The sequence below is a fragment of the Diabrotica undecimpunctata genome, chromosome 9 (genome assembly GCF_040954645.1).
Source record: "Diabrotica undecimpunctata isolate CICGRU chromosome 9, icDiaUnde3, whole genome shotgun sequence".
In the NCBI taxonomy this organism is placed as follows: domain Eukaryota; kingdom Metazoa; phylum Arthropoda; class Insecta; order Coleoptera; family Chrysomelidae; genus Diabrotica; species Diabrotica undecimpunctata.
This window is the reverse complement of record NC_092811.1, coordinates 16,359,392-16,461,145: the sequence shown is the minus strand read 5'-3', so window position 1 is coordinate 16,461,145 and position 101,754 is coordinate 16,359,392. Positions and strand designations below refer to the sequence as shown.

Below are 101,754 nucleotides of genomic sequence, written 5' to 3'. Positions count from 1 at the left end.
TATATATAAGTAGCTCCAATATTAGCTAAGTTTAGTTGATAAGACATTTTTGTGCTGTAAACTTGTGAATAAATATATTTATATAAATTAAGAACCGCTTGTTTTATTTAAAAACGTTACAGAGGTGTCCGGTGTGAGATTTCAAAATAAATTCAGCAGTGATTGCTAAAAAAAAAACTTTGGAACTTTTTTTGAAAAGTATTGTTCCTCGGAAACATCCGCTTGTTAGGTAGTGATCTTTGTACGAAAGAACATTTAAAAAAGTGCGTGTGTGCCTGACCAAAGATGCTGCTAGTAGAACTTACAGTAAAACAGTTGCGTGAGCAACTAGAAGAACGCGATGAAGACTGCAGCGGGTCCAAGAAGATCCTTCAAGAACGACTGAAGGATGTTCTCAACAAAAATGGAGATGACCCAGAGATATTCCAGTTCCAGTCAGCTGAAGAAACAGTTTTAACGAAAATAAAAAATGTGTCGCAAATGATCGAAGATAGTTCTAGAAAAAATTATGATAAATTCGAGAACGTCTCCAAAAGATTTGATGAAACGTCTCAAATTACTAAAGAATCAGCTAGACAAAATGACGAGAAATTCGAAAATGTATCTAGAAGATTCGATGAGACTTTACATATAATTAAAGAAGTATGTATTCAGAACAATGAGAAATTTGAAGAAGGTTCAAGATACAGAAAAATGTAAACAACAAGATAAAAGACGAAGAAGAGAAGATCAAACATTTAGAGAACATGCTAACTAATACGAAAGTGCTACCATCAGTTAATGCAGTAGTTTTAGATCCGGTAGTGAAAGAAGAATCACCTAGAGATGAAACGACACATCATATGAGATCCAAATTGCCACCATTTGATGGAAACTCTTCTTGGTCCATATACCTTAGACAATTTGAAGCTATTGCGACAGCCAATCATTGGACAGAACAAGAAAAAGCTGTTTCCTTGACTGCTGCTTTGCGAGGTGATGCTGCTGATATCCTAAGATCGATTCCTAAGGGTCAGGGAAAATGTTACCAGACCTTGTTCGTTCGATTAGATAAACGTTACGGAGATACCCATCTACAACAAGTCTACAAAGTACAAATAAGGAGTAGAATTTAACGAGCAATTGAGAGTTTGCAAGAATTTGAAGCAGATGTTGCTCATATAGCGCTATTGGCTTATCCAGAGGCACCAGACAACATATTGGAAGAAATGGCTGTAGATACCTTCATCAATGGGTTGATAGACAGTGAACTACAGAAAGCTTAACGACTAGCAAGATCGAAAGTGTTAGATGAAGCCTTGGAACTGTTAGATGAAGATGTTGCCTTGGAACACAAGACAGCTAGTCGAGCTTCACAAAGCTTTTGATTACGAATCTCTGAAGAGATCAACGAACAAAACAATAAACGTTTAGAGGAAATCGTACGAAAATTAGTTCGTAACACGATGCCAAAGAGACGTGAACCCAGAAGTTGGAATGGTGGCGACGTAGGTCACATTCGCCGTAAATTGCAAGAAAATAATACAACAGTCAGAAAGCTAGAACAGATCTAACACTGGACTGGCAAAAGTCATTAGAATGCTGATGCTCAGTCAAGACGGCCATACAGTGCAAATCGTAATCATTGCCTTAAATTAGAAGAACGACTTTGCCCCGTGAGACGAACCACCGTCATTAATGATCAATGGCAGCCTCAACAGCTACAAGACGCTCAAGCAGATGATCCATGTATAAAAAGAGTATTGGATGGGATGCGTCGAAGTGAAAGACCTTCTTGGCAAGACATTAATGCATGTAGTCCAGAAATCAAGTGTTACTGGAGCCAATGGAATTGCCTAGTGCTAAAAGATGATCTTCTGTATAGAACCTTTGAGAACGATGATGGTACAAAATCTAAGCTTTAGTTGATTGTACCTAAAAGTAAAGTGTCAGAAGTATTGCGTCAGTTGCATGACGGTGCATCAGGTGGACACTTTGGTACTACGAAGACTCTGCAAAAGGTTCGAGAACTGTTCTAGTGGGTGAACTGTAAAGATAATGTAAGAATATGGTGCTAGAAACCTGAACTGTGTGCAACCAGTAATGGTCCAGTTGGTAAAAAGAGGACACCCATGAAACAGTATATTGTTGGTAGTCCTATGGAAAGAGTAGCAATCGACATTGCAGGTCCACTTCCAGAGACGAATGATGGAAATAAATATATCCTGGTAGCCATGGATTATTTTACGATTTGGACTGAGGTCTATGCGATACCAAATCAAGAAGCTGCTACCGTTGCAGAGGTACTTGTTAAAGAATTCTTTAGCCGATTTGGTGTTTCCTTGGAGATCCACTCCGACCAAGGGCGAAACTTCGAGTCAATCCTTTTCCAAAACGTTTGTAAATTGATTGGTGTCAACAAGACCAGAACGACACCCCTGCATCATCAATCAGATGGAATGGTCGAGAGAATGAACCTAACAATGGGTAAACACCTATCCAAGGTTGTATCAGAACATCAAAGAGATTGGGACCAGCATATTCATTTATTCCTAATGGCCTACCGCTCGGCCGTGAATAAAACTACAGGCCAGACTCCAACCTGCCTGATGTTAGGTCGTGAAGTTCGTTTGCTCAATATGTCGATCGCCTGAAGTTAAGAATGAACAACATTCATGAACCGACAACATATCCAGTTATCCAGTGACATAATGAAAGATCAATATAAATCTCGATGCAGGAATAAAAGCTTTGAATTAGGTGATCTTGTTTGGCTTTATAATCCACAACGTCGTCGAGGCTTGTCGCCTAAACTGCAAAGACAATGGAAAGGTCTTTTATGAAATTAAAAAGAGAATAAATGACGTAATATACCGAATTAAACAGTTGCCGGAAGGTAAACCAAAAGTAGTTCACATAAATCGTCTTGCACCATATGCTGGCTCAAATGAAACAAAAGAAGCACGAACCTTTAAACATGAGATCAAAGATGACCGGCGAACACGCTTTATTGAATTTATGTCAAATTACGTAGAGAGAAAGAGTGCTAGATTCGGCGTGACCACAGAAGTTCAGCAGGATGTTTTTAGTGTTCCGAATAAAGTCTCTCTAGCACACTGGGTTGCCCAAGATCTTGAGATGACTAAAGAAATCATATCTCATGCCAAGATAGGCCATGCACTAGATAATCTGGATTGGAAGATTGTCAGAAGCATGCTTGAAGTGATTAATTACTGTGTGTTGCACTTTGCATTGATTCGAAGAGATCGTATCCTTCAAAGACAGTAGACTGTTATTTCTTTCTGGGGGGTTAATAAGTTTATCGTTTTTTGTAAGTTAATAGCCAATAAACTTAACCAATACGTACTAATGACTAATTTATTTGACTATACCCATATGGTAGATGGTATAGTATAGTATTTATACTATACTGATATTATAGTATAGTATTTATACTATAAACAGCGAGCAAAAGTACGTGTTAACGAACAGCTGTCAGAAGAAATTGAAATTAGATGTGGAGTAAGACAGGGATGCGTATTGTCGCCAATTCTTTTCAACGCCTACTCCGAAGAGGTCCTGAAAAAAGCTCTTGAGGGTGAAACAGCTGGAATAAAGGTAAATGGAGTTCCCATTAACAACATTAGATATGCGGACGACACTGTGATTTTAGCCGAAAACATTGAAGATCTTCAGAGACTGGTGACCAGAATAGCAGAGTATGGAAAAGAGTATGGTCTAACAATGAATGTCAAGAAGACGAAATTTATGAGAATATCGAAAACTCGAAGAAATAACGAGAATCTTCTAATAAACGAAACCAACGTCGAACAAGTGGACAAATATGCATACCTGGGAACAATGATTAACTCCACAAATGATTACAATCAGGAGATAAAAATAAGAATAGAAAAGGCTAGAGCAAATTTCAACAAAATGAGAAGAGTTCTATGTACCAGGGATTTAAAACTGGAACTAAGAGTTAGGTTGGCGAGGTGCTATGTTTTTTCGACCTTATTTTATGGAATGGAATCTTGGACCTTGAATGCTACATCAATGAAAAAACTGGAATCATTTGAGCTGTGGGTGTACAGAAGAATTCTGAAAATATCATGGACAGAACACGTCACAAACAAAGAGGTTCTGAGAAGGATGAACAAAGAAATGGAAATTTTAAATTCAATAAAAACAAAAAAATTGGAATATCTCGGACATATTACACGTGGAGAGAAATACACCTTGCTCCAACTGATCATGCAGGGAAAGATCCAAGGAAAGAGAAGCATAGGGAGGCGTAGAATGTCATGGCTGCGCAACCTGAGAGAGTGGTACGGATGTACATCAAATGAACTTTTCAGAGCAGCCGTCTCAAAAGTTCGAATAGCTATGATGATTGCCGACCTCCGCCGCGGAGATGGCACTTGAAGAAGAAGATATGTTAGATAAAATCTAACACGCGAGTGATGTAATTTGTAGAGGTGCGAGTGATGGAGGGTTAAAAACAATTGTTAAATAAATTAGAATATTTTTCGTATAGATAGTCAACCTCTTGAACCTTATTCTGGGGTATTCCATGAAAGTATTGTTAAAAAATCTCATGGAAATATTTTTTCAAACGAATTTTAGCTTTGAAACATATTCTTTTTCTATCATATATTGATTTATTATTTACATATTTATTTTCTCTCTAAGAATTATTTTGTTCTTCAAAAGTTTATTTATAAACAAATTTTGTGCAATGTAAGTAGTTGAACATATTGTTAATACATTATAAATTTTTTTCGACATCGAAGACAGGAAGTCATAAATGTTATAAGTGACTATGGTGAGACATTAAGAGAAATGCGTCACGCTGACTTAAGGAATGTTAAGCTGAGATCAACAGAAGTGTTTATTGAAAATACTCCATGTAGGCTGAATTTTGTAATACGTGCAAATCGAACTCTGGTCACGCAATTCAGTATGAAATTAACCCATTAAAGACCAAGCAATGAAAAACAATAATTTTTCCGGATTTTTTTTGAACTTAGTTAATGCGTCAACTAAGATATGTTTATGATTTTTTAACAAAAAAATTAATAATAACATCTAAAAAATTACTGCTGACCAATACTGTTAAAACATTATTATATTGTATGAAACGATTCGAAACATTCGGGATGGAGATGAATTTTCCATTTTTTGCATAATAGTCCAGTCGTCAGAGAGTTGACTCCTAAAAATCATATGAACAAGCTGAATTTTGCAAAGAATGTTAATTTTGAGACCCAAAAAAAGATGCAAAAAAGTTTACCCCTTTTACCTCCGGGCTTTCCCCAAAATCTCACTCGCAGGTCCATTAATCCCAAGTACCTCCTGCCCCATCGCCGAGAAAGTTGGGGATTACGTCTTAATGACCGGAAATTTCAAATTTGATTATAGTTGAAAGAAAGAATATAAATATTTTCAGTTATTCACTTCAAATGCAATAATTATGGTATAGTTTTGTCCGTTAGTGTTTAACTTTTAAATGGAGAAACGACTATGTTTAGTCAAAGGGGAGAACTTTTATTAATAATTAATGAGTAGTGGTGGGTTGCTATATTAAGAACTGCTACTTTGTTACTGTTACAACGCTGTCACAGTCGCAGTCTGCTTCAGCTGGAATAATGTAGCAGTGACATTTAGTCACGCAGAGTAATAAGAGTGGATAGAAGTAATGAAGAAATAAAGCAAAGAACATCAATAAAAACAGACATACTAACATATATAGAACAAAAAAGACTAAAGTGGTATGGACATGTAAGAAGAACTAGCGACAGCAGATGGATAAAGAGAATAACCGAATGGAGACCCATAGGAAGGAGGAAAAGAGGACGACCCCGAAAATCCTGGAGGAACGAAGTAACGACGCCATGAGTAAGAGAGGCCTAAACGATGGAGAATGGGACAACAGAGAGAGATGGAAACGGTTGAGCGACGGAAGGCAGTGAATACTGTAGAATCCCTGAATATATATAAATTGAACGTAAAATAGTTTTATAATAATTATAGTCGGAACTCAATTTTAATTGCATTTACATATTTAGAAAAAAATATATTTAAGAGGGATACAACTACCTGTTTTAACCAAAACAATAGTGATCAATAAAATAGAATTATATCGTCTGAATCAGACCACTAAATGTAAAACAATAAACAATATGTGAAAAGTTCACAAATTTAAAAATAATTTATAGAAAAATTATCTTTAATCAGCCGTCCTGAAAATGTATACTTTTTGAATTGTAACAGTCTTCTTCCGCACGCACGATATATAAACATACAATTATTGTCCATATACACAAGCCTTATAAGCGTTTTGTTAGGAAAGAAAAATAGTATATAAAAAACGAAATATTTTCTTTTTAAAACATAAAATCTTACCTGTTCATGATCCCACACCCGAGAATATTTTAACAATTCTCGGCAACCATCAAACTTGTTAACACATTTAAATAACATGGTTTCAGCAACTATCCCATATAGTGATTCTACCGCTTCTAAATTATGGATTGATTGTTCCTCGTTATTATCACATCTTCCACACTGTATAAGCCTGTTTGGATAAACTTTTACGGTTTCCACCGATAAATATTTATGACAAAAACTGCAAAGTAAAGTCTCCAATATATTATCTGGAATTATAAACGCCATAATATCGTTTATAATAGAATAACGTATAAGAATAACAAAAATAAATTTATGAAATAAAATGTTCTTTCTTGACACTGATCAGTGAATCACAAAAAACAATTCAAAAATTCATAAAACATTTACTAGCCGAAACGCCCGAAATTCTAGCCCAAATTAGTTTGAGAAAACGAGAGTACTACTCGTAGTAGTATAGTAGTAAGAGTAAGCACTCGTAGTCGGGACTCGGGGTCGGGGATTCGCAGTGTCAAAATTCGGAAAAAAGTGGGGAAAGCTGCTTTCTGATTGTGCAGTGTTGTAACGTCGTCATATAAATATGGAAAATATGCGAAAACGACAAGTTCTAAATCTAAATATCAAACGCAAAAAATAATTTAAAACATTTTAAAATTTACAAAAAAAGAAGGAGAAAATGGACAATTGTTAATAGATTTTGAAGAAATTTCAGGAACATGTTGCAATGACAGGTGTTTACGTAGGTCATCATCATCATCACCATTTAGCTCTACAACTATATGTGAGCCTTGGCCGCGTTTACTATTTGCCTCCATTGTTGTCGGTCCTGAGCAGCTATTTCCCATGGCTGTATTCCCATTTTGCGTAGATCACTGGCTACTGCGTCCTTCCATCTCTTTCTTGGGCGACCAACTGACCTTCTGCCATCGGGCCTTTTGCAGAATGTGGCGTTCAGGAGTCTTTCGTCACTCGATCTTAGTACGTTGCCCGCTCATCTTATTCGGTTTGCTTTAATGTAGCGTACTATGTTTTAATCTCCATATTCTGTCTGGAGTTCATCATTGTGTCTTTTTCTCTATTCTCCTGTTGTCGAGTCCATGTCTCGCTTCCATACGTTATTCTGGGACGAATTATTGTCTTATACACTATTATTTTTGCTGGTATTGAGAGTATTCTTGATTTTAGTACGGTCATTAATGAGTAATGTGCTCTATTTCCTGCAATGATCCTGGCTACCAAGTCCAATTCATATTTATTTTTGAGATAATGATCTCTCCAACTCTGCCTGGATTGATGTGGGGTGAATTGAGTAGCTCTATAACCGATGCAGCCGGTCCCAAGCCCGGATAAAAGAGGAGGGATAGAGAACTAACACCTCTAAAAAAAAACAGGGTTCAGCTGACCCGGCTGATGGCACCCTGTGAGGGTCCCTACCTGGGGTACAGGTGAAAACCGGTCAACGGTCTCGAGAGCAGAGGATAGCTGGAAAAGCCACAATGGTCAAGAGGGCGGAAGAACCAACAGCGTCTGATCCAGAATGGGTGGCTGAAGAAAAGGCCCTCCAAACGGGGGTTGTGGCGTTAGGAATTAGCAGCCTAACACACAGAAAAACATAATGGTAAGAAGAACCAAAATCGCAAGATGAAAAAGCCAAATACGGAAACACATCCCCGGGTGGAAATCCACACCTCGGAGCCCCATCGGATAGGGGGGGGGGCAATGTTGCGAAGAGTTCGGAAGACAGTCTTATCAAAGCTCAACCAAAAATCAAAACAAAGAAAAGATAGAACATTCATATGTGCAACATGGAATATACAAGGATGGAACAAAAAGGCGACGGAAGTGATCAAAGAGTTTAAAGAAAGCAACATCGACATACTAGTAACAACAGAAACCAAAAAGAAAGGAAATGGAACGGAAAAAATAGAAGACTATATCTATTGCTGGAGCGGAGTTAATAAAGAATGTAGAATCAAAAATAAGTGGAAGAACAGGGTTAGAACATGGGAACCAATCAACGAGAGAATAATTAAAATGCATATAGACATATACGGTAAAAAGACAGTGATACTCGGAATATATGCACCAACAGACGATTCTCCGAGAGTAGAAAAAGAACATTTCACGGAACAACTCCAAAATCGAATAGAGCTAATTAAAAAAAACGTGGAGATAATTATAACAGGAGACCTTAACGGCAGAACCGGAAGGAAAGAAAACGATAAAGTAGTGGAGAGATTTGGAGAGGATGAACAAAACGATAACGGAGAACGTCTGATTGAATTATGCGAACTAAACAACCTAAAAATCACCAACGGATTCTTCAGACATAAAAATATTCATAAATATACATGGACGCAAGAAACACGAAAGCTGAAATCAATAATAGACTACATAATAATCAAAGATGATACCACAATAAAGATCAAAGATTTGCGAGTCAAAAGAGGAGCAGACTGTGGAACGGACCATAGACTACTGACAGCAAAAATGGGCATTAATTGGAAACATAACAAGACCCCCTCCACAGAAGAACCGTTGAACACTATAAGAGAAAAACAATAAAATATAGAACTACTCCAAGAACAATCAATAAAAGAACTATACCAACAACGTCTAGACCAAAAATTAATAGAATTTAGATACGGCAACATCCAAGAAATATAGGAGCATATAAAGGCGAGTATAAAGCAAGCAGCATTCGAAGCCATTGGGGAAAAAGAACATATAACAAATAAACAGCACTATTATTAAATAAATGAACCAACAAAAAGAATAATTGAAGAAAAAAAGCAACTATACAGAAAATGGCTGACTACAAACAACGATGAAGTTTATAAAGAATATAGACAAAAAGATAAAGAAGTGAAAAAACAAATAACAAAGCAAAAGAATGAAGAATGGGAAAGAATCTGCTTAAATATTGGAACATATATAGGAGGTACAAGAACTTCGGAGTCATGGAAAGTACTGAGAGGATTGAAACAAAACTCAATAGAAAAAATTAAATTCTGAAATATAGAGGACAAAGAATGGAAGAACTACTACAAGGAACTATTAACAGAACAAAGACCACAATTCATTGGAAAAGAAAACAGGCGAAGACGAAGCAGATTCCCACAACAAGAAATAGAAATAACAGATAGGGAAATGAGAACGGCCATAAAAGCAATAAAAAATAAGAAAGCACCGGGACCTGGAGGCATCTCACCTGAGCTTATAAAATACGGATCAAAAAAATTACACCGGATGATACAATGGATATTTCAGAAAGCCATAAATGGAGAACAGCTCTCAAAGGAATGGACGGAGGCATACATGACATTTATATTTAAGTTTTGATTTGTTCAGTTTTAATAAACTCTTTAAATGTAAGTTTGTAAACTCTTTAATGTAATGGCATTAAACACAGTTTGTTAGCTGCAAACTGTGTATAATTTGTTCATAAACCTTATCTGCTATACGAGACAATACCATTACATTGAGTCTGGTTTCAAATCCGCTCAATTTAAATTACTGTTTGAGGTTTCTTTGAACAGTGTAAAGAAATGCAATCAGGCCCAGATAGCCCACAATGATTTCTACCAACTCTTATGAGATTTTAGGCTGGCTGCTTCAATTACCCCTGTTAATTGAGGTAACTGGACCCACCGTACGTACAATTTTATTATTTATCTTATTATTACTGTAATACTTTCAATCAAATTAAGAATCCGCAGATTTTAATAGTATTAAATAAATATCATGTTTTTATACAAATAGTTTAAAATTTACTTATACTTTGATCATTAGGTAACTAAAAATCTAAACCGAACGCATATTTGTTGTAAAATCATAATCCAATTACCCCACCTTACCCTAGTCATTCAAAAGCTGCAAGATCGGTAACACTATAGTGACAATGTTTGGACTGGATTGATCACTAAACCGGTCACTAGAGCAGCTTCACATTATTTTAGTGGCATTCCACTGCTCGACTAGAATGCTACTTCAATACTAATATAAACCGGGCATTAAGCCTCTCAACTATAAAAAGAATTGCTGGTGAAGGTCGTCATGCTAGGGAAAAAGTGTTTTCTCCTCAAAGGGAAAAAAAAACAAACGAGGACATCAACAATTTTAAATAACATTCATCTCAGGGAAAATTCCTTCATAACTTTGTGAAACATTGTATGAACAAGCTAGTTGACCATGTGGTTCAGTTCCAGTTGTCGGTCCTAATTAATTACCGCACTGGCGTCTATTTTTGATTTGTGTGTGTTGAATTTTGTTATTTTCTGTTGACTTATGCCTTTTTGACATTCTGCATGTTATTGAAACCTCACGGTTTACTCCAAGTTGGCGCTTTTGTACATCCTCGAAAGTTGTCTGGATGCTCTCCTTGGCAGTTCGCCAACTTCTTTGTTGATGTTCTTTCTCTTGGGAGCTTGCACTCCTTGCTGGTTTCTCCACATTTACCACATTTAGAATGCTTGTCGCATGCTTTCGGGCGTGATGAAATCCTTGACAGTTGTAGCATTGCGTGGGGCCGTTGTATTTTCTACGTTCTTCCCAGTTACACCAGTTGATGTCGAAAGAAGTTGTGAAAATGCCGGTCAAAGTTGAGCCTTCACTGTAATTGACATGATTTTTTAATGCTTGTTTTTCTTCCCCAATTTAGTAACTGTAGACATTATTATTATTATTGGTAACAAAAAATCATAATTTTATTGACTTTACTCATTTTGGAGCAATTTTTATGTTGCTAAGTAGCACTTATAACCTTTTACTTCTAAGAAGTGCAACATAAAGGTCAAAATTGTAAAAATATTAAAGTTTTTGTACAAATTTATTCTTCACCATAACACTAATACATAATTAACTTATGATTCATCGACATCAGTGTCGTTGTTGACCATTATGTCGCAGATTTATTAAAAACTCATGGTAAATTGGAGGTACGTAGTTGAGTAACTGTTGAAGATTTGAATATTTAGCTTGCTTAATGAGAGACCTTTTGTCATTCGGTACTGGCAATAGATCTGGTTATTGCCAGCTCGAATGGATTTCATAGATAGCTCTTAAACTCTTCTATGATACCTACAGCTGTTTTATTGTAACAGTGATAAAAGTTTTTCCTGTTGAAAATGTAACCATTGCATGCTCTGTATAACACTTTCGCTTTTCTTGAAGTATTGCGTTAGTGTTTGAAAATCTAAAGAATCGTTATTTTCGATCTGTACTGTACAGAACTTTCTATTTGTATAAGTTATCAGCTCCATCCAATGTCGAGGTACACAAAGGTTCTTTTTGGTTCTTTTTTTTTTTAACTCTATTAACCCAGATATGCCCAACGTCCTACATATACAACACCTGAAGCAAGTCTGATACTGTCTCATTCTTACCCAGTAACTAAATGCTGACTACAGGTAATCGATCTCTAAGAACCACCCAATGTAATAAAATATAAAACGACAGTCAGTTACACCATAATATTTATGGTATAATTTCACTATTTGAGAGAGTGACTCATCGTTTAAAGGCCTAGAAATGCGGAAAGCCGTTTGGAAATCCAGTGACGTACACTTACTTTTATTTTAACGTTAATTATATTTTATTTTTCAAATATTAATGTTCGAAATAGGCCACAATATATTTATTTACAAGTTTTTACTGACGTTTCGATCTCTATATCCAAAGACCGCTTTCAAAGATATAAATGATAGTTATATTTATTTTATTTGTTTATTATTATATATTTTTATAATCTTATATTGTTTATTTTCTTTTTTTTTTCAATCTTTAAAAACGGAATAGAGATCGAAACGTCAGTGTATTAAACATGTAAATAGATATATTGTGGCTTATTTCCAACCTTCTCCCTAAAAATACAGAATGCCACAAACAAAAAGCTATAGAAAAATAAATATATATGTCATTTGTATGTTTGAAAACGGTCTCTTTATAGAGATCGAAACGTCCGTAAATTAAACATTTGAATAAATATATTGTGGCTTATTCCCAACATTATTTCTAAAAATACAGAACGACAAGCGAAAAGCCATAGAAAATAAATAGTACTATCATTTGTATAATTGAAAACGGTCTCTGGATATAAAGATCGAAACGTCAATAAATAAACATATGAATAAATAGTTTGTGGCTCATTCCCTACAATCCCCTAAAAATACAGAATGCCACAAACAAAAAGCTATAAAAAAGAAGTAATTTTGCAGAAAGTTTACTGATACCAACCGGCTGTCGCGGAAGTTACGCTAAAACGTCTTTTGACGTGACCCGTCCTTAAATGAAATTTTTTTAAAACAAATTTTAAGACAGTTTCCACACCACCCCAGAGGTATGTCTTGTGGCGCGATACTTTTTTTAAATGGGTGTTCGCCAAGAGCCATATTGTCTAATTAAATAAAATGAACAAAACACTTAAACAGTATAAAACAAAACAAAATAAAATCCTGTAAAACAAAATAAAATTCTATAAAAACAAAATAAAAATAATGTTTGATGTGTTTAAACACACACTATACACACTTACTATCTTCTTCTCGTTTTTTTTTGTTTTTGGTTTTTTTTTATGCTGATGTTCTTATTAAACTATTAGAAAATATTATTCGCTGTCTAAATCTGAAGATGCAGTGCTGCTATCGCTGTCATTATCTTCACCACCTGGTGTAATTATAATTGGCTCTAGTAAAACTTTGATATGAGTGTCAAGTTCCCACATACGATGTTCTTCTTTAATTATGTGGCCTATACATTTAGCCCATTTCTCTGGAGTTACATGGAGGATTGCTTGAATCAAAAATTTCTTAATTTCGTTTAATTTGAACGTTTTGTTATTGCGTGCTACTTCTCCTTTCACTTGCTCCCAGATAAGTTCAATGGGATTAAGTTCGCAATGATAAGGTGGTAGACGCAGAACTTTGACACCATAATCTTTTGCAGTTTCATCTACAGCATATTTAAGATATTCACTTTTCCTTGACCGTGCAATGTCAAGTAGCTAAATTTTGAGCATTGATTCTTCGTATGCAATCCCCTTTTCTTTAAGCCATACTTGAATCCTCCCTTTCAATTTCTTTCATAATTACCTGTTTTTTTCGACTCACATTGAAGAAAACCATCATCAAGACACCCTGTATCACTTCCTATATGGGTGACGATTAAACGCCGTCCCTTTTCTGATGGAGCTTTTAATCCTGTATATCAGCTTTCTATAAATGCTTTACTTTTGACATTTAAATCTTGCCAAACTTTTCCAACTGTATGACCTTTTCTAACCTTCGTTAATCCAGGTTTCATCTAAATAACATATTTTGCGTCCAGTGCTGCGAATTTTGCGAATTTCTTCTAAATATTTTCTTCTCCACACAATAATTTTATTTTTTTCTAATAGCATACTTTTTCTGTTAAGTTTTACATATCGAAAGTTTATTTCACGCGTGGTCCTGGTTAAGACTCTACGAGATATCTTGGGTAAGGAGTCATCGTTTTCGAGCTCTTGAGAAATATTTTTCAGTGTTGGAATTTCACTCTGAAAATAAAATGAATGAATTTTTCGACGTATAATATTCCTTGTCTCGTCATCCAAAACAATGCTTTTCCTACCTCTAGTTTTACCTTTTTCTTGCTTTTTATTTTCCGATGTATTTTTAAGTACACGATAAATACAGCTAACGGATACTTTTGTTAAACTGCTACAAATGTCGACCGCTTGGCTAACATTTAATTCCATTTTTCTGCCGACAATTCCTTCATAAACGTTTCGTATTATTCGGACCTTCTCTTCGGACGTTAACATTTTCCATCTCTTTTGCGGCATTTCATTTTTGGAATCAACATCAGAATTTTGCTGTCTTCTCTTGTAACAACTCGGTTTTTCGTCCAACTCCAATAAAACTCAAACCAAATAATCACAGAATATAACTAAAAATTTACTATAAAACGACAAACTATAACACTCGTATTATCTATCAATAACACGTTTTATCAATAACACAAACTTATCGCATAAAATATATTCACAAAATGCAACACATACCCTACCCTCAGAAACGCCAATGTAAATGAACTATTGTTGATGGGCACTCGCTCGACAAAAACTAGTTTTACGGCTTTCTGTGGATCTGAATTGAAACGGAGTTCCGTCGTTAATTCCAAAGTTGCCAAACGGTTGAAAAATATTGTTTTAAAATATCGATTTTTATTTTATAAATTTAAATATGTAACGAAACAGAACATATAAATAAAATTTATTTAATTACAATTTTGTGATTAATTTTTACTATTGAAAAAATCATGTTTTTTGGTATTTTTATGACGGTAATAATAGCTGCGTGGAAGAATACAGGTTTTGTATGACCATAATTACTACTTGTGAACAAGAATTGGCTACACTGTACGACAACTCCTGGTCAGTTTTTCTATAGAGAAGCACAACTAAATATACTACTTATATATTGTGTAATTTCTTATGAGAAAACGCAAATTGCAATTGAGAAAACGGGTAGATTTCGAGGGCCACTGTGTACATTTAAATTTGAGGATATTCAGCGTTTAAACGATGAATCACTCTCCTAAATAGTGAAATTCTACTTGGTTAGCAAAATTTTTATTTTTAAAACTATATAAATAATATTTTAGGATGTGCATTTTAACGTAAAAAGAAGTATATTAAGCAATATAGGATTAACAGTAATGTACAAATATGTTATGATATATTTTTGAACCTCTATTTCGCAGCGTCCTACATGTAGGACGTTGGACACATCACAGTACTACATACAGAACTTTATTTTTGCGTAAATTACATGCTTTTATTCAAAATTTACACTTCCAGGGGTTTTTCTCTAACTGATGCACTGGCTATGCTGGAGGACGAGAAAGATATGATAAAGAACGTTGAGTCATTGACTATTTCTCAATATTTACAAAAATGTCACTTTACTTAGTGTCCTCAAATATAATGTATTCCGATAGAACCCGTAAGTTTTTGTTAGAAAGTTTTGAACAGCATTTAATAATATATTGTTATTACAATTCGAAGTAATATCATTTATTTGTTAAGATATTTAAATATTTAATTACATAAACTTAGTTTGTAAAATAAATAAATGTTAATTTACTACAATATAAATGAAAATATTGTAAATATTTTTGTAAATAAAACTACTTTCAGAGTTATTTATATTTAATTTTTGTTACATGCATATTTATGCACATATTCCATACATTTTTTATTTGCATACTTGCCTAAGTCTAGTTATAAAAAACTGTGGGACAAGACTTGACAACAATGTTCTGAATTTACTACTCTACACATTTTCTTTGCATAAGACGTTCATCTCTGTCGTATGTCGTATACTTAATACTTCCTTTTCTATTATCATTAAACAAACCTGCAACTCTTCGCTTCTTCGCGATCTTCAGCTAAATTTGTATATACGCTATACCCAATGTTGACCAAAAATTGATGATGTTGACAGATATATATCTGTATGTAACAGAATCTACTAAATGGTATGATGTATGAGATGCAAATCAAATCAGTCGTGTCATTTGTAAACGTTTCAACAAAGAATATAGATAAGCGTCTATATTCTTTGGTTTTAAGTTTCAAGCACTTTAACAATTCCCCTCACCCCTTTCCGAAACCAGTTGTAACAACCGAGGTATTCATGTTACATTTTTAGGAATTTAAAAAATGTGTTCAGCAGTATTCAGCACAAATTATTGCAATTTTTGTGAGTGGCATTTCAGGATAAGAAATAATAAAAATTAGATGATATCAATGTTTTTTTTTTAATAATATGATCAAATAATTAATTGAAAATGATAAATATAGCTATTGTTAGTAAAAATAGTTTTATTCAGTCAGAAGTCAGAAGTGGATTTCTTATGTATTTTAGAAAGATTAATAAGTGGTTAAATAAAATCCAACAATGAAAATTACTTTTCTCTGCGATTTAAAATTATCGGTTTCTTACCTAGCATATCTTCAATACAAATTAATATAATACTTCACTCTTAACTGCTTTTCATCAAAAATATATTATAACGGTAAAAATGTCTCTTTATTTAACACATGAAACTTTATTTACAAGTTAATTGATAAATCATCGGAATCCTGGGAATCCATTTAGTCGTCTCGTTAGAATTTTGTAAACTATAAACTGTATTCACTTTCGGAACAAGAACAAATAATGAACAAAATCAATTTAGTCTTATAACTGTATAGTCAACTGTTTCAGTTTTATTTACAAGTTTTAGCAGGTTATGGTCCCAGACCATTTTTTCCGTCGGTAAATAGATAAACGTTGCATAATAGCGAGCGTTAAGGTACAAAATTGCAGTGAATTACGTGTCTACGGTGCCAAAGTTGTTAGGCCGCGAAAATTACGATGATTGATCTTGTGCATTGCAAAATTATCTTGTTCTAGAAGGTTTGTCAACGTGTTTAGACGGGACTGAAACCAGAGTAGACAAACAAGAAAAAGCTAAATCCAAGTTAGTTCTTTTACTTGATCCATATAAAAGAATATTCGTTATAAAAGAATCGTTATATATACATAATATAAAAAGAAACAAAAATCGTGAAAAAAATTTGGGAAGCTTTAAAAAATGTGTTAGGCTTTCACGGCCATCGTCTATAGTGTATTTTTATGTATGAGAGAGTAATAAAACAATAAATTATGTATGCAAATCCCTAAACTGTTGATACGGGTGACTCAATGAAAAACAGATATTTGTCAACAAGTTTACAGAAGTATATAGGAAAACAATTTTAAATTGAGTATGACCACCAGGTATAAAGGTTGGAGCAGAATAGAATACAATAGTTGTGAGGGTTACTAATCCCTAAATAAGGTTGCCAGTGTCGGAGTGATGGAGGTTAACAGGTACTAATGAATTTGCAAGAAATGTAAGATGTTTATTTTATTGGTTATATATAACCAATAAAAGTTTAATAAGTACCTACCTATGTGCAAAATAAAGTTTAATTCTTTAGATAAAATAAAACGTTTTATTTTATCTATTTGCAAAATAAAGTTTAATTCTTTGCCTATTTGCAAAATAAAGTTTAATTCTTTAGATAAAATAAAACGTTTTATTTTATCTGAAATGAGTGCATTCCACGAAGTAAGGGTTTCAACAATCAAACATTTAATTCTTTAATTCCAGGAATCTACGACAGTAATTGACTAGATAATTACCTTCTAAACTTATTCCACAGAAAATGTGATAGTGGGTTTTTCCATTTTGTATATAGGAAGGTCCAAGTGGCGTATTCAAAATTCTTAACAGTTCACTAAAAGTAGGTACTTCAGTTGCAAGGTGCAGTTTATTGTGTATACTAGTGTTATGGAAAATTTGGAAGTGCCGTGTAAACGCCGAAAAATTGGTCCTCTAACAGTTAATGAAAAAACATTAATATTTAATTGTTTTAAATCATTTACAGACAAACGTTTATGTGAAAGTGTTGATGAGACCGTTGAGTTAGTTAGCAGTACACGTGGTGTTGGGAAATCTACGATTTACAGAGTTATTAAAGAAGAGAAATGTGGTAGTTTTCAAATGCCACGTAATGCTCCAGGGAAACCAAAATTTCAAATAGAATATCATTTTAAAGAAGGACTTCGACGGAAAGTGCATGAATTCTTCTTTAGACAAGAATTTCCAACATTGAATAAAGTTCTTGTCTCAGTTCGAGATGATAAGGATTACCCAGAAATGAGTCGAAGTACGTTATGGAAACTTTTAAAAGAAATAGGCTTCCGCTGGAAAAAGAATCCCAGAAAGTCTATTTTATTAGAAAGAAGCGATATTGTCATATGGAGAAGACATTTTCTAAGAACCATAAAGGAAATGAGAAACCAAAAAAGAAAAATATTTTATCTTGATGAAACATGGATCAACGAGGGTCATACACCAAATAAATTTTGGCAGGATGAAACTGTTACAAGTCAAAGGCACGCTTTTGTAAATAACTTATCTACTGGTTTAAACCCACCATCAGGAAAGGGACGCAGGCTGATAATAGTACACATTGGCAGTTCAGACGGTTTTGTTGAAGGTGGTTTATTAACTTTTGAATCAACTCGTACCGGTGACTACCATGAAGACATGAACGCTGATGTCTTTCAAGAATGGTTCGAACAAATGATAGATCTTCTTCCTAAGAACTGTGTAATAGTAATGGATAATGCAAGTTATCACTCCAGACTTATAGAAGGACTGCCCACAACCAAGTGGTTAAAAAAAGACTTGCAGAATTGGCTGAGTTCAAAAAATATTACGTACCATCCCGGATCTATAAGAAAGGAACTTTATTCGTTGTGTGCCCTTCATAAAGAAAAATTTAAAAAATACGAAATTGATGAAATTGCCAAAAATCGTGGAATGACAGTACTTAGATCCCCACCATATCATTGTGAATTAAACCCGATTGAACTGGTATGGGCACAGATAAAGAGTGAAGTTTCAAGAAAAAATACCACTTTTAAAATTCATGATGTTAAACAGTTGTTTTTGGAGGCCGTAAATAATGTAAAACCTGAAAACTGGGAAAAGGCAGTAAATCACACTATTAAAGAAGAGGAAAAAATGTGGAAGCTGGACAATATTACTGATAAAATGATCGAGCCAGTTATTATAAATCTTGGTTCTGAAAGTTCATCTTCTGAATCTGATTTGGATTTGTAACAAGTAGCTGTAAGTTTTATATTAATATTTTTATTCATCTATTTAACATACCTTAGACGGTTTTAAAAACTCTTTTTCTCTTTTGTAATTTTTAAAAATTAAAAAAAATGTAATTTTTTAAAACCCTTTTTAATGTAGGCCAGTCAGTTCTAATATAGTGTGTGATAAAAGAGGTCACTTTTGTTTACATACACATAACACTTTATAACACTGAAATAATTCATTTATTTTTTACAATTATTCAAAGTAATTTTTCAATTAATCTTGAGCACGCCCATGGAGTGGTCGGAGCTACCAGTTAAAATTATGCTAATTACTCTCTCGTTCATAAAAATAAACTATAACTTGTTAAACTGTTTGTTCGGGCTGTTAGGCCGTTGTCTTTTGAGATTAGTTCTCGACGTTTCGCCAACACTAGGGATGGGCACCTTCTGGAGATGTTACTGCTTCGCTTGTACGCTGAAACTGACAGGTCAGATTGAGATTTAAAAATTACAGTTCAATGGCAGGTTATGTGAACCAAATAGTTGAAAAAGGACAAAAATTGAGTGGAACTGGTTTTAAAATTCATTATCAGTGTGTATGAGCTACTTTTGGCGGGATTACCTGATCTTTTTTCACCAATGATAATGGCTATCGAACATTCGAGAATTGTCATTCCTACCGATTCGATCAAAATAAAACTGTTGGACATGGAAGGTAAGGTAACAGAACCAGAATATACAATACCAGAACCAGATAACCAGAATAATACACGTCACATTACAGTTGCTAACAAGAATACGGCCAAAATAAAGTGTTCAAGTGATTTGGATTTAACAACGGTTGTTGGTAAGATGGTAAGAATAGTTTTAATATTGTGGTTCAAAATGCTCTTTGAGTTCCAGAACTTACAACTAACCTTTTATCTATCAGCAAACTAATAGGGAATGGGAATCCAGTTAAATTTGAAACTTATTGTTGCAAAATATTTAACAAAAAATCTGAACTAATCGCAAAGACTGACTTGAAAAAATAATGTGTATAAATTGAATATTAAAGTTAATAAAGATTTCGAAAATTATTTATTTGTCAATGACATAGAAACATGGCATAGGTTTGGTCCTATAAACAGTGTTTATTTAAATTAAATAAAAGATGGAGCAGTAGATGGACTGAATGTGACTGCGTGAATTGACATTAACAAACAAAACTGTATATTAGTTTGTTGTGACGACAAACAAACACGATTGCCGTTTTCACAGAAAGGTCACAGAGCCAGTAGTTTATTTGAGATTATATGCACTAATGTATGTGGATCTATGGAGAACAGATCATTAGGTGACTCCAAATATTTTGTTACTTTCCAAGACGTTTTTAGAAAAATGGTCTTCATTTATTTTATTAAAACAAAAAGTGAAGTTTTTAATTGTTTTAAGAATTTTAAAGTATGGCTGAAAACCAGAAGGGTGTCAATATAAAAACTCTGCGAAGTGACAATGGTGGAGAATTTTGTTCAAAAGAATTTAAAAGATATTTAAGTGTAAATGGTATATACATCAAAAAACCAATCCCTACTCCTGAACAAAATCGATTATCCGAACGTTTGAATCGGACAATTATTGTAGAAAAGGCAAAGTATCTTTTGTTTGATGCCAATCGTAAAAGAAAAGCATGGGGTGTGGTATATGTGCCAGAAAATCTTAATGTAATTTATAATAAGTGGGTATTTAAGTTAAAGTATAATATCGAAAATAAAGTTACATATCGTGCAAGATTAGTGGCTTGGGGTTTTAATCAAAGACGTCAAAAAGAATGTATAGACTATACAGAAACTTTTTGTACTCATTTAGATGTTCAAACAGAATTTCTAAATGGTCATTTGAGAGAGAAAATATATATGCAATCACCAGAGGGTTTTTATTTAGCAGATAACAAATGTTTAAAATTCAATAAGGCTATTTATGGGCTTAAATCGTCTTTTATGGCCTGGAATTATGACGTAAATAATGTTTTGGAAAATATGAATTCTACGAAATCAAAACATGCTCCTTGTATTTATATAAAAAGAGAAAATAATAAAATTACCGTCGTAGCAGTAGATGTAGATGATTTTTTTTTGTGTTTTCAAATGATGAAAGTGAAATAATTGGACTAAAAAATGAGCTGAAAAGTAAGTTACTAAAGATTTGGGTAGAATTATGAAATGTTTAGGTATGCAAACAGACTTTGATCCAAATAAAGGTTATATTGTTTTGAATCAGAAAAACTCTGTTTTCTGTATTCAGTTGTTAAAGAGGTTTACCATGAGTGATGCCAAAGGAGTTAAAACTCCAATTAAACCAAAGTTATCTTTAACAATTGATAATAATAGCAACAATTGTATTAGAGATAAATTTCCTTATCAGACGCTAATTGGTAGTTTGATGTATTTATCTGTTTTAACCAGACCAGATATATCATTTACAGTCAGTTTCTTGAGTCAATTTAACAATGTATATAATGAGTCTCATTGGAAATGTGCAAAAAGAGTATTGAGGTATTTAAAAGACACCATTAATTATTCTTTGATTTACTCAAAAGATGATTCGGAATTGCAAGGTTTTGTAGATGCCGATTGGGCAAGCAATATATTAAATCGTAGATTCTTTACTGGATATGTATTTAAGCTTTGTGGCTCTGCAATATCTTGGCAAAGTGCCAAGTAGCTGCGACGCAGAATATATGGCCTTGACAAAGGCTGCTAAGTGATTTAATTGAAGAAACTGAATGTACAAAAAACCGGAAGTATATGAGGCTATTCCAGGTGCCCCGTCTAAAAACTCCTAATTACAGGATTTTTACTTTTGCAAAGTTAATATAATTTCTTATGTTTTATTTAATTGATATAATTGTTTATGTTTAGCTACAGAGTTGATTTATCGTTAATGCCAAAAACTTACGTTTGTCCAATAAGAAGATATACATATTTTGCATTATTAGTTTGAATACACTTATTATGTTCAGTTGGACAAGTCGGACGGCAATTGCCGTTTTAGTCTACGTAATTCAAAGACGTTCCGCACATTTAGTTGTCGAGCAAACGCATTAGGATGCACTAGCACTCGTTCACAGTATTTAGCACTAAAACGTTGTATGGCTTCTTTCACGGATTCTAGGGGGATGTCGTGTTGAATCACCTCGTTGAATACATAGTATGGCGCATTGATTATGGCACGCAGCACCTTGTTTTGGAATCTCTGTAAGATTTTTGTATTGGAGACGCTAGCAGTGCCCCATAGCTGAATCTCATAAGTCCATATGGGCTTGAGGATGGACTTGGATGGTAGAGTAAAATTTTGTTATCCAAAGATAGTTTTGAATTGCGTCCAATGATCCAATATATCTTGGGCAAATATCTTAAGGCCATATTTATTAGGCTTTTTTGGTAAGTATTGGCTTAAACTACATCGTCCCCTAAATGCCTCCAATTTTTCATCAATCGTAGCGCAACTCCCAACTGTATAATGGTCTTTGCAATTCGTAACAAATTCATTTTCGTGTTTTCATTCATTCAGAATTGACTTTGTAATTCATAATATTTCATTCGTGTTTCTCTATCGTCAAAACGTAAGATACGAAGCAAAAAACGAAACCTTCCCAGGGACATTGTCAACCAGAATATTTCTACTCCACACCCTTTTCTATCCCACAGTTCTTCAAGATTTAGTCTAGCAGCTTTTAAACATCCTGACAAATATAAAAGGCCCTATAAAGCCTTTATTTCAATTTTATCTGTGGTTCGTGCCGATCTTTCTTGGGTGTATGTAACATTTTCAATAAATTTGTTTGTAAATTTAATTATTGTATCTAGCATACCGTCATACCGTATGGCATATCATCAATAGGAAGATTATATGGGAAGATACTACGAGAAAAGATAGAGCAAGCGATAAAAGGCAAAATCGGAGAGGATCAGGCAGGCTTCACGGCAGGAAGATCATGCATAGACCACATATACACACTGGAACAACTGTTGGAAAAGAAAAAAGCAAAAAATAGAGATATACACTTGGCATTTGTGGACCTGAGAAAGGCGTATGACTCTGTACCAAGGTCAGAACTATGGGAGGCAATGTACAAATTAGAAATACAGACGGAACTCATAGAAGCTACAAAAGCTCTGTATAAAGAAAATAAAGTGTCCATTAAAATGGGAACAAGAATCATAGGAGACTTCACCACAACAAAAGGGCTCCTGCAGGGTTGTTCCACATCTCCAACCCTATTCAAAATATACTTAGAGAAAGCCTTGACTACATGGAAAAGAAAATGCGAAGGCATGGGAGTACCGGTACGGAACGAATACCTATATACATTAAGTTTTGCAGACGATCAAGTAGTGATTGCACAAGACCAAGACGACCTCAGCTACATGATGAAAAAACTACAAGAAGAATATACCAAGGCTGGCCTAGATATTAACCTCGCGAAAACAGAGTACCTATCTACAAGTGAAGAAGACATAGAAGATCTACAGATTGATGACAACGTAACAATCAAAGGAAAGGATAAATTCAAATACCTGGGGTTTATAATCACGAAAAAGGCAACAACAGAGGAAGAAATTACACAAAGATTAGGACAAACAAGAACAGCAATCCGACAACTTAACTCAGTATGGTGGGATAGACACCTAAATATGAAGACAAAAACGCAGATTTATAAAACATTAGTGCGAAGTATTATGACATATGGGGCTGAAAATTGGATCATAAACAAGGAAACCAGCAGTAAGATAGTAGCAACAGAGATGGAATGCCTGCGAAGATGCTGCAGAGTAACAAGAATGGATAGGAGAAGTAATGACGAAATAAAGCAAAGAACATCAATAGAAACAGACATACTAACATATATAGAACAAAAAAGACTAAAGTGGTATGGACATGTAAGAAGAACTAGCGACAGCAGATGGATAAAGAAAATAACCGAATGGAGCCCCATAGGAAGGAGGAAAAGAGGACGACCCCGAAAATCCTGGAGGAACGAAGTAGACGACGCCATGAGTAAGAGAGGACTGAACGATGGAGAATGGAACAACAGAGAGAGATGGAAACGGTTGAGCGAGGGAAGGCAGTGAATACTGTAGAATCCCTAAATATATATATATATATATATATATATATATATATATATATATATATATATATATATATATATATATATATATATATATATATATCTAGCATACCGTCAGAAATAAATAAACTACTGCATTGCTGTTGCCAACGGAGTTCTGTACAGTTAAAGGTCTTCTTCTTCTTATAGTGCTGTGCACCTATAATAGTGCGTTGGCGAATTATCTTAAGGCCAGACGTCTGTCTTTTGCGGCATGCAAAAGATCGCCAGTGTTATTTATACCTGTCCAGTTCTTTATGTTCCGTAGCCACGACATTTGTTTACGACCTACTCCTCTCTTGCCTTCAATATTTCCCTGGATGATTAGTTGGGGGATCGCGTTTTTTCCTCTCAGAATATGGCCGAGGTATCCAATTTTTCGTATTGATTAAATTGAGTAGTTCTCTCTCAGTATTTGCCTTTCTTAAAACTTCCTCGTTTCTCACCTTATCTGTCCATGGTATGCGGAACATTCTTTGCAACGTCCACATTTCGAAGGCCTCCAACTTATTAATGGAAGGCAGTCTTAACGTCCATGTTTCCATGCCGTATAACAATATGGACCATACATAGCATTTAACCATCCTGTAGCGGAGATTGAAGGAAAGATTGCGGTTACATAGTAGCGGTTTAAATTTGATAAAAGCTTGTCTTGCTTGTTCGGTACGGCATTTTATTTCTTGTTGAGGATCCCATTGGTCATTAATCATCATTGCCAAGTATTTAAAAGTTAAAGATAGGTAAATTCCAGTTAAAGGTAGGTTCGGGTTTACAGACCCTACGCTACCAACACAGGGTTAATACATTTTTGGACCTTTTTTTTAAATATATGGTCATCGTAATCATAATACCTACTTGAATTGTCAATCCTATTATTTATTGTCTATTATCTACCTAAATATTTAGGTTGAGATTGTGATTGTATAGATTTTGTAATAAAGGTTAGTAAAAAAATCAACTTGAATCAATGAAAATTGATTTTCTTTTGAAAAAGAAAAATTGAGTTTCTTCACGTTTCTATGAATTACTGTCTTCCATATTTTCATAATGTGACATTGTTGACTGGGCTATTGTAAGTTGATAAATAAGCAACGCAGAATCCATATAGGTATAACCTATACAATTATACATACCTATACAATTTTCAGATTCGTACTTACGGAATTCCCGTGTTATTTTTTTACTTAACTTTTAACATAAACAAATTGAATAATTCAGATATTTACCATAGTCCATCTCATCTATATTGTAAATATATTAATTATTCGACTGTTATTTTGCTGGTCAACTGTATAAAATCGGTTCTTAGAAAACTGAGAATAAGCAATGTTCGTGTGACGTTTGACCATCTGTGGTGATAACATTTTAGGTTGGAAGCAAAGAAAACTGTGTGAGAGAGTGAGAAATGACGTTAAACACGTTTTACTGATTATTTTTGACGAAAAGGGGTATACCCATGCCTCATAATAATTACTAAACATTGAGTGACATATCAACAATACTTGTTTAGAAGTCTTGTAGTAAGTTACTGTTGCGTTTGCGTTAAATTTTATTTAGGTAAGTGTTTTCTTGTACTTTTAAAATTAAAAATTCAGGTTATTTTTTATTATATATGTAACTATTAATAATTTAGAGAAGTGATAGAAAAGCAAACAATTTTGGTAAAACGTAGTCATAACGGTATTATTATTATTATTTAAATATAATATACATATACATAATATGTATGTTCACTGCCTATATCAGGCAGTGGTACACTTCTTTGTGGAGGACTTTCCAATTGAAAATAATACCGGAAACTCAACGCAGTATTTTTCCTTTTCGCATTTGTTTTTTTTTAATTCCTCAATAAGATGCTTAAAACATTACGGTCTGATCAAACAATATGATCAATGAGCTTCTTCTTTCTAGCCTAAATTATTACTAAAAATTTGATACTATTAGAGTAAACTCACTAGTGTCCCTTAGGTTCTGTTAATTTATTGCACAAATATTAAGCTGTACCATCACTTCTTGCACTTAACCAACTCGTAGACTTATTTCCTCTTCAGTCTTCTAACCAGATCGGCGTTGTCAAGGAGTCAGATGGCCTCAACATGTTGAAGGCCTTGGTGCTATAGTCTATAGTACCAAGGAGCGTTAAAAATGCTCCTTAGCACTTTGTTTTGGAATAGCTGGATGATGTCTAAATTACTCTTATTAGCACAAGCCCACCGCTAGATGCCATATGTCCATATAGGTTTTAGAATCTGTTTATACAAAGCAGCACCTGTCAGTAGAACAAGGTGATCTTTTTGGACCATTTTTAGTCTTTTGTAACCAATTTTTTCTTTCTTTATAAATTATATATGGTGATAACAGCAATCTTGAAGCCGAAGTACAGATCATAAATATTATTATAGTCATTGCTGCTTTATCAAAATTAAAACCCCGTTCGGGATATTTGATGCCGCGTTGAAATATCATTTTCTTATTTCCTGGGTTATTTTGTTACATTGATCTCGTCGTAATTGCATATGTTATTAGGTGGAATATTTTCTAATTCTCTACGCAAATTCTCGAAGTAGGAAACTAAAGTTTCTCTTGGAATTTTTGGATAATTTCTCGTTTATGCGGTCTCAGTAATGAATATACTCAGTAAGTTCCAGGTAAATTGTTTTTGAAAAGAAGGACCTGTCGACCCTGGACATCCAAAACACTTTTGACTAAATATTAAGCTAAAGAAACTTATCAAAAATATTTTTTTAAGCCCTTCTCTCTATTCGGATTGCCGAATATAGGCCTCTCCTAATTCTCGCCATTCATATCTGATGTTTGTAAGAAGTTTCCACATTGGTCCTGCAGTTCTTTTAATATCGTCGCTCCAGCACATTTGCGGTCTTCTTCGTGGTCTGTTGGCTTCGTATGGCCGCCAATTACCGATTTCTTTATTCCATCGGCCATCTTTAAGCCGTTCGTTATGTCCAGCCCATTTCCATTTCAGTTTAGCTGACTGTTCGACAGCATCTTTTACTTTTGTTTTATTATGAATGTCTTCATTGGTTTTATGGTCTTGGAGTGAGAAAACCAGCATCTGTCGTTCCATAGCTCTCTGAGTTTTTTTGATCTTCTCCATGTTTATTTTAGTGAATGTCCAGGTTTGAGCTGCATATGTAAGTACAAGTAGGATACAGGAATTAAACACTTTGGTTCGCAGTCTTTGAGGTATGTTTTTATTTTTAAGTACGTATGAGAGCTTTCCGAATGCTGCCCATCCCATTTTTACCCGTTTACTTATTTCAGTAGTCTGAGTTTTTTTGCTTACCTTAACATGTTGACCCAGATATGGATATTTATCTGCGTGTTCTATCTCTGTTCCTTGGATGTTTATCATAGGTTTGTCAGCTTTATTTGACATTAGTTTAGTTTTGCTGAAATTCATTTTCACTCCTTTTTTAAGGGATTCTGTGTGTAGCTCCTCAATCTTCGTATTCAGTGCTTTCCACGTGTCGGCTATTAGTATTACATCATCTGCGTATCTAAGATGGGTCAAGTATCTTCCGTTAATAGAGATTCCCTTATTTTCCCGGTCTATTGACTTAAAGATATCTTCTACGGCAGCTGTAAATAATTTTTGGAGATATTGTGTCTCCTTGTCTTACGCCTCGGTTGATTTTTACTGGTCTTGTTTCGATTCCATTACCCAACTTCACTATCATTGCAGCTTGTTCGTAAATATGATGTATTAATATTCTATACCTGGAGTCGATCCGGTTGTTGACTAATGCTTCTTCTATTGCCCACAGTGCTACGATATCAAAAGCTTTTTCATAATCTATAAAAGCCAGATATAATGGGAGATTGTATTCGTTAGTCTTTTCTATTAAGATTTTCAAAGTATAAGATGGTCACAGGTGCTGTACCCTTTTCTAAATTCGGCTTGTTCTACTGGTTGATATCCGTCAAATCTAAGTGTTAACCTGTTTGTAATAATCTTTGTAAAGGTTTTGTGAAGTTGTGAAAGAAGTGAAATTCTTCTTCTTCAGGTACCATCTCCGCTACGGAGGTTGGCAATTATCATAGCTATTTTAATTTTTGAGGCAGTAGCTCTAAAAGTTGTTTTGAGATGCATCCAAACCATTCTCTCAGGTTCTTAAGCCATGAAATTCGTCTTCTTCCGATGCTTCTTCTGCCATCTATCTTTCCTTGCATTATGAGTCGCAGGATGCCATACTTCTCGCCCCGTATCACATGTCCGAGATACTGTAGCTTTCTTTCTTTAATTGTTAGTTCAACTTCCTTCTCTTTACCTATTCTTCTCAGTACTTCATTGTTCGTAACTCTATCTGCCCAGGAAACCAAGTTGTTTTGAGATGCATCCAAACCATTCTCTCAGGTTCTTAAGCCATGAAATTCGTCTTCTTCCGATGCTTCTTCTGCCATCTATCTTTCCTTGCATTATGAGTCGCAGGATGCCATACTTCTCGCCCCGTATCACATGTCCGAGATACTGTAGCTTTCTTTCTTTAATTGTTAGTTCAACTTCCTTCTCTTTACCTATTCTTCTCAGTACTTCATTGTTCGTAACTCTATCTGCCCAGGAAACCCTCATAATTCTTCTATAGGTCCACATTTCAAAGGCGTTAAGTCGTCTTATTGTGTCTAGATTTAACGTTCGTGATTCCACTCCATAGTATAGTACACTGTATACGTAACATTTTGTTAGGCGTACTTTAAGAGCTAATGTTAAATCTTTGCCACATAGGACCTTTTTCATTTTCATAAAATTAGAACGTGCTTTTTCGATTCTGACTTTGATTTCTGCAGTGTAGTCATTATTTTCTGTTATAAGTGTTCCTAGGTAAGTGTACTTTTTTATTATTTCGATCTGCTGGCCTTCTACTGTCAAGATTTCGTTAGTATTATGGTTGTTTTTTTACAAATTTTCATGAACTTCGTCTTTTTGATATTGAGCAAGATTCCGTACTCCCTACTACACATTACTATTTTACTTATGAGTCTTTCCAGGTCTTGTAAACTATCGGCTATTATTACTGTATCATCTGCATATCTGATGTTGTTAACTAAGACTTCATTTACTCTTATGCCGACTGTTTCATCTTAAGCGTTAAGAATAAGAATAAGCGTTAAATAATAGAGGTGATAGTATGCAGCCTTGCCTGACTCCTCTCTTTATTTCCATTTCTTCAGATGTCTCTTTTTCAGTACGTACTATTGCTCGCTGATTGTAATAAAGGTTTGTTATTAGCCTTAAATCTCTTTCATCTAGGTTTTTATTTTTTAGAATTTCCATGAGTCGGTCATGTTTTACCTTATCAAACGCTTTATTGTAGTCTATAAAACAGTCACAGAAGTGAAATTGGTCGATCATTTTTCAGGTCTGTGCTATCTGACATTTGCTATCTGCCTTTTCAAGTTCTGCTTTGAGGAGTTAGGGGGATCGTTTTAGGAACGATACAGATCGGCGTAGAACTTTTCAATTGAGTTTGCTATATCAGATTTACTTTTTTCTAGTTATCCTTGTTCATTTTTAATGATTATTATGTTTTTCTTTCCTAGTTTCGGTTTGATACATTTGAGCGTTTTTCTCTATAATTTGTTCTATACGGTTTTTTTGATGTTTTTTAATGTCCTCTTTTATCTGTTTCCTTATTACTCGATTAAGTTCCTTAAATTCTGCAGTGTCTCTTTTGTTTTGTCTCAAAAGATCTTTTCTTTGTTTCAGCATGTTTTGTGATTCTACACTTATTTTGGATTTTCGTTTTCTGTTAGCGGTTGCCACTTTCGGTTAGTGGCAATCAAAAATATAGCCATAGTTAAAAGAGCTTTTTTCAATAAAATATACTTTTCAACTAAACAATCAGAGGTTTTCCGCTAGTGTTTAAAAGCTAAAGCGACGTTGTCAACCGTTTCTTAAGCTTCTTAGATTTCAGGGAAAATTAAAATATTCAGAATCATTCACAATTATCAATTTCGCCCCTTTGGATAAATTTCACCCAATTTTACGGTATTTCCTTAGCGGAGGATTTTAGCGTAGGCCAAAGGCGTAGATATAACTTTGAATTACAGAATATCTACAAGCTTAAGGAATCGAGTATGATGAAAAATATTTTAACAGTGCAGCCGGTGATAATAGGAACACGGACGGGGCAGATTAAAGCTGAGGTGTATAGATGGGGTAACACAGGATGCTAAGAAGATCGCTGTTGCCAACTGGACAGAGCAGAATGACCCAGAAAGGTTGAGAAGGTCAAGGCCCTTTAAGGCCTGTAGCTCCGTAATTGTGATGATGGTCAATGAGATACGCCGCATGCCTATCCCTAGTTTAATTTCATGAATGTTAATAACTTTTCGGAGAGAGGGGATTTGAACACCCGATATCCCCTTGGCTACTTTCACTTTCGTGATTAGGCTAAATCATAATATCGAAAGCTCAATGGTTTATTTTAGTGCGTTGGAATTTGGAAATTAATATAATTTAATCTTATTTACTTCAGTTATGTATGAGGTTAATGTAGACCTATCATTAGAAATTAATGATATGATACTTTAAAATAAACAAACAATTATTTGAAGTACAAGCAAACGGTAAAGTTACAAATCCCATTATGATATACAGTGCTATATATTATCAGAGTGATTCACTAAGCTCATTACGATTTAATAGCATTTTGGAATTGATAATGTTTATTATGTAAACAATATTGTCATGATAGCGGAGATATACTCAACGAAAAAAAAAAACAAAATTTAACCGTGTTGAAGACTTCAGTGGCGATACGTGACTTTTTCTAGAGTGTTACCAAAACCAGATGTCTTCTTCTTATCTATCTTCGTCTTATCTTAATTTCCGTCGATTGGTCCCACTGTTCATTTAAGTTTGTACCCAGATAACAAAAGTTGGTGATTTGTGTTATAAGTTGTTGGTTAACTAGTTATTGACCAGGTGGTATCCTATTTTGGCTTATAACCATGTATAAGCGGAAAATGGTAGTGCAATCAGACATAATCGACTATATAGAGGAGAAGAGACTATCCTGGTACGGCCACGTCAGAAGAGCGGACAGGGGACGCTGGATAAACAAAATCACAGAATGGAGCCCGATTGGAAGAAGAAAGAGAGGAAGACCCCGAAGGTCATTCAGAGATGAAATCGACGATGTAGAAAAGAACCCTGCGAGATGGAGACTGGAATGACAGGGAAAATTGGAGAAAACGGTTGAGTGAAGGAAGACAGTGAAAACTGGAAATCCTTAGTAGTAGTAACCATGTATTTGGGTTTTTTGATGTTAAAATCAAGCCCAAACCTGCTACTTACTTCTGCCACCTTGAAGACAAGTGTCTGCAGACCTTCAAGACTGTCTGCAAAAATGACAGTATCATCAGCGTATCTTATGTTGTTCAGTCGTTCTCCGTGTATAAGTATTCCCTCATGTCCGTTAGCGCTAGGTTTATAATGTGCTCTGAATATGTATTAAACAATAATGGGGACAATATACATCCCTGTCGCACACCTCTTTTATGTTTATGTCGTCTGTTAACTGATTCCCAACTCTAACAGCTGCAGTTTGTTCGTAATAGATATTGTTTATTATACGGCGATCTCTGTTGTCCAGAGCAATTGAATTTAATATTTTCATCAGTTCGTCTTGTTTTATTCTATCGAACCCTTTCTGATGATCAACAAAACATACATATATATCACAATTCACGTCTCTACATTTTTGAAAGAGAACTTGTATTGCAAAAATTATCTCTCTATATCTAGCATCTCATAATAAGTAGATATCGGTCTCGACTCATATAATTTCCAAAACAAAGAGAAAACAACCGATGCTGTTTCCAGTAGTCCTGTAGATTATTAAGTTTTATTGTTCCTGTATGTAGGGTAAGTCCCAAAAAAATTAGTAGTTCTGAAACAGTTATTTCTTTCCAAGCTGAAATTCTCGACTTTTCTTTACCACTACTAGTACAGAGGATCTCCACGGCATACATATTGGTTTCTCGTAGTATCATTTCTAAAAGTTCGTCATCAACCAACATTCTAAACCAATCGTAAGGATGCTCATCTGGTGATTCAACCAATATTTTGTTTTCTTTAACAAAGGGAATTTGAGTCATATTGTCAATTTCACATTCCCACTTTAAAATGTCTTGATTATTTATTTTAGAAACAACTGTATTATTTTCACCCACCTGCAAATATTCGTCTTCGCTTATAGAATTGTCACTTTTATTTTCGCTTATATTTATTATTTTGCTAACTTACGTTCATAATCGCTATCATTGTCATCTAACAAACTTTCTTGATCGGACTCATATAAAAACTCCATCATTTCTTCCACTGTTAACTTATTAGGATTTCTCACTTGTACAATCTTACGTTTTTTTGTACTAGAAGGTCCAGGTTTACTTAAATCTGCGATTTTAATATAATGTTTACGCACCAGAGTATATAACACGTTTTTCTATCGACAAAAATAAGGTTATAATGTACAAAAACCGTTAAATTCTCAATTCTTACATACCTACAACGGGACGCCATCTAGAGTGTAAAATAAACATCATAACTAAAAACGAAAGTTTCCTAATAATAGGCTGATTAAACCAATCTCTCAGGTTTCTAAGCCATGACGTTCTTCTTCGACCTGGTCCTCTCCTTTCGTCTATCTTGCCTTGTATTATTAAATGGAGTGTATTATATCTCCCTGGGTGGCGCATAACATGGCCAAAATATTCAAGTTTGCGATTTTTAACTGTTTTTAACTGTTTGAATCATTATTATTGAGATTATTTGTTTAGTTGATATCAATATTTTAACATTAAAATGGCAACTAACGTGACTAAGCTAAATGCAACTTGCAACAGTTCATAAGAATTCTAGAATTGATAGTTGATTTTATTATATCATATCATAAACGTATATATTTTTTATTTTTAGGTCTGCATAATGGTTGTGACGATTTAAACCCATTCAAGGACATTCGCATATTACCAACTTATCATTTTTTGACTAAAGATGAAAATTTTTACGCCAATATGGGTTGCGCTACTAATTGCTGCCTTATTATTTGCAATTGGCGGTTGTATTCTCATGTTGTACATCAGATTCACTAATAAACAAAAGAAAGGTCAACAATTTTATCAGAATAAGAATCAAAGTTTTGCATACGCTGGTTTCAAAAATGAAGTTAACGACACCAAAAGTGAAGCAACCACAGACAAGAGTGAAGCAACCACAGAACCGTCTAAGGACCAATTAGAAACTAAAGTTCCAATTGAGTATATTGCTACGCAAGACGAGAAAGCTGACCAAAGCAATCCCAATGCAGCTAAAGGCTTACTAGTAGCCAGTGCTTTACTACAAGTATTAACTCCTTCCAGTGGCAACAATCAAAGTTCCAGACACTTTTTCGGTGGTCCGGGAAGTAACGGAGCCAGTCAGCATAGTTCAGGAAATGATGCATTCGGTCCATCGGGCAGCAACAGTGGAATGTCTCATTCGAAGTATGCTTTAGGACATAAGGCACGCTATAATACTGTTTTATTGGGAGGTGGAATTGATACTGTAGATGGTCACAGCGCGAATGATACGGGTGGAGATTGTGGTGGCGGCGATGCAGGGGGTGGAAGTGGTTCCAGTGGATGTGATGCCTGAACTGTTATACTTTTAGTTAGTCATGAAAGTATTTTTTTATAACTTTTTTTAGAATAAATTTATATTTTATACACATTTTTCATTTTATTTTTGTATACATTATTTTACTGGCATTATGACAAAGGCATTTTCGCTAATAATGAAAGCATTAACTAAATTTGTTTTAAAGTGTATATTTTATAATATTTATAGTCGGTTCACAATTTGTTGATAGCTCACTACAAGTTTAAACCTAATTAGAAAACTGAAATACAGAGAGGATAGGTAATACGATATAATAGTAAAAACCAACCTAAAACTGACGGTTTAAGACGTTTTCGACTAACCCACCTTATATCTGAAGGAATACAATACCTTATAATCCTATTACGGGGGTATTTTGAATGGTTAGAGATGAACGACCAGTGTCGTAGAGTATATGATTGAAACATTTATTTGAACTAAATAAATATATTTTTTAAATTGTACTTATGTAAATTGTATTTTTTAATAAAACTTATTTATTTTATTCAAAAATAAAAAGTTTCTTGCCATTTGTAAAAGATACATTTATTTAATTAAGGAAAAAGGCGCCAAATGTCGCCTGGCAAAATTTCCAATGTGTTTTAAATGTATCCATTATTTTCGAATCCGGAGAAAACTAATAAATATTTTTGAAAAATTTAAACGCAGAATGAAAGATTACATTATTACTTAGGGCAGAAAGTCCCTGAAAACTTCTACAATGTTTATTTTAATATGTTATGTAACAGGGGTGAAAATAAAAGAGAAAATATAGTATAATTTTTAATTGAAAATATTGCATGCAAAAGAAACTTTTTATTTATTCTAAAAAATATTTCATTCTGCCTTTAAATTTTTCGAAAATGCTTTTTAGTTTTCTCAGGATTTGAAAAAAAAATGGATACATTTAAAACACATTGAACATTTTGACAGGCGACATTTTGCGCCTTTCCCCTTTAATACCTTGCGATTACAACTACTATTACTTACCTTATATAATTACGATTAGAAAACTATTCAAATTCAAAATAAATAGGATCAACTTCGGAATCCGAGTCGTCTTGAGAGTTAATAATTAGGTTAATAATCTCTACGGTCGCATCAATTATGTTATCAAGATTCCACATTTTTTGTTCTTCTATTACATGTCTTACTGCATCTTTCCAGATTTGTTTTGTAATAAATATGTTACAAAGACTCGTATAACAATTCACGTACAGCTTGTATTTTATATGACGTATTTTTTCTAGCCACATAACTTTTCATTTGTCCCCAAATGAGTTCAATTGGATTTATTTCGCAGTGGTAGGGTGGTCTAAAGACTGTGATGTTTGGCCTTTCCGCCATTTCGTCAACTACGTATTTCTTGAACTTAGATTTGTGTTGCCGGGCAATTTTTAAAAGTTCTGCTTTTACCATTCCATCTTCGTAAGGCAGATACTTATTCCGCAGCCAGTCAAGAATATCCTGTTTCTTCCACGCATTCGTTAGAAGTCTTTCTACTAGTCGTGAATGATAAGGTGCATTATCTAATACTATAATTGAATTTGGTGGTATGTGTTCAATCATTTGCTCAAAATACTCTTCGAAAACATCAGCTGTCATCTCCTCGTGATAGTCTTTTGTGCTTTTGGAATGAAATTCCAACAAACCATGCTTAACAAATCCTTTTTCACTGCCAATGTGAGAAATTATTAATCTACTGCCTTTGCCAGAAGGTGGGGAGATACCAGTAGACCAACCTTCCATAAAGGCTTGCCTGGAGCTTAATATACTTTTATCTGACCAAATTTTTTTTAGAGTATGACCTTAGTTTACCCACGTTTCATCCTGGTAGAAGATGGGCCTTTCTTCAGCCCGGAATTTTCGTATGAATCTTAGATAATTTCTTCTCCAACATCATCTTCTCCTCCCGGTCAATCAAAAGTGATTTTCGGTCTGATTTCTCCCACCGGAAATTTAATTCTTTTAAAACTTGCCACAATTTAGTTCGTCCGATATGAGGCAAATCCGGGTCGTCTCTAATTTCTTGTAAAATTTTGTTTAGGTTTGGTATTTCTTTTTTGAAAAAAATCCATGAATTTTCCTTCGAATACCATTTTTGGCAAATTCATCAATTTCAATAGGCTTTTTCCCTCTCTTTAAGTGTTCGTTTGTATTTGGGTTAGCTATACCCAAAGTTTTGTATAGTTTTATAAGTTTTCTTTCTGATAGGAACCTATATAAAGTTGACTCTCCTACGCCAGTCATGTTGGCACAACTTTCGACTATGTTGCGAACAGTGTTTGTGGGATTCTGAGAAACCAGAGCATCGTGAACATTCAGGGCAATAGTCTTCTCTCTTGGTGAATAGACAGACTTACTGACTGTACGCAACAGTACCGGTGTAAAACTTGATGATGAAGCCATCACAAACAATCCAACAAAACGAGCACGAGCGAAAGGTACGTATATGTTCGTAGGTATATGGAATAAAAAATCACTCACGCACTACATATAATTCGCAAAAGAAATACATATTCGAGACGCTAATTACTGCCGCAGACGCGGAAACACCGACGAGCCGTAAATTACATGCGATCAAAAACGTACTAAACAAAAAAATTGTTTTCGTTCGTAATAACTTCACCCTTTCAAGTTAAGTTTCGAATATAATTATATTATTAAAAATCTGGGGAATTCCATCTTAATTATCTTGCAACGAATAGTACCTTCGGGTATGAATTCCAGGTTTTCTAGTAAAGTGCTTAAACGCGAAGATTAGTATTGAAACATCCAAAGAGATAAGGTATTGTTACGATAATTATCCTGGCCTAAAATAACCGTAAATATTATGACTAATGTGTTCTGTTTTTAGATTTTACGAGAGTATTCTATTAGCCGGCAGAAATTTACCTGAATGGACCTTCCAGAAACGGTCGAGCCGATGTAAAAATACCCGTTTGCCTTACCGTTATAATTTCGCCGCTAAATCGAGAAGGCTGTTCGATGATTCTAGCGTAAAGGCAATGGCATATATAAAGGACATTTTATTTGGAAGGAACAGTTAATTCTAAACCCGCGCTCGCGAATTTGTTACGTACGGATATAATATATAAATTATTGTCAGATAAGTTAATATAAATAAAGAAATAAATTAAATCCGTAAGTGTTATAAATATTGAACCTTTTAATAAATTCACAACAAATGGTGTCAGAGTGAGATCGAACATAAATTAGACTTATAATAATAATACAAGTGAATACGTAAAATAAATTGTGAAAATGGCTACGATTTATGAGCTCACAGTGACGAATTTAAGAAGACATCTCGAAGACAGAGAATTAGCTTCTACCGGAAAAAAGGCTGAGTTAGTCCAACGACTAAAGAACGCTTTGCTAGAAGAAGGACTAGATCCAGAAACTTATATATTTGAAGACAAGCATGATGCTGTCCTCTCGTCGATTTCGAAAGTTTCTTCTGATGTAGCCAAAGTTTCTGGTGATGTAGCCAAAGCTTCTGGTGATGTAGCCAAAGTTTCCGGCGACATCGCATCATTGGAGAACAAAGTATCCGGCGACATCGCTTCTTTAGAAAGCAAAGTTTCTAACGAGATTTCTTCTCTGGAAAGCAAAGTTTCTGCTAACATCTCTAAAGTCACTTCAGAGATATCTGCTCTTGACGATAGAGTGTCTTCGTTAAAAAACCAAGTTGCTGCCGCACGAACATTTGGAGCATGTATATCAGTCACAGCTTAAAAATCGTAGACAGAAGAAAGATGAGGCTCTTCAAGAATATGAGGTAGATATTGCCAGATTAGTACGATATGCTTATCCAACAGCTCCCGAAGACATGATGGAAAAATTGGCCGTTCAAACGTTTATTGATGGTCTTCGTGATCATGAAATGCAGAGAACACTGCGATTAGCTCGTCACAAGACGCTGGTTGATGTCCTATCCGCCGCCCTCGAATACGAGTCAGCTACGCAGGCCTCTGGCGGGTACAGTAAAGTTAGGACTGTAAAAGAGGAAGGAGATGAAGATAAACTTGACCAGCTCGTTAATATGATGAAAAGCATGACATACAAGAAAACGAAGACCATCAGATGCTGGAATTGTGGCGAAATAGGACACGTACGAAGCTCCTGTAAGCACCCTAGGTACGACGCAAATCAAGAAACTCACCATCAGGAAAACTAGAACGGGTCAGCCTTAGGGGGGCAGCTTCGACCCAGAACTTTTCCAAAGACCCTCTCATACTAATAGCTTCTTTGAAATGTCGTGAAGATAGTGTATATGTAGATGGAGACATAAATGGTAAAAAGCATACGTTGTTGGTGGATACCGGAGCGACCAGAACCATTATACGCCCGACAGTTATAAACAGCCGAAAGAAACTGTTACCAACGAGGTTACGACTTCGGACCGCTACAGGCGAAAATGCCAACATTCATGGAGAAATCCAGGTACAATTGGGAATTGGGGCAGAAAAGTTTGTCCATACTGTTATAGTTGCTGACATCGAAGAGGATGTTATATTAGGAATGGACGTAATGAATATGCATGGATTCCAATTGGATTTTAAGAATAAGGTAATCAAAGTTGGCAACGAGGAGGTATTTCTCCATCCACATAATGACAACAACTGTGCAAGCAGCCATTACAGAAGATACAGTCGTGCCTGCGAGAAGCGAAACGATCATAGTAGCGCGACTACAGGGAATTGTAGACGAAGGGAGACCTGTTATGATGGAGCCTTGGAACCACGACGATGAGGTTGGCCGTGGAATCATAATTGGAAAGGAATTGGTGACTTCGGCTAAAGAAATTCCTGTGAGACTTATCAATGTCAACGACTACCCAGTGACCATAAAGAAAGAGACAAAAGTAGGAACTTGTGTACCTGTGACATCCATAATTCGTCAGGCGACAACATCTGATAATTCCAACGACAAATTCGACCAAATGGTTGCAGTTGCAGGACAGTCTCTAAATCAGATGGAGAAAAGGAAATTAAGGGAATTTCTTCGGCAGTATCGTGATATTTTCGTACCGAAAGGAGGAAAGACGGGAAGAACTACCGTTGTTAAGCATAAAATTGATACTGGTAATGCTAAGCCAATTCGTCAAACAGCTCGACGATTACCACAGGCGAAGAGAGAGGAAGCTGAAACGATTGTTCAGGAAATGAAGAAAGACGGGGTGATAGAACCTTCTACGAGTCCATGGGTCTCTCCGGTGGTCCTGGTTAAGAAGAAAGACGGAACGACGAGGTTCTGTGTGGATTACCGTTTGCTGAACAACGTTACCAAGAAAGATAGTTATCCTCTGCCTCGGATCGATGACACGTTGGACACATTGGCTGGAAGTAAATTGTTTTCTACTTTAGATTTGAAGTCTGGATACTGGCAGGTAGAAATGGACCCAGTCGATAAAGAAAAGACAGCCTTCACCACAGGATCTGGATTGTGGCAATTCAACGTTATGCCATTTGGACTTTGTAATGCTCCTGCGACATTTGAGAGGCTTATGGAAAATGTGTTGAGAGGGTTATCTTGGAAAACATGCCTGGTTTATTTAGATGACATAATCGTCTTGGGGGAGACATTCGAAGATCATTTGAGGAATTTAGAAAACGTTTTTAATCGACTTAAAGCTGCCCAATTGATGCTAAACCCCAAGAAGTGCCAGCTATTTCAAGGTAAAGTCAATTATCTGGGTCATATAGTCAGTAAAGAAGGAGTGGCCGTGGATAAGGGAAAAATCGATTCCATTAAGGAATGGCCAAAACCAACTGACAAACATCAAGTGAGAAGTTTTCTTGGACTATGTACTTACTACCGGAGGTTTATTAAGAAGTTTGCAGATATCGCTAAGCCATTAACGCGACTTACAGAGGAAGCAAGAGAATACCGCTGGGATATAGACTGCCAAAATGCCTTTGAAACGTTGAAAAAGCATTTAATAACAGCACCAATTTTGGGGTATCCACTGCCAGAAGGAGAGTTCATCTTAGATACGGATGCAAGTAATGTGGGAATTGGAGGAGTGCTGTCTCAGATTCAAGGAGGACAGGAACGAGTCCTCGGATATTTTAGTAAAGTTCTTTCAAAACCTGAGCGGAATTATTGCGTCACGAGAAGAGAACTTCTAGCAGTAGTTAAATCAGTAGAGCACTTCTATCAATACCTCTATGGAAGGAAGTTTTTAATCCGAACCGACCATGCCGCCCTTAAGTGGTTGATGCAGTTTAAGAATCCAGAGGGTCAGATAGCCAGGTGGATCGAACGACTCCAAGAATACGATTTTAAGATTGAGCACCGAGCCGGAGTTAGCCACAGAAATGCTGATTCTCTTTCCAGAAGGCCATGCCCCGCAGAGTGTTCCCACTGCAACAAAACGGAATCCAAGGAAGCAGCAGTGCTAAGAACGACGATTGTCAACGACGACTGGACGCCTACTAAGATAAGGGAAGAACAAGAGAGAGATCCAGTTATACAGAAAATCCGAAAATGGAAAGAGGAAAACCGTCGACCACCTTGGCAGGAAATATCAAACCTATGCTCAGTAGTTAAGACGTATTGGGCCCAGTGGGACTCATTTATCATCGAAGATGGCTTGCTCAAACGAGTCCTGGAAAATGATGACGGTTCAGAGAAAAGAAGACAGTTGGTGATCCCAAAGAGCAGAATAGCCGAAGTACTTCGTCAGTTACACGACAGTCCATCGGGAGGGCATTTTGGTGTAAGGAAAACCCTTCAGCGAATTCGGGAACGGTTTTATTGGATGAACAGTTCCGACGACGTAAAAGACTGGTGTAAGAAATGTACTATTTGTGCTACGAGTAACGGGCCTCACCAGAAAAGGAGAGCTCCTATGAGACAATATAATGTTGGAAGCCCGTTTGAAAGAATAGCTTTGGACATTGCAGGGCCATTTCCAGAAAGTGAAAATGGGGGCAAGTACATGTTGGTAGTAATGGATTACTTCACTAAGTGGGTCGAGATTTATGCACTTCCAGACCAGAAGGCCGCCACCGTTGCAGATAAGTTGATCCAAGAATATATCAGCCGATTTGGAGTGCCTTTGGAGATCCATAGTGACCAAGGCAGGAACTTTGAAAGTGATCTATTCCAAGGAATATGTGATAGACTAGGCATGAAGAAAACAAGAACTACCGCGTATCATCCGCAATCGGATGGTATGGTAGAACGAATGAATAGGACAGTTGGCAAGTATTTGACAAAGATGGTGTCGGATCATCAGCGAGACTGGGACCAATACCTTCCGTTCTTCACAATGGCCTACAGATCTGCTGTTAACGAATCAACGGGCCAGACACCAGCCAGAGTCCTATTCGGACGCGAAATGCGACTACCTTGTGATCTAGAATTTGGGTGTCGACCTGGAGAAGATGTAGCAGGTGAAGATTATGTGATCGAATTACGAAGAAGAATGGACGATGTACATGAGTTGGTCCGTTCCCACCTTCAGATCGCTAGCGACCGAATGAAGAAACGGTACGATACACAAGCCGAAAAGGGTTGCTTTAAGAAGAACGACAAAGTATGGCTGTATAATCCCAAGAAGCGAAAAGGTTGTTCTCCCAAATTGCAGCAGTTTTGGGAAGGTCCATACCTCATCATGGAGAAGATCAACGATGTCATCTACCGAATAAGCAAGATTCCGAGGGGAAAGCCGATGATAGTACACCATAACCGGCTGGCGTCTTTCGAAGGTGACCACGACGTAGATGAAGAAGTGGAAGTAAACCAAGTCCAAGACGTGTCTGACCTCACGTTTGAGGAATTCATGGGTGCCTATGGAGGTACCGGTAAAGCAAGACATGGTGTTACCACTGAAGAAAAGCAAGATCTACTCGCGCTCCCCGATGACTACTCGCTGGCCCTTACCATCCCGGCCAGTATCAAAGACGCACCAGGGTTGGCATCCGTCTTTCGAAGGAAGTTTGGTCGAGTTGCAGAACTTCAATGCCAGGTGCCAGCTCCCGGTAAAACCTTGAAACTCCAAGATACATCACGTTACCTTTTCTACCTAGTAACAAAAGACACTGCCCGTGACCAACCTACCTACCGAGATGTGTGGGAAGCCTTACTTCAATTGAGAGAGCACGTACTAGAGTCCGACGTGCAAAAGTTAGCCATGCCAAAGTTGGAGTGCCGCCAATTAGATTGGAGGGTTATCCGAAATATGGTGGAGGAGATCTTTAAAGACACCGAAGTCCAGGTGTTAGTCTGTTGCAATCCGCATAGTTACTGGTGCGGAGAGAAAACCGTCCCTTGTCATTTTTATACAACTGGAAGTTGTAAAAGAGGGTCCAGTTGCCGATACCAGCATACAGTTCCGGTTTCAGTCCCGACAAGGTTCCAGGAGGAACCATCTTTTAAGAGGGGGGCAATGTTACGATAATTATCCTGGCCTAAAATAACCGTAAATATTATGACTAATGTGTTCTGTTTTTAGATTTTACGAGAGTATTCTATTAGCCGGCAGAAATTTACCTGAATGGACCTTCCAGAAACGGTCGAGCCGATGTAAAAATACCCGTTTGCCTTACCGTTATAATTTCGCCGCTAAATCGAGAAGGCTGTTCGATGATTCTAGCGTAAAGGCAATGGCATATATAAAGGACATTTTATTTGGAAGGAACAGTTAATTCTAAACCCGCGCTCGCGAATTTGTTACGTACGGATATAATATATAAATTATTGTCAGATAAGTTAATATAAATAAAGAAATAAATTAAATCCGTAAGTGTTATAAATATTGAACCTTTTAATAAATTCACAACAGTATTCTTATTTACAAAATTGTTAATGGTTAAATTCTTATTTTTATTAATATAATATAATAACCAACATTAGTCGTGAGAGTTTTAATTGTTTTTTTGCTAAATATATTAGTACTAAAATATTATCAATATTATATATAACTGTATTAAAACATTATATTATTATTTAATGAATAAACACCTTACGAACGCCTATGATTTACAACCGTTTTATGAGTTTTAAGCATATTTCGTGCTCTCAACAATTTGTGAACGAAGAATAAATGTTTTGCACTTGCTTATATGACAAATTTATTGTTATTGTCCAAATTAATTAAATAAATGGTTAAGTGAAATCTTTGTTTTTTGCTTGATAACCAATTGTAACTTTTAAAATTTTATTGAAATAGTAACTATTTAAAATAACTTGTTTCACAAGCATAGAGCTTATTTTCAATCTGAAGAAAAAAATTAAACTAACTTAATTTCGAACCGTAATTAAAAATAAAAGGGAACTTCCACTTGAATTCTTTCAACTAGCAAATCGACCCAATGTTTACATTCTGTCCTGACCAAATTAGGCGAAACTCAATACCCAATAGGATTGTCAGGGTATGGCTTGATGACTCTGGTGTGGCCCGAGACGAGACACGAGTGTAGTTCAATGGTGGCGTGTACACTTTTAAAATAAGGGAAATCATTGTGAGGACTAATTTGTAAGGAACCCTTTACATTAGACTTTTTAAACATATTGATATTGGAATAGTGATCTTATGTACCTATTTATATTTTTAACATAAAATTCATATTCAAATATAAATACCAACTGTTTTACAGAAGATAATAATAATAATAGACTCTTATAATTACGCAAGACGAAGGATCTCACAGATACTTTCCGAATGTCTTCTTCCTTCTCGTATGTAGGCTTTAAAGCCTGTTTCTTCTTCAATATTACCCTCTTACATTGTTTTAATTATTGTACCACCTTTTTCTTGGTCTGCCAATACTTCTTCGACCATTTGCTGACTTATCTCGTGCTATTCGTACTATTCTATCCTCTGCCATTCGACTAATGTGTTCATTCCACTACTGTTTCCGTTTTGTCACTTATCCATTTTTGTTTTCTATATTGCATGCTCTTCTTATATTTTCGCTTCTCTCCCTATCCAAGGGACTTTTTCCTGATATTCGTCGAAGTATTTTCATCTCTGTTGTTTCTAGTAGTCCTCTCGTTTTAGATGTATCAGGTCTTGTCTCCGTCGTGTATAATAATATACGTCTAATTGCTGCTTTATAGATTCTTGTTTTTGTGTCTTGTCTTAGGTGTTTGTTCTTCCAGATTGTGTCATCAAGAGATCCCGCGGCTTTACTTGCTTTTAAGCTTTGTTGTCATACTTCTTCAACATCTCCGTAACTAGTTATATCTATCCCCAGATATCTAAACCTTGCTTCCTGCTTTATTATTTTCCCATCAATTTCGATTTTACATCGCAGTGGGTACTTAGATGTCATAAATTTGGTTTTTCTGCTGATCTTATCATATTGTATTTCTGGGCTGTTGTATTGAAGATGTGTGTTAATCTTTGGAGCTCATCTTCTGACTCGGCGATTAATTCGGCGTTGTCTGCATAACATGATATTTGGATTTCTTTGTTCCCCATTCTGTAACCATGACCTTTACGTACTGCTTGTATTATTTCGTCCATTATTACATTAACGAGAAGTGGGTTCAACGAGTCACCCTGTCTGATCCGCTTTGTATTGGTATACACTGTGTTAGTTTTCCATTTATCTTTGCTTGTATTCGATTATGGAAGTAGATGTTTTCGATGGTTTGTATAATATTGATTGATATGTTTCTTTTATACAGTAGGTGTAAGACGTCTTCGATATGGATGCGATCGAAAGCCTTTGTCAAGTCTATAAACATAGATATGTTTGTTTATTGTACTCGATGGCCTTTTCTGTGATATGTCTTAGTACAAATACGGCGTCTACGCAGGATCTTCCGGATCTGAATCCTTGTTGTTCATCTGATAAAGTTGTTAGTTTATGGATTTTTTTTGTTAGGACTTTTGTGGTAAGCTTAAGTGCGGTGTTCAGTAGATTTATACCTCTATAATTATTGGGGTATTCTTTATCTCCTTTCTTGAACATATGCATCATTAAGCTGTTTCTCTATGCGTCTGGTATCTTGCAGGGCAGCATAAATTTTGTCATCTCTAGGGTTATACTTTCTCCTCCGTGTTTTAGAAGCTTCTTGATTATTCCGTCTGGTCCTGGTGACTTTTTATTTTTGAGTGAATTTATGGCTTTCTCTACTTCCTGAAAACTGATTTCTATTTTCGTGTCGTAAACTCTTAGCCCGAAAGTTAAAGATTCTGTACGTGATTTCATAAAGAAGATACCAATAATCGAGAGTCACTATACCAGGGCAAAGTTTACCCGATAATTTATGGATGGTGGCAAAAGCTTAGCTGACATTTACCGTGACTATTCTATGAATCAAAAAAAAAAGAAGGGAAAGAAGCTGCCTCCTTGGATACTTTTTGTCGTATATTTCGGAATGAATTTAACATTTCCTTCTTCATCCCAAAAAAAGACCAATGTGGTCTGTGTGAAGCTTTTCAAAAATGACCCAAATGACCAAGAGATTCAAGAAGATTATGAAAACCATCAATACGAAAAAGTGCTGAGCAGGATTGCCAAAGAGTTAGACAAGAACAAAGCGAAGGAAAATCCGCTTTACTATGTCTGCTGCTTTGATTTACAAAAGATGCAGATGCCATGTCCCATTCGCAATGTTTCTCTTTTTTACTATAAGTCAAAACTTAATTGTTACAGTTTCAGTGTAACTGATATCATTAATTCATACACTACTTGTTACTTTTGGCACCAAGGCGAGGACATGCGAGGTGCTAACGAAATAGCAACTTGTACTTTTAATTATCTCACAAAGTTGTCAAAAGAGGTAGATAACGATAATTTAGAAGTTACTTTTTACTTTGATAATAGTTGTGGTCAAAACAAGAACAGGTTCATAATATCAATGCATGCTTATGCAGTAAGAACTCTCAAGATTAAGGCAATCAACCATAATTTTTCGATTTTTGGTCACACACAAAATGAGGGGGACGCCGCTCATGCTGTCATTGAAAAACAAATTAAGAAGACCTTGAGAAGTGGACCCACCTTCATACTACAACGATGTGTCACAATTTTAAGGACATGAACAAAACGAGGGAAAGAGACTTTCTTGATTTCAAAAGTCTTCAGAAGCAGCTGGGATCAAATTTTGAGATTGATCAATCAGGCCAAAAGCACAAAATAACTGAAATTAAAATGATGAGGTTTGAGAAGTCCCGACAGAATTCTTTTTACTTCAACACAAGCTACGAAGACGAAATTCAAGAAGTTACTTTCCGCCAAAGAGCCAATAAGGTCCCCTCGAAAATTCCCAATTTACTGCCAGCCTACAAAAAAAGAATGTCTATTGATGTTAATAAGATAAAAGATATAAGAGATTTAATTAGGGCACGTGCAATACCTTTGACCTATGAGCCAGTTTTCGAATCAATGTTTGAAACTTATAAGAAATTGTAAAATGGTCGTTTCCTTAAGTCGTTCTTATCTTGTCCTTTGTTCCTTGTAGTTATTAAAAGAATAAATTTTAGACAAGTTTCGGTTTGTAAACATTACCGGCTCCCGTTTCAGTTTCCATAGACTTCTTTATTTTAGCAACTTTATTATATGTACACCTTATGCTTCTAGTTTTCTGTTTTAGTCCTTTAAAAGTAAGAAGTTCTGATAAGGACAGCAGCATTTCTTTAACATGATTGCTCTTCGCATAAACATGGAAACCTTTCATATTCTTTCACAATCAGTGCTTAATTTGTACCAAAAATGAAGACTAAAAAAGAATTTGCTTTAAATAATCAATCCAACATCTTTTCCGCTGAAGAATCTGGTAATATAAAGCCCTCGACTGGTGTTGTGAAAACCAGTGGAACAAAATTGCCGTGTGTACTGATTCCAGAAACTCTGATTTGAAGGCGAATTTTGGAAAATTTATATTATTTGTAACTAACCAATTTTTTATTCTTGGTACGTTCCACGACTGTTTTGGTTGTTTCTCCAAAATCTTCGAATCGTAAGGTGCATTATCTAAAACTATAACTGATGGTTTACTCAGACTAGGTAACAGTTTTTCCTCAAGCCATTTAACAAACATATCTGCATTCATGTTTTTATGGTAATCAGCAGTTTTTGATTTTGAAGAAAAAATCAAATCTGCGTTTTCTATAAAGCCTTCTTTCCCTCCTGCATGAAGAATGATGTGTCTTGTGCCTTCGCTATCTGTGTGTTTTATTGATTTTATGCTGTCGTCTTGCCAAATTCTTTTAATTCCACCCTTTGCAAATATCCATGTCTCATCTAAGTATACGAATGTTGCAATTTCATATTTAAGTCTAGTATATTCTCTCAAAAATTTAATTATTTTGTGAACCACACTACTCCTTTCGCATAAAAGAAACCTATTATTTTCTTTTGAATTTAAATCCTAAATCTCTCGACACTTTCCCAAGGCTAGTCCTCCTAATTTCAGAAACTTGTCTTTCTCTTATTTTGGCCAGTAAGGTATCTAAACTGATATGTTGGTCTTGCAGGTAAGTCAATGCTCCTAAAATGTTTCTTCTTCTCATGGCGCCGTCTCCATTCGAAGGTTGGCGATGCAAATGGCAATTGTAGTTTTGGAAACTGCTGCGCGAAAGATTTCTGCGGACGAGCGGTCGAACCATCTCCTCAGGTCTTTCAGCCACGAGTTCTGGCGTCTTCCTACTGATATTTTGCCTTCACTTTTCCTTCCAGTATAACTTGAAGTAATTCGTATCGTTCGCCTCTCAACACATGACCCTACAAACCTGAAAGAATGAATACTAATATTTGTATGTAATTACGTGGCTAAAGGTTCTAAACCAAGGCTAAAAAAATCTTGTATCCAGAAATGCGGAATAACAATCCGCAGCGAATATTAGTGCCTCAAGAATAGCTGTAATTACTATAGGGTTAAACAGGTAATAGATTAATTTTTATTTTTTCTCTTCTAAGATTTCTGGTAGTTACATATAAAATGACACATCGGAAATCAATAAAATAAATTGGAATTCCTACAGTCTATGATGCAAGTCAAATGCATTGATTATTATCTTATATGGAATTTCCCATTTTTCCTTCAGCTAAGGAAATGTAGGTACAGTTCAATTTTATATTTCGTTCAATCAAAATTCCGATTCCGCGTTTGTTTACCATCGTCAATTCCGTTAGTTAAAACATCCAGCTATAAATGTAAACAAATTTCATCGAACCAATTCAACACAACTCTGCTGGTCAACTATATTGAATTCATTTCTACTACGTCACAAATATTTGAGCATGCGTGAGCACTGTAGACTTGGCGCCAATGATAGTCTCTCTGTCTGTCGCGTATTTGACTCCTAATAAAAAGTCTTTTAAAAGTTGTGTACATCTAAACGTGGTTTGTGTTTATTTTGATTTACTATGCGGTTATTTTTACCTGTAAAGTATGGTTTTGTGGGAAAACACTTGCGATATATTTCTTAATGTAAGTTTATTTTCTTTTTATATACAGTTAAATTAATTTAGTTACATTCATTTCAAAAGAATGATGACTCAACTTAGGTACTTAACCTATCTTTCTGGTTCTGTCTAATACACCGCCCTCAGGAGGTAAAAGCTGTAATTCATTCACTTAAATGAATGTTGTGAATGAATCCGATTAAAGAAATTATTTCTTGATCGATATTTACAATGTTTAAGGGTGTTAAGCATAGGCGTGTTGAGTATTTTTTCGTGTGGATGTGAGATTAATCCCCTTAGTTTAATCATTGACTTAATAATTCGTTTTTTTATCATAAGAATAGTTAAAGTTGTCACATAATTGAAGGGGTAAGTGGATGAAGGGAGTAAGTAACAAAAGTAAGTTTTTGAGAAATTAAACTCCAAAGTTTTACTGCTGGAACTTTTTTATTAATCGATTTTTTAAACCGTTTTTTTTTATTTTCACAGGTAGGATATGTATAAATTTTAATGTAAAAACAAAAATCTTCCCCGATTTTTAAAAACTTATTTGAAAAATATATATTTGTACTTACCTCTTTTATCCAAAAACTTTTTTGTGTTAGAAATTGCCATATGCCAAAATGAAGGGGGTATATGGACTTACCTCCTTTATCTAGGATAAATATTTGCTTTTTCTTTTGAATAAGCGCTATAATCAGGAAAAAAATAACATGGATGTCAACTAAACACTTATATTTTTGATTTTACAATCAAATATCACCTTCTTAAAATTTTTGTTGCTCTATGATGGCTTCATAATACCACTTATCCCTTTCTGGAATGAAGCAAAGCTGTTCTTTTAGATTGTCTACCTTTTCGTTGCTTAAGGATCCAGTATTTTGGATATGTCTTGGAATGTTGAATTCTTCAAGTAGAAGGGATGGGAAATTTTTCTGTTTGAGGATACATACCATTTTGAAAGGTGTGTAGTAGTCGTAGGACTCCTTGAAAAGGTATGATCCAAAGACATCTACGCGAATCCACTTGATTCCAGTTTTGAAATTAACTTTTTCATTAAGAAGATCTTTTTTTCTATTCAATAATTTCATGGTTTTCATAATATTTTCGGTGTGTCTAAAGTGATGTTGCATGTCTATCACCATATTTTTCTTGGTTGAAGAAACAATCACATCACGATATTCATCAGGGATGTAAATGTTTTGATGTTTCTTTAGCCGTTTCTCAATACGTCCAAATGGTCTATCCGAGTCTAAGTATGAGTGTCCTATCTTTGGAAACTTGTGCTCAATCGTTTTAAAGATACCTTTGCCCACAAGATACTGAAACAAACATACCATCAAAAAATTTTAATTTTGCCCGGCACACGAGTCCGTCCACAAAATATGATGATCTTTTCCTTTGAAGGCTGGATCCACTTCGATTGTTCGTAGAAAACAACTAAAAATTTCCGAGCTACCTCTGGAAGTTTGATTTTCCGTCCATGTGCAGAAAACAGTTTTTTCCACATTTTTGGTTATTACGTGGATTTCTAAGTTGTAAAACCACATTTGTCTAAGATAAAAAGCTTTCGAGGTACTAAGCCTAGGTAGGGGCATAGTTTGCTGTAGATCCAATGTTACATACACAGTGTTCTCTGATTTGCTAGCAAATTCTCTATCTGCTTTTTGAGATTCAAACGCTGATTTGTAATTTTCAGCGTGCTCTCTTCATTGCTTTTGCCAGAATCGCATGTGCCACATGTATCGCTTTTGGGATAACCAAAAGGCAGATTAAATTCATTATTAAAAATGAATCGGTATGTAGCCTCTTTTATTTGAAATTTTTCATTTCTTCCGTCAGTTCGGCATTTGTCTAGGTAAAGTTTATACATTCTAGGGATCGAAAGTTGCGGTGAAAGATATTTTTTGTTAATATTACAATGCCTGGAGTAGTGCGTCTCTTCTGCTGGGAAACTGGAAATATGCTCAATGACGTAAGCAGCAACTTCAACAGGGGTCCTGTTAGGTCTGACTGCGTGTTTTCCCCTTCTGTCCGGTTCAGGAGCATTTTTTTCTCATTTTATTGAAGTTTGGATCAGGTCAACCTTTTTTAAGCTGATTGCAAACAAGGAAATGAAAGAACGTTTGCATACGGTAGTTTGCCGGCCACTACAAGTTACATTGTATTGGTTTTATGCTTTAATGCTCCAGTTTTCTTTCTCATTGCTTCCCTTTTTTAATGCTCTTAAAAAGAAGGCAGTTTTTTGCATTTACATCTAGTTTGTAGTAGTAAGAAAATAGTGATTCCCTTTCTTCTACAGTTATTGACTGAGAACACTTGTAGCGGCAATTTTCATTGCATAAAATCCCAGAGTTAACGGTTTTAGCGGGTTTTACTTGGCCTATTTTAGAAATGTAAGCCAGACCACTTTCTCTGCACTTGGCACGTTTTCGTGCTTTCCATTCTTCAATATTTTTCTGTCTTTTTCTAGTTACTTTTACTTTTAGTGGAAATATTTTCTTCTTGGATTTTTACGGGGCAAATTAAGAGCCTCTTCATTTCCATTTTCAGGAAGGGCAACGATCTCATCATATGGAATATTTCCGTTTACTTGTAGTTCAAAATTTATATTGCCATCATTCATAATCTCATTTTCAGTTTCTTCACTCACCACTTCCTTATTGATATTGCCTTATAACTTATTAACTTCTTCTGCAATAGTGGATTCCTGTTGTAATTGCTGTAAAGCCAAGTCTGCCAAAAATTTTCCCCTAGAACTAGTCATAATAAATCACTTTATAACTAATCATATAAACTAAAACAGCTAAGAACACTAACACAAGCAGTAGCGAGGGTTGCACTTGCACATAACCTAAAAACTTTAATTTGTTGTCATCTGATGTCAGCTGACGAATACATGAAGGAGGTATGTCACAATTTTCATTCTCTGTGGTATGGATGAAGGAAGTAAGTACTTTATCTTGTTACTTACCTCCTTCATTCACTAGATATTTAAAGTAGTATGGTCAATTACCTCCTTCATACGCTGGCTATCTCAATTATTTTAAATCTTAGAAGGCTGGGGATAAGTGGAAAATTTAATTTAGCACTTACCACCTACATCCATGCGAATAACTCATTTTCTTAAAAAATGTCACTTACTCCCTTCATCCACTCACCCCTTCAATTGTCTATATTTTTTTTTTTGCTCTAGTTCTTTTGACTAATATTTTTAAATATTATTGTAGACAATAAGTTAAAAGTATGAGTAAAAATTAAAAATCTTTGTAAAATCAATTCATAATAATTCATTTTATTCATGAGTATTAAATAATCTTCAAACATGTCAATATATCTACATATAATGACATTCTCCTAAATCAAACTCTAAATTAGCAGCAGTTTCTTGTTTTGGTTAAATTGAATTTTCGTACATATTTGACGTTAAATTTAAGCTTAATATACGTCAGTGTTGCCATATGCTCAATTATTTCATACTCTCACATATAAAATTAGGGGCAAGATTTATATTATATGAAATGAGAATTTAAAACAAACAAAAACATGAAAAAACATATATAAATAACCAAAAATGTGAAAAATACATATATAATTAAAAGCATTAAAATTATACCTATAAATATTATAAAATAAAATTATATCTTGCAGTTAAAAAATACTTATATAATAAAAATCATTAATATTATGCTTAAGGTAAAAATTAATAGTTTAGAAACTTTAAGAACTACAGAATAAAGTAAAGTTAAATAAAAATAAAAAAATTAGGTTAAACAAAATAATACACTAAATATTTAGCTATATTTAAAGTAAAAATACTATTTTTTTATGAATGCTTTTTAATCTGAATTCAAAAATTGTTGCTTCTCATAACAAAACATTATATAAAAATAATGGCAAAATCCCAGTAGTTGGCTGTATACCATCGTTTAAAAAACTTATACAGAAGTAAAACACTTCACATTTGTATTTAGGTATATACCTAAATACAAATGTGAAGTATTTTACTTCCGTATAAGTTTTTTAAAACATATATAATTTCGTCAAAGCATCTTTCTATTTTAAAAACTCCTATACTTTATACAAAAAAAATATGGCAACACTGTGACGCACAAACATATAATTCGATGCCAAGGTTATGTTCATTGCCCTAAAATTCAATTTAGCCGATTTTTTAATTGGTATTATTTCGTTGTCAATCGAAATGTTTGTAAGTGCCAGTTGTAGCCGGACTCTTGGTGAATTTTAATTTTATCATCAGTTGTTTAAAATTATTAAACGTAGTTCATCTGTCATAAACTGATAACCTTCGTCGGACTGGCCGGGGTCTATTTTGAATCCAGATAACAATTTTAGGCTGTTACTTTATAGATCTTAATTTTTAATGGGCAGTCTTCTATCTATCTGTAGTTTATATATTGTTTTGATAAAAAATTATAACTACAAGAACATTTTACGGTTAGATTAAATTTCGCTGGTTTAAAACAGAACTATAAGTCTATGTCCGAAATCACAACTTTTCAGAAGAACAATTTGAAGTTTTTCAGAAGTTTAGTTTTCCATTATTTTGTTTTTCAAATTTTAACGTTTACTTTGTGCATACTTTTCAATTCATTCAGAAACTTTTACATTATAAAACTATTTTTTTTTGTTTCATTGTTTTAATACAAAATTAGGTGGACATAGACTAGTGCTGCATCAGTATTATTATGTGCAGAAATAGTTTATCTGGACTTATGCTAGTTCTACACTAACAATATTCTTCATTTTTACAAAAACACGCAGTTGCTATTTAAGTAAAGTCGAATAAAGGAATGATTAAATAAATTACTACTGTCATAAAAATACAAATATATTATTAATATGTCGCTGATTACAAAACAAATTATAAAATCAATGATGTCTTAAATTAAGTTATCTTATGACTTTAAATTCAAATAAAAGTCATGGTACAGGGTCGGAATGACCAATGATTTACATAGATATTTCAAATCCTCTAATTTCTTTGTACTGATAGGTAACATTTCAGCATTCAACAGTTGCAGGTTATTATGTACTGACAAAATTTTTCTTCTTGTCCTATGCTCAGTATTAATTCTGATAAAATTCATATCACACACAAAAGCCATTATGATACGTACCTTCTGCCACTTGACCTTTTCTCCATTTTTATTTTTGTCCATTTGGGTACAAGTATGTTTTCTGAATTCAACAAAATCGTAAAATTCATTCATTTCGGTAACATTGTATGGAATCTTTCTACATGCTGTTTGTGCAATAAGGTACCACTGACTTGGCACATATATAGCAACATTTTTTGAAGCCCTCTCAATATTACTATGTATACTATCACCTTTCCAAGGAAAAGTAGGAAATTTTAATCTTATATTTAGCAGCTAGATCTTTATACATTACGACAATATTTCTGTTGAGATTGTGTGCCCAACAGTTGTCAGAAAAAAAAACACATTTCTTGTTTTCCTTTCAGAGCCTTTTCTTCTATTAATTTTTTAACACAGGAAGCTACTTCATTATATCCTCTGTCCTTTTGTCTTATCGCACATGTAGCAATAACTTTTTTTTATGAAGATTATAAATACTCAGATTGTGAACAGAAAGCTTTCTATGATAATACAACTGAGATACATCTAAATGTGGCGTTTGAAGAACTTGTTGCATATCAAAAGCTGCTGCAAAATAGGTATTTATCATTTTGACATCTCTTCTTTGATTTTTCTTTTGTTTCTCTTGCAAGAATCTTCTTCTTCAGGTGCCATCTCGCTACGGAGGTTGGCAATCATCATAGCTATTTTAATTTTTGAGGCATTCTTCCGATGCTTCTTCTGCCATCTATCTTTCCTTGCATGAGTCACAGGATGCCATACTTCTCGCCCCGCATCACATGTCCGAGATACTGTAGCTTTCTTTCTTTAATTGTAAGTTCAACTTCCTTCTCTTTACCTATTCTTCTCAGTACTTCATTGTTCGTAACTCTACCTACCCAGGAAACCCTCATAATTCTTATATAGGTCCACATCTCAAAGGCGTTAAGTCGTCTCATTGTGTCTTTAACGTCCATGATTCTGCTTTTTCGATTCTGACTTTGATTTCTGCAGTGTAGTCATTATCTTCTGTTATAAGTGTTCCTAGGTAAGTGTACTTTTTTACTCTTTCGATCTGCTGGCCTTCTACTGTCAAGATTTCGTTAGTATTATGGTTGTTTTTACAAATTTTCATAAACTTCGTCTTCAGTTAAATCTTTCATTTTATTTCTCTGGTTTTCATTGCTGTTTTTATGTTTTTCGCATAGGTCACACAAATACTTTTTCGGTTAGAAGAATCCAAGGTTAAAATTTGTGTTGAATAAAGATCTATATGTTGAGAACTTAGCGAATAGTTGAATATTTATATTCACACAGTCTTCTTTGTATAAATCATACATTTTTTTATATTTAGATTTGAATCTAAATATTGCCTCTGTGTATCTTTTCGGAAATAATGGCTTTTTACCCTCAGAAACATATTGATATGATCCATCACTGACTGTTTTATTTTGTCAGATAATTTTGTAGCACAGACATTTTTTCCTTTTTGATCTTCGCCAACTGTATTCAGTATTTTATCTCTTTTGGAAAATGCAGTTTTTACCATTTGATATGAAAGACACAATGTATTCAGGAAAAACATTTTACAAACTCTTTCCTTCGTTTCAGAAGTACAAAGATAATAGAAATAAGACATAGATCTACGTGATTGTTTTCTACTACTACCTATTGACGTTTCTTTATCATCCTTATCGTCAACATCATTAGTGCAGTCATCAGTTTTATTATTCCTTACTCTCGAGCGCATGATAGGCTTCTCCTCTACATTATTTATAATAAAATTCCTCTGACGGTTAATGTTGCCTAGGTTCCAGAAAGTATCCAATGTCATAGTACGTTCTTCTTCTGTAAATTTTGAAACACAATAAATCTACAATTATTGTACGGGGCTTTCTTTGCTCTTGCTTGCACTCTGTTACCTCTCTAGTTTATATACTCTTTTTCCCTATTCCTCTTACTTTTAATTTCATTTCTACGCCATGATTCTGACCTTCTTTTCTTTCTGGACTTTATGTTTTCAGAATTAGATGTAGTTGACAAGCTATGAACATGTCCATCTACAAATTCAGTTTCAGTCACAGTCTGTGTTCTGGAAATGGTAATTATAGACCGTTGTTGGCAATGTATTTACAAAAACCAGACTAGCGTGGCCACGATCTGACGAGTGCAAAACTAGTCTATCTCCAGATAGGCTAGTTCTGCACTCAGTATATTTGATTTAAATCAACTCAGATGAGAAGAGAACTAATAAATATTGACATACACTACTTCTGCACCAACAAAATTAGTTGGATCTCAAGGGGCCGCATTCAAAACTGGTTGGATAACGACCGATAATTTTCTTAAACATTTAGTAGACGTTACAAGATAAAGAAAAAAAATATATTACTAATCATGGACAATCACGAAGCTCACTGTGATTATAAAATTATGAAATACTCCAAAGACAATGGTATAGTATTACTAACAATACCACCTCACTGCAGCCATAAACTTCAGCCTCTTGACGTGGGATGTCTAGGTCCATTCAAGACTTTTTATAACAAAGAGACTGATAATTGGATGATTAACCATCCAGGTGTTCCTGTTACTATTTATGATGTTGCCGGTATTGTGGGTAAAATACTACCAAAAGCTTTTACCCCTACTAATATTTTGTCGTCATTTAGAAAAACTGGAATATCACCTGTAGATTCTGAAATTTTCAAAGAGGAGGACTTTCTAAGCTCTTATGTTACAGATAGACCATTAGAAGCTAACATACAGACCGATGACAATAATGAAAAGCCACAAAATTATTCAGAACCAGAACCTTCCACTAGTAATCATGGTGTAAATCAAACAGATGAATTTCTTTCGCCAGAGCAAGTTAAACCTTACCCAAAGGCAGAGCAGAGAAAAAATATCAGGAAGGGCTGGCCTAAACTTAAATCCACAATTCTTACTAGTTCACCTTTTATGGATGTGAAATAGAGAAGTGAGGAGGAGAGAATTCAGAAAGAAAAGGAAAAACAAGCACGGAAGAAAGTTGCTCACAATGCAAAAAGGAAGGTTTTTGATGAAACATCTTCCGAAAGTGATATTGGAGAGGCAGTAGTTGATGGCTATGACAATGATCTGGAGGATGATTTCAAAGATTTACAAAATATTCCTCAGGATGAAACTTTAAGGATCAAAGATTTTGTGATAGTTGAATATACTACCAAGAAATCATACAAGCATTTTATAGGATAAATAGAAAAAATAGAGACAGATGAATATTCCATAAACTTTTTAAAAAAATGCAAGACTACTTCAACTAACTTCATTTTCCCTGATGAAAGAGACGAAGACACTGTTACAATAGGACAAATAATTCAAAAGTTACCCAAACCTGCAATTTTTGGAGGAACGCAGAGATCTATGAAAAAGCTTAGTTTTGATTATGATCGATCTTCTTATAACATGAATTATTAGTTAGTTTAGTGTACTTCACATTGAGTTTTTTATTTTTTTTTTACCGAATATGTTTTATTTCTGGTTATTCCCAATTTTAAGTTTTTGCTTTTTGATTAAATGTTTATCGAATATGTTGGTTTTGCTTTTGTTCTGATTATTTAGAAATATAATAAACCATTTTAAAATCATTATTTTCTTATGTCCCAATATGAACCATAGGGCGTCCCAATATATACCAGTGATGGTATACAGTGGGACATGGGGTACATAATGGGACAGTCAGTTTTTTGCGTAAAATATCAAAGCAAAAATTAATAGATTTTAAACTGTCCCGTTATATACCACCCTCCCCTACATTCGATTACACTGTTACAAATATTTAAAGTTTTAACAAAAATGTTTTGCAACTTCTTTCTACACACTGCCAACGTTTGATATTATTAGCAAGCATTTTATGGAAGTTATACTTCTAATTGTCAATAACTAACATTGACTTGCCTTTTTCACTTAACATTTCACTTACTTCTTAAACGCTTTCTGCGAATTCCTTTAATCTTTTAGAGCTGTTTGTTGGTTGAATGTACGTTAAACCTCGATTTGAAGTTTTGCACTTTTTGGTAATGAGCTGCCAGTTGAAAAAAATATACTTTAATATTTAAGATATATATTTTATGCTATAATAACAATTCCTTTTTCTTTTATGTTTTAGGATAAAGGATTCCTTGTCCATATTAAACCAATAGGAAAAAAGACTGACTGAACAAAATGGAGGGATATATCGTATTTATGATATTTGTGTATAAAGCTTAGCCAATGAACCTTGCTAATATACAATTAGAGTACGAACAGGTATTATGTTCGTAGCTAAACTTAATTTAGACTTTACTGCTTTTCCAGGGCTGGTTCACTAATTATGATAAATAACTACAACGTTGATATACTACAAAATTCTATTACACACAGTACAGTAGCATTAAACAAAATTCCTTATCTACGGAGGCTGGTAATACAATTTTTAGAGCGTCATTGCGTAAACGAAGATAAAACCCCATACGGTACGCACTCGACCCCTGATAGTTGGTGACTGACAAAAAATGTGTTCTCCTCGAGGCGTGCGGGGGAAGTATCTTCGTTTTTAACAGGTCAAAAGGCGATATAGACATAACAGACAACATACGGGGGGCAGTTGAAAAACAATGTACATTTCATTAAAATAATTTTAACTGTTGTAAGTTACAACATCCTGCCCACACGTTGAAGGGTTCCCTTCAAAATTAAGAGGATTTAACAAAATTACAGAAAGAAAAATAATATATACGTAATAATATAAACTAAGAAAGAGGGTTGTTCCATCATAAGTTCGAAAAGTAAGACGACACTACAAGCACTAACCGCACTCGCGAACAAACACTACCTTAAAACTATTCTTATACTAATTAACATTAATGTTTATAATCTGGTAAGGGACATAGTTTTGCAATTGAGCGAGTAAAGATTCCATCCTTAGTTTGTACCTTGACAACTCTAACTCTCTTATTGTTTCCTGGAAAAACTTCAATCACTCTTGCCAGGGGCCACTTCAAAGGAGGATTATTCTCATCCTTTAAGAGAACCAAATCGTTCAATTGCAAATTTTCCTTAGTTGAGGTCCATTTGGGCCTATTCTGTAGTCTGTTTAAATAGTCAACAGTCCAGCGTTTCCAAAACAACTGTTGAATTTTTGTACTCCTTTGCCAAATTGACAATCTATTTTCGGATATATCAGAAACATCCCTTTCAGGAAAAGAAGTGAGAGGCTTACCGATTAAAAAGTGTCCTGGAGTTAAACAAGAGAGATCTGAAGGATCGTTAGATAAAGAACATAGAGGACGTGAGTTCAGAACAGCTTCAATTTGAGCGAGTACGGTACTGAACTCTTCAAATGTCAGTTGAGAATTTCCTATCAGTCTAAAAATATGATATTTTGTGCTTTTAATGGCGGCTTCCCATAATCCGCCATGATGAGGAGAGCGAGGGGGGATAAATTTCCAACTTATTTCAGAAGCAGCAAGAAAATTTTGGATTGAGTTAGACGTTTCCTTATTTTTTAAAAATGTGGAGAACTCCTTGAGTTGGTTCTTAGCACCAAAGAAGTTTGAAGCATTATCACTGTAAATTATTTTTGGATTGCCACGCCTACTAATGAAACGTTTGAGTGTGAGTATGAATGCCTCTGTGGAGAGTCCTGACACAAGTTCTATATGGACCGCACGGGTAACCATACATACGAATATGGCAATATAACATTTTGTTACTGGAGCCTTACGAAGTCTTGAACTCTTTATAAAAAAAGGTCCACCAAAGTCTGTACCTACATTGGTAAATGGGTGTGAAACAACTAGGCGTTCTTTTGGTAAGTCTGCCATTAGTTGAGAGGCAGGTTGAGCCCTAAATCGAAAGCAAGTGATACAAGAGTGGATAATTTTCTTTATTGTTCTTAATCCATTTAAGGGCCAATACTTGAGACGAAAATTGGAAAGGGTGGTCTGGGCACCTGAATGACATAATCTAATATGTTCTCTTTTCAACATAAGTTGGACGATGTGATGTTTGGAGGGCAACAGAAGTGGATATTTCTGATCAAAGGGAACGTGAGCATGCTTGAGTCTACCACCAACTCTTAACATCTCCTTATCATCAAGAAAAACATTTAGTGAAAGAAGAGATTTGTTGGAAAGAGGTTTTCCCGACTTAAGCTCTGAAGTTTCTTGAGAAAAGTAAACAAGTTGCAAAAATGTAATTATTTTTTGCTCAGAGGAATGCAACTCTGATACTGAAAGGGGGCCGTACCTTCTGACAGAAGAGATAGTAGCATTGTGTATGAATCTAAAACAATAAGCCAGGGTTCTTTGAAAGGTTGAGAAGTTTGAAAACTTATTTGACATGGAACAACAAAAATTTTCTATAGGGTATTGTTGAGTTTGCATATGAGATAATCTTCTTTCCTCGGGTGGATTAGAACATGTCATCCCCTTGTCACAACTATCTAGAGTTAGATCATATTTACCAAGCCATTGTGGTCCATGCCACCATAAATGAGAATTTACAAGTTCGGATGGTATGAGTCCACGAGAGAGAATATCTGCTGGATTTTCCTTTGATTTGACATATCGCCAATGAAAACCAGAGGATATTTCTTGAATTTGTGCTACACGGTTTGCTACAAATTGTGACCATCGAGAAGGATGGGATTTAAGCCATGCCAGCACAATTTCTGAATCGGACCATAAGTTAATAGAGTTGATGTGCATACTAGTTGAGTTTAGGGTAGTAATTAAACGTTGAGTGAGCTTGGAGCATAAAACTGCGCCCATAAGTTCCAATCGTGGAAGAGTTAGGGTTTTGAGAGGAGCTACACGACTTTTGGAAGCTACAAGAGTACAACTAACCTTTTTAGATTGATCCATAACTCGTATATATACACATGTAGCATAGGCTCTTATACTAGCATCCGAGAAAGCGTGAATTTCAATTTTTATAATTTTATCTGGATCAGTTCTGAATAGTGGTCTAGGAATATTAATATTTTTGAGGAACGGGATATTAGACACAAATACAATCCATTCTGATTGTAACTCAGAAGTAAGAGCATCATCCCAATTTACCTTTGACAACCAAATCTTTTGCATTATTATCTTTGCGATAATAGTAACAGGAGCTATGAGACCCTGAGGATCAAATATTTGCGCTATTGTGGAGAGTACTTCACGTTTTGTGAAAGAAGTTTTAACCATAATTTTAGGTATAGAAATTGAGAAACTGTCTGTTTGGGCATCCCAACGTAAACCTAAGACCTTGTTGGATGCAATCTTTTCTGGAGAAATTGTATAACTAGCAATTTGAGATTTGTTAGTGATATTTGTTAAAAATTCCTTAGAGTTAGAGCACCATTTGTGTAGTGAGATACATGCCTTTTTAAGAAGTTCAGATATTTCATTATGAGCCTTAAAGAGACCATCCAGAGTTTCGGAGCCATAGAGAATGTCATCTACATAACATGAATTTAACAAAGCCTCACTAGCGAGAGGATATGAATTCTTGTGATCATGGGCTAATTCCATTAAGCAACGGGTACTTAGAAAGGGGGCCGATTTCGTTCCATAAGTTACTGTTTGCAATTCTAAACATTGCAATTCCTCTTGCGGTGAATCACGCCATAAAATATTTAGAAGAAAAGTTTGATCGGGATTAATTTTAATTTGCCTGAACATTTTTTGAATGTCAGCTGTAAGGGCAAATTTATAAGTCCTAAAACGAACAAGAATATCAAATAATTCTGGCTGTGTCCTGTAACCCTTTAACATTAAATCATTTAATGATACCTGTGTAGTAGTTTTCATTGACCCATCAAAAACTACTCGTAACTTAGTGGTTAAACTATCTTCCTTAAGTACACAATGATGAGGAAGAAAATATTTTTTTCCTGAGTCTGAATTTAAAAGAGAGAGAGGAACTACCCTTGCATGAGAAAGAGATATATATTCACTTATGAAATTTTTGTATTGCGTGTAGAGTTCATTGTTCTTGACAAGTTTGTTTTCTAAGGATAAAAATCTTTTTTTTGCCATATAAAAGGAATCCCCTAATTGTGTAGGTGCATCCTTAAAAATTAAAGGAATGTCCACTTGAAATCTACCGTCCGGAAGAATTTGAGTTGTATTTTTAAATATTTGCTCTGCTAGATTTTCTTGAGGAGTTAAAATGGTTTTATCTGGAATCTCTTCAATTTCCCAGAATTTTTGAAGTTTATTATCAAGAGAGTCATCTGACAAGGATTGGGTAAAGAGAGAAACGTGCTGCGAATTAGAGGTTGAGAGGAATTGCGACTTATCATGCAAAGTACATAAATTTAGATTATTTTTAGAGTGAGGGCGAACTGGAACCTGTCCAAACATAACATAACCAAAATGTGTATTTTGTAATGTGGGAAGACCATCTCCAAGTTGTATAAGATCATTTAATAAGAGTTTTCCATAAACATCTGAACCTAACAACATGTCAATTTTTCCGGGAACTGAGTATGATGGATCAGCCAATTGTACCCACTCCGGAAGCTTGATTTTAGTTCTATCAATCGGCACTTGAGGGAGTCTGCATGTTATATTCTTGAGAACAGCACACGAGGTCATGAACCCCTTTTTACTGTCATAAAGAGAGAAGATTTTTAAATCTACCATTTTATTAGACACTGAACAATTTTGGGAGAGCGTTGAAATTTCTAATGTTCTAGTATAAGGAGAGAGTTTAAGTTTATTAACAAGCTCTTGTGTAATAAACGAGGTCTGACTAGCGTTGTCTAGTAGACAACGGGCTCTTATGGGTTGATGTTCTTTTGTATATAATGTGACTAAAGCTGTTGCTAAGAGAACTTCATTTTTTATAGAGAGGGCAGTAAACGTTTGGGTTGTATCTGACATACAAGAGGTTTGAGGCTGTAAACTATGAGCACTCCTTTGTGATCCACTATGCATGTGATTATCACTACTTGTACCTTGAGAAGGTTGAGAGTTTTGAGCATAAGAATTAGATGAAGGAACTTGAGAACGAGAGATACTTGAAACCATAGAAGTGTTGGCACTGTGCAAGAGAGAGTGATGCTTCTTATTGCATATATTACATGTTCTTTGAGAAGTACAGTTTGCTACAAAATGTTTACTTCCAAGACAATTCTTACACAAATGTTTTAACTTAACGAAATTATTCCTATCTGAAAGAGAACTGGCTTTAAATTTTTCACATTGATAAATGTTGTGCATCGAATGATTACAAAAACTACAATTCAATTTATTAGAATTAACCTTGTTATCTGAGCTTGAAAAATGTGTCACCTTTTGTGAATATTTGAAACCTTTCTGTTGGGTTTCAGAACAGTCAAGTTTTTCTAAAATATTGCATCTATTTTCTAAAAACTCAAAGAATTGTTTTAGCGTAGGTAAACTTTTTGTACCTACCTCGTATTCAAAAGCCTTATGTGTGTTATAGTCTAGTTTTTCTAAAAATATCTCAATTAAAATGAGATCCCAATATTGAGTTGGAACCTCCAGATTATTTAGAGCCATAATGTTTTGTTTTGCTTGAGTAATAAAGTTTCTTAGAGTTTGTGAGGTACATTTTGCTAGAGATGAAACCTTTAATAACCTTTTTATGAGTAATGATACAATTCGAGGTTTATTATCATACCTTTCCTTAAGCGTGTCCAAAGCAATTTGAAAATTGTCATTTACCACTTCAATATTTTTGATTAATTCTAATGGTTCACGCCTCAGAAAAGATTTGAGATAAATAAATCTCTGCAAATCATTTAACTGTGAGTTATCAATCACTAAAGTACAGAATAGTTGAAAAAACGAATTCCAATCCTCAAAATTACCTTCAAAGGTTTGCATAGAGATTTCGGGCAATTTAACTGTGCCTTTTGAGATATGTTCTATTGGAGTATTTTTACTATAATCTAAAATGTTATTACTTAAAGCTTTTATCTGTATTTTAATATTTACTAGAGTATTCGTATATTTTTCTTCGAATTCAATTGACTCCTGTGAATCTAATTCAGAGTCATCGAGACCTTCAATTTGTTGTTGAATTTTTTCATATTCAGAGAAATGTAACGCTAATTGACTTTGTTTTTCCAGTAACAAATCAATACTTTCACAATCTTTATTTATACTAAACCAATTAGAAATTCTAGTAAGTCTAGCCTTTAGAGATTTACGAGATTTTTTCAACTCCTCCATACTAAGAGAATAATTAAGTGTAAACTTATTTAAACAAATTCAAACTAATCAAAATACAGATTATGATTCAAGCAAATCATCCAATATAATCAAGTAGTTGATACCGTGATTTTAATACTCAATTAAATGTCAATAATTATCAATAGATCAGAACGAACTCACCAGTTGTCATGAACCAAAATTTCCGTTTGCGCAGGCGACTCCTACTGTTACGACACTACCACAGGGCGGAACTTTTGCATGAGTGAGACAGCGTTATCTTCGTCTAACCGAGACACCAAATATCTTGCAGAAGAGTGAGCGAACAATACCACTTTCTATAGAGAGAGCGAGTGAGAGAGAACTAGCTATGTGTAAACCTTATGTGTTTACCAGCCGGCACTAATTACACAGGAATTTTCCACTTTAAGACCACGTTTTATCTTACTTTTTTCTTCACTGATGTAACCAAACATTATAATATATCCGTGCTCGAGTAGGACCAAAATTGTATAAAGCTTAGCCAATGAACCTTGCTAATATACAATTAGAGTACGAACAGGTATTATGTTCGTAGCTAAACTTAATTTAGACTTTACTGCTTTTCCAGGGCTGGTTCACTAATTATGATAAATAACTACAACGTTGATATACTACAAAATTCTATTACACACAGTACAGTAGCATTAAACAAAATTCCTTATCTACGGAGGCTGGTAATACAATTTTTAGAGCGTCATTGCGTAAACGAAGATAAAACCCCATACGGTACGCACTCGACCCCTGATAGTTGGTGACTGACAAAAAATGTGTTCTCCTCGAGGCGTGCGGGGGAAGTATCTTCGTTTTTAACAGGTCAAAAGGCGATATAGACATAACAGACAACATACGGGGGGCAGTTGAAAAACAATGTACATTTCATTAAAATAATTTTAACTGTTGTAAGTTACAACAATTTGCCTTGGTTATTGGGGTCTGTGCTTTGTTCATTAAAGTATGCATGGACTGTTTAAGTGATAAGAAACCAAATCAACCTCAAAACAACAACCGCTTCGTTTCTGATGATTACGACGATGGAGTTATTTTCAGCAGCGAGCCGTATGAAACCAGCTACAACATCCACCAAGTTGACTCTATCAATGAAACTACACATATTCATCACTTTGAAACCAATGACAATGTAGATCCGACACCAAGTTACACAGACAACGCTGAATCTGGAGTTGCCTCGAGTTTGGCCGGTGGTTTTGCAGAAGCATTTACTTCTTCGTTCGCTGATACAGGCGGGAGTTCCACGTATGATTCGGGTGGAGGTGGTTTCGATTCCGGAGGCGGGGGAGATACTGGCGGTTCCTACGATTAAATGTTCAAGTGTACTGGAATAATGTTTTTCGGAATTTATAGATGGCATTGATTATCTTAAGAAATATACAGTGGCTCACAGCTTAAATGATGCAGTCACTGCTCAATAAAACTAGCTTGTGTCACTGGCTCACTGAAATTAAATCACTATAAGTTTTCTAAAATAGCATTAATCTATTTTTTGGGTGTCAAATATAGATACCATACACTCGCGATCATAAAATCCGGGTCACCTTGAAAATCACCGATATTTCATTTTTAACGAGCTTTATCGTAAATAATAATAACACAAATACAAACTAATGCATGTTTCTGAGAACTGTTGTCGGCCTAGCGGTTTCCTTTGTAAAAAAGAATTCCAATAGTGTCGATTTCGCGGCAAAGTACACACTTCCCAAAATGGACGGTACCTGTAACTACCGCTTGTTTTAAATGTCTCATTTGTGCTTCGACTTTCTGTTCAAACGCAACGAACAAACGTTTATTATTGCCACCATTAGTGTTTATTAGTGCCATTATTAGTGTTTATTATTGTTTATTTTTTGCCAAAAATGACCTTGACTGTTGTTGAAACGGCAAAAATTGTTGCGATTGTGAAAGACGGTCACACTCAACGGCAAGTCGCAAGAACTGTTGGCGTAAGCTCTACGGTTCAACGAGTGCTTCAACGCTTTCAGGAGACGGGTTTGCTATCCGGACGATCTGGCTCTGGACGAAGAAGAACGACCACGGCACGAGATGACCGTTTTCTTGTATTTCAGGCTTTACGAAACCGGACCTCAACTGCGATTAGGCATCGAAATCGTCTACAGGAATTCGTTATTTTGGACTATCTTCTCGGGTAATGGCTACAGGATCGCCACTTCGCCTGGAGCATCGAGTTGCACGACTAGTTTTTGCTCGATAATACGCGCATTGGGGAATTAATGATTGGAGCAAAGAGTTATGCTCAGATGAATCCCGTTTCTGCCTAACTGGATCCGATGGACGTGTAAGAGTTTGGAGGAGAACCGGTGAATGATTTTCACAAGCTTGCATTGCTCCAAAAATGCCATTTGGTAGAGGCTCGGTCATGGCTTGGGGAGATGTATCTTCCGACTTCCGCACAGAATTACCCTTCATCGAAAATGGGTCCTTAACTGCTCGAAGGGACATTAAGGAGATTCTGGAAGAACATGTTATGCATACGATGGCAGGGCTTTGAGAAGACGTCGTTTTTATGCAGAAAAACGCGCGAACGCACGTTGCCACGATCAGTATGCAATACTTGGACGAGGTTGGAATTACGAGGTTACCCTTGCCAGCTAGGTCTCCGGAGCTGAATCCTGTCAAACATCTCTGGGACGATTTGAAAAAACCTATTCAACCCCTAAAATCTCCTCCTAACAACGCACAGGAGCTTAAGGATCTGTTAAAGAGAGAGTGGAATAACATACCACAACATGTAATCCGGAGAAAAATTGAGAGTATGCCCCGTCGTCTGAAAGAGGTTATTAGAGCAAGTGGAGGTAATACACGATATTAGTCATTGAAATTTCACTGAAATTTTACCACATTCTGTATTTTCCATTTTGTTCGTATGTCTGTTTTATCAGCAATTTGATTTGTTTTCTGCTTTTTCAATAAAAACAATAAAAAACCGTTTTTTTTTTCTTTCAAAACAAACACTGATGACAAATAAAAAATACATTAGCCTAAAAAAAAAGGTTATTACTGCACCAGAGGCAAAAATATTCAATAAACTTGAAATTTCAAGGTGACCCCGATTTTATGATGGCGAGTGTATTTAAATAACAAATGTTTAATTATTTTATGTATGATTTTGATGTTACAGCTAAAATGATGATAAAACAAGAAAATTAATAACGAAAAAACTCGATGCATTGAAAAATGATTGCTAATATTTTGTAGGCCCTCCTCCGTTATCAATTACAGCCTGTAGACGTCTAGGCATTGAATTAACCAACTTTCTAGTGTACTCTGGATAAATTGTGTCCCAAGCTTCAGTAATTTTTACTTTCAATTTATTACTACCCCACTTGACACATTTAAATTTATATACATTTTGTATAAAACATAATACATATGTTTAAAAACGAACATCTAACTTATTTATATAGTCTATCGACTCTGGAGTCTCCATTAGGAAATCCTCTGACCTGCCTTAATAGGATCTTGTGGGACACTGTTCGGTAATGTGACAGATGGTTTGTGGTTGTCCGCAGTTACAAAGTGGGGATGGTCGTTTACCCCATCATGTAACGGCATCTGTCGGGTTGGGTTCTGATTCGGTTCAGCATAGTCCGTGTGATGCGTGGTAAGTCAAAACCTGGTGGTTTTTGTGTGATGCAGGGTAAGCTGCTATTTTGTTGTTTCATCCATTCTCGAGTCCAAGTGGTCGTTAAGTTGAACTCATTTCTACAGCATTTTGTGAGCGTAGGCAGTTGCCTTTGGCAGCATCTATATTTTGGTGGATTGGCAGGATCTCGTTACTAAGTATCTTTCTGAACTCACTAGTGAGGGAGTGTATGCGCCGTAATTTTGGTGGTGGAATGTGGTTCAGTACTGGGGCCATTCCGTAGAGGTGGATTTGATAACATCAGCAATCATTCTCATTGTATTGTTCAATTGGGCATCTACTTTGTGTATATGTGGGCTGTTAAGCCAGGCTGAAAAGCAGTATTCCGCAGTTAAGAAGACAAAGTCCAGGGCAGATGATCGCAAGGTGGAAGCCGATGCTACCCATGTTGTGCCGCACAGCTTCTGGATGATGTTGTTTCTGGATTTAAGTTTTTCCGCTGTTTTTGACAGATGTTCCTTGAATGATAGAGTTCTGTCAAGAGTCACCCCAAGGTACTTTGGTGTTTTATTGTAGGCAAGTGTAGTTTTTCCGAATTGGATGTTGAGTGTTCTTCCTGCAAGCTTAATATTTAGGTGAAAACTGGAAACCTCTGTTTTGGTAGCGTTTGGTTGGAGCCTCGATTTACGGAAATACTTTCCCACTGTGTGTAAGTCCGCCGTGAGGATTTCTTCTGTTTGTTCAAATGACTTCCACCTTGTTACAAGGACCCAGTCGTCGGCGTAACCAAACTTCCTTGATCTGGTTTCTGGTATATCAGCGATGTATAGGCTGAAGAGAAGAGGAGCTAGGACAGATCCCTGAAGTAGTCTATTCTTCAGTTTTCTTGGGGTTCTGATGTCAGTTCCCATGACTATTTGAATTGTTCGGTCGGCTATTACTATTGATTATTGCTGTTGATTATTCGAGCGGTGTATTTACAGGAGATTGTACGGAGGAGCTTGTATATCATGCTTTCTCCCCAGACTATCGTAGGCCGCTGTTAGATCAATGAATGCGGCTGTAGTTTTAAGTTTACTCTGAAACCCTGCCTTAATAAATGTGGAAGAACTTGATCTGCGCAGCTTCTTTTCATTGATTGCAGCACAGGTATTGATTCAAGTAGTTTTGGACTAATTCTGTTGTAGATAAGTGGTTCTAGTAGGTTGAACGTCGCCGATAGAAGGGTATTTGGTCTGTAGTTCTTAGGGATATCATTTGGTTTCCATGGTTTTAATATGGCAATGATCTTCGAGTGTTTGAGTTCCTGTGGTATGGTACCGGTCTTCATAATGTCTGTGAAAAAGTGGGTCATCCATTCTCTCGCATATTTGCCGGTGTTAATTAAGAATTCGGGGTGAATATTGTCAAAACCTGGGGCTTTACCTGGCTGTACATTCTTGAGAGCTATAGTGACTTATTCGCAAGTGAAAGGGCGGTAGTATTTAGTTTCTGTAAATTGGAATTTTATAGTTTTGAGCTCTCGTTTTACCTTGATTGCGTGTGGCTTGTCTTTTGGGGCCCTGGATGTCGATACCAGATGTGAGGCAATAGTGTTTGGGTTAATTGTTGTTTTGTTCCTTGTTATGGGAGTTCCACTTCCTAATTTTCCTAGTAGTGTCCATGCTTGCCTACTTGATGTTTGAAAATTAAGACTTTCTACAGTTTTCAACCATTTTTGTTGTCTCGCTGCATCTAGGCCATGGAGCAGTTCATCGGCTAATTCTTGATCGCCACTTACAAGGAAATTTTGGTACAGTTCTTTGCTGTTATGGGACCAATCAGGAATATATTCTTTTCGTAAGCCTCTTGGTATGTGATTTTTGGCCGTGCTTCTACTACTATCTACTCTATACTATCTGATATTGGGTGACTATTTACTTTATTTTTTAATGTCAAACACAAATTTTCAATTACATTCAAGTCTGGTGATTGGGCTGGTGTTTTATTGACATTTCGGCAATTATAAAGCAACCAAGTACGAACCCGATATCACGTCCTGATAAAACCGGTAATTGTTATTGATACTGTTGTGTATTTGGTATTTCTTACTTAAATAAGGTAATAATTAATAATACAACGTGGTTTTATATCATTAACCTTTATTGCCCAATAACTGACTAACTTCATTCCCTTGTGTCCGTGAGCGGTGTTGCCTACCTGTGTTGCCAAGTATATAACACCTCCTCTCTTGACCAAAATTTATAAATACAGATTGAAATAAAGATGTACTTACAAATTCATCCTCTGAACAGGTTTACATACTCTACTTGAACGTCTTAACACTGGTTCAGCTTCAGTGTGAGCCTCAGGTACTGTTGGCTCTATTGTATCATTTAGAAGTTCTTGTACATTTGTAGGTGGTGAAACGGAATTGGGTTCAGGGACAGATACCTCCCTTGGAACTATACTATGTGTAACTGTATCAGGAATGAAACAAGTTGGGTTATATTCTATAGGTGTATCCTGCCCAATTACTCTCATTTGGTCAATATGACGTCTCCACGTCCTACCATCATCTAACTCAACTAAATAATGTAATAATCCTAACCTTAGTATAACCTTGCCAAATTGCCATTTGGCATTAAAGTAATCTCGCACTGAGACTCTGGTATCTATAGCAACATTTCTAAGACTCTGGTCTGTGTAAGCATTTTTGTCATGAGTAAAAGGTTTAAGTAAATCTAATCTATTTCTAATCTGCCTTCCTAGCATACGTTCAGACGGGCTTTTGCCAGTTACTGTGTGAGGTGTTCTACGATACTGCATTAGTAACTTGCACAATTCAAGTTCTCTGTCTTTCTCTTCACTGTGCATGGCTCGCAGACAATTTTGTAGTGTTTGGACATATCTCTCCCCCTGGCCATTCGTGGCTGGGTGATAGGGTGCAGTAAATTTATGTGTGATACCATTATTCTTCATAAATTCTCTAAATTCATGAGAATCAAATTGTCTACCATTATCAGTAACAAATACTGTGGGTATTCCGAAAGTAGTGAAGATTTTTCTACAAATTTCGATTGTAGTTTTTGTAGTAGTGTCTTTCGTGAAATGTATTTCAGGCCACTTACTAAAAGAATCGACTAAAATGAAGTAATAGCCTCCGTTAAAAGGTCCAGCATAGTCAGCATGTACTCTTTCAAAGCAAAATTTAGGTGTTTCCCAGATGTGGGAATTGTCCTTAACAGGATTGTTTTTGTGCTTGTTGCAATGAAAACAATTTTTACATAAAGATTCAATATCCTTGTCTATGAAAGGCCACCAGCAGTAACTCCGGGCTAAAGACCTCATTCTCACCATACCAAAATGCGCAGTGTGTAATTCCTGCAGAATTTTATTTCTTAATTTCATAGGTATTAAAACTCGTTGTCCTCTCATTATGACTCCAGACTGTAGTGAAAACTCTGATTGATCTACGTTAAATCTGAATTGTTTTTCAACAACCTCACCAGTTTGTAAACCTAATAGTAACTTTTGTAAAGTAGCATCATTTTTGGTATGAAAAGATAAACTGTTAACATCTGTAGGTAAATTTTCAATCTGATTAAGTTCGAATATGTCTGGTTCATCATGAGTATAATTTTGTTCATTTTTAATAGGTAAACGTGAAAGAGCATCTGCATTAAAATGAGAATCTGTATTTTTGTATCGAATATCATACTTTAGACCTAACATTTTTTGATTTTAAACAAACTTTTTGAAAAGTTAAATGTTTTTTTGAACAAGAATTTGCTAAATGTGAAGGATCTCCACATCTATAACATACATTACTATTTGTGTTTGAAAAATTTGCAGCAGAGTTATTCTGAAATTGCATCCTATTATTATTTGCACTCCTTGCTTTTGTATTTAATATATTGACACTAGAATTATTATAATTTTGATTATGAAAAAATTGGTTACTGTCCTTTTCTGATGCCTCCATGCTTGTGGCAATCTCAACGGCTCTATCTAGGTCCAGTCCTTTTGATTCTAGAAGTCTAGCTTGTATTCTTTTCGATCGTAGGCCAAAAACAAATTGGTTTCTTATAGCACTTTTAAGATATGTAGAGAAATTGCAGTTAATTGACAACTTTTGTAGTGAATGAAGGTATTCTTGTATTGTTTCTCCTTCGGCTTGCCTTTTTGATTGGAATCTGAAGATTTCTGCAATTTCCAGGGGTGCAGGGTTGTAAAAATTATTAATTAAATTGACAATGTCGTCGTATGACTTGTCTTCCGGGACTTCTGGGGCTAACTTGTCGCATAGGGTGTCGTAGGCCTCAGAACCCATGTAGTGTAGTAGATAAGGTAATCTCATTTCGTCTGGAATTTTAAATACCTTGTAAGCACCTTCCAGCCTCTTTACCCACCTGGACCATTTGGTGGCAGACTGGTTGAAAGATTCAACGGAAAATTGAAATGTAGATACTTGTGTAGACATAATTGGGGATGTAGTATAATAATAATGTAAATAACTGTACTTGAAGTTGAAGTAGCAATGGTAGTAGTCGTAATAATCTCTGTAGTAGTTGTTATTACCATCATATGTATCCCATCCTCGTCGCCAATTGTTGTGTATTTGGTATTTCTTACTTAAATAAGGTAATAATTAATAATACAACGTGGTTTTATATCATTAACCTTTATTGCCCAATAACTGACTAACTTCATTCCCTTGTGTCCTTGAGCGGTGTTGCCTAACTATATGATACCTAATTTTTGAGCACTAGCGGCATTATGCTGTCTTACTATATAAAAATACATTTATTGATCATATTCCTTTCAATAAAATGCATGTTACCCTACCTTGCAGATGATATATACCACTAGATCATGACTACACCTCTTCCGTACTTTGCCGTAGCCTTCATATTTTTTAATGTTAGTTTTTTATCCGGCTTTCACCATACCGGTATTTTTCTGTCGGACCCAAACAAGTTTATTTTAGTTTCATTAGCAAATATAACTGAATTCCAAAAATTAAAATCTGTGTTAATATGCTCCCTGGCGAACATCAGTCTAATACGCCTATTTTTTGGCTAATAAAAGGTTTATTTCTAGCAGTTCGACCATGTAGATTATTCTTTCGTAATATCCGTCTAATTGTTTTGGGGTTACATCTTTTCCAAAGTGTGTTTCCACCTCATCTCGTAATTATAGTGTACTTTTTTAGGATTATTTGCTATTTCTCTGACAATCCATCTGTCCTCAAGTTCAATAAAAATCTTATTTGGAGCTAACCTTGATTTATTTTCAACTCTATTTTCATTTTGGTAACGTTCAATAATGTGCTGAACTGTTGATGATCATTTATATACCATTTTGAATATGTCGCTTTGGCTATATACATTTCTATAGTGAGTAATGATTAAACTTTATTCACTAATGGTAGTTCGGCGACCCATTCTTAAAGAATTTTGGTATTTGCCGATTAAATACTTTGAAATGTCAAATTAAACATAAAAATATCTTCAATATGAATTTAATGCAACGCCTACTTCGCAAATTTCAATTTGATAAGTTGTGTAATGATTCATCTTATCTGCATCATTTTAGCTGTGACATCAAAGTCCTCAATAAAATAATTAAATATTTATTGATCTGTAAAGCGGCCACTATACCACTCGCGAAGTTAATTGAAGTTCAGCGTGTACGAGAGTGTAGACAGTAGAGTCAAGGGGATTGAAGTTCGGATACAAACTGTCACACTACATTACTCGACTTCACTTTACTCGATATCATTGCTAGTGCAATAAAGCCTGCCTACCGGCACAATATGGTCTATGAATATGGTCTACACAATTTACGAGAACAGTAGATCAGAGATCTTTTATGAACTCTATCTTTGATACATGCTTGAGTAAAGGGAAACCAGATCATAGTCGAATTTTCAAGTTGGGAGCAGACAACAAAAAAATATAGTTTTCAAACATGCAATCCTACGAAAATCATTAGATCTGTGACATTATTGACCCTCTCAACCAAAATATTACCCAAATTATAATTAAATGCCATATGCTCCAGGAATTGATAAAATTAGATCACCAAACATTTCGCAAAACTGCCCAATTATTTCTATAATCCAAGGCAATCAGAATAGTCTCAAATAATATGAAAACATTTTTATGTCGTCTGCATACGTTAACATCTCACAGCCAGTCAAGGATCTAATAGCATCATCAAAAAAAAACTGAAGAGCAGAGCTCTAAATGGGCACTGCAGAGCTAGGAATGTATTCAGTTGAAGAAAAACCCTTGAGTTTGACACACAAAGATCGGTCTGGCATATCACTTTTCAACCAGTAAGGAAGTTCGCTAGACTACTAGTGAAGTTCAGTGAGTACAAGGGTGTAGAAAGGTACTGCATGCGACTTTCCTTCGCCTTGTTCTAATAATAAATAAGTGCAATGACTCAAAACTTTAATGATTTTTTCTTTTTCTCACAGTTTAGTAGAAATATTCCTAACAAAGACTAAGTTTTTTCATTTTAAACAATTTTGTGTGAGATGGAGCTAATGAGTCAAACCTGGTTTTAGTTACATTGTACTGAGGTGGCTTCAGAAAGTCATAACGTGTCCTTAGTCTTTGCTTTAATAATGCTTGGGCTGGTGATACACCTGTGACAGTAGATGGGGTTTTTCTATATGTGAACAAAAAATTAGGAAGTTTATTAAGGATAGTGATCTTATTTATATACCTGATTATCTAAAAATAGTGCTTTCTTTAAACCCTTTTTTACAGTTTGTACCCCTCTTTCAGCCATTCCGTTACTGTGTGGGTGGTAAGGAGGTGATTTAATCGGTTTTATACCATTTACTTGACAAAATGATATAAATTCGGATGATCCGAATGGGGGGCCATTATCAGAGACGCATTCTACTGGGAACCCAAAAACATTTCTTTTAATTTAAAAATGGTCTCTTTAGCATTGAGCCATTCTCCATCAATTTAACTTCTAGCCATTTAGTTTTATCATCGACAACAATAAGGAATATAAACTCATTTTTATAGAAAAAATCAATATTCTATGAAAATTATTAGGAGCACTAGGCCATGACATTAGATTACTACTACTACTGGTGAAGTTTTGTGTTTTCTGACATATCTCATATCGACTAATAAATTTTTCAATTTTCTCATTCATGCCAGGCCACCAACAATAGGATCTCATTAGCATTTTCCATCTTACAATACCTATATGTTGTTCATGGAATAGTTGTAGAATATTTTGTTGAAGGCTAGGTGGAATTACCACTTTGTTACCAAGAAGTAAACAATTATTTTCTACAGAAAGCTCATTTTTTTCTTGTACAAAATAGCTTTAAATTTTCATCTGAAATTACATTAGGCCAACCAAATTCAATGGTCTTTTTAATAATTATATCTGAATTAGAAGCTTTGGCTATATCCTGATAATCCAATGGTGGTGAATCAACTACACCAAAAGAAAATATAGTGTCAGATATATTTGTTTTGCCTGTGATTGGTAAACGTGATAAAGCGTCAGCTTTAGAGCTCAGTTTGCCTTTTTTGTACTATATCTCATAATTATGACCACTAAGTAGAATAGCCCACCTTTGAATACGCATAGCAGCAGATATAGGCAAACCCTTATTTCATCCGAAGATAAATTTTAATGGTTCATGATCTGAAATAATGTAAAACTTTCCAGTAAATAAAAATTTATGAAACTTTTTGAAATAAACTAAATTTTTACACAGCTACACCAAATTAAACATAAACAACACTGGTCATCCAAATATTCATTCATAACATTCAAATAGTACTTTATCGCCCTCTATGACTGTTGGGAACAATTAGCTATTGCCGGTAACCGTTAAATCCTTTCTTTGTAGTAGTATCAGCAAGTGAACCAAGGTCCACGCATGCGCAAGGTAAAAAACACTTTCCCCTAATTTAATTTCAGTATGAAATTTTTTTCTAATAAATATTGAGCCGCTGACACAAGCTAGTTTTATTGAGAAGCAATAATTGCATCATTTATGCTGTAAGCGACCGTATGTAGGCTGTGCTTATAACTACTTATATGTATAGTTATGTCATGTTGGAATATAAGATGGAATACAAGATCTGAATAATGATATTTTTGAGTAAATTGATGAAACAATAATATTTTTGTGTCATATTATCCAATATTTAAGTACTTATTTAAAAATACTTTATATTTTACTAAAAGTTATACTTTATTGTACTTTGTAACTAACGTTTTTTATCTTAGAAATATCCAAATAAATTTTTGAAATAGAAGTTGCTGTTTGTTTTATTAATCAATTAGGCCAGCAACGAAAAAAAGCTCTTAAAGGTATATGAGGGATAGCTGAGAAAAATCATTAAGGACGTACAGCTCATTTTGCAGTGTTTTTTAACAATAACAAAAAGTGAAAAAAAAATTGGCTATAAATCGTTTCTTATGCATTTTGGAGAAAAATGGTTGAAATAAAAGTTGTACATCTTTTCGTTTTCGTAAAGGCTCCATTGAGGGTGCAGATATATAAAGAAAAGCTTCCGGTGTCCATTTATGTCATAAACCAGTAATTATAATGTGGGGAACATGGTCCAAAACAGTTTTTTTACTTTGAACACTGCAATAAAATATCAGGATTTCGGGATGATTTTTGCGAAGCCATTCGAGAAACATAAAAAACTATTCAAAAATCCGAATCCGACCACAATTATCTTAGTAGAAAGACAAGAGGTAAATTTATAAACTAGTAGATAATTTCAAGTCAAAAATTAAATCGGCACCTGGAAGTAATAGTCAATTAATTTAAAAAAAAACTATTAATATATATATATATATATATATATATATATATATATATATATATATATATATATATATATATATATATATATATATATATATATATGTTCGGATAAGTTTCCGCGGTCAGATAAATGAAAATTACTGAGTTCTCGGGAAGAACCGCGTTGAGAATTTAAAACTCGACGTTTCGGCACCCATTTTGGAGCCATTATCAAGAGGGATACGGTTCGGTTCGAGTTCGGGGTCTCAATCTGCCTACTCCCCTCACTCGAGACGTACCAGTATCGTGTTCTATATTGCAAGAACTGTCTCTCGGCACTGAGGTCTCAATCTGCCTACTCCCCAGTGTCGTCACTCGACACTGGGGAGTAGGCAGATTGAGACCTCAGTGCCGAGAGACAGTTCTTGCAATATAGAACACGATACTGGTACGTCTCGAGTGAGGGGAGTAGGCAGATTGAGACCCCGAACTCGAACCGAACCGTATCCCTCTTGATAATGGCTCCAAAATGGGTGCCGAAACGTCGAGTTTTAAATTCTCAACGCGGCTCTTCCCGAGAACTCAGTAATTTTCATATATATATATATATATATATATATATATATATATATATATATATATATATATATATATATATATATATATATATAATAAACTTTAAGACTCTTTGGGTAAAACAGTTGAAAGAATAGGCTAAGTGTACTCCTGTTCCTTTATTATTCTAATATTTCGTCGATAGTCATCGACATCAGGGATGAGGGATTTGAGATTATCGCCGTAGTGAAAGCTGGTCTGGAAAGTTTTTTTCACAAAATACATGTATTGTAAATTTACAAAGACTGGTACAAAGACAACGCACAATTTTTACTGTTAATTATTGGACAGAAAGTCCTCTCGTAGAGAGTTTTACATCTTTTTTTATTTAATTGTTAACCTGAACTTTATGTCATGTAAAGCCGACAATGTGGTTGATTTGTAGGTTTGAAAACTGGTTTGAAAAAAAAAGATGTATAATTTTTTGCAATAAGGTAATAAGCCACACACATTTCTCGTAGAAATTCTGCTAGGCATATGAACAAAAATACTGCAGCCGGAGATATAACGCAGTACACATCATAGTTACACAACATTACTGCGTTATGTAGACGTATTGTACGTAAAGGCAACAATACATACATGTATTTCGGTACATAGGTAAAATATGAAATTTTATAGTAAGCTTAAAAAGTAACAAAATCTTTTGCTAAAAAAGGGAATAAGCCGCATAGAAATAAACTTACCAATATATGTGTAACTCCTTCTGTTGAACAGTCACTTTCAGTAACATTGTAATCTTTATCATTCAGATCGTCATCTGAATCAAAATTAGAGAATTCACTTCCACTACTACTCTCAAAATTAACTTTTCTTTTAGCTCGGCGTAATTTATAGTCATCCATCTTGAAAATCGCCTGTGGCATGTTCCTTTTCTAACCAAAAAGTTCTGAGTTTTGGCAATTGGGAAAGAAATTGGGAAAGAAATTCGCGTATCCTCTATACGCCATCTCTTTATCAATAGCTGAAATAATTAATCAGCAGCTTCGCTGCACACTTGCAGGTATCTTTTAAAGGAAATCTAATTTTTTAGATTTATGTGGCTTGTTACCTTTTCCCCCAAGCCCTTCAATTAAGCAAAGACTAGGACAAACAAGAACAGCAATCCGACAACTTAACTCTGTATGGTGGAATAGACACCTAAATATGAAGACAAAACACAGATTTATAAAACATTAGTGCGAAGTATTATGACATAATGGGGCTGAAAATTGGATTATAAACAAGAAAAACAGCTGGAAGATAGTAGCAACAGAGATGAAATGCCTGCGAAGATGCTGCAGAGAAACAAGAATGGCTAGGAGAACTAATGACGAAATAAAGCAAAGAACATCAATAGAAACAGACATACTAACATATATAGAACAAAAAAGACTTAAGTGGTATGGACATGTACGAAGAACTAGCGACAGCAGATGGATAAATAGAATAACCGAATGAAGCCTCATAGGAAGGAGAGAAACAGGACGACCCGAAGATGCTGGAGGAACGAAGTTGACAACGCCATGAGTAAGAGAGGTCTAAATAGAGAATGGGTCAAGAGAGAGAAATGGAAACGGTTGAGCTAGGGAAGACAGTCCCTAAATATATATATTAATATTTAATATTTCATGGTTTACAGCATAAATATTTGTATGTATTTATATTTATTTGTATGTATATTTCATATATATTATATATACTTATATTTTTATATTTTTTTATATTTTTATAACACTTTTTGTAGTATTTTTTTTACGAATTTTTCTCAAGTTTTAAAAGTTTTTTTGAAATTTTTTTTTTCCGAAATGTCAATCACAAAAAAATCCTTTTTTCATTGTTTTACAAAAAAATGCAAAGGTGGCGTTTTCCCGTTTTCTTTCATTTTTAGCGGTTGTTTTTGTTATTATCCCTAAATATAGCATCTTCGCCATTACCCACGTAGCCACTGCTGGATGGTCCTGGTTGGAAATAAAAAACTCTTTCAAATCTATAAAACAAACATAATCATAAGATACCGAACAATATTTACTTGCCAAGCTGCAGTGGCGCACACAGAATTTGTCTGAGGGAGGGTTTTGAAATTTTTTATGCTACCTCCCTTTTGAGTCCCGAAAATTTGGGTTTTAGTTTAATTTAAAGTACTAAAGATAGCAGTGCCAAAGATTCAGGTATCTATTATCCTGCCTACCAACTAAAACCATCCTCTCTTACTTGTGCGCAGTTGACTGTCGCACGTATCGTACTCCGAAAGTGAGGTGGCCGCTGTAAGGATGACATTGGATGTAAGGATGACATTTTTGGAACACTCCCTTCTTTTATCTAGATCTTATCTATTATTCTGAAGCTATTTTCTTGTGGCATTTTAAAGTAATTACTATTTTAATGGGAATACACTACAATTGAAGGTTAAAATAAGTTTATTGACGTTTGACATTAATCCAACTTGTAAATATAGTACATTTTGGAGAAGGCTATTCCCTTATTCTCGTTCTCCTCCTCCAATCCTCCCGGTCCAAGGCATGCTCTTCTCCTCCGAACCTCTCGATTCCATCGCTCTTCTAATTCCTTCATTCGATGAGCGTCGAGGTCTACCTTTTTTTCTTCTTCCAGGGGGCTTCCATTTGTGAAGTTTTTGGGGACAACGTTCGTCAGGCATTCTCAATAGGTGTCCAATTGTGAGCCTCTTCTTTCTATTCTATCAATGAAAGATTCTGTAGTCTCTTCTCTCATAGAGATGTCTCTTGTCTACTGTTAACACATGAAGATGAACACAACCCGTGATAGTTTACAAGGCCGCCGCAGACACAGTCCTGTAGGCGTATGCTACTCGCAACAGACTCGTTCTGTCTAATTTTTCATAAGTGTAATATATTAGGTATCTATATCTAAATATAATGAAAAATAGAATTAATTATTGTGTATGAATTATTGTGTATTTATACAATAATTATTGTGTTCTACTTATTTAAGTGGTAATTTAATTATTCAATTAGCGTTTTGGATTTTTTGTATTATGTGTGAAAGACAAGTTACTTTTTCCTACTATTCTTTATCCCCCTGGGGAGCAAAGCTGGAACTTACCGATTTCATAGGACATAAATCCATCCAAAAATTAAAATATTATCTACAAAACAGTTCTTCGACAAATCACAGGCTATAAATAAAACGAACCATGTACTAAAAACTAATTGTTCGCGAAGATTGTTCGAAATTTGTTCGCGGTGTAAATCAATCCTGAACTATGATCCGCGCCGCGCTTGCGTAGGTACAACCCGATTACTAAGAGGATTCTGAATTGATTCTGAACGCGTCCGTTACTCGTACCACGAACGAAACCAAGGTTATGTCATGAAATGTAATATTTGTGTTAATATTATATTAATATTATATAATATTAATAATAAATCACAATAAATAATAAGTTATTTGTCTATATTGCCTGTTAAGTTTTGTGCCTTTTGTAATAAAGTCTTTGCCTGTATTTGCACCTTTTTCTTCAATTTTTGTTGTCTGTAAATCCGAGTTCTGTTTATAAAAGCAGTATTAATACAATTCTTATCTTTTTTCCCGCTTTCCTATGTTTTGTTAGTATGCAAGTGCATTTAAAATTGCAAAATTGTCCTTGACTTATACTTTGACCGTAGTTGAAATTACATCATTACATTCCAGTATAAATTTTGTATTTATTTGCTTAGTTGAGTAAAAGCATGTAAAAGTCTAATATCAATTAAAACAAACGAAACAAAATTGAATATCATATGATTGCACATTATTAATAACCAACATTAAGGTGGTTCATTGTTCAAAAATGTATTACACAATATTTTGTGTTTCAATTGAGTAGAGGTAAGAAAAATATTTTTATCATATTATATAAGTCATACATTTCAATAGGATTTCGATAAAATTAGTGGTCTCATTATCTAGAGATTTCCTTTAGTATTTGATTTCTTAGTACATATTACATTTTTCATGCACTCATTTTTTCTTCTTTTTTAAGTGCCTTGTTTGTTTCAATGTTGTCAATCATTAGGCCATGGGTACTTTCATCGTTAGGTCGATACTTTTCAGACTGCTGATCTAAAAAGATGGTTAAGTTTAGTTCGCACTATGCTAGATTTTAGTCGGGTAGCGAGTATCGAGTAATTTAGTAACTAAAATCCTCACTACTGCCCAAAAATCGTTCGCACTTGTAGTAAGTAGTAGAGTTCACAAGTAAGTTGTGGTTTGCAAGATGAACAGCCTACAACGCAATAAAGTAAGATTATGCTAATCGTAGCTGCTATTTTAGAAGAGATGGATGAGGAAATTTGTGTGGTATATAAATTTCTATATTTTCTTACTACAGGATGTTTATTTGTAGATGTAGTTTATTTGTTTGTTCTTTTAAGGCCGTTCCTCGCGATTCTGGGCATAGCTAAATTCCAATGTAAAAGTTTATATCAAATAACGCAAAAACTATGGCAGATATTGAGATGATTCTTTTTTTATATGAAAGGTCTTAAAAAGTTCTAGTGCACTATTTGGTTGTAAATTAATAAATTGTTTAAATAATATTTTTTTTTTCAAATATTTTCGGTTAAAATAAACGTAATTTTTTTTTTTTAAATAGGGCACTACAGAATTTGACCCACTTTCCGAATCTAATTTTATTTTTATCATAAAGTGTAACACAAAGCAGCTATTTGGTATAAACTTTTTAAAAAATCTCAAAGTTCTACTAAATGTTACTCTCTCTCGGTCAGTAGGTACAGGCTGTCCTTGTCGATAGTTTCTGGATTCTCGCCGACGGGTAGGTAAGAATGAGGGAGGGTCATAAATAATGTTGAATAACATTATTAGGGCTTATTCGGACTTTTGACAAACCAGTGTGTTAATTGTTTTTAATATGGGTAGTAGTACCTATAATTTGATTAAATTTTTATATGAATAGAAATATTTTCTGTTGATTTGTGACATTTTCCTTTTAAATGTTTATACTGTTTTTATAATAATACTATTGTTTCAGTATTTGCTTATATAATAATAATTTATTATGTAGAAATTTTGGTCAATCAGTCAGTACATTTTTTTTGTATTTCAATCAGAATTATTATTTTCTTTTCTTCTGTACATGAGCTCAGAGTAATACCCAAATATTTTGCAGTATAGGAATATGGAGTTTGATTATTTATATTTATTGGACAATACCCAAATATTTTGCCATATTTGAATATGGAATTTGATTATTTATATTTATTGGAATATTAATTTTGAACGTTTTTGTTAGTAAAGTTTACATAATATATGAAGTTTGTTTCGTCACTTGCTTGTCCAGTCATATTAGTCCAGGGTAATAAGTAGACTTCGGCAAATATGCAAATAAAAATGTAGAAAATATGCGCATAAATATGCACGTGTTTACCCGAAAATATGCAAATATTTTACAAAATATGCATACAAATAAATAAAAAAATCGTAAAATAGTAACAATTTTATTTAAAAAAAAAGTGTACATAACTAAATATTTCCTACTATTCATTAAGATTTACATTTATTTTAAGTAACTACATCATTTTTAAGTATGAATAAACTTATTTAGAATTATGGTAACAATAAATGACCAAGTGGTGTTCAAAATTTTCTAACAAAAACTTGTGGCTTCTGTCTGAGTACATATATTTATATATGGAAAAACTTCGTTCAACATAAACTGATGTAACGGGAGCATTTTTCAAACTAACCAAAACATTTGGTTCTAAATTAATTGTTTCCGAAATATTTCCAGCTAGAACACTGACTACTTCAGAAAGAATATGGTAACCTTTATTTTTTTTTCCATAGTAGCTTCAAATTTGTTTAAAATATCTTTTCCAATATTACCTCTAACGTTCCGACAACATGACGCAAATTCTTTTATTAATGCTGTACTTTCGAACAATGACAGTTTTGGTGATTCTAACTGAGTAATTGTTTTTTGAACAAAACTAAAATTTGATTTTATAAATGAAAGTTCTTGTTGAAGGAAGTTACTCTGAAAAGTTTGTTTAGAATCCAAAAGAGATTGGGAACTGATGTTAACGTATCAATTATGTTCTTTATTTTAACAAAATGATCTGCATAAAAATTAGCTGCTTCTAACCATGTTCCCCATCGCGTTAAAATAGGTTGTGGTGGAAGAGGAATGTTAGGTAGCATTTCTTTATAAAGTTGAATTCTTATAGGAGATTTAAGAAATACTTTTTTGACACTGGATATCATGGTATTTACAAGAGGAAACTTTTTTCGTATTTCCTCTGCAACTCTGTTTAATCCATGCGCTACACAAGTAACATGTATTAAATCTGGGAAAAATATTTTTAAATTTTGTCCTGCTTTCACCATATAAGGAGCAGCATCCGATAAAATAAGCAGTAATTTATTAGAAGGAATAGTTGTCGGAAGAAAAAAAGTTGCTAATGTTTCTAAAAAGCATTTGTTTTCTCAAGTTGCTGGCATGAAATAAGATGAGATTTTGGTAAGGTATCTTCTTTAAGAACACCAATCACTAAATGAGCAATATACTTTCCTGAGGAATCAGTGGTTTCGTCTACAGATATGTAAAAATAATTATCTGCAATTTCTTCCTTAATATTAATTAACACCGACGAGTATAGCCCGTTCACATTATTTCTTCTTAGAGACCGATCACTTGGAACATTAAGTTTGCAATATTTTTTTAGAAACGAACTAAAATTTACATTTGCTAATTTTGAAAGCGGTATGTTTGCAGACACTAATGCGCTACACAAGTCTTCATTAAAAGTTTCTTGCTCATCTAATTTTTTTGAAGTAGATTGGAAACATTTAGCCATTGAAGTTTGATGTTTTCCTCCTATTTTTCCTTTTTTTGCAATGTGTGAAGCAGTTCTCACATGGTGGTCTATCTGAAATTTCTTCTCACATGCTATCTATAAATAAAAATAAAAACCTTTATTTTAACCCAACCTTTAAAATATAAAAATATACAAGGTGTTTTTGGTTAATCAAATAACTGGTTTGGAAAAAAAAAACACTCGCTAAGTGTTTTAAATGCAGTATTAATCCACAAATTAGTTTTTGGTTACTAACCATTAGTACATCATATAACTTATTTTAAAATTCAACAAAAGTTTTTTTTTTTTGTTAATTCAATTACAATAAAAATAATTGTGTTTTAGAATAGCTGACTTCATAAAAAAAAGTAAAGGTGAAAATTTTTTCTAAATACACACCATTGTATTGTACCATGGACAATTTTTTCTCACTAAAGGAAGCTATTTTTCATTTAAAAACAACCTACGAGTACTAAATTTCAAGTAAATACGTTTATTGGTTTTAAAGTTATTGTTCTTATTAACTAAAAGAATTTAATTTTTTTTTAATTTTAACACCCTGTATCTCGAAAAGTAAATAAGTTTGACCCCTCATTAACTATATCGTTTTGTTCAATTTTTCGAGAAGTATCTACAGTCAAACGTTGTAAGTGTCATTTGGAAACACCCTGTATGTATGAAATATTAGATATTACAATTTTGCCACAGACTGAACAGTAGATTTTTCCCATATCCATAGACAGCTCTTTATAAGGTTTAATCCAAGTTGAAGCACTGGTTGTTTTAGGCATTATAAAATCACAATCTTCCTTTTTGTTACGCACAACGAGTGTTTACGCTTTGAATATCAAAACAAAAATGATTTACAAATCTGAGCATCAAATTAGAAATGTTTAGGTACCTAATTCAATAAACTGGGAGATTTTGGAAAATCCCTAAATTAGGAACAAAACTATTAGCCGTTTACCTGCTGTTAAGATACAATAAATTGTAGATAGATTTGGGGATTAGATCATAAAATGCAAATGAGCGAACCCTTAGCGATTATCCAATAACTGAATGCCTCAGTGACCGAGACTTTCTAAGAATGTTGAGGGCTACTTAAATTGATATTCTTTGAAATTGTAAATGTTTTGTTCCTGTAGAGATTACGTACTTAGATCATTTCTTGATTAAAATGAGTACAAAATTTTATACAAGAATTGAAATAAATTGGTATGTTTAAAAATTTTCAAATACAGTATAAAAATCTGAACTTTTATGCACTTTATGCAAACTTTTATACAAATATGCCAAAATATTAAATATTTGCATAAAATATGCACAATATGCATATTTGCCGAAGTCCAGTAATAAGGATTTTCTCGTGACAATCAATAATCCAGGTAACTGACAACTTTTTTAGTTATTGTAGACATATAAGAACAAAACCTACCTGTTTCCTAAATACTTGAAATAAAATTACAAAATTTTATTTTTTAGAATATTGACAAAGCTTCAAAATGCCGATTTTTGTAAGTTGAAAAGTCAAGTTGTTGCTTTGCAAACTGCAAAATAAGTGACAATTGATATTTGTTAAAAACTTTTAGTAAACTTAAACTTTAAACTTTAGAGTTCCAGCCAAGGTTGGATATTGGGGTACTTAACAAACCCTCAAAATCTGGAACCGATGTATTAGTTTAAAAGTTATTGTATTTGTTTATCCCAGAGGCCTTTCTTTTACAATAACATAAGACAGAAAATAATAAATATAGGGTAATGCTGTGGGTGACAAATGAAAGTAAAAGACTTTATGATTTATTATAATCAAAAATCCTGATGCCAAATTTTTGAAATTATGTAGTTTATAAACATTTAGAATAACTTTAAAAACATAAAACTTTAAAAACTTTGTAAAAAACAAAATTTGGACTAGGAAATTAATTACATTCCTGAAATGCAAGAGTGTGGTTTGTTGACCGATATTATATCATTCAGCAATAGGCTCAAATATCATGGAACAAGTTTGATAAAAAGCGCCACCAATAATAACGCCGAAACCTTCAATTTTGTTATAGCAAAATTTGTTGGAGGTAAACGTGTAAATCACACCATGAGAGGTGGCTATCGGTTAAGGTGTTTGGCGGCAGCAGCCTCATATAATTCTCGGGGAAATTATTTAAATAATATATTGCAAAATATAAGCAAAAGTCCAACTGGTTATTACCAAAATTTATTTGCTCAAACAAAAATTAAAAAATGGGTCCAGCAAACAAAACGACAAAAAAAATGTATTAAAAAACAAAGTAATAATCAACCTGATAAATACTATGGCCTAAATGCAGAAGAGTTAGTTCAGTTGTCAGATGAAGCAAAAAGCAAAACGAAGCAAAAAAACTGGAATTTTTAAAAAAATTACAAAAAAATATCTCGGAAAGAACAGAGATTTTTAATAATACAACGAGTCAAAATAACAGTGCTGCATGGTTTATTGAACGTCAACAACGATTAACATCCAGCAATTTCGGAAAAATATGTAAATTGCGAGACAAAACAGACAGAAATAAAACATTGGAAGCAATATTGAATCCAACGTTTTGTGGAAATAGATTTACGGAATACGGAATTGCGAACGAACCTAAAGCAAAAACAATGTTAGAAATAATTTTAAATACATATAAATATTGAACCATCAGGCCTTTTCATACATGATGAATATCCCTTTCTTGCAGCTAGTCCAGATGGTTTAATAGGTGACTCAGGCGTAGTCGAAATCAAATGTCCATATAAAGCAAGAGAATTTACGCCTGAAGAAGCTATTGAACAAAAAAAACTTCAATTTTGCCAACTAATTGATGGCCAATTGCATTTGAAACGACCTGATTCCTATTACTATCAAGTGCAGGGACAGTTATTTATATCTAATAGAGAATACTGTTACTTTGGAGTATGGACCCCAAAAGGTATTTTATTCGAAAAGATCTATAAAGATGTAGAACTGTGGGAAAATATGCTACCAAAATTGCAAGATTTTTATTATAATTTTTATCTGAAACAGATTCTAAAGAAGCATTACACATAAATCTATCATGTGAATTTGATAGTAATATGCGTGATTTCTCTTTAAAATATATCTATTATCTTTCACTTCCATATACTTTAGTATTTTCTTTAGTGTTCAATAAATAATATTACTCTGGTATACTCGTATTATTCTAATTATCCCATAACCGCACTGAATAGAAGACCGCCCGATCGCTTTATTTTATAGACCCAAGACTTTTCACCACAGGGGGTTTTAAGTAGGTATAAATATAAAATCTAGTACAAGATGGCGTTAAGAATATTTTCCGTGAATGGATTTTGTTTCCGTAAAGAAAGATATTTTTGAAATAGATATCTCACTCAATTTTACTGTTAGGATTTTCGAGGATAAGCCTTTGCCGGAACTTAATATTCCACAAGCATTCATGTTCTAAATATTTGGAAACAAATTTCAAACTTGTTTCTTCGCACCAGGGTAGAGACATTTTTGCGTTTGCAACTAATGAACTCGACTAATTCGAATGGTTCAGACTTATTTAGCCGGTCAGCCGGTGAACCAGTGAGCGGTGGGAGGTGCTGCTTGCCCAAAAAAAAAAAAAATAGAATCAAATGGATCTATTCGATTAAATTACTTACTAATCTACTCGACTAAATTGTTGACGTAGTCAAGGATGCTCCTTCACCCAACATTTGAATGTAGTGGTATAGGAAAGACTTTTAATTTTAAGTTTTTTTTTTTAATAATTTGGCTAATTTAATTATAGTTATTATAAAGAGATGATAAAATTATGTTATTATAATATTTAATCATAAATACCTAATATTTTGAAGTTAATTTAATGTTATTGATTTACAGTTATTTTGTTCACTTAGATTGTTTTAGTACTTGTTCCGAGATTAAATCACAACCTGAGGCCTTTCGTGAGTTGAGTTTGTTTATATCTTTCTTGACTTCTATAGAAGTAAAACTTTTAATTTATTTAATTAATCTTCCTCTTCTTCATTTGGGTCTGCTGGCTCTGTTGAAATACGTTTGTGAGATGTTCAGCAAGGAGATCCGCTTTTTCTTTGTTGGAACAGGCCCATTTGCCATTTGGTTTAAGGATGGGAAAGACAGTTGTGTTTAGTTTCTTAAGATTCTTAGTCGCCTTCCATAACGTCTGGTCATTTGCTGTAAGGTTTGTAATGTAATGTTCGAAGGTTTCGTTGTTTGTGGTTTTGATGGCTACTCCAAAGTTGCCTACGTAGTCTATTGAATATATGTAGATCTATGTTCTTTCTAGATCTTTGCCAGGTTCTCCTCGCACGACGTTTTTCAGCAATGAGTTGTCGAATATGCAGGGTAACATTTGTGGCATGTGTTGGTTTGCGTTCAGTTTATGGTGTAGATTGCCATGCCGCCTTTTGCACAAGTGTGGTGAAGTATTGAGCTGCTGTATCTTTTTCACGTGTAGATTTGATCCGCAGATTAAGATTGGTGTTTTCTTCTAGGTGGGATAAAAAATCTGCCCAGTTGGTGTTTTTTGACGTAAGTTGAGGAGATTGTGGGTTGTTTAAAACTGTGGTACTCAGGCTCATAATAACCGGTGTATGATCCAATGAGAGATCATAGCTGGATTCTAGCAGACAGTTGTTTCTGAACACTCCTTTGCTTATGTAGTAGTCCAGTAGATCTGGAAGTTTTCTGGGGTCACTCGGCCAGTACGTAGGGATTCCGTTGCTGTGGCAATCATAGTTGTTGTTGGACATTGCTTTTAGCCCCAGTGTGTTTCGCATTCCAGTCTTCTCCGGCTACCAATTGACTCCCAAGTAATTGGAAGAAGGCTTTGTATTTATTTGTGGAGATTGCGTGATGAGGTGGGCTATAGATTGCAGATATGTTAAAGTGCCATGGCGTTGCATTGTATCGCTGCTTGTATTTTTTCTGTTGCATATTTCGGCAATACATGATGTGATATACAACTGCGGATGATTACCACCGAGCCACCACGATCTGTACCATCAGGATGGGATGTGCTGTATCTGTTATAGAGCGGAATATTGCACGTAGTTAAATCGGTAAATTGGGTTTCTTAAATAAGCAGAACATCAATTTTATTCAGGTTTAAGCAAGTAATTACTTCTTGCTTATGGTTTAGCAGACCATTAGCGTTCCATGTGGCAACTCTAAATATGCTAAAGAATTTCTTTGGTTAATGGCTTGTGTTAGTAAGTTTAATATTCTATTTTGACTTATAAGTTGCGAAAAAATGTTTTTGAACTCGTTTAGGAATGTTAATAGTTGTTGTATATTAGTTTTAGGTTCTGAATCGTAGTTGGTTTGATGTGCTGTCACGTTTGCATATGTTCTTTGATGGTTTGGTAGAGTGGTGTTTAGCTGATTTGTTTCAGTACATACATGTGGGCTGTTGAATGTTGTTTTTTGAGGCTGTTGGTTTCCTCTTTTTTGCTTATATCTGTTTTCTACTAGTTCCCTGTAGACTACATAGCTCAAGATCACTCTGTTATCTTTTTTGCATAATGCACACTTAGCTGGAGTGCCTCTAGGATTTTTACAATCTTTTGTATCATATTTTCCTTCACATTGTTTGATGCAGTAATGCGGTTTAGTGTCTAGGAAAAATAAAGATAAGGGTTCCTTTGTTTATCTATGGCGAATGTTAGTTATATTGCGAATTTTATGGCCAACTTTCTCTAGTTCCTTTGTTATATCTGTTGTGGGTGTAGAGTGATGGATATGTCTTATTAATACTCTGTAAGCACGTTATTTCTCTATTTGGTAAGTGTCGTAAATGATTTCTTCTTCTCGTAAAAGTCTTATCAGTTTACTCTATGTATCTATTGTATGTTGTAATCTTGACAGTGTCGCTTGTTAGAGTTCTGGTATAGTAGGTTTCGTCCTCCCCAATTTGTGCTAAGCTATCGACCGTATCTTTAAAGTTTTTGACGCTATATCCAATTCATATTGGATATGGTACACTTTTGTGAAACTGAATGTTTTTTAATAGTGGACCTGCTGCTTAACTAAAACTGCTGAAACTAGAATAGACACTGATTGCTGGTGTTCCATGTGTATGAATTGTTCATAGTAGAAACAGAATTTGGTACGGCACTGCCACTTTACTGTTTATTTTAATAACTAGAACTTTAATAACTAGATTTCAATTTGTTCTTATCAGTGGTCACTTTTTGCTATCGCACTCGGACGAATACGTCCTTACTCTACGATATTCAAGTGAACACTGGTCAAAGATATTCTAACTCCCTTTTTTTTTTTATTATATTTATTATTGAAAAGCATCTTTCTGTAACACCTGTTAAAAAACGCACCATTTGAGTACACAGTTAAGACTAACTTTATTTTGTACCAAAATTGAATATAGTTGACAGTTTACATATTGATATCCTATACCAACCACGTTACTAAACAGGACGTTTTATTAAGAATACAAAAAGGAAAAGAGTTTTTAACCACAATAGAAATAGCCAAAATCGAATACTTCGGTCACATCATCATGAGGAACAGCGAAAGATATGGGTTGCTGCCATTAATTTTTTAAGGAAAACTAGGTAGTCAATATTCGAAATGGATAGGCGCTACAAGAAGAATACAGTTTATATTTTACCAATCTTAACTTCCTGTAAATGACATAATATGGCGCTAATTATGGCGCGTATTAGTCTTTTTTATATTTATTTTTAGTCCTAATCTTACAGTAACTGTTAGTCTTATTGAATAGTAGTTGAAGTTGTTTAGCAGAGCATGCCATAATTACCTTTTAATTTGCTTGTCTTATGTTGTTAATAGTTCTTTCATTATTTATTGTTCCTTTAATTTCTGATAGTAATGCTTCTTCAAAAATATCTATCATTTCGTATGGAATGGCGTTCGTTATCGAAAACCATTTTTTCCGGGTAGATCTTGAGAATCATTGATGTCTCTTACTTTTTTTTTTTTGTTTTTTTTTTGAGGTCCAGATAAGCATTTTTGAGGTTCAGAAAGAACAAGGATGCAGACTTGCCAAGAACTTGGGAATGACAAGGAAAAACTTACGCTTGATAGTTGGTTTTTCCACTGGTTATTGTCAACTAAGCAAACACATACACACCGGGACTAGTAGATCCACGACTACGTAGGAAGTGTGAACGAGAAGACGAAACTGTAGAGCATGTCCTATGTGAATATAATAAGGGAGATGTTCCCTGGTGACTTGTCTACCTTCCTAGAAATAGCAGAATAAACAATGAGCTAAGGACGACATCTGGAGGTCACCACAGGATAATGAACAAAATTGCATTAGACCAATCTAAGATTTAGAAATTCCATTGTAAGCGTTAAGATTTTTCCTGGTGCAGATGTCCCCTCAGACCATAACCTCCTTGTCTCAAAAATGAAACTGAGAGTAAAAAAGATAATAAAATAAGTTCTAAGGTGAATTCTCAGTTACTCAAGATAAATAATATCCGTGCCGAGGCTTCAACTTGTATCAATCAAGAATTGAAGAAATTAACATCACAAATGAAAAACTCTGAGAGTGTGAACATTATGTGGAGCAAAATCAAAGATTCGGTTATAAAAACACAGAAAGAAAGTCTACAAAAGAAAACAGAAAGCCGAAAACCTTGGATGACTCAAGAAATACTGGAAATCATGGAACAAGGAAGAAAATATAGAAATAAAAACCCAAATAAGTTTAGAGAAAAACATAAATGAATAAGGAACAAAATAAAGGACGCTAAGGAAAAGTGGATGATGGAAACATGCATCTCGAAGTGGAAGAATTGCAGAAAAAGCATGATCATTATAATTTACATAAAAAAGTAAAAGAATTATCTGGAAAATCACGAACAAATTCACCTAACCGATTAATTGACAAAGAGAATAAACCTATTAATAACCCAATTGAAATAAAACAAGTATGGACGAAATATATTGAAGATCTTTTCATGGACACAAGAACGGAACCAACACAAATTAATAACGATGAAGCTCCAATAATATTATTGAAACAGTGGTAGCTCTGTATAATTTCACAACTCTTGCCCAAAAATGTCTAGATCATCAAAAATATCTTTTCGTTGCGTTTATAGACTATGAGAAAGCTTTCGACAAAGTTAAACATAACATTCTCATGGCATGTCTAAAGAGAAAAGGACTCTACAAAAATGACATTAACATAGTGAGAAATCTCTATTGGAACCAACAGGCTGTAGTAACATTAGAAGGAAATAGCACGGATGCGCAACAGATAAGTAGAGGAGTGAGACATATTACAATTTAATATATATTTCGAAAAAGTTATTTACGCAAGCACTTGAAAACTGTACAGAAGGAATCAAGATAAATGGTGAAAATATAAATACCATCAGTGATGCCGACAATACAGTCATTATCGCAGATGTTACTTAACATAATTTGTGATTACGGAAGATCTGAATCCGAAATCAGAAATTCGTCCAAGAATAGAGCAATCAAGAGCAGCCTTTTTGAAGATGAGGAAATTTCTTAGTAACGAAAGACTCAATCTGCAAATCCGATATCACATGGTAAAATCTTATATCCACTCTATTCTTCTTTATGGTGTCGAAGCCTGGACTGTAAAAGTTGACTTAATGAGAAAACTGGAAGCTTTTGAGATGTGGATTTTTAGGAGAATTTTGAAGTACCATTGACCAATCATGTTACGAACGAAATGGTGTTGTACAGAATGGGAACTTTTGACCACCATTAAAAGGCAAAATACAGCATGTTTGGGGCACATACTTAGAAATGATAAGTACGAGTTGTTGCAGCTGATTGCGAAGGGTAAAATCGAAGGAAAAATGGATCCTGGTAGACGACAAATATCCTGGCTGACTGGAAAACATTCGCGACTGGACCGGGCTAAACACACAGACGCTCTTAAGAAAAGCAAAAGATAGAGACGAATTTGCAATGGTTATAGCCAACCTTTATTAGTGGAGACGGCACTAGAAGAAGAAGAAGGACGACATATATCTGGGAGGATGCACAATGAGTCAATTATGGCCTGTAGGACTTGACTGGTCCTCCCTACTCTACAGATATAATCAATTGTAGCTTAATCGCCTATAAACATACTTAAACTTCTTCTTCTTATGGTGCCCTATCCAATTAGTGGATGTTAGCGACAATTTTGGCATACTCCTCTCCATCTTATGTGGCTCTAAAGAGTACCTGGGCATCGAGGTTTGTCCAATCCCTTATGTTTTGAAGCCATGAGTATTTCTTTCTTCCGATGCCCCGTTTTCCTTCTATCTTCCCTTCAATAATAAGCTTTAAGAACTGGTACTTGGAATTTCGAAATACATGCCCATATTTTCTGCCCATTCGATTTAATACTTTGATATTTGTTGTGTGATCTATCCAGGAAATTTTAAGTAGTCTTCTAAATACCCACATTTAAAAGGCCTCCAATCGGTTCATCACATTGGCCTTTATGGTTCAGGTTTCTACACCATATAGCAGTATGGAGTAAATGTAACATTTTACAAAGCGATATCGAAGCGTTAAGTTAATATCTGCTGTTGCTTAGCAAGGTTCTCATATTAGTAAATGCTGTCCTGGCTTGCTCAATCCTGCTACGTATCTCTATGTCTGGATCTAGATCTTCAGTTATCCAACTACCGAGATATCTGAACTTGGTGACTTTTTGGATGTTCTTATTGTTTACTCTTATATTTAATTGCATATTTCCTGTTCTACTAACCACTATTACCTTCGTCTTCTCTATATTAATCTTCAAGCCCAGTCGTTCCCCTTCAGTGTTTATTCTATCTATTAGTCGTTGTACCGCTTCTTGACTATCAGCTATTATGACTGTATCATCAGCATAGCGAAGATTACTAATAGTCTGTCCGTTGATTTTGATTCTATCTTCAGTGTCACTTAAGGCTCTATCGAAAATCGTGTCAGAATAAAGATTAAGAAGGAGGGGTGACAGAACACAACCCTGTCGTACACCTTTTTAGATTGAAAAACTATGATATAGACTCCAGTCCTACTCTCACAGGTGCCACTTGATTCATATAAAGGTTCTTATGATGTTAATATAGAAGAATCCTGAAGATATCATGGACCGAGCATGTAACAAACAACGAAGTCATGAGAAGAATCAACAAAAGAATGGAAGTATTGGAAACCATCAAGACACGAAAGCTGCAATACCTGGGGCATGTTATGCGTAATGAGAGATACAACCTACTTCAATTGATTATACAAGGGAAAATCCAGGGCAAGAGAAGTGTAGAAAGAAGAAGAATCTCATGGTTGCGTAACTTGAGGGAATGGTACGGATGCACATCAATTGAACTGTTCAGAGCAGCAGCATCTAAGATCAGAATAGCCATGATGATTGCCAACCTCCGTCGCGGAGATGGCACGTGAAGAAGAAGAAGATGATGTTAAGGTCATTTTCATTTATCGAACGTTTCTGGAGCAATCTCACTAATTCTGAATGATTAACACAATCGAACGCTTTCTGGTAATCTATAAAGCATAGGAAGACATCTTTTTGCTGAAGTGCTTCTCTTGTGCTAAATCCTTGTCTGAAACCGAACTGTGTGGGGCTAATGTATCTTTCACATCCGTTGTATATTCTTGTGTGAATTATCTTTAAGAAGAGTTTTAGGACCTGGTTCAGTAAGCTGAGCATTCGGAATTGGTCGCAACTATTAGCATTTGACTTTTTTGGGATTGGTATAAAGGTTGATTGAAGCCAATCCTGTGGTATTTGACTGGACCCATAAATGTTATTAGAAAGATCGACCAAGGCGTCTATATTGTCTTTACTCAACATTGTTAGAACCTCTATATATATGTTGTCTGGACCTGGAGCTTTTTCTCATTTGCTCTGTTTGATTGCCCTTACAACTTCTGACTTCAATATTTTGGGGGAGGTTCACTTTTATATTCACTTTCAGAGTTTTTTCTAGTGTTGTCTGAGTATAGTTGCTGTGTGTAGTTTCTCCAATGTTGAAGTAGATCCTTGGAATCAGTAATTAATTTATTGTCCTTCACAATACTGTTAAAACTGCAAGGTTTTGTATGACCTATCATTTCTTTAACAAGTTGATGTATGTTAAAGTGGTCATGTTTTTCTTCCAATTCCTCCATTTCTGCACACCTGTCTAGCAGCCATTGTTCTTTAGCTTTGCGACACTCTTTTCGTATTTGTCGGTTAATCTGCTGATGTTTGGTTCGGTCTTCGCTTTTAAATTATCTGCGTTAATAATGTAAATTAAACTTACACATGCAAAAAGAAAGCAGTTTAAAGACGTTTTTAATGGAGTTTTCATTACGCGAACTTTTTATCTTCCTTTTTTTTTGAGAGTGTTTTCAAACAAAAAAATATTTTTATTTATGTACAACTATTCGTTGGAGTTATTATTTTTCAATTATTTCCTTGAAACCATTTTAAACATATTTTTACTTTTTTAGATACCCATCTGCTGAGAGATATAGACCTAAATAGGAAAAATGTACATTAAGTTTAAAATTGACAGTGGAATCTAGAAAAATGGGCTCGACTCCAGAATGGTTCCAAGTAATATTTTTATTGCTAATGATAGCTGCAGCATTTTTTCTTTTAATAATATGCCTCAACTTCTGTGGTATCAGTACAGGAAAGAAGCAGATCCGTCGTCGGATAGTTGGAAAACGAAACAATGTTAGATACTATAAGACTAATAATAATTATAATCGTAATAATTATGACGATAGTGAGAATGGTTTTATCAATGACCCTTATAGAGAAACGACAACTACTAACGCTTACAATTTCAATAATTTTGAAACAAACCAACCAATGTTCTCTGAACATGTTCACCATGTCTATCATGCCAACAAAAATGAACCAGTGTATTCTGAAGACAATTTTCAGCACACTGTAAGTTTTAGTGGTCATGTTGACTCGGGGATGGCTGCAGACTTATCTGCTGCTATTGCAGCGGCAATGTCATTTGCTATAGATACGGCAAACGATATCGGTAGTGGATTCGATTTAGGCGGTGGTAAATTTGATTCAAGCGGAGGAGGATTCGATTCAGGTGATGGTGGCGTTGATTCAGGCGGCGATGATGGGGATGACGGCACTGGAGGTGATGACATGGATGACGGTACTGGAGGTGATGACGGGGATGGCGGAACTGGGGGTGATGACGGTGACTTGGGCGGCGACACTGGTGAAAACGATGACTAAAATAAAAAGTATAAGATCGATATTTGATTCAAATTCAACAGAAGTTTTTTGTAAATACTTATTAAACATCTATTTTAATTTTAGACACAGAGTAAACTAGGATTATTAAAATTTTTTATTAAAAATTATGTATAAAAGATATATTTATTTAAAAGAACCCTTTTGGGCCAAATCACAGAACGTTTTCGGAATAAATATTCCATCTTTGGTTCTTCTTCTTAGAGTGCCGTCTCCCTACGGAGGTTGGCAATCATAATGGCTATTTTTATTTTTGAACTTGCTGTTCTAAACAAATCAATCGATCTGCATTGATACCAATCATGAAGATTCTTCAACCATGAGTTCTGCCTTCGGCAAACAGATCTTCTTCCTTGAATCTTTCCCTGTATTATAAGTCTCAAAATTTCATATTTTGGTCCCCTCATCACGTGGCCTAGGTATTCCAAATTTCTGGTTTGTATAGTGGTGATTAGTTCTGTTTCTTTACCAACCCTCTCCAGTACTTCTTTATTTTTAATTCTATCAGTCCATGATATTTTTAATACTTTGCGGTATAACCAGAGTTCGAAAGCCTTGATTCTTTTTAAATTGCATTTTTTAATGTCCAAGTCTCAGCTCCATATAATAATATTGAAAAATATATAACAGCGAATGGTACGTAGTCTGATCTCCAACTTTAAATTTTTGCACGTTAGGAGTGGCTTCATTCGTATAAATGCTGATCTGGCAATCTCTATTCGCCTGTTTATTTCTACAGTATGAACATTGGTTTCATTGATCAAAGTTCCCAAGTACTGATATTTTTCTACTTGTTCTATCACGTTACCATTGATTGTCAATAGGTGATGTTTATTTTGTGGTCTTATGTATTACTCTCAGCAGTACTTTTAAAGTATGACTCATGAGGCTCAGTGTTCGATCAGAGCACTCTTTTGCTGCTGTTTTTTAGGCATAGTTAAAAATGCTGACTTCAGCCACTCTTGTGGTATTATTCCCGTATCGTACACCGTGTTGAATAAATCTGCGAATCATCTTTTTCAAGTGCCATCTCCGAGGCGGAGGTCGGCAATTATCATAGCTATTCGGACTTTTGAGACGGCTGCTCTGAAAAGTTCATTTGATGTACATCCGTACCACTCTCTCAGGTTGCGCAGCCATGACATTCTACGCCACCCTATGCTTCTCTTTCCTTGGATCTTTTCCTGCATAATCAGTTGGAGCGAGGTGTATTTCTCTCCACATGTAATATGTCCGAGATATTCTAATTTTCTTGATTTTATTGTATTTAAAATTTCCATTTCTTTGTTCATCCTTCCCAGAACCCCTTTGTTTGTGACGTGTTCTGTTCATGATATTTTCAGAATTCTTCTGTACACCCACAGCTCGAATGATTCCAGTTTTTTCATAGATGTCGCATACAAGGGCCAAGATTCCATTCCATAAAATAACGTCGAAAAAACATAGCACCTCGTCAACCTAACTCTTAGTTCCAATTTTAAATCCCTGGTACATAGCACTCTTCTCATTTTGTTGAAATTTGCTCTAGCCTTTTCTATTCTTATTTTGATCTCCTGATTGTAATCATTTGTGGAGTTAATCATTGTTCCCAGGTATGTATATTTGTCCACTTGTTCGACGTTGGTTCCGTTTATTAGAAGATTCTCGTTATTTCTTTGAGTTTTCAATATTCTTATAAATTTCGTCTTCTTGACATTCATTGTTAGACCATACTCTTTTCCATACTCTGCTATTCTGTTCACCAGTCTTTGAAGATCTTCAATGTTTTCGGCTAAGATCACAGTGTCGTCCGCATATCTAATGTTGTTAATGGGAACTCCATTTACCTTTATTCCAGCTGTTTCACCCTCAAGAGCTTTTTTCAGGACCTCTTCGGAGTAGGCATTAAAAAGAATTGGCGACAATACGCATCCCTGTCTCACTTCACATCTAATTTCAATTTCTTCTGACAGCTGTTCGTTAACACGTACTTTTGCTCGCTGTTTGTAGTATAAATTTGATATAATCCTGAGATCGTTGTAGTCAATCTTCTTTGATTTCAGGATATTCATTAATTGTTTATGTCGTACTTTATCGAATGCTTTATTATAGTCAATAAAACATGCGTATATATCTTGATTGACGTCCAGGCATCTTTGTATCAGCATATTAAGTGAAAAAAGAGCTTCGCGTGTTCCTAGGCCTTTGCGAAAACCAAATTGTGTATCATTAACGTCTATGTCCAGTTTGTGATATATTCGGTTTGTGATATAATCTGCGAATACTTCCAAGTTACAACAGTTTAACAGTTTTACTGAATTTTCATCTAATCCAGCTGCCTTATTGTCTTTGAGTTTTTGATAGAATATTTAATTTCATCTATCGTGATCTTCCGTCTCTCTAAAGTATTTAATTCTTGAATTTTCTGCATTTCACCTCTTTCGTCTTGGAAAAGTTCTCTAACGTAATTCTCCCATCGTCTTAATTTCTCTGGTAAATCTATTAGTAGTACTCCTTTTTTGTCTTTTATGTGTCCTTGCTGTCCATTTCAATCCATTTCAGTCACTTCTCTTATTTTTTTGTGCATATTTCTCATATCATATTTTGTTTCTAGATTTTTCTATCTCTTTACATTGTTTCATCAAATAGATTTCCTTAGCTGTTTTGATTTTTTCCTTAATTATTCGTTGTATTTCTTTATACTTCTGTAGATCTTTTCCTTTATATTTCCTTCTATCTTCCATCTGTAATAGTATTTCCTTCTGTCATCCACTGTTTTTTAGCCTCTGACCTATGTTGTATCAAACTTTCTTGAACTGGTTTCAGTAATGTGTTTTTTATATTATACCACTTTTTATTTACATCCATAATTTGTTTGTTGTCAGTTAGTATTTTTTGCATATTAACATTCACATTATTTTTTAATTCGTTTTTTGTTTCTTCGTCTTTTAGCATCTTACATTAATTTTTCCGTCAGCAACTAACGGATTGTGGCCTGAGTTAACATATGCTCCATCTCAGTTTTAACTGAGGTTATAGAGTCTTTATATCTGCTATTTACGAGTATAAAATCTGGTTTGTGACAATGTGGTTTTCTGTATGTGAAGGAGATGTCCATGGATATATTCTTTCTTATTGGCAATTACCATATTCTTTTCTGGCAGAATTCTATGAGCTTTCTCCTCTCTCGTTTCTAGTTTCTAATCCGAACTGTCTAACTATATTTTCAACTGTACCTACTGCAATTTTTGCAGTAGGTACTTATTTATCTAAAACTCCTATTTATTTTTAATTAAAATTTTCACAAATAAGTATAAATTAAAGGTAATAAAAAAAATTAGTGCGAAGTATTATGACATATGGGACTGAAAATTAGATCATAAAAAAGAAAAACAGCAGTAAGATAGTAACAACAGATATGGAATTGCCTGCGAATATGCTGCAGAGTAACAAGAATGGATAGGAGAAGTAATGACGAAATAAAGTAAAGGACATCAATAGAAACAGACATACTAACATATGTATATAGAAAAAAAAAGACTAAAGTGGTATGGACTGTAAGAAGAACTGGCGACATCAGATGGACAAAGAGAATAACCGAATGGAGCCCCATACGAAGGAGGAAACAGCACGACCCTGAAGATCCTGGAGGAACGAAGTAGACGACGCAGTGAGTAAGAGAGGCCTAAACGATGGAGAATGGGACAACAGAGAGATATGGAAACGGTTGAGCGCGGGAAGGCAGTGAATACTGTAGAATCCCTGAATATATATTATAATATTTAATCTTTCGTGGTTTACAGCATAAATATTTGTATTTATATTTATTTGGATACATATTTCATATGATTTTATAAGCTGTTTTATATTTTCATAACACGTTTTGTAGTAATTTTTTATTTTTTATTTTTCTCAATTTTTAAAGTTTTTTTGAAATTTTTTTAGTTTCCGAAACGTCAATCACAAAAAATCCTTTTTCTCATTGTTTTGACTAAGTCCAAAAAGATTACAACAGTAGCGTTTTCCCATTGTCTTTGATTTTTAGCGGTTGTTTTTGTTATTCCACCTAAATATGGCATCTTCGCCATTACCGACGTAGCCACTGGTAGATGGTCCTGGTTGGAAATAAAAAACTCTTTCAAATCTATAAAACAAACATAATCATAAGATAGCAAAACAATCTTTACTTACCAATGTACCCATTTCATAGGACATAAATCTATCCAAAAATTAAAATATCTACGAAAAACCTCTTCGACAAATCAGGCTATAAGTAAAACAAATCGAACCAGGCACTAAAAAAAATTGATTGTTCAAAATTCGTTCGCGATGTAAATCAATCCCATCGAGATCGAGATTCTAACTCGATGATCAACCCCAGAGATATGTAAGAGAGGGGATATGACACAAACGATATTTCTGTATCTACTAAATGGGACCGACCACTTAATTTGACAGGATGTACTCTCCAATATGGCGACGGGCAGGTCCGGATTCAAATTAATTAAAACTGTATTTACTGTATTTGAATAAGCATTGACTTAGATGAATAATAGTTATTTGGAATAAAATTACTTTCATTTTTAGTACTCTTCAAGTACACTTTAATAATAATTATAAAATTTATTACATACATAAAGTTTAAAAAAATGTACAAAACCAGTCAATGATATGGTTTAAAAATTATAACATTTACATACAAGTAAAAAACAACAATTAGTACGTGCACTTACATAAGTTTATATACATTTAGATATGTTAGTTCCATGTACTATTAATATAAATTATATATTTATATATAATTATTTTATATATTTATATAAAAAATATAAAAATTAGTTATGTGTATAGGTAGGTAGTGAAAGAATTGTATCAAAGACATGCCGTGTTCTTTATCCTTTTTTAACTTATTGTGGTTTCTATGGAATTGTTATATCTGCATATAAAGATCCCTTTTCCAGTAATGCGAGCCTATGATAAGGGATATTATAGCTAGTGTCAAAGTTGCGGGATATTTTAAACGGTTGAAAATACTACTTTTTAGCTGTTGCAACTGTCAACAATAACTAACTCAACAGGCGATTATCGATATTCACCGGATTTTCGTTTATTTTCCGTAACATATAAAGTTTGAGACACTCATCCTATGTATAAAGCTGGTACAAAAACTAGCTCACAATATGATCGTATATCGAGCCCTCGAATAAAAATTAGAAAAATGAAAGAGCTTTATTATATTGATGTTAACAAAGTTTACAAGAATTTTTAAACAAAATTTTTATTTTATTTTTTTTTAAACAATTTGAATTCCACTAAAGTGTCCACTAAATAATACCACTTTATTAATAAGAGGTCTCATACTGAGAGATTTGTTAGTCTTACTCTTGCACATATAGAACATCCTAATATCAATATAGCGGCTTGCTACATCCTTTATTAGGAGTATTCTGTGATTATCTGAGAATTGTTGATCAATGCTATGACTAAGTAAATTTAAAAAGATGTCTTTGTTTATGTACCTCCGTAAAACTTTTGTAACTAAATCGTTGGTACTCATACAAGTTGGAAAAGGGATTTCTTTTAAAATTGTCTCAGCCATAAAGCATATATCAATTACACTTTCAGATGGATATTGCAATCCTTTTTTATTTTTTTTTATCAATAAATGAAAATAAAAAGTTGTTCCGAGTGACACTTACTAAGGCGCTTAAACATTCACTACAGACTAATCTTTTTTGTAAGTAAAACACAACATATCCAGCAATGTATGTAGTTATGCTTTTAGAGTATTGAGAGAAAGGATTGATATAGCTGTGATCATGAATTATATCTACTGACACATCAGTATCATAACTATTACTCAATCTATATTCTCTGGAAGTGATATTAATGTGATCGGTGGGATTGCATTTTAAAATATTTAATTCTTTTAAAGGAAAGCAGTTACCACTAAATTTATTTTTCAGTTCAACATGCACCAAAATTTTTTTATAAGCTGACTGAAACTTCATTTTGTACACAAATAAAGTAGCTTTATTATAAAAAAAGCATAAATCATATTTTTAAACGCAAAAAACTGCTGTTGT

The 101,754-nt window shown here is 34.5% G+C and overlaps 2 protein-coding genes across 6 annotated transcripts; both read left to right on the top strand.

Annotated features, from left to right (window-relative positions):
• The first annotated feature begins 25,551 nt into the window (after nucleotides 1-25,551).
• Nucleotides 25,552-33,953, top strand: LOC140450309 (uncharacterized). The gene is made up of 2 exons (XM_072543863.1): nucleotides 25,552-25,779; nucleotides 33,164-33,953. Exon 2 carries the CDS (start codon nucleotides 33,242-33,244, stop codon nucleotides 33,878-33,880), a length of 639 nt encoding a protein of 212 aa, XP_072399964.1. The 5' UTR covers nucleotides 25,552-25,779; nucleotides 33,164-33,241; the 3' UTR covers nucleotides 33,881-33,953.
• Nucleotides 33,954-48,056: 14,103 nt separating this feature from the next.
• LOC140449591 (uncharacterized) lies at nucleotides 48,057-95,799 on the top strand. Of its 5 annotated transcripts, none has more exons than XR_011951837.1 (3): nucleotides 48,057-48,280; nucleotides 57,508-57,647; nucleotides 77,435-77,455. XR_011951837.1 is itself a non-coding variant. In XM_072542811.1 (3 exons), exon 3 carries the CDS (start codon nucleotides 94,991-94,993, stop codon nucleotides 95,669-95,671), a length of 681 nt encoding a protein of 226 aa, XP_072398912.1. In that variant the 5' UTR covers nucleotides 48,101-48,280; nucleotides 57,508-57,647; nucleotides 94,912-94,990; the 3' UTR covers nucleotides 95,672-95,799. The 5 variants fall into 5 exon arrangements, 4 of the variants coding, with proteins under 4 accessions (XP_072398912.1, XP_072398913.1, XP_072398911.1 ...); XM_072542811.1 differs by lacking the exon at nucleotides 77,435-77,455 and adding an exon at nucleotides 94,912-95,799 and having other exon boundaries at nucleotides 48,101-48,280; XM_072542812.1 differs by lacking the exons at nucleotides 48,057-48,280; nucleotides 57,508-57,647; nucleotides 77,435-77,455 and adding exons at nucleotides 64,064-64,112; nucleotides 94,912-95,799.
• Nucleotides 95,800-101,754: the final 5,955 nt, after the last annotated feature.

Bases quoted from the DNA above. Each gene is read 5' to 3' on its own strand.
- LOC140450309 (XM_072543863.1), top strand. From the start codon at position 33,242: ATGAAAATTTTTACGCCAATATGGGTTGCGCTACTAATTGCTGCCTTA.
- LOC140449591 (XM_072542811.1), top strand. From the start codon at position 94,991: ATGGGCTCGACTCCAGAATGGTTCCAAGTAATATTTTTATTGCTAATG.